At 42.2% G+C, this 144,179-nt stretch overlaps 1 protein-coding gene across 3 annotated transcripts; it reads right to left on the reverse strand.

Annotated features, from left to right (window-relative positions):
* Positions 1–4,252: 4,252 nt before the first annotated feature.
* Positions 4,253–119,027, reverse strand: PRKCQ (protein kinase C theta). 3 transcript variants are annotated; one of them, XM_079106988.1, is made up of 18 exons: positions 118,565–119,027; positions 73,639–73,765; positions 70,312–70,511; positions 66,524–66,584; positions 61,247–61,409; positions 60,068–60,099; positions 59,886–59,971; positions 56,631–56,760; positions 51,726–51,835; positions 50,635–50,752; positions 49,073–49,233; positions 45,153–45,326; positions 30,715–30,806; positions 29,003–29,065; positions 23,463–23,601; positions 16,907–17,095; positions 7,931–8,059; positions 4,253–5,478 (listed from the first exon to the last, which is right to left on the reverse strand). In XM_079106988.1, exons 2-18 carry the CDS (start codon positions 73,754–73,756, stop codon positions 5,323–5,325), a joined length of 2,121 nt encoding a protein of 706 aa, XP_078963114.1. In that variant the 5' UTR covers positions 73,757–73,765; positions 118,565–119,027; the 3' UTR covers positions 4,253–5,322. The 3 variants fall into 3 exon arrangements, with proteins under 3 accessions (XP_078963114.1, XP_078963116.1, XP_078963115.1); XM_079106990.1 differs by lacking the exons at positions 70,312–70,511; positions 73,639–73,765; positions 118,565–119,027 and having other exon boundaries at positions 66,493–66,582; XM_079106989.1 differs by lacking the exons at positions 66,524–66,584; positions 70,312–70,511; positions 73,639–73,765; positions 118,565–119,027 and adding an exon at positions 64,538–64,803.
* Positions 119,028–144,179: the final 25,152 nt, after the last annotated feature.

Below are 144,179 nucleotides of genomic sequence, written 5' to 3' on the forward strand. Positions count from 1 at the left end.
ATATTTGCATTCCAGTTATGTTTTCTGTCTTTATGTCTTCTTTGATTTTTTCTGACAGTTGGCCTTTTTGGAGAAGAGAACGAGAAATGGTATATCTTAAAAATGTTACTACTACTTAATATTTAATTTACATGTTTGCCATGAATTTTTGGACCTGTGTGATGTGCTAAGCATGGTGCCAGAGGCTAAGGATACTGTCCCTGTTCTCAAAGAGTTCACAGCAAAAGACACAGCCTGGTGAAAAAGTGCTGTGGGACAGCTTGCAGAGGGACAGGTGGAGACGTGAAGGAAGGCTACTAATTCCACCAGACTGGGTCAGGAAAGGCTTACCAAACAAGGTGATTTTGGATTGAGAATTGCAGATGGTTAGGAATTGGCTGAGCTCAACAATGGCTAACTTATTCCAGGTGTGTTGAGCTGCAGGTTTGCCAACCAAGAGGTGAGCAAGAGACCTGGACTGCCAGGGCCTGAGAATTAGAATTGAATGGAGGAAAGGTGGGAAACGAGACTGGAAAGGAAGGTGGGACCCAGACGGAAAGGCCACCATTTGCTCTGGAGGGAGGAGTTTGTTCTGTGGGAATTGAGGAACCATAAAACCTAGGATGATTGACTTGGGCTACATAAAGAGACTTCAAGGGATCCAGGATCTATTTGATATTATATGACAAGTTGCATTTAGAAAAGGTCAGGATCCTTGATTAGAGAAACTTAAGACGCAAAAGTAGGAATAGCAATCAAGTTAGCCTGTTAGAAAATCTTGGGAGGCCATTAGGATGGATCCGGATTGTTGATCTACGGCTGAGAGACTTGTCAGGCGACTCTTGTGCTGATGATCCAGGTAGGAAGATATGAGAACTGGAACTAAGATTAGGGTGGTGGAGAGGGAGGGGAGAGGACAGATATGAAAGATATGGGGTGGTCAGATGTCACCCAGATGGCAGGAAATGGATACTGGCTAAGCTGACTTCATAGGAGTCTTACTAAACTGTGCTCTTGAGGATGTGTCCAGGGACAGACTTTGTTGGTCTCAGATGATCCTGACTGAAATTTCATTAAGGAGAGAGTCTCTGTCACTCTAAATGTGATACAAATTTATAAAGGACAACCACAGTGTGGACATTCTACTTCCCAAGAAGAAACAGCTGCTGACTTCTGAATAAACAAGCTTCTATTTTGTGTGGAAAACCCAGGAGCTTTGCAGTCAAAGAGAATATTGGAGGCTGATGACAGAAAAAGAAGGAGGAAATGAGATACCAGAGAAAAATGCAAAAGAATAAGAACCGCGATGTGGAATTCATGGGGACCAATGTTCAGAGACTGTGAGAAGCTGTGTCACTGGACAAGCCATGTGCAGGTCAGGCAATAATGTGATGCCCCTTGATTGCATTTGTGGTGGCAGTAGTGGTCAGGAAGACATAAACTTCACTGTACCCCTGTCCAGACTCACTGCTGGTTTAATTAAACAGTGTGTTTAAGTGTCCTGTAGCGCTGTAACACATTACCAAAAACTAGGTGCCTTAAAAATTTATTTTCTCATAGTTCTGGGACATGGAGGTCTGAAATCAGGGTGTTGTCCATGTTCCCTCCAAAGGCTCTATGGGAGGATCTTTCCCTGTCTCTTCTAATTTCTGAAGACTTAGGTGTCCCTAGGCTTGTGAACACATAGCTTCTATCTCTGCCTGTCCTCATGTGGCTGCCTGTGCTGTGAGTCTGTGTTGAGTCTCCTCTGACTTTCTCTTATAAAGACACCTGTCATTGGTCATAGGGACTGCCCATATAATCCAGAATGATCTCCTCTTAAGATTCTTAATTACATCGGTGACTTTTTTTTTCCAATTAAGTTCACAGTCACAGGTTCCAGGTGGATGTATCTTTTGAGGGGCTGCCATTCACCCCATTTTACAGTGTGTCTTAGTCTGTTTGTTTTTTTCCTACTATGACAGGATACCAGAGTCTGGATAATTTATACATAAGAGAGATTTATTTGGCTCATGGTTCTTGGAAGTCCAAGAACACAGTGGCAGTATCTGGCCAGGGCCTTCGTGATGCATCATCCCCTGGTGAAGGTGGAAAGGCAAATGTGGGCCAAACTTGCTTTTATGACAAACCCTTCTCATGACAGCTGACCACTCCCACACCAACAGCATCCGTCCATTCGTGAAGGTGGAGCTCTGGAGACCTGATCATCTCACCTCCCAAATCGGCTGCACCTCCCAATCTGCTGCACCAAGGATGAAGTTTCCAGCGCATGAACTCCAGGGGACACGTTCAAACCATTGCATAGCACATCGGTTGGTTATTCACTCATTCATTCCCCTCTTTTTGGGACAACTACAGGAAGGAACTGTGGGGAGTACGTCAGACTGAGATCCTGCGCTCCTCGGGTTTCTAGTTTGTTGGAAAATGACGGATGCCACGAGCACAGTGACTAGAGGTGCAGAGCCACGGAGCCTTCAGAGGTGGGGTTACCCCAGCGGGGTGGGGGCCAGCCAGGGTCGGGATACCTCACGGCAGATCAGCCCTTTGAACTGCATCCAAGAGACAGGCAGACTTGGGGCAAGTGGGAATGAGGTGTATCAGGGAACAAAAATAGTATCAGGGAGGCCCAGAGGCAGGAAATGATGAGTGTGTACAGGCGGTACTGAGAAAAATCAGGCGGCCCGGATCACAGGGTGAGCGAAAGGTAGCAATGAGTGTAAAGGAAGAGGGGTTGTGTGGGCACAGGCTTGGTGGCCCCGAGTGGGTTTTAGCCAGTGAAGATTACATAGGGTTTTGAACATACATGGGACATGACGAAAACCTTCATTTGTGAAGATAATATAGATGCTCTATGTAAGAATTAAAATGGGGATCCATAGAGGAACGGATTAAGAAAATGTATGTATTCACCATGGAGCTGACTCAGCTGCACAGAATTGATGAAATTTTGGCATTTGCTGGTAAATGGATGGAAATGGAAAACATCCTGCTAAGTGAAATAAGCCGGACTCAGAAAACCAAGGGTTCAATGTTCTCTCTCATATGTCAAAGCTAGAGTAAAATAGTGGAAAGACAGTGGTGGGGGGATTGTATATTCAGAAGAGTAGAAGGAGGAGATGGGGAGGGAGGGTGGAGATATTGGAAAGGGGAGGAAATGTGGAATCAAGCTGACAAATCATGTTACATGCATATATAAATATACCTCAGGGAATTTCACCTCTATGTAGAAAGCACTAATCAAAAATACATAAATAAATGAGTGAAGGGAAAATCAGGATGGGGGAGAAAGGAGGGGAGGAGGAGGAGGAATGGGGACTGAAATGGAGTAAATCAAATTCCAAACATGTATGATTTTTATCCAAATGAACCCAACTTCAATGTGTAACTTTAATGCTCTAATTAAAAAAAAAAATAAAAAAAAAAAAAACTAAGATGGGAGGGACTTAATTTGGTGGGTTAGTCAGAGGCTATCAATCCAGGCACTGTTAGCAGTAGATAAAGTAGAGGTGACTACTATTTTAGAGACTGCAGAGATGGAATCATGGGATTTGGTAGGGAAAGAAACTTAGGGAGGTTAGAGGGGGAGATAATGATTCGGGTTCTGAGCCCAGACTCTGGGGCCATGGTGGGGTCATCAACAGATACAGGAAATACCAGAGAGAACAAGGAAGTGGGATGGGCTCACTATGGGCACACGGCTGGTGGAGTCTGCTGGAAGCCTGGCAGAGAGGCCAGAGCTGGAGATGTGGATCTGAGATGATCCACATGGCCTGGAGTGGTCCTTGAAGACCGGAGGTGGAAGGAACACGGAGGGGAGGTGCAGGAAGGAGGAGACTTGAGAGGGGTCTGGAGAAGGAGGAGAAGGAGCCTTAGAGGGGCAAGCGAACATGGAAGATGGGGCACGGGAAAGTGCTGTGTCGGGGGCCCAAGGAGGTCAGGTCGGAGAGCTCATCCTTCCTGTAGAAAGCCCAGCAGGAATGAGGACCACAGGCCTGGAAAGAGGATAGCTTGGAAGGAAGTGAGGCGTTCGAGGAGTGCGGGCAGAGCCTTGGGTGATGGAGAGGTGGCATGCGCAGAACGCTGCTTCAGGAAGTCTCACGGGGAGGGGAAGAGGAAGACCACGGTGGTAATGTATGACTTGTCTGGGTCTCTCAGCCACTGGGCATTTTTGATTCCTGAATTTTAAAACATCAAGTCAATGCTAGCTACATTTTGAAGATCAACATGACAGAAACAAGTTCTTGGGGTGGGACAAGTAGGGAATTAAACTATTAAGAAGCATCTTTATTTATTCCATTTTTACACATCTACCTCTTTGTCAACAAGTCACAACATTTTATCAAAATATACAAACAGCACAAATACTTTAAAATGTATAGTTAGAATTCTAATAAAACGAGATCGACTACTGCAAATAGCATGCATGGGCTGTTTATCTTGAATGATGCCTAAAGAGAGGCTCGTCCTCGGATCACCCGTGATGGCAGAGGAGGGATTGGTTATCTTTTCTTTTAGAAAAATCATGCACTTCGTTTCTGTTCTTGTCGAGGTCTGAGAATGGTAATGAATGACAGCATCGGTCCTGCAATCACCTGAGAATGATGGACAGGAAGGTTCCACTGGCAGGTGTAAAACGACACTATTTGTTTTGGACTCTGAACTTAGTTTCTGTGTTGTCAAGCTAACCAGTGCAGGTGTTCTAGTGAACCTTCCCTATCCAGTCACACAAGCTCTTCCCAGTTTCCATTTTCCTCTTCCCTGTGAATTTTATGGCTAGTCAGAATGAATGGATTGATGAATCTCAAGTTACAAGCTACGTTTATTGTGAAGAATCCCGTAAGAACCTATCCAGGGCTTCCCCCACCAAACCATTTACAGTTCCACAGGTACGCGTAGAATGAAATGGGCTAGTGGTGACTAGTCTGCGGCTAAGTGAGATCCACTCGATCTTTGTTCTTTTCGCTCCTTGATTCATCAAACATTTCATTGATCGGCAGCTGATGCCCAAGGGAAGAACCGTAATTTAGAGAAGTATTAAGTTTCAAATCTTTCACAGTGTAGACAGCCATTTTTCAAGTAAATAGCTAGGGTTAGTAATGACCTAACTTCAAGGGCAGCTGTGAAAGATGCCAGGAGATAAAACAGGACTTTGTCATTAGTGAAGTAGAATTGGTTTCTGCTACAGATAAAATGTCACATGAGGAGCTAAAAGGGCTCAGCCTTTATTGTTGAGTGTTTCTTTCCTTTTCCATCTTGAAGAAGGAAGGGGCCCAAGAAGTGTTGCCGGAACCAGGGGCAGAAAGAAGGTGAATTCCCTCGAGGCTCTGCAGAGGGGCGGGGGGTTCATGAGATGAGTCCCTCTATCCCTGGGTTAATGAAGGAAAAGTTCCTGAACATGTTCTGGTCCATGCTGTTGATCAGAGCTCCATCGGCAAACGACAGGCGGGGTTTCTCATTCAAGAATTCTTTGTCGAAATTGCTACAGTCGTATGGTGATTTCTTGGTCAGGTTTAAGGGGGAGAAAAAAGGGAAGAAAATCAGTCACTAAATGTACGATCTTATCAGTATTCGCCAAGGCTATAATCTGTATCTGACAAAGCTGGCATTTGCAGAATCACTAAACTGAAACGAGACGGATGGGTTTTCATGTTCAGCTTGCAATGAACATCTCTGTGATGCTAAGCCATCCGTTTTTTAGTAATATAATTAAATCCACGGTATCTGTTCAATAGGAGCTAATGCTCTAGTTCAGAATTTCCATGAAGAAGGACTTGACAAAGTGGTGAGCCCAGATTTGATCTCCGTCCTTTATCTGGGACAAAAGTGAAGGTATGTGTTGGGGTTGGGGAGGGTCAGGGAGGGGAATGGGAGGAAGAGAGGGAGGAGGAAGGAACCTGGAAGGTTATATATTCCTGCTTTTTATCAGCATCCTTTGCTAGCGTGGCTTCCTCTACCCATGTTAATTTCATTGTCTTCTGTAGACAACACAGACTGAGATAAACTCCTTTCAGACCATTGACCCATTAATTCTCATGACTGGGAAAATGGGCAGGGGAGGCAGTAATAACAAATACTTATTGATAAATACTGATCAGCATGGAGTACATTTCAGTTCTCAAAGACGAGAATAACCATGATCAAAAGAAGGTCACAAGAGCAAAATCAAGGTCAGGTCTCCCACCCTCAAGGGGCTGTGGGCTGGTGAGGTCAAGGGCCTGCTGTCCCTGTCTACACCTAGCTGTTCAGACCCCAGGCCAGGGAAGTGCCTTCCTACCAGAAGAACTGGGAATCGTCCTACAGATCAAAGATCTGATTTTTACATGGAAAATATTAAGTCAATGTTAGTCTGCAGTGGAAGGTCAGGCGTGAAGTTTCTGAGGTCCAAAACAAGCCCAGAATTCATCTTGTCATAAGTAAATGGTCAACTGGGCATCAGCCGTGGTATCACTGTAACTCATCAGAGGGTTCGAGGCTGGTCTGCTGGACGTCGCCAGTGCCTGAGACACAGGCTAAGAGCAACGCCTCTAACCCTGAGGAAGAGGTGCCTGGCTTCCTCTAGCCGTTTGCCGTCGTGGCTAACAGCTGTGGCTGTTCCCTGGGGTGAAGCCTTTGCTGTCACACCCGTGACACCCACCAGCCTGAGCTGTTTCAGCAGTCATGGCAGAAATGATCTACGTCTAGCCAAGTAACTACCACTCTGTTCCCAGCAATCACCAGTGATGGCTGAACTTTGAAGTTGGCAAATCCACCCCTTACTACTCACTTAAAAAAAATTACTTATTTTCAAAAACTGTGATAAAATATACATAAGATGAAATTCATCATTTAGCATTTTGTGTGTGTGTGTGCAGTACTGGGTATTGAACTCAGGGCCGCACACATGACAGGAAAGCGCTACTACAGAGGGCCTTTTACCTTTATCTGTTTTGAGACAGGGTCTTGCTAAATTGTTGAGGGTCTCGCAAAGTTGCTGAGACTGGCCTCAAACTTGTGATCCTCCTGCCTCAGCCTCCTGAATAGCTGAGATTATAGGTGTGCTCCACCATTCCCGGTCCATTTAACTACTCTACAGATACAGCCGAGAGGCATTCAGCACGTTCACGTCATTGTGTGACCATCCCCACTGTCCATCTCCAGAACTTTTTCACCTTGACTTTGGTTCATTTTTGTTTCCACTTTATGATGCTCATCTTGTTGTGAGCCAGGTCACTCTGCTCTTTTCTGATGTAGGTTAGTGACTTTTACTAGTGCAAATATGCACAGGAATTCAGAGGTCCGTCTTTTTCCAAACACTGATTTACCTTTTCTTCCTTAAGCTGAAGAACAGCTAGTGATGGTCATGAGACTATGCAGTTATGTGAGTGTATTACAGATGGTAGCTCAACTTGAGTGGAAAAACAGCTCCAACACTCCTCACATAGGAAGCAGGTTTAGATACAAGTTTGGGTCACGAGGCCTGTGACCACTAAGTATGTACACAACACCTGCAAAAGCCCATCGCATCTGACAGCCACCCCTCAAAATACATACCCAACCCAGGTACACTCAGCAGTTCATTCTCATGTGGGACATTTTGACTATGGATGTTAAATTTTGCAAGCCAGACCGGTGCCCTGGTGCACGCCTATAATCCCAGCTACTCTGAGGCTGAGGTGGGAGGGCTGGAAGTTGGAGGCCAGCCTCAGCAACTTAATAAAACCCTGTCTCAAAATTCAAGAAATAAAAATAAAAAGGGCTAGGGATATGGCTTGGTGACAAAGTATCCCTGGATCCATTTTTTTTTTTTTTTTGCAAGCCATCAGGCTAACTCGTATCCCAGGGAGTTAGCTTATCCTGAAGCAGCATATTCTTCCCCAGAGGGTGGGGCTGGCAAGGGGTAGGGACAGGCAGGGCTTGGAGCAGCCTATGAGGGAGGGAGAGTGGCTGACAAGTCCCACAGTTGAGTCCTTACCACTTTGGGCCTGAAAGGTGGGTCGATCTTCTTTCTCTCAAGTTCTTCCCAGTTGATCTCCCGAAACATAGGATGCTGGCGGATGTCGCCCCTGACTCCCAGCCTCTTTTCTGGTTCTCTCACAAAGAGCTGAAAAGGAGCAGAAAGCAGGCAGCTTACTTCTCAAGGGAAGAACCCGTCAGCACCAGGTGGAGCTGTATGGCTTAGTGGACGCTGCCTGCTTGTCCTGCCTTCTTTACCCTTATGAGGATGGACTCAGGTCAAACTGGCCCTGTCACTCTCCCTGGATGAGCCTTCCTGGCCACTCTGGAGCCCGGGTAGTCAAAGCCTTGACTCTGTGACCTCCTCCTAGCTGCAGGTCAGGTTTGCCAGGTGTCCTTAATGGGATCTTTGGCAAATACGGAACCCAGTAAATGGAGCCAGGTGCTCAACTCACAGGATTAAATAAAATAGCCATGCGCGCATGCACGTGCACACACACACACACACACACACACACACAGAGCATACATGCGCACCCTCACACAGAGGCACCCATGCACGTGTAAACACACAAACACATATGAACACACATGCATAGAGTCACACATGCATGCGCACACACACATTTGTGCACTTTAACTCCTGACCTGTCAAACCCAACAGCATAGAGGAAGTGACTATTTGTTGTTTGATTGACCATCAGTGGAGTATGATTTCTTACAAAGCTGCCTTCCTAGAATTTCCTGCACTGTGGGCCTTGGGTGTCATATAAACTAGTCCCTCACAGTCAGCCTGAAACTCGACAAGGCATCTGAGTGTAGAGAACCACTCTGACTCCTGCCGGCCTGCTGGGGGAGTGACATCTCCGTCAGTGTCATCTCTTCCAGTCCCCTAAGAGATGCTATCTTTCTTCTCTGCACTCTCCTTTCTTCCGTAGCTTGACCCTGGGTGTCCAGAGTAGTTCCCCTGCCAACTTTTATTTTCCACTGTGCTGGGTATTATACCCCAGGGCTTTGCACATGCCAGGCAAGCACTGTTCTACTGAGCTACACCCCCAGCCCTCCTGTGCTCTCCTATCGGCGGCTTGTTCATAAGGTAACAGCTAGTCAGAGGACATGCTAAGGACACCATGGCTCTCTAGACCAAAAACGTGGTGAAATGCAGTGCCTTTCCAAGGGGTTCTGACAAGGACTTGACTCCATCTCTTTCTCTTGTGGCTTATAAGAGTAGCATTTGTATGTTCTAAACACAGCTTCACCTGTTACCTACTGCTTGAAAGTCTTCAGAGCCTCTGCTCTATCAAAACCATAAAGATCAAACAACATCCTGTAGCAAGAGATATTTTCTTTTTTTTAAGCAGGAGAATCTCTTGTAAAGTCCCCAGTGCAGTAGAGTTCACACAGCCCCTAGCACATCCCCCTGTAAGTCCTCAGCATTGTCCCCTCTGCCTCTTGCCCCCTCGTTGTACGGGGACCACTGACGTCTCTGTGGAAATCTGGGCTTCCACAGCAACTGAGGATAAAACAACTGTACCATGGAAAGAACACCAGACTGATCCCCCAAGAGATTTACTACCCATGTAGCCTTGGGTAGATTTTTTGAGTCTCAATGTCCTTGTGTTAATCAACTTTCTATTTCTGTAACAAATTATTTGAGATAAACAACTTAAAAAAGAGGAAAGGTTTGCTTTGGTGGATGGTTTCAGAGGTCTCAATGTATGCATGATCGGACCGGATGCTTTTGGGTCTGTGCTGAGGCAGCACATCTAGAGGGGAGACCATGGTGGGGCAAAGCTGGTCGCTTTGTGGTAGCCAGGAAGCAGAGAGGAAGAGGAGGGACTGGAGTTCCACAGTCCCCTTCAAGGGCATGAGCCGATGACCTAAGCCCCACCTCTCCAAGGTTCTATCAACATCTACAAGCCAGGGACGAAGCCCTCAGCACCGGGCCTTTTGCAGGAAATTGAAGATGCAAACTACGGTGGTCCTCATCTGTTCAGGTCATCTCTAGAGTTGGGACATCCATGAGCCTTGGCAGTATCAGGGTTCTGGTGGCCTGAGGCTCATACACACACCTCCTTTGATTCAGTGCTGCCCTCTTCTGCCCAGTCGTATCTACCCACTCCATAAACAACCTGCCTTTTTCTTTTTCCTTTTGGGAACTGAATCCAGAGTCTTGCACATGCTAAGCAAGCACTCTCCCCTCCCAGGCCTGCCTTCCTCAATTTCATAATGACATTTACATCTCGAAGGAAGTACCTGTCCCCAGATTTACTAAGGTCTCCTTCTCCCTATCTTTCAGGGCTATCTCTGATTACCTCCAGTGACAGTGAGCTCTTCCTCCTCTTCGAGTCATGCTAGATTATCCTGACTTGATTTGTTTGTTTTAATTGTACATATTTATGGGATACAATGTGATATGTTGATATACACACACATCGTGGAATGATTAAATCAAACTAACAAACATATCCGTCACCTCACACACTTATCTTCATGTGTGATGACATTTAAAATCCACTCTCTTCAAATTTCCATTATACTGTACATTATTATTAACTATAGCCATGGTGCTGGCCAATAGATCTTAAGGACTTATTTCTCCTACTTAAGTGGAATTCTGTGCCCTCGTCCTGATTTAAAAAATAAGTTCAAAAAGCAGATATTGTATCATTGTCCCACTTGTCAATTGATGAAACTGAGACTCAGAGTAGCTAAGTCACTTGCTCAAGATGATACATCCAGCTAATGGCAGGGTCTCAATGACCAGCGGCCTCTTTCCTACTTCTGGTGGTAGGTGGTCTCTCTGCTAAGCTCTGCAGACCATCTCCCACTACAGAAATTCTCACTTGGCATCTTTTTTTTTCCCAAGTTTGTTTTCTACTGGTCTGTAATGTCTGAAAAGTAGAATCTATTTCTATTTTTTTCAAAGCCTAGCAGAGTGCCATGTACCAAGTAGATGTTCAGTAAATGTTGGCTTCCTAAATGAATATCCTGTCTTTCCACTTGGTTTATCTGCTGGCCTTCTGCTAGCCTCTTGTTTTCTCTTGGTAGCCCCTCTTATAGAAAGGGCACCAAGTTTACAGTGACATATATTTTTCTGTGGACTCTAAAGTCAACAGATGGTGATATTTTTAGAAGCAGAGGGAGTAAGTGACATGCCCTATATCTCTTTCCTGGAAATGATCATAGTAAATGACTTCCACTACTTAAGGATATTTTGATGAAACAGAAGTAGATAGAAGGTTTAAGTGTGTCAAGAATGGGCCCCAAACTAGCTGATGTTATAATGAAATGCTTTAGGAAATAAGTTAGAAGTAACTTCCCTGGGCCAGGTGTGCACCATGCTAGGTTTTCTATTAGATTTCTTTTTTGTTAAATGTGTGTAATTTGTACCAAGAAAACCATAACAAAGAGCCTTCTGAGCTTGGTTGATATATCTATGAAATGTCAAGAGTGTTCTTTAAAAAGTAAAATGGATAATGAGAAGATCATATGATCTACAGCTTCGAAGTTCAAACTTTTTTTTAGTTTTGCACAGGATAGTGAATTATCTTTTCTGCATGAAGCAAATCGACCTGCCCCATCTTGAGGATGACCATTCCCAAGGAGGTCAAGGTCACTGGCTCCAGGGAAATAAAGTTCATAAGGAAAGATTTGTCTTTGTTCTTAAAAACTATCAGAAGGGTTTACATTGATAGGAAACAGTACACTCCTGCATGAATGACCAGGATGTAGCTAGAGTTTGTTTAAATCCATCTGACAGCTTGGGCAAGAAGGCAGTTTCTAGTGGCTGAGGAGGGCCACCACCATCTGGGACAGGTTGTACCTGGAATCCACTCTCTATTCAGTTCCTCTTCAGATAAGTTTATTGAAAGGGAAACATTTCTGTTCAAGATCATTAGTTTCCCATCATTTTCAAACAAACAGACAGGACATCCTGGATGAATAAATAATCAGCTGGACAGCAGTGTCCCTGCTGGAATTCTTGATGGAGCACAGCTACTCTGGACGTGAAATTGGTTAGTGTGCTACATGCACCCACGTGTTACAAGGGATAAAGGGATAGAGTCTGACACTGATGCTATAACAGATGTCACAGAATGCTGCTTCGTTCAGTTTTTCCAGAGGACCCATGACTTCTAGATGTCACCACATCATGCAGAAGTTCCTGGAGGAAATTTCTGAAAAATAGTGTTACCTTTGACTTTTGCAGAAAAGGGGCCTAAGGATGTTAGGGGCTGTTAGGGGGCTGTTGAGTCAAAGCAGCTGAGAGGTAGAGATGGAACTGGAAGCCAGACATTGGCAGCAAATTGCATAATGGAGATGAATTTTTAATCAACCCAACTTCTGGAATATGTGCAAGAGAAAGGATGTGGGGTTTTTACTAACTTGTGTGGGAAATAATAAGCTCAGACTCTTTCATATGGCTTTAACATCACTTTTGCCTATTAGTCTATTTTCTTTATTCTCACTTGTTTTGGCTTCTGTTCAAGTCATCAAAATTATTTCTTACTCTTGTGGCAAATCTTTCTTTTGCCACTGACACTCTGCACATGTTGAGTGTGTGTGCTCTTAATTTTGAAATAATTACAGATTCACAGCACATTGAAAAGCTTGTACAGAGATGTCTTGTGTGTCTTTGACCAGTCTCCTGCATTGGTGACATTTCATGTAATGTGCTGTTACATTTCACGTAACAGTATCAAAGCCAGGAGCTGGCACTGAAAAGATGTATGTCTAGGACATACATGTATGGATGTATGTCTAGGACATTCTGTCACGTGTGGATCTGGGCCACCACCTTGACATAACGTCAATGACATTATGTAAGTGGAACTCACAGAATATGTAACTTTTTGAGGTTGGCTTCTTGTCCTTGAGATTTCATCCATTTAGATGATATCCATATTGTTAGAGGGTATCCATATTGTTTTCCTTATACTGCACAGTGGTTTTCTGGGCAAATGAATATTCCCCTTTTCTCCCCAACAGGAAGTAATGCTTTCCTTCTTCCTAATCTTTCTCTCTTGGGAAATTCTCACTTCTAGCTTCATCCCACAGAGTTACCTCTGGTTGGCTCCACCTGGCTTGGGTCCCACGGCCACTCTGCATCTTTGCCTAAAGCTGCCTCAGATCCTGAGGTCCCTGGTTTGGGAGGCACAGTGGGAAAGCTGTTTTGGGGGGTATCAACAGGTGCTGGGGGTTGCAACTGGCTCTGGGCATCCACTCCTTGATTTGCCTGAAGACAACCTCTGCATCTGAAGGTGCCCTTGGTCCTCAGATGGTGGAGAACAGGCCTTATCTTCATCAAGGGGTTTTGTTGGCCCAGGATTCTTGGTGTAGTCCTCATGCTAGCAACTGAGTTATGTCCCCTCAAAATTCACATGTTGATGTCCTAACTCCCAATATGATGTAAATAGGGACTTCAGGGAAGTGATTAAGGTTAAATGAGATCATGAGGGTGAAGCCCTTACCTAACAGGATTAAAGTCCTTTTAAGAGACACCAGAGTGCTCAGACTTGCTGTCTCTTCCCCACTACGTGAGCACACAGCAAGAGGGTGACCTCTACAAGCCAGGAAGAGAGCCATCACCAGGAACCAACTCTCCTAGACCTTGATCTTGGACTTCAGGCCCCAGCACTGTGAGAAATAAAGGTGTGTGGTTTAAGTCAGGTGGTCTGTCTTGTTACAGCAGCAGGGGCTGACACATACACTTCACACCACCTTCTTCACAGAATCAGTGTAAAGTAAAATCAGTAGTTACAGCCAGCTTTAAATGTGCCTCAAGACAAAACTGAGTCCTTCAAAATATTGAGTTCTTCATAGGAACAAGAATAAACTCACTGTAGGTATTGTAATAATATTTGAACTAGCCTTTAAGATAAAGGGAAACTGTTTATATTCAAATCCCACTAGCTTATTTTTACCACTATCATCTTTTTTATTGGATAATTTTGAAATTAGCTTTCATTTTACATGTGTTTTGTTTAGTTATTAAATGTGAATTTAATTGGCCATTCAGGGAGTCTCCTTCCTTTATTGCTTGTTTGGCTCACAGTCAGAAAGTGAAAGTGGAATGGAACAGACTCTGGTTTTTAAATACCTCATTCTTAGGTAACCTTGGGCCCAGGATCCTGTGAGGCCTTTCTCTCTCAAAGTCAAGATCTCCATTCCCAGGGAGAGCCCTGGAGTTCCCTCAAAGTTTCTAATATCTTAGAACTTGCCTAAGGTCTTATCACTTGTGTTAAGAGGTGGAAGTGTGATTCTTTTAAATGTAATTCCAATTCTTCAAGAGAAGAAAGGAGACTAGTTAAAAAAAAAAAAAAAATGGACCTGGAAATATTCTTCCAAGTTGTGGTTTAAAACCCAGTGATAGCTTCTAATGTTGAAGGATCTTCTCCCTTTTCCCATTTTTAACATAACAAGAACAAGCCTAAAAATTATTCTCTAATTGACCTTTTTTAAGCCAGCTGACATATGAGATTCTAGAAAGCAAACAATGTTTTTTTCCGAATCCCTATATTCTTGGTTCACTTCCTTTAAATTTGCTGGCCTTGATTATCAAGAACACAAGCAACAATAGGTGTTGGCGAGTATGTGGGGAAAAAAGTACACTCATACATTGCTGGCAGGTTGCAAATTAGTGCAGCCACTCTGGAAAGCAGTATGGAGATTCCTCAGAAAGCTTGGAATGGAACCACCATTTGACCCAGCTATCCCACTCCTTGGCCTATACCCAAAGGACTTAAAATCAGCATACTACAGAGATGCAGCCACATCAATATTCATAGCTGCTCAATTCACCATAGCCAGATTATGGAACCAACCTAGATGTCCTTCAATTGATGAATGGATAAAGAAACTGTGGCATGTACATACAATGGAATATTACTCAGCCATAAAGAATGATAAAATTATGGCATTTGCAGGCAAATGAATAAAATTGGAGAATATCATGCTAAGTGAGATAAGCCAATCTTAAAAAACCAAAGGACGAATGATCTTGCTGATAAGCAGATGATGACACATAATGGGGGGTGAGAGGGGTTAGTGTTAGGGTTAGAGATAGGTTTAGGGTTAGGGTTAAGGAGGGTGGCAAGAATGGAGGAAGGAAGGACTGTCTAGAGGGAAAAGAGGGGTGGGAGGGGTGGGGGGGGAAGGGAAAAAATAACAGAATGAAACAAACAACATTACCCTATGTAAATTTATGAATGAAACAAACAACATTACCCTATGTAAATTTACAAATGGTATGCCTTTACTCCATGTACAAACAGAGAAACAACATGTATCCCATTTGTTTACAAAAAAAAAAAAAGTGGAAAAAAAATTTGCTGGCCTCTTGGCCACGTGGGTGGGACTCTTTGATCCAAATATTTGCAGGAAGTGCCCAGTAAATGTAGGCTTACCGATCTTATGTGTGTCAGCACGTTGTACTGGCATGCTTTGTTTTCATATTTGACTACTTGTTAAAGCTCATACACTGTGGAGAGTGTTTTTTAATCCTTAGAAAACTGCATGCCTATAATCCCAGCGGCTTGGGAGGCTGAGCCAGGAGGATCTTAAGCTCAAAGCCAGCCTCAGCAAAAGCGAGATGCTAAGCAACTCAGTGAGACTGTTTCTACATGAAACACAAAACAGGGCTGGGGATGTGGCTTAGTGGTTGGGTGCCCCTGAGTTCAATCCCCAGTACCCACCCCCACACCAATCAATCAATCAATGGATCAATAGAAAAAGCAAAACTGGCATTCTATCTAAAGCCCTGATCCTTAATGATGGCTCCCGGGTTCTCTCCACAGGTTTGCCCTGGGGTTCATGGCTGTGATCCTCAGAGTGTAGATTCCATCTATACTACTTTACACAGATTTTTAATGCATCCTGGGCTATCATGGATACAGGTCTGACTTCTGCTTGGATGGCAGATTCTGGATTTGCGGCTAAGATGGCAATAGCCTGCCCTCCCAGAGCTTGTTAGGATGAGGGTGCATGAATGTTTCCAGCGCACAACGGGTAGGGCATGTGAGGGCAGAGCTTGTCTGTATGCAATTTAGATGCCTCCCAAGACAATCCGCCGGGTAGGCGACTGATGGTGAGAGAGCATGTGGCCTAATTAGTTTTAATGTAATTCCCAGTACAGGGTCTGGACTGAACAGCCTGTATTTCAAAGGTTTCAGTCAAATATGTCCCCAAGCATTAGTATTTCACAGAACCTACTAGAAGGCCTCCCAAAGTCTCAGCTATTGAACCATCTGCGGGTTCAGAGTGGGAGGCTGGCCACCACATGAGAACTGTCCTTTCTCCTCGCCCTCCATCCTCACTTGGCTTCCACCTGATGGTCTGAGGCAGAATCGAGTGGGAGAGAAAGAGAACAAGGACACAGTCAACCACAACACAACCATCAGCTGTCTCCAAAGGCAAGCAGTCGCCAGCCATGAACTCCAACCAGTAGAAAGGGAGCAGAAGTCTGAGCTTTAGTGTTAAGATTGACAAGATCACTAACATCTCCATCAGGATAGTTTCAATTTCTCATCTGAAACAGTGTTTCACGACCTAGGAGTGACAATAGGTTTATCTTCTACCTGAGCGTGAGCAGGAAAGTCATGTCAAGCTTTAAACCAGGGTCAGAGAAGATAAATTGGACTCAGAACTTTGAGTTTTAAGCTGCAAATGGTGATCATTAAATGAACCACCTGTATCTCCAAGTAAGAGCATTCAAGAGTCATGGAAAAATTTTGGGGACATTTATTTTATAAATGGTGCACAAGAGGGTTTGTCTCAAACTCATTTTGATACCTAATGCTCATAGTATTGGTGCCTCAGTTGAAACAGATATGGTGGGTAAGCCGTTTAAATCTTGAATAGATTTAATCTTGAATCTTCAATAGGGTTGATATTTGCTCTGTCACACGTAGGTGGGAATCTAGAAATTAGTGGGGATATTGAGCTGAGACCCTAATACTAATCTTATGAAAATCTTCTTGACTACATTCCTTACCTTCACTAAAAGGTCCTTGGCCTCCTTCTCGAGCCATCGTGGGTAAAAAGGATTGTCCATGCGGATGGAGTGGAAAAGCTCTTCTTCATCTTGCCCATGGAAAGGCGACTGGCCAATCAGCATTTCATACAGGAGAACCCCGAAGGACCACCAGTCCACGGAATGGTTGTATTTCTGACCCAGCAAGATCTGTGCGGCCCAAAGGCAGAGACAGAATTAACAGATGAGGCTGGTGACTGACAACATGCCAGCTCCTCAAGGCCACTCAGTAAAGCAGGGTGGGTGAGGATGACATGTGGTCTCAACAGAGCCCACACTTAAAACTTTCCACAAGTCGACGACAGGATAGAAATGAGTGCACAATGCCAAGATTTTTGAGCAAACATTATAGATTTTCAACCACTATGTTTCCTCTGGCCCTTTTTTTTTTTTTTTTTTTTTTTTTTTTGCAGTTGGTGGGGGGTACTGGGGATTGAAATCAGGGACACTTGACCACTGAGCCACATCCCAAGCTTATTTTGTATTTTATTTACAGACAGGGTCTCACTGAGTTGCTTAGCACCTTGCTTTGGCTGAGGCTGGTTTTAAACTGTGATCCTCCTGTCTTAGCCTCCCAAGCCCCTGGGATTACAGGCATGCGCCACAGGGACCAGCTTCCCTCTGGCTTTAAGAGAAAACACTAAACCATGCTCTTGGCTTTCATAAACCCATCTGCAACATGAGGGCTTGTGTGGCACAACCTGGACCTGTCAAAGCTGGCGTGTGTCTAAGTTCTCCAGTGCCTCTGACATGAACATCTGCACCAAGCCCACGTGCTTCACTGACTTCTACTTGACCTGAGTCCTTGCACAAAACCTCTGTAGTAATTAAGCCTCCAAAGGCAGGAGCTGACCAAGTCCCGTCCTCAAAGCCTAGCTGATCGTGACTGGTCAACTCAGGAGTCACCCTGCAGCCATCATAACACAGAGTCGAATTCTGTGGCTTGTGTGGGGGAATAACCAAGGATGACAAACTGTTCATATCAAGAAATCAGAGATTCAGATTCCTCAGATCTACATCTGGCTTGAGAACTGGTCTGGTCTCTGTGCTAGGGAGGAAGTTTCAAGTCTGGAATCCCAACTAATTTTTTTTTTTAAATTCTATCCTATCACTGGTTAATTTTCCTGGGAAAAAGACTTTGAATGTTGACTTTTCAGCAACTTTCTTGTTTACTGTGGGAAGGAATGGAGTGCTCAAGCCACACGGTGAACAGGAATAATCAGTTCAAATTTGCCAGAGGCCAGGTTCACAAGCAACTTTCAAGGTTGGCCAGAAGGGGGAGCCAAATCAACCAGTAACTGCTCTGAGCAACACATCGTCAACAACTTAATTTTGGCAGAATAAATGAATAAATAAATTTGGAGGACAGGAGATAGTTGTGGTGGAAATCAAACATTCCAGGCTAGGGGATGCTGATAAGAAACATCAGTCTTATGTTAGGAAGAAGAAGGAAAATGCAAATTCACACAGGGAATTGACTGCCATCGGAAGGAACATGCCACAGGTGTTTCATGCATTGTGTCCCTGAACAAGGTGCTGTTATCCCCAGAGGATGACACCCGGGCTTGGGGAAGTCTCCTTCTTTGTTTGAGATCTCCCAGTTAGTTCAAAGCTCTATTCTGAATTCTGGTCTTGCCTGATTCTCTTTCCAGATTTGGTGGTGTCTCCGGGTGTCTGCCTCTGCCCAGCCTGGGCGCACCCATGATTCTCCATTGTAGAGACCGCTAGAGTGGCTTCTTTTCTATCTCAGTCTTTCTGTGGCCTCTTCTTTTGTCCTGCTCCTTTCCCTTCAGCCTTAAAAGCACAACTCCAAACCCCAAGAAGCCAGAACAACACCATAATGCCTTCCACATCATGACATGGTCCCTCTTTCTCCCCGCTGGTGAGCCTGACCTGCAATGTACTTATTTCTGTGATTCGAATTCTCTTAAGAGGAGAGATCAGATGGTTCCATGGCCTTTGTCCCAGCTGCTTTGGGCTCTTGGGTCTTTAATCCCATGCCCTGTCTATTTGGCTTTCTGAGAGCCACAGAGCTGTTTAATCGTGGAGTAAACCAAAGACTCAAAGACCCAGCACAAGGCAGGGTGTATTGAGAACCAGAGTGAGTGGCTGGTGGGACGACTGCCAGGATGCAGGGAAGCACCACCTGCCTCCAGATTTGTTTAGCCTTGGAAGGGGAGAGGGCAATGGGTGAGCAAGTGAGGTAGGGAAGAACTTCACAAAGAAGATGGCACGCCAGTGGAATCCCCCCAGATGGGGAGATTTTGCTGGGGAGAGGAGAGGAGACTGGAGAGGTTTACTGGCCAACAGAGCTGCAGAGGTGGGGAATCCAGTGCCAATTTTGGGGTGCATGCCGTGGTGTGGCCGCTTATTCAGGACACGGCTGGTGGGTGCCTGCTCTGAGCTGCAGGGAGGTGACTTGGGACACAGTGGATAGATCATAGTCCCTGATGGGGACACACTCAGTGTATAGGTCAGCTGGAGACACCTGTGCCATGGCAGCACCAAGAAGGAGACAATAGACTATTCCTAGAAGCCAGCGGTGTGTTTAGGGAGAACACGGCCAGATGTGGGCATGACCCCGGCTAAGGAGACAAGATGCGGTGGCAGAGATGGAGTAGGTGGCTGGGTTGGGGAAGGTACACACTGCCCATGACTGGATGTACTGCGGGGCTCTACACTCAGGATCTGGGCTTGTCCTTGGCTGACAGTGGGGGTTTCTTGAAGATTTTAGAGCACAGGAGTAGCAAGTTTGCTCCTGACATGGGAACTCTGGACTTGGTGGAGCAGCAGCTTCCAAGCAGTGCATGCATTCCAGATTATCTCACGAGAAATGGGAAGAAAGCTAGGACTTGCATTCATTTGAGATTACTTTTTAAAATCTAAAACGAAAAGAATTTAGGCTTTAAGAATGTTTACTAAGCGGAGTGACACTAGACCCTCACTTAATTCAAATAGTGGATCAGGTACCCGAGGGAAGACTGGGAAGCTCATGGCAGAAGCTGCCTGGCAGTCACCTGGCTCTTTTACTTATTTTCCATGAATCTGAGATTGTTATTATATTGGCTTCTGCTTTAACCAAACTAATTTTCACAGCATGACAAGTCCTTAAAAAGTTATCTGCAAAGAGGCTCAGATTGAAGGTGATACAGTGATAATAAGGCAAACCTAACATTTGCATTAAGAATAACACTGAAATAAATAATGCAATCGTAAGCAAAAAATAAGAAAACGGCAACACTGATGTCTCTCTTACTCCCTGTACGAGATCTTTGTCAGCTACACGTGAGGAAGCTAGAAACGACGATGACCTCGTTAGTTATGTTTTAGCCTACGAGAAGTGGGCTTAAGAAAAAAATCATGAATGTATCAAAAGCATTGCTTTGAATTTTGGACTTATATCCACCATTGTCAGCAATGATCCTTGCCTTAAGTACATATTATAAAGTCTGTTTCATATTGTACCTCTGTGAAGTATCTTTTCAGTTACTAGAGACAGAAAAACCAAGAACTGGAATAAATGAATCAGACCTTTCAATCTCAGAGTTCTAAAGTGTCAAACCAAGATTTTTAAAGTTATTTAATCTAATATTAATGAAGCATACATGATTTTGTGCTAGTAATAAGTAGAATAAAAGTTAGTTGTTTAATACTATTTTTAGCTCATCTTCAATCTGATTGTAGGCCTTCTGAGGCACGTGTTGTGACACACAGTCTGTATTAGTTGGTGATAAGGTACGTGACTCATTTAGATACATATACAGATTTGGGGATGCTTTTCTAACTGGTGAGAGAACATGATCAAAAAGTTTAAAGACATGTAAAGAGGACACGTGGGGATGGGGGGATGGAAGGATGGGCCTGGGTGGGAGGGGGATGAGTGGGGATGAATGGGAATGGGTAGGGATGGGTGGGGATGGATGGGGATGGATGGATGGGTGGGGATGGGTAGAGATGGGTGGGGATAGATGGATGGGTGGGGATGAGTGGGGATGGATGGATGGGTGGGGATGGATGGGGATGGTGGGGATGGATATGTGGGTGGGGGTGGGTGGAGATGGTGGGGATGGTGGGAATAAGTGAGGATAGTGGGGATGGATGGATGGGTGGGGATGGGTGAGATGGTGGGGATGGGTGAGATGGTGGGGATGGATAGATGGGTGGGGATGGTGGGACTGGGTGGGGATGGTGGGGATGGATGGGATGGTGGGGATAGGTGGGGACAGAGGAAAGCCATTTGAGGGGGCATTGCCGGGATCTAGGGCAAGAGATACTGATGTCCTAGACCAAGGGGAGCCCAGGTAAAGATGGGAAGGGACTAGAGATTCTTTGGGGACTACATTAAAAGAATTACTTTTGAGGATAGAGAAGAAATCAAAGGAGAGTGTTAATTCAGTCAGAATATTGGGGGAGTGAATAGCTATGGGAGGTCCAGTTTTGGGAGGTCTTGACGTTTGCTTGGACATGGGGATTAAGGAAGAAGGAGAAAACTTGGGAAATTAGTTCTCCATCTAGGCAACTAGGCGGAGGGCATGTAGTTCACCAAGAACAGAGAGAAAAGGGAAAGGGTAGGAGTAGAAGAAGAGAGGAACAAGTGAAACAGACAAAGTGAGTTTGGGAACTGTGTGTTTGAAGGTAGTCAAAGAACCCAGGCAGGAACATGGACATGTGGGTCTGGAGCACGAAGTTGGGGCTGGCCACATTGATTCTGGAGCTAAAAGCATAGTCATAAATAAAGTTGGTCATGGAGAATGTACAGTAGGAAGAGCATGGGATCATGTTGAGGGAAGCAGGCTTGAACATGAGAGAGAGTGAAGTTGCAGAGAGAGGGAGAGAAGAAGCTAAATTCTAAAAGACAGAAACAATCAGGAAGGAAGGTTTGCCAAGGGAAGGAAATGGCACAGGGCGCTTGTGGACAGGAATGAATAAGAGCAAGGTAAACATAGTAGGACATCCTAAGTGGAGGGAAGGAAACGGAGACAGCTCGTGTGAGGTTGGGAGGTGACAGTGACATGATCTGAGCAGAGCGAATGCGTGCAATTATTGCTAAGGGAATTCCGCAGTGGAACTGAGTCTCCCCTCTGAGGCCTGCTTGCTGGGCCTGAATTAGCTCTGGCTTCACTTCAAACTGGAAATGGTTTACTGCCTCGATACCTGCATTTGTGCAAACCTGAAAGCAGCCCAGGTTTCTAATATCAGAAAGTTATTAAATCAAAGAGCCGAGCTCAATTCCTTGACAGTCAAAAGCTGTAATTTCTTGTGGAACAGAGACTAGGATTGCCTTTAAACAAGGTTAAGTTAAAATTAAAAACTGCATAAGCACAGGGCCAGACTAGTTCTCAGACTCCAGCTGCCACAGTTACCCTGGTAAAGACCAGGATTTGTTGCTGAATTTGTTTCACCTGGGAAATCAACGGACTGACTGCCACTGACTTATCAGACTACCCTTCCAAATACCTGTCGATTCAGCCATTCACTCGTCTTCCTAAGGCTATTGATTGGCAAGCCCTGCATTGGGTCCTTGGGTGTAAGAGGGGAGATTGCCCAATCTGCTCAGGTGAGAATATGGCACAGAACCACCCACATGCCAGCCACACAGTGTACCAATGTCAACTTCCTGGTTTTGCTACTGTACCCGTGTGAGATGCACCCATTGGGGGAAACTGGGTGAAGGGTACCACTTTTGCAACTTCCTGTAAACCTTTAATTACCTTAAATAAAAAAAGTTTTACAAGATGAACAAGAAACAGCATCAGGTTTTCAGGCAAACATCCCAGTCAGATGGAGAGAGATGCAAAGATCTATAAAAGAAAGGACCAAAAACGAGGACCAAAATTGGGCTCTGGGAAGGACCAAGTGGCAAGCAGTACAGCTGGGGTGATTCCATACAAAGGGGAGAGTCTGGTGGGTTCGGTCAAGATGCCTTCTGAGCAATTACTGTTCCTGAGGGTGCTCAGATGATGATAGCAACTGTGTTACTACTTCTTACAATTATTTTTCAGAGTGGGTGGGGTGAGGTTTAACTTTCTCTTATTTAATGTCTACAAAAACATCATGCCAGTTTTATACCCATTTTACAGAAGAGAAAGTGAGATCTGGGGGACTAGGTCAATCTCCCCATGCTCACTTACGTGGCACCAGCTTGGAAACTGCTGTTTGGGTCTTCTAACCTTACAATAAACTCGTTTCCACTTGACTCTTGCCAGTTGTTTCTCTGACTGGTCTGAACAGAATGAACTTATTTAAGGATGGGGTGGGGTCAGAGCCATGATTGAAAGGGAATGCTGAACTCTTCAAGCCCTAGAGACGTCCTCATGAATGTAAGCATCCTCACATTCACAGGAGCAAACTCTGTGTGTGGCTACATTTTAGGACATACTGAAAAAAAAAAAAAATCAAATCTTGAACCCAAATATGGGAAACCACATTTCTGATTTGAAGGGAGGAGGCAGCACTTGCGCCCCAGGCCTGCTGAACCTGGGGTGGGCGCATGGCCTCCCGGCGGCACATAACCTACCTCTGGGGCGATGTAGTCAGGGGTCCCGCAGAAAGTGTTGGTCTTGGCATCTCCCAGTATGTTCTCCTTGCACATCCCAAAATCTGCAATTTTGATGTGTCCGTCTTTGTCTAGCAGGATATTATCTAGTTTCAGGTCCCTGAAAAATAAAAGCAAAGCAAAATCTCACTTAAAGAGGTAACAATTTTCTTAAAATAAAATGGTCCTGGGGCATGGTAGCTGGTCTCAGCACAGCCAGCGAGGGGGTCGACAGCGGGAGTTTTGCTATGCCCCGCTCCTCCCGGCTCACTGCTTGCTGCTCCTTGGTTCTCCATTCTCTACTTGTGGCTTATGCCCAGGACTTTCCCCATGGCCCCTACTGCTGGCTTGGGACTGACCCTCCTCTGACTTTTATATCCTGCTCAGCTCTGGCACATCCCCAGAGCTCAATCCATGTTTGCTGTCTGGAGGACTCCACGGGTGGTCAATGAAGGTCCTGGCTTACCTCCCCAGTAGGGCACCCCTAAGTTCTAAGAGGGGCTTTCTAGAAACAATAGACATGAAGAGACAGCTAACAATGAGATCCCTGGTGGGTGGTGGCTGAGGTGCTTGGAGCAGGTGCTGTCTGATACAGTACAACACAAACTCGCGTCCACTCGTTCACACAGCAGGCAGACACAGCTGATTGATTCCTCAAGAGAATGGTCATCGCTGCTGCCGGTTTCCTTTCTGGTTTACCAAGGAGTAGTGCTCCAGAGTAGTGCTCTTGACCCCAGTGCCTTTTCTGGGGGTGACAAAGTGGGAGAAGTCTTACAAAATGCTGTTTTTATGCCATTTTGTACTATTTTTAAAAAAAAATATGTTATATTGCACCTAATTCCAAGTCCAGTTGAGGAAGGTTATTTCTAATAAAAAGTTCTCTAGAATGAGAATCTCCCCAAACTAGAATGTCACGTCAATAAATTTCTCTATCCTTACAGTACCAGTATTCTTTCAAATAGCCCATTCTATTCTTCAATAAACGTAACTGATACTTTCTTTTAAAATTAATGAACCAAAGTAGGACCCCTTGGGTCTTTTACTCATGGGTTTCTCTAGCATTATTACACAGGATATCCCAAGAATTTGAAAAGTGACATCAAGTTCTCTTTTATCTTTCCTTCACCAAGTTCAGAGGCCTTGTTCCTCGTACGATGAGGTTTTCAGACCCTTCCACCTCCAGATGTCTTGAATTTGTCTCTTATTCTCGAGGGGTGATGCTCAGGAATGGACACACTGTCCTCCTGTTGGCTGATCTCACTGGTGCATAATCCATGGCACTATTAACCCATGTCAGGATCCTTGTGCATTTGCCACGGTGGCCCAAGATGTTGTTCTGGTTGCTTCTGCAGCTTCCTCGCGCTAACAATATTAAGTTTATTGTAAACTAAAACCTTCAGTATTTTTTTCCAGCACCAAGTGACATTATCTCAGTTTCTTCTCATCCTATCCGTGTAAAATTGACTTTTTAAAGATAATTCAGGTGCTTCATTGACTTGACATCAATTTCTTTAAATTTTTATCTTGTATAAGATTTTAGTTAGTTTCATGAATTCTTGTTTGTCATATAACATCACTATCTTTCCTTTTTTGTTATTGATCCGTGAATTTCTGAACTTTCTGAGAGCCACTTTCTTTAAGGTCAGGATATGTGGCTGGTGATGACATCTGCTGCTTTCATTAGTTAGCTAAGATGACTTGAGAGCAGGAATAGCTGCTGTTCTCATCTCTTAGGGGACCTCCTCTTGGAGGGTTTGCCTGGCCTCCCTTCTCAGAGATTCTGCTCCCACGTAAGCAATCTTGTCTCCTCTCCCTCAGTGTATCAACTCAACCAGATTGTTCATTTTCTCTGTTTTTGACGTTGGAATTGCACTGATCTGTCTTGGTGAAGTGCTTGGTGGGTTGCTTGTGGCATTTGCCCTAACATTCCCTTGCCCTTGGAGAAAGAGACAGTTAGTGGAAAATGAAGTGGTTAGGCTAAGAGCAGAGACAGAGGCCACTTGTATCCAAAGAGAAACAGATGGGAGAATCTGCCCTGGTTTCTGATGGGTCCGCCTCCTCTATTAGGGTCCTTCAGGAGGCCTAGCTTTTGCTCAAGCAAAAGTTCCAGTGTTGTTATCGCCATCAGTAGTTATGTTCTCCTAAAGTTCCCACTGCTGTTTGTTTTGTCCGTCACCCTTGTTAAACTGGAAGCTTCCTCAGGATGGAAACGTACTGCTTATTATTTATTGTAATTGAGCGGGCTGTAATAACGGTACAGCATGCACTGGCCCTCAACAATACTTGTGGAAAGAATGAACCCCCAAACAGTGATTATCAGTTGCAAAGAATGCCTCACTAAATGCTCCCCTTGTTTACTCCACCCTCAGATATATGGGTTAGGCCCAGTTTCATCATCGACAAAACATAATCTTAGGTTTCCTTTCCATTCGAACATTCTAGAGTCTTGTCTTTCCATGTCTGCATATTTTTCAGGTCCTTGTTTTTACATTCAACCCAATCCAGGGCCTGTGACATCTCTAAGAGGCCACTGTCTTGTGTGAAAGATGGTGTGGCCAACCTGCCTCTCTGCAGCTCACGCTCTCAATTCTCTCTTCTGCCCCAACATCGCCTTTTTGTTAAAGCTGGACACATTCGTTTAATTTCTTCCTTTTGACCTTCTTATTCCTGTTTCTGTGCCTTGTCTGGAGTCACTTTTTCCTCTTCCCTTTTACAAAATCTCCTTTCTCGTAGGATTTTTTTTTTTGGTTAGCATACCCCCACTAAGGTCCGCAGAGGGCTTTTCTTCCCTTGGCAATTGCACTTTTAATTGGAATCATATTCCCTCGTACTTTTAAAGAATGTACTTCCTGTATTTTTTTTTTTTCATGCAAGTCTACCTTTACAAAATTTCAGAAAGTGGTTTCATTAGGTATTTGGGGGTTGGAACTTCTATATCTTTTGGGTCACCACAATGCTTGACAAAGGGATTCAGTGGACACTTAGTGACACCAGTTGTAGAAAGTTGAATGCTGGGTCCCCCAAATACCCCTCTATGTCCTCATCTCCAAAACTCTGTGAACCTGACCTTACTGAGAATAAAGGTCTTTGCAGATGTACTTAAGGATCTCAAGATGAGTTCATCCTGGATTATCACGGGTTGGGGACTAAATCTGTCAAGTGTGGTCCTACAAGACACACAGAGGAGAGATGTACAGGGAGAGAAGGTGATGCAAAGATGAAGACAGAGATTGGAGAGATGAGGCCACAGCCAAGGAGTGTCAGCCACCAGAGGCTGGAGGAGGCAAGGACGGGCCTTCTCTGAACCCTCGGTAAGATCATGGTTTCTGCCAACACCTTGATTTTAGACTTCTGGTCTCTAAAACCTGAAAAAATAAGGTTCTGTTTTCTTAAGCCACCAAATTTGTGGTAGTTTTTAATGACATTCTTGCAAAACAATAGATCAGTTTTGTGAACAAGCTCAGAAAAGCTTCATTGTCTGTGGTCAAATAAAGGAAATTCATGGAATCCCTGCTTTAATTCAGTTGTTAAATTAAAAGTTTAGATCAGTCAAATCACACACAAGCTGAGAGATTCCTTGAAGCAGGCTGATCTTAATGTCAGCAGCCTCAAAACTTCATTATTACCCATCTCTCTACATCCAGCTTGCTGCTTCGACGATTAGGGTGGAAAATAAAATCGACATTTTTCAAGCACCTCCTACAACCTGATGAGCACACTAAACACACCCAGTATTCTTTCTTATTAGTGTATAAGACTTATAAGAACATAACTTCCACGTGTGAACAGAGCAAGAACTCTAAGTGTTGATTGTGACATTAGAGCTTAACTTGGACCTCTACTGGTCTTTTTGTTCACTAATTTACAAGTTGTTGTGACCAGAAGAAACATGGTGATGTGAAAAAATAGATGCATAGGGGCATGTAGTTTTTGATTTTTGTGAGGGAGGTCTCTTCGGACTCTAAGATCTTTGGCTCTCTTTCCTTCTAACTTTTCTAAATTTTCATCCATCCATCCATCCATCCATCCATCCATCCATCCATCCCACACAATCTACTCAATACCTAGGTACAAGTATATTTTAGATAAATGGCAGGCATTATAAACACAAATTTAAAAAACCCATTGACTGGGCGTAATGGTGCACACCTCTAATTAGCTTGGGAGGCTGAGACAGGAGGATTGCAAGTTCAAGGTCAGCCTCAGCAACTTAGGGAGACTCTGTCTCAAAAAAAAATTTAAAATTAAAAAAGGGCTAGGATGTGCTCAGTGGTTAAGTATCCCTGGGTTCAATCCCCAGGACCAAATAAATAAATAAATAAATGAATAAATAAATAAATAAATAAATAAAAGCCAGTTAGCCAGTCATGGATCATGATCAAAGTTTTCAAATAATGTTCTTGTATTTTTCAATTTCCTGAGTATTAAAAATGAAATGACATAAATCAGTTTCTTAATCTATCATTTTGAAGATAGATTAAAAATATAGATTCAAAGAGCCTGATTAAGAAGATTGACTTTCCAAACCTCCTCTTGGTCTTTAATTCTGTGAAGCAGTATTTATACAGCAGCCCTCATGTGGGCATCCTCCATAAGTGTGTGTGTGTATGTGTGTGTGTGAGTGTGTGAGTGTGTGAGTGTGGGGGTGGTTCTTCCTCCCAAACTGCATTTCCCAGAGAATGGCAGTGTGCTCAGTAAGCACCAAAGCTTCAATATCGACCATCTCTCTGTGCAGCCTGCTGTTCTCAACAATCCCAGTGGAACACAAAGGAACCTTTATTGGTGACTCCAGGCCATTATTGTGGGTCTGTCACAGAAGAGGTCCCTGTGCTGGTTTCTAGTAGCTCAGTCAGATCTCATCAGTTCCTTTTTCTTTTTCTTTTTTCATCCCTAATCAAGAGGGAGTTGGAAATCTGACAACTGTGCTTTTGAAGGTTTGTATGTTAAGTGAGTGTCAGCGATGTTTTGAGAAAGAAAGTAAGAAGACTGAAGTACAGCAGCTTTCATCTCAGGACTCTGGCAGCCGCAGAGTATGAAATGATATGGTTCAGGGGAGGAATTTTGGATTCATGAGAGGACAGGGAGGTGTTCTGCACGATTCTACAGGTGTAGGAGCGTAGGTTCTGTGTGAGAGTTCTGGAAAGAACGTCCTTCCCCTCACCAGAAGGGGAACATCTCATAAGCATTGATAGGTGACCCAAAGCAAATGTGAACCCAAACAGGGGGTGCAAAGATGACCAAGGAGGGAGAAAACAAGATGCCGGAGAGAAATCAGAGTGGTGGAAGGAAATGAGAGAAGGGAGGAGAGGAGTAAGGACCACAGTAAAGGACAGAACAAGGCTAGAACCTTCTGGCGTAGAGCCTGGAATTTCTTACTTGGTTGTCAGCAAATCACCACCCGTGTGTTCTGGGTGAAGAACTTTCTAATACAAAGGCACACTCCCCAGTCAAGTGCAAAGATTAAATGAACGGGGTCAGGAGATTGGATATCTTAGTATTTGTTTCCCAAAAGCACAATTTACCTATAGACAATTCCTTTGGAATGAAGGAACTGAAGACCGAGGATGATTTCAGCAGCATAAAACCTGAGGGAAAGAGAGCAAAGGTTGAACCCCAATGTAAGACAGAACACAGCCAGCCCCCAACCCAGTCTGGCACTTATTATGTGCAGACAGTCCTTGACTAAATGGCAGACACTCATAATCTTGCTTAATCCTAACAAGGAAGATGTCATCCATTCTACACTTCAGAAATCCAGGACTCCCGCCTGGCAGCCTCAGCCCAGGGAGTATGAATCAGGACTGGTGTCTTAAGTTCACCCGGCCTCCATCTGCAACTTATTCTTAAGTTTTAAAAGGCAATGCTCATGCTGCCATATTTTGCTAATAGAATATACACAAACACTGAGTGTAATAGTGTATGATAATAGGAAAATAATTTCCTCCTTTATTTGAAACTCAGCTTGAAGCCCATGGCTGTCTGCTGAGCCATTTCCAAAAGACCTGGCTGGTTGTTTTCATATTGACAATGTTGATCCTGGGCAAGAAACACAGTCTGAGAAGTGGAACGAGGATATGAGAAGATGGAAGGTGATAAGTTACTCTGCCTCTAAACAGTGGCAGACTTACAGGAAATGAGTTCACCTTTCTCTCATGGGATTAAGCACAGATATGAGGGAGAGCTTCCTGGAAGTGAGTCTTGCTGGGTCTTGTGGGAGACAGCAAAAGTCTCCCTCCTGGAAGACATTGAGGACAAAATAGATCAGCAGCATGTGTCCAGGCCAGCTTCATGCATTACAGAGCTGGAAAGGACAGTGGACTGAGTGGATCATTTCTAACACACAAAAAATGCCCAGTGATATCATTACTGCAGAGATCTGACAAAACTATCTGTGGGGATTTTGCTGAGGGTTCCTGGAGGCAGCAAGATTGGCAAAGTGCTTCCACTCCAGCCAGGGATTTTTCAGGAACTGGTAGACCAAGTCCTTCTTTCAACTCAGTTCACCTTAAATCAAAGTGTTTAGGGGGGGAGGTGGGTGACAGATAGTTGAGCATCAAGCCAAGAAAGCCAGCACATATCTGTTGTTTAAAAACAGGTCCCGTGGCACAGATTACTTTTGCTTGAATGTCATAGTGTGTTTGCTATGGAGGAAGTAGGACCCCCCGGGGCATGGTGCAGACAGGTGCTGTGGAACTTAGTCCCACCAGGTAAACCCACCTGCTCCATCTCACTTGCATCTATAGCTGTTTAATGCAAAGAAGGGGAGGATTTATTCTGAAGTTAAGTGCTTCTTCCAGTTTCTTCCTTCTCATGCCCCAGGAACCAAGTGCTTTATACCTTTCCACTGAACCTCAGCTAAAAGTTTCATGCCTGGGGCCACCTTAAGACTTGTGTTCCATTAGACTACTTTCTTTCTAGAGGACAAATATTTGCTTCTGTGATCCACTATTTAGAAGCTCGATGAACTGGGGTGGTTCCTTAAGAAACCAAGTAATTATTTTCACAACAGGAAGATATGCAACAAATTATCATGAATCTCAAGTTTGCAAACTGGGAAACTGTTACCTGGCTTGATAATATTCCCAAAGGTTTACCTGGCTCTGGGATTCCTTACTGTGTCAAGTGAGGAAGCAGGAAAAATATCCCACAGAAAAGCATTCTGTGGGCACTGGGTATATATGAACTGAGAACAAGGAACGTCCCCCGACCACCAAACCCTTTAGGGAACTCTTACGTGGCTCTGGAAAGGTCAAACTTGTGGCAACTTTGGATGTGGTACATTAAGTCTCCTCCGTTGAGATACTCCATAACAAAAAAGAGGTTTTCCTAGGGAAAAAAAAGAAACAATCCCAAATTTTATCTTCTTGAAAAAAATCAAGAAAATAAAGATGACTTTAAAACACGGATTAGATAATTTCAGAGGAATTAATTGCCTCTTGAAATCACTTTTGAAAAGATTATCAGGATGACTTAGCTGACCTAGGGAGACTGGGGAATCTGGTGGGACGTTGGGTAACTTTTTCTGGAGGTTTGTCTGCCATGATCCAGCTGATGGGGTGTGGTTGGCTGGACAATGAAATAGTGCTGAGCACTTAGTGGGTACAGACCACTAAGTACCTATTGAAATGGACAACGTGTGGGATGGTCAAATGTCTCCCAGGCACAAAGCGGGAAAACATCCATTCATGCAGCAGTTAGTATAGTTGCTGAGCAAGTTCTTTGGGTGAGTAAGCTCATTCCTGTCTCATCCAGCAAACATGAACGAGACTCAGCCCCTGCCCGGGGAGGGTGGGGGGTTCCAAACTGAGTTCCACCTATTCCTCCCCAGTCCAGACTTTGCTTGTTGCAGAGCCAAGCTAGTTTCTGAGCCTGTCGCTCCTGGCCGAGGACCCCAAGCATGATATTATGACTGACGCCCTAGAGGGCAGCAAGTCCGAGTATTAGAGGTCACCAGCGATGTGTTCCTCTGGACTACGTAACGCAATATCTCTCAACAAAAATAGTCCTAGTTCTCTGAGCATGCTGAATTTTCAAGGGTTCCTAAGAATCACAGAAATAGTAACCAACCAAGTGTGGAGACGGCTGGTATATTCGTACATGAATTTGCATCTAAAAACCTCACATGGGTGATTTTTAAATATAATTAACCTTTACATCTGGACGGGAGACTCACGGAGGCTGTGGGGTATATAAAAGGTCATGGTGCAGATGGTGTCCTGCCTGTTGCTTGTTCTGAGGCCAGGTTTCCACAGAATGGAAAAAACCTAAATATTGTGGTAATTATCTCAGGCAAAGGTTTAAGTGTCTGCCTCCTTCTTCCAAAGCTGACCTTAGATCTAATTTCCTGGATCCAGTGGCCTTAACTGGAGCCCACTCTTATCTTTTGTGGTTAGGCCAAAATCATGAGATGATATAAATCATAACATCGATGTTTCAGACACGATGAGTATAGTCACCTGCCTTATCTGCATGAACCTGCCTTTTCCTTGGTGCACCTTTTCCGTAGCTCTTGCCCCTCTAAATACCATGTGAACAGCTTCTAATCTTTACCTTTTTTTACCCAAAACCAGACCCTGCCCTTAAAGCCTCAAGGGCGGCATCTTCACTTACACACTCAAAAGAACAAAAGGTTAAAAGCATACAGGAAGACCATTCGTAACAGCGCTCAGGAAGATGATTTCTTTCCAGTGTTAGGATGCTTACAAATCCCTACCGAAGTTGAATTTGCACAATTTACACAGTTAAGTTGGACCTGGAGAAAGTGGGGGCAGGAGCCCATACCCTCAGCACAGCATCTGGACCTGATCTCATGCCTAGATTAGACTCTGCATCCAGAGGTGAGCCTGGGAGAGTCGAAGCTGCCATTAAAGAGAGTCAATGCAACCCTCGGGCTTGGCCGATCTTTACTACTTTGGGCTTGAGAAGAAGACTACACTGATGTAGTGATTATTAACTGAACGGTAATGCAGGTTTTTGGTCTGTTGGGTGCCTCATTTAATTTTACCAAGAGATTTGATGCTTCCCCAACACACATTTCAAAGAGGTCTGTTTTGGGTCTCATCTTCATATTAAGCCAAGGACAGTGATAACTTCTGTTGCTTATCTTTTCTCACTTGTGATGTCATTTGGTGTCAGTTTAATCCTCCTGTATGGGTGTCTGTCAGATAAAAACTCAGGTTTCTTAATGTGGAACGGGGACAGTCCACATCTGGAGTCAGCTTTTGGGGGGCAGGATGGGGAGACCTGCTGCTGTGTTTGGAAAGCTTGGAGATCTGCTCATCCAAGAACTCCTGGGGCTACTCTGAGCCCAGTGCAATGGCTCTGGGATAAAATTAGCAAAAAATATGGGCACATATGACCATCTGGTCCTGAGGTCTGGATTTTGAGAAATCACATTTTGAGGACTGCATAACTGTTTTAAAAGTGGAAGCCAAAATTCCAGTCCTGAAAAGTAAATATAAATGTAATGGGATCAAACTTCCATTAATGGCTGGGGAAGAAAGGCTCAGAACTGAAGGCAACAGGTAGCTGATCTAAATTCTGCAGAACTACTATGAAAAGATCTACCTGCTGGAAAACCTCCAGACTGACCGAGGTAGAACCAAACCAAGAAGAGCGAGACTCACCTCAGTTGGTAGTAATATGGCTTTGGCCTTACTCAGAGCCCAGTTCAAATCCCATCTCCTTGTGACATTGGAGGAATCCCTTTTCTGAGCCTCATCTCATTCCTGAGATGGGGGTAATAATATTTCAACCCTCAAAGGGTTCTGTGAGTATTAAAATAATGATATTTAATTGAGCATGGGTTCACAGTTGGCGCTCAGTATGGACTGGATAACTGGTTGCTGTTGTAATTAGAGGAAGATAAATGAAGATCGGGCAAACACAAACGAAAACCCAGCAACTGCTTCCCGGAGGGAGGAAATACAGTATCATGGCTCTTGAAATAAAGATGAAAGCAGAGAATTTGATTTCTTTCTCTTTTGCTGTCTTTTAGGTTCTGTTGACCAATGGGGAAAATGCACAGGAGGCTGGTGAGAGGGAACTGGGCTTGTTTCTGGGCAATTTCACACGGCCACTTGTGGGGTGAAATGATTCTTCCAGGTGGGTGAGACTGAAGTTCTGATGGAGGTGGGGGCGGGACCTGCACACCTGCCATCAAGTTTGCCCACAATTCCTGGCGCAGCCTTTATGGAGTGGAAATCTGAGTCTCGGAGCCAGGCAGTCACTAACTAGCAGTGTGATCAGCTAAACCACCCACCCCAGGGGCTCAGTTCTATCCTCTGGAAAATGAGGCATGTCTGTAGAACCCTTGACTAAATTCTCCATTACTAACCTAATGACCACACATTTTATGACTCTCCCTTTTTCTTGTGGAAAAGACGAAATGAATAAACTGTGACGAGTAGGCACATCACACCAAGATTTATGTAGTGCTTTTCAGGTAATAGAGTAAATATTGGTGAGAGAATGCTATGTTTGCAAAGCTCTAAGAAAGAGAGTTCAGGAAAAAAAATGCATATTTGAAATATAATTAATCTGTTTAATCTCATTGTCCCAGATATGAGATACCTCTAAAAATTTAAATTGAGCAACAAATTACTATTTATGGTGCCTTTGGAAATACATATTACATTTTTAGAATTCTATTGTTTTGAGAAAAGTAATAGATGAGTGATTAGAGCATCTGAAAAAACCATATATATTTTTTCTCTACATACACACATATCACACATACACACACACCATGCACACACACACACACACACAAATATATTTAGAGAGTATATATAAGCCATAGGTTATGATTTGCAACCTATTTTAATGCACCCATGTTGATTTTGTTGAAACATTTGCAACAATTGAACCCTTGGGACTTAACAGGTTAAGGAATAGAGATGAACCTTTTTCTGAACTTTTCTCAAAGAAGTTAAGAATTACAGCTGGGTTCATTATACCTACCATCAATGGCCCCCAGAAAGTCATAAAACAAAGGTCAGAGGGCTTCCTCAGTTAAACAGTCCTCTGCCCAGGCTCACAGATATTGGATCTTGGTTGGGTGCAAATACCTCTGCGTCTGCACAGGTACAGTCCCAAGGGTTGTGACCTGCTTAATATTTTAGTTAATCCCTGTGAGCAAAGGGTGCAGGAGCGGAGTGGATCAGGAGAGAAGGTGGCTTCAAGCTGGTGGCAATGGGGTGGCAGAAGAACTTTTCGATTGGTGTTGGCATTCTGTTTTTGAAATGTGTCTCATTCTCTAAGAAAGAACTCAAGCAAGCCCAGAGGGTACTGAGAAGAATGGACACAAAGGAGTAGAACTTGATGAGCTCTAAGATCTTCACCTTGGTCCAAGCATTCTGAGTCTTTGCTTATCTCAGAGGCAAAAATGTAGCATTTTGTGAAGTGGGTTCTGGGACAAAGGAATTTTACATCAGGGAGAGTTCAGCCAGGACCTGTGGGAGGAAACACACTGGGGTTCTTGGCATCCTTCCTTGGTGTCAATCAAACACATCCATTTATAAAGTGAGTGTTTCTGCCAGGCACGGTGGCACACACCTGTCATCCCAGTGACTCTGGAGGCTGAGGCAAGAGGATTGCAAGTTCAAGGCCAGCCTCAGCAACTTAGCAAGACCCTGTCTCAAAATAAGTAATAAAAAGGGCTGCGGGTGTAGCTCAGTGGTACAGCACCCCTGGGCTCAATCCCCAGTTACAACACGGCCATGGAAAGTAAGCCTACGAGGCTTAATATCATTCATGGTCTTCAGAGCGCATTCTCTGCATGTCCTTCCTTCATCCGCTGCTTTTATTAACCCAACAGTAAAACTGAGCTATTACTGCCCTGCTGGTAAAGCTACTTTGGAGCTGGGGTGTGACAGTTCAGTGACACGAGGGCTGCTGGAAGTAGGGATTTGTTGAAGATTCACTGGAGATGTTGACGTGCTGTGGCTGGCAGGAGAGCTTCCCATGCACCACTCAATAGCACGAACCCGCTTATCAACTTTCCAGTTCGCAAATGTACCAGGGCGTGCATGCTGTTCCATTTGGCAGGCCACAAAAATGAGAGTCACAGGTACCCGTGCTCTCGGTAACTGCCTTTATGACACCATCCTCCCTGTGCCAGTCTGGACTCGGAGGGTAGCTTGGTGTCAGCAGCTGAGGTTGGGGATTCCTTGGGGTGCGGAGCCACGGTGAAGGGTCACCTTATGCTCCTACCTCTTCTTACTAAAGAGAAAGGTGCACACCTAATATCCCAGGGCTGTCCCCGCGAAGCAAGGTTTCAGTTGAGGATTACAAATTGCCAGGGCTGCCTTTTGGACATTTACGTCTGGTGGTTGTGAGAAAAGGGAGGGTCCCGCCCGGGTGCCCAAGCACAGGCTTGACGGGAACGGCACTGCTGGCCGGGGCAGAGTTTGCGGTGCTGGGGTGACACGGGCACAGTGGTCCCTTAGGGCACACTGGACGGCGTCCAGGGCAGCTCGCCTGAACATGCCACTGGTGTATTACAAACCCTGTGTTACTGTGGTCACACCACCACTCGATTTAGGTATCCTGGAAATTTAGAACTGAAGCAATCTTGACTCTGGAGTACTTTATTCCTTTCTTTCATTCTTAATTTGTCGAGCTGTGAATTAAAACATCCTAGAAGAACAGGGTTACTTCTTTTTCATAAGGATATATTATTTAAAAAAACCTGGGCTGGGGAAATAGCTCAGCTGGTAGAGTGCTTGCCTTGCAAGCACAAGGCCCTGAGTTCGAACCCCAGTACCGAGAGAGAGAAAAAAAAAGAAAACCTGATTATAATTTGTATGCTTTTTATGTCTAAATGTGGAGTGTGTGTGTGTGTGAGTGTGTGTGTGCACGTGCCTGCACTTGAAGGAGAGGGACAAATGGCTCTCCGTACGTTCATGAGAACCTGTTTATATTTCCAATGTAAACTCTAATTAGTACAATCTACTACCTTCTGCAGATTCATTAGTGTGTGTCAAAAATAACTTGCCTGGATTTCTAGAGGTCTATACCTTGCAAAAGGGACTTGGGCTCAGATGATATTTACTGGCTTAATCGTCCCATAGGATCTTCTTGCATTAACCAACAAATTAATTTCCTTTACAACAAAAGTACAATAGAATTCTATTTCACGAATTTTAAAATTGCTTTCCTTGATGTGGTCAAGTTAGTACAGAGGAAGTACAGCAACACCCTCACTCCCCAAGTTTATAACTCTTTGACCTTAAGCTATTTAGTTATTCCCTTGAGCCCACCTCCTTTCCTTATCTATAAAATGGGCACAATAATGTCTACTTCATAGGTTGCCACGGAGATCGAGTGAGTTAAAATATGCAATGTACCCAGAACATGGTGTGGCACACAGTAAGCGCTCTATAAACCTCAGAGATTATTGTATTTCTGACTGTGGTTATTACATTTAATATTCACACAAATATATGGCGAGAAATGTGGAATGTCCTAGGAACAGCCTGAGTTTTAATGAAAAAGGCCAATTTTCAGGAATATGGGTTTGTGAAAATGACTTCTCTGTTTAATGTTTTAAAGTGTGTGGAAATGACCCTCTCTGTTTAATGTTTTAAAGTTATTAAAATATCACTAGTATGAATTGTCTATAAAAAAGATGAAAGGAGATACTCTAAATCCTACCTCTGGGTACATTTGAATACTATAACTAAGATTGATTCCTTTTAGGATACTTTCTGTACTTTCCAATATTTAAGTGTGTTTTGATGCTGTTGTAGAGTTAGGGAAAATTGCAGTGAATGAAAATTTTCCAAAAATTTTAATGAATTTTAATAAATTCCATTTTAATTGAATTTTTAAAAACTTTAACTTTTTAAAAATTATAAGCAATTGCTTTCCCCTTCCGAATGAGGTCTATGTTTAGATTATTCTATGTCTAAATGGCATAGATTCTCAACATTTGCAAACAGGGTTTGTGATTCTCGTTCAGATTTAGGCTACTGAATAGCAAATTCACAAAAGCAGGATGAGCTAGCTCCTTACACCTGTCAGTGTCAAGGTTAAAGAAGTTCTGAGGAGGCTTTTGATCATCCATAGGTGGGCATGAGTGTGGCAGCGACCTGGAAACTCAGATCCAGGGTTTGAAGTCAAGTAAGGTGCTACCCCTTTTAGCTCACCCAGGTTGACACCACACTGAGACACTGTATGAAAAACATGACCAGGTACAGAATAACAGAGTCATGTAATCAAAGGTGAAACCAGATTTTAAAAATACTTGGTTTTAACATGCCTTAAAAATTACTTTGAATCAAAGTAATGCAAATAGGATAAGCCTTCCAAATATAATCAAAATAACACAAAGATCTCAAAAGGGAAGCATCATTAAAATAAAAATCTATATTCACAGTGTGGAGAAAAGATGATTAAAGACAAGACGGAAGCAATAGATTGAGCAAATTCAGTCGTATAATTCTCTTGGGAACTGTGCTGCATACATACACAAGTATCAGTCAGAGAAGGTAAAGGTCCTAGAGCTGTCAAAATACTTCAGTATTTAAAAATAAGATTGTGCTCTAGAGGAGACATAGGGCATGTTGTGAATATTCCAGAATTAGTAAAAGAGGAATTGAAAAAGTGGACTTTTAAGTTGTTTAAATAATCTAGCTTTACTGTGCTGTCTTTGTAAAAATTACATTTTTCGAATAAGAGAATGAGTGAAAGACCATGAAAATAAAGCTAGTCATATGTCAAATAACTAAGGGAACAGTTGCCAAATGTGCACAGGATAAATGAGAACTTCAGAGCATTAAAGGAATTAGCTAATGATTTTATTAAGCCAGCAGCAATTAATTTAAAAAACACATGGAGGACTTGGCAAATATGATGCAAATGAGGTCAGGAATATCGTCTCCCTCTCCAGAAAAATAAGGTGGGTAAAGAATAATTGCAGTCATTTTGTTTTCTAGGTATTTCTTTTCTTCAAAGTTAGTGAACTAGTAAATAAAATTTCCATAAAAGAAGATTTCCAATCTCTGAAGAAGAAATAAAATTAGGATCAAAGTATTCATTACCAAACATAGAAGTAGATGATAACCTTTTCAAAGGTCATCTCTTAAATGTATGTAACCCAGGATTGCAGAATAACAGTATGGAAACTGGAGAAGGGACTTCAAGACTGGTTTGGGATGTATCCTATGACAGCCAGTGGCAAGAGCTGGGAGTTCCACCCAGAAGAACAAAAGGGCACTGTGGTACATATCTAAGATTAAATAAAGTAATCCACGTCAAGTATTTATCTCTGTGACTGGCATGTAGCCAGAATTCCTTTCAGGTTACCCTTTCTTACATGCATTGTTATCACAGAGGGAAGAAAAGCATTAAGTGCACCATAGTTGGAATAAGGACAGTCCCATCATTTGCAAGGTTCCAACAGAGTTCAAAGGAGTCTGCCAGTATAGGTCCGAGTGTCACAAATCAAGCTCGCCAACTATTCAGTTACATGTGTTCCATGTTCCTATGCTTGTGCTCTTTCTCTCTTCCCTCTCTCTATCTCTGTGTTTAGAAATATACATTCCTAATAATTAAGGAAGAGAGTGGCAAATTTAGGATTCCTCTAAGTTTGGAACCCGTTGAATGGTCACCCGGGGAAAATTCCCTCCTGCCCATCTCCAGGACAGACCCTAGGAAAACATCCACATGGGCCTGGGGCCATTTTGGTGTGGAGTTCTAGGGTCCTGGAGCATGGTTTAGGAATGGGGATGGGGCTCAAGCGGGGATGACCCCTTGACTACATAGGGAGGTGTGTGGCTGGAGAAAGGCCAAAGAGGATTCTAAAGCAAGGGCCTGGGTAGTCTCCTCTTGCTTGGATCTAAGATTTAAGACATGCAAAGGAGAGTTCTTCAGTTAAATGAGTTGTGAGCTGGATATGGGGTTTGGGTCTCTTGAAATCTCCACTTTACTAATAATTTTGGATTGACAGTAAAAAAAAAAAAAATTGCACAGGACTGTCAGAAGCCAGGCTCCTGTTCTTTTTCTAAGAAGAGGATATCTAAGATCTCAATTTCCTTAACTTCGAAATGAGGGATTCTGACTTGTTAACCTCTACAACTCCTTTTTCCCCTAAAATTCTTTATCCACAAAGTCTGTCATAAAGAAAATAAAGGAGTATACCAAATTCAATTAATTGTTATAAGTAATCAAGATGCACCTCAATAGGCGGTTGAACAAACAAACTGGCACGTACACACTATGGAAGGTATGAAGCCATGAGAAGACAGGAGGAACCTTCCCTGTGTATTCCTAAGTGAAAGAAGCCAATCTGGAAAGCCAATATGGCCACCCTTTGGTCTGGGTTCTTCCTGTCAAGCATTTCCCACGACTCATCCCTTTAACCTGTGCTATGACAAGCTTCCATTTTGGGAAACACATCATCTAGAAGATATCTGTATAAGCACTGGATCTGCCTGCCTACCTCTCACTCCTTTACACTTTACCCTCTGACACATTCTGCTCCTCCCAAATCACACGTTCATCACTTTCAATTGTCAACTTCTTCAACAATCAAAATACAATGTCCTTTTTTGAAATTCTTTCCTCTCCTGGTTTCAATCATCCTTACTCTTCCTCTCTGACTCTAACCCCACTGTTCTTCCTATTTCCCAAGAGTGGGACTTTTCTTTGGTTTATATCTGAATCTTTTCAGCAGGTTTAGTCTCTCACATATTCCCAGTTTCAACTAAAGAAATGTATTTATTACTTCTTTGGGATGTATACTGTAATCACCTCAAATAAAATATGATCTCAGGTTTAATAAGGAACTGTATCTTTTGGTGCCTATTTTATTTTATTATTATTATTTTGTGTCTGGTACTGGAAATTGGACCCAGGGCCTTATACATGCTAGGCAAGTGCTCTACCACTAAGTTATACCCTTGGCCTTAAGTGCCCTATTTTAAGAACAAATTATTGCTGGGGACAGCACACGTGAAACTTCTCTATGTTATTTTATCATACGGTAAGTCCCCCTTCATATATGGCTTTGCTTTCTATGGTTTCAGTTACCCCTGGTCAACTGTGTTCCAAAAATATTAAATGAAAAACTCCAGAAATAAACATTCATTAAGTTTTTTAGATTGCACACTGTTCTGAGAAGCCTGAAAAAATCTTGTGCTGTCCCGTTCCATTCTCCCTGGAATGTGAATCATCCCTTTGTCCAGAGTATCCATGTGGTATATGCTACCTACACATTTTTGTTGCTTAGTAGCTTAGAAAGCAATTATGGGGGAGATAGTTTTTGTGCAAACTCTCAAAAGAGGGAGAGGAGGTTCAGATGAGAGGTACTTTGCTGCAAGGCCCTCTGGAGAGACATTAAAAAATGCTCATGTCTTATGGAAAGCTGGTGAAAATACTTATGGGGATTTAGGAAGAAAACAGTTGACAAAGAAGGCTGACCATCAGGGCCCATGAATCATGGAGAAGCATTATAGAGTCACAGAAAGGTGAGAAAGTATCTGTGAGTCTGAAAAGCAGGCGTGCAGGAAGCAAGCGGCAGGTCAGATGCACTGGGGTATTTTTCTCCTTATTAGCTAAAGAATTCTTAAATATTTGTTAATGCCCTGCTATCTCCTATGACTCCGGACACAATGTCTCAAGCAAACGTTGTAGGTTCAACATCAATTTACCATAAATCCACTCTAATAATTTTAGTAAATTCACTACCAACCTCTCTGCTGAATCACAGTTTTGTTGTACAGGAAGGGCATCTGACACCCAGTTAAGTGAACCACCATTTGCAAAATAACAATTTGTCAGAGCACTTTGAAGAAAAGAGGCTTGTCAGGGGCTGCACACAGGGACAGCCAAACAGTTCACTCATCTCAGCACGAGGGACAAGTCTTCTCAAGGATGTGGTTTGCGTGGTTTTTTTCTTTTCCTTCCTAAAATTGTGATAATTGCCAGGGCTCCTAACTCCACTGGAAGATTTATGGATTGAAGCATCTTTATAATCTTCAGAAGAGTCAGTTTTCTGAATCAATGCTTGAAATGAAACACCTGCTGGCAATCTTAGATGGATTTGCTTTCAAATCATGGAAATACCAGAATGATATACTTAAAAAAAAAACTATCAAATCGAAGGAGCTTTTCTTTTCTTTTAAATAATAATATCTTACAGCTAGTGTGGCACTTTCTCCTCTAAAGATACAAATGGTTCTGCAAGCGCTGTTTTTTAACATTGTCTTTTGGAGGCAATAAATAAATAAACAAGAGATGGGGGAGGGAGAGAGGGAGGAAGGAAGAGGGAGAGAAAGAGAGAGATGCTAGCGATCTTGTTCAAAGGACATTAACCTGAAGCCATAACCGGAAGTGAAGCTTTGTGAGTGCTATAAATAGAAAGTGAAACACAAGTTTTCTTTCTCATAAAAAAGAAGTTTCAAGTTCTATTGACAACGTTCACTTGGCTTGGGTCAGCAGGGTGGAAGCCGGTGCTGTGGTGTAATGTAGTGGCCATGAGTATTCTGTTGCACATGATGGACACCTGCAAAACCCACAGTGGCTGTCAATCATTCAGTCCAGAAGGACTCCGCGATCTTCTCTCAGGACTGAGAGCATCTTTTAGGTGTGAAGTTGAAACACTTCTTAAATTACAGCTCAGATTTGAAAACAGGTTTTTTGGAATTCAAAGGAGATACAAGTGAAGGCAGGTCTCAGTTCACTTTTAATGTCTAAGGAGACATTATTTCCTTCAGATAAAAAAAAAATCAAAAAAGGCATCTCTTCACACGTTAGGTGCCATCTTTCTTTCCAAAGGAGATTTTGGAACTATGTCTTCTTATTTGAAATGTTTTATCAGAGATAGATCAGAGATTTTTGGTTATTTGAATTACTGATTTTTTTTTTTTTTTTTTACTCTGGAATAATTAAAAAGAGGAGGGAAATTATCTTTCCCATAGGGTGTCTGGTCTACACCCCACAGCCCCCTGCATGGCGATCCTCCTGTGTATCCCCAGCGGGACAGAAAGGGGCCCAGCGCCCTGCCACTAAGTGGCGGAGCTGGGAATGAGCTTTGGCTGCCACGTCCACAGCTCTTTCAATCTTCATAGCTTCCTAAACTCCTTCCCCATATTTTCCTCCTTCCACGGGTCATAATCCCTCATCGGTGACCTTTAAAAATGAATGATTACAGCCAAGTGCCCTGATAAATAGCTAGTAATTTCCCTCAGCCCGTCCCAAACACCATGATATTCAACAGGTGGGCTCTTCAGAGGCAGAAAGTGGGCAAGATGCTTTCTTTGAAAAGTAACAAGTCCCTAGAGAAGTAAAGAATTAATCTTATCTACTGTCTTTGCTAGTGTGCAAAAGCAACTGTCCTCTTAAGAAAGGACCTTTCCAAATGTTCCCAGAGCAGATATCACTCATATATTGCTGCTTTTTACATTCACTCGTGGTATTTCATCAGTTACTCTGTTTGATATGCAACACCTGGATAATGAATCAGGACATCTCCAAAGCAGCGACTCAGGGTCCTTGGCAAAGTGTAATGCAGGCTTTTTTTTTTTTTTTTTTTCTTTCTTTCATCTCTTTCTAAAGGATTCAATTCCTAGAAATCTAAGTGCTGAGACAGTCACAGTCACATTTGATGTGCACATTCTCAACCACTTTTTTCCCCTTTCTTGTGGCATGAACTCTGCTGATACATTTACTTCTCTGCTTTTGTCAAAGATTCACAGATGTATGGAGTTGTAGGAACATCTCCCCCAAGAGGGAAGTAAATAAACACACCCAAGGCTCTGAGAGACAAGCAGGAGAAGGGAATTCTACAAAGTGGGATTCCTAACAGCTTTCTCCCTAAGACAAGAAAACAATCATACACACAAAACAATCACACATACAAATGCATGCCTCTCTCTATCTATCAATCATCTACCAATCTATCTACATATGTATATAAATAGAGGGAAAAGATGCCAATTTAAATTTGACTGCTGAACTGTCCCTAGAAGCCTAGCCTGAAAGTTTATTTAGCCATTTGCTACAAGCCTCACAAAATTCCAAAAGGAAAAACAAGATCATAAGTGGTCCCCTGGGTGCACAGCAAATCTGGGATACAGCCTGGGAGAGGTGGCAGGTTTATCACTTTGACTTTAGGTAACATACATATACCACTTAGACCAATAGGTATCTCCATCACCAGGAAGAAGCTTCTAGCAAGAACTCTAACCCTCATTACCAGAAATTCTGCCTCTTCCCAGCTGTAGGAAAGGAGGCTGTTTCTCTTACACAGCTTCTCACTGCCCTTTCATTCCTTCCTGCTCCTCCCTCCTGACCAACCTCCCACCCCCAATCTACTGCCCAATGTCCCTTCTGCATAACCCAGTTCTGATTTCTCATTTCTCCCAGCTCTGGTACTTGCAGTCTGTGCTCTGATTTAATGTCACTTACACTCTCAGAAGTATTGGTCCTGCCTCTTTTTGAATTATGACATTCTCCAGGTCAGGAACTGTATTCTATATTTCTGTATCTTTCACAGTGCTCAGGAAGCACTCGGCCATGGTCTGGTTTCTCTTTGTTCTAGGCAAGTGAATCATTGATGTGTTCATTAAACATGTTGAAAATTTCCTGGGAGTGCGGAAGTGGTGATGGAGTCTAGATCCATCTGCTTCTCGGGATTGATTCCCCACTAATTCTTTCTGTGCCTAAGACACCACAGAGGCCCCCATTTCATGACTTGAAATAGAAAAAGGGAAAGAAATCCCACTCTTGTGCTCTTCAGACCTTAGCCACAGGGTCTCACATGGGTCTGCTTATTGTTCTAGGGTCTGCAGAACAGGGATATGGTAAGGAAGGGTAGAAAACTTAGGAGGGGAAAAAAAAATCATAATGCCTATGTATAAAGATAAATCCATGAGGATGTTCCTTGCAGTGTTAATTAAACCAGAACAAAAAGTTAGAAAGGTTCTAATTAGATAAACTATGTTGTAGAAGATATCCACAGATGTGAGGAAGTGAATATAATAGAGTGTTGAAAACTCAACTTATTGAATGGTAGGTATTTATGATGGGTTGCCATTTTTATTTGAAGAGAGAGGGAAAAATGTAGAAAGATAAACTTCAAAGTATTAATGGTGATTATATCCAAGTGGTGATTTTCACCAATAATTTTCTTTTGAGTTTATAAGCATTTTCCAAATTCTCTGCAATGATCTTTCAAGTCAGGAAAACAATCATTTAAAGTTATTTCATAAGGAAAAAGGAGACCAGGAGGGGGGTCCAACGGCTGCCTTCTCTGCCAGTCTTTAAGAGGAAATTCACAGAGCATATGCACTTTAATCTCTTTTCCAACGTTCATCTCTTTAAACATAGAGAGTAGATGAACCAACAGGAGTCACAAATCCCCCTTAGGTTACTGCCTACTTAGAAGCCTGGTTGTTATGTTAAAGCAAATTCTAGAAAGACAAGTGAACCAACAAACAGATCCAGAAGCGAAGGCCTTTCCCAACAGACTACATTAAAACATTAGAAGTTACATTTCCACAGTGTTTAGAAGTGACGAGACTTTTCTAGAAGGATGGGTGAGAGGCAGACGGAAAGGTAAGATAAATATGGAGACAACACCTTGTGTCTCCAAGTTAGGGGGCCTCCAGAGGCATCACTCTTGGGACGGGCTAGAGGAGGAGGAAGGTGTCTGAGCAGAAACCATACCTTGGTCTGGAATGTGCAGAACATGTGAGTTAGAAACGGATGCTCCCAGGCCAGGGACAGGACTCTCTTTTCTACCATCGTACACTCAACATCGTCGTCCATCAAAACCACATCCTTCTTTAAGGCTTTTATTGCGAAAAATTGATTGGTTTTCTTGAACTCCGCTAGGAAGACCTAGAAGGAAGGGGAAGAAGTAACTTTATTTTAGAATTTGGATTTCCACTCATTGAAGAGGAGACAAAGTGCTGAGAGAGACCTATGCTGGACAAAGAGGAACCTTCTTCAACTTCCCTCCATCCTGGGTAGGGTGTTACTGAGAAAAAATGGACTGGTTTAGGGATATTGCATGATAGTTTCATTTTATCTTTGTGTCTTTCCAAGGGCTTCACAAAATTATTATGCAATTAAATGGGTAATTCCCAGTGCCGGAAAAATTCTGTTTAAAAAAGAATGCCTGACTATCCAGGAACCTCAATGTGGGTACAACAAAGGTTCAGAGAGACAAAATACAGACTGAAGAAAGAAAAGTGGAATAGTGGAGAGATGTGGCTGCTGGAAACAGCACTAAGAATCCACACAAGGTGGCTGTTTCCCCAGCTCCAAGAGGCAAAAAGAGAATACTTGCTGGATATAGTCTGTACGTACATAAAAGCAAACACCATGTCATGCGATGACACAGAAACTCCAGGATCTATTGTGTGTCCGACAGCCTGCTCTGTGTTTTACATGTCCTATCTAATCTTCTTATTAAATTCTTAGCTCTTAACATTGCAAGGCAGGTATTAATAATCGAAAAACACTGAGTTCAAAGAGTAACTTAAACTTGCTCAAATTCGTGGAATTACCCAGAGAAAGCTTTAACTCCAGAGTCTGCTTTTTTCACCTGATTTCACATGTCTTATGTCAATGGACGCCAGATGGCATATAATGGAGAGATGCTACAACTTTAGATTTACACATGATTCAGCAAAGAATTACTGGCAGTTCTAAGACCACGGCATTTGAGTAAAGAAAACTCCAGCTCTGCTTTCATTTCACAGACATTTGTTGGCTGTGGAAATAATGAGCAAAGCAATTCACCCCTCTGGGGTGTCAGTCTCCTAACCTGCAAAAGGGATAGCAATTACTGCATTCTCCATTGAACAGGACCATCGTAGAATACAAATAAGATGCCACGCAGGAAAGTAATTTGTGAGCTACAGAACGTCCTCTCTAAATGAGAGTTATTAATAGCACTTGTCATTTGTCTCTTTTGCTGACTTTTAGGGAATGCTGAAGTCAACTACGCTAAGCCAGTACTGATAATACGAGTGTCTAGAATATTAAAATAACATGGCGCAGACCCATGACTTTGTGGTAGCTGACTTGATAGAGGGGATGGGGCTTAGAGGAGAATTCAGGCAAACGAATGATGTTTATATCCCCGGAACACCTGCCATTTATTTTCCTGGGCTTAAAGTAGATAAGAATATGAGTATGAAGTGTGGGGAGCCATCCTTATCTAGCAGAATCAGATGAGGTTAAATCATGGGACAAAGAGGCCTGGCTTCCAGGAACTAGCAGCCACAGAGGTCTGTCCCAGATTGCCAGGAAGTATGTGGCACTGTGTGGGAGTGGTTCCCTGTTTAGTTTCCCAGAGAAAATGGCTCCCCTAACTCCACCCCATCCTGTTCATCACAGAAGCCGCCCCTCCTGATCCGGGCCTTTTTACAAACTGTGTGACTATAAATAAAAGAGAGTTGAGCAACTCCACGTTGTTACAGGCCAGGACTAGTATGGCCAGACCTGTCATGCCCCCTCTCATTTAAAAGGAGTATTGACTCTCGTGTGTTTATTGATTAGATAAGTTTATGGGTAACTGACTGATTTGTAGCCAACATCGTCCTCCGGCAGTTAACCCCCTTCTCATCCATGTGAGACATGGCGGAGAAACCCCACAAAGGAGGCTGCCATTTTGTTAATGAACCATACTTCCCACACAGAAACAAAATCAGAGGAAGCACAAGTTTTGGAGCATTCTCAGGGTTGGAAGAAAGGGAAATATAGTTGTCCCGTTTTGCTTCAGTACTTCCTTCTTCTGTCCTCACTGTGCACAGGGCCCCAGGGCCCAGTAGAAAATCAGGCACCCTGCTTTGGATGTAGAGAAAGGATACCTAGACTTCCAGGCTGTCCCCTGGGATGCTTCCCGAGACTTGCATTTTAACTTAATGTCTTTCTTATTAACCTTGTTCAAATGTACAAATCCACAAGGGAACAAAGAAAGATAAACATTTCATTAACAATTTAAAGTACTCTTTTGGTAATTGCTTCTTTTAGTAAAACATCCTAAAAGCAACCATAAACTAAGAAGCTGAAAAGGTAATTTCCATCTATATAACGTGCTTTCAATTTTTGGTAACAGGTTATAATTGCACATTAATTGCTGCTAAATTATAATAAAGACTGGCTGTAAAATTGCCTATTACACCCAGATTAACACCAAACGAGTCTGTTGTGATTCATATGACTGAAGAAATGAACTAAAAGAACTTATAGATACCAGTTACAGTTTGCAGGGCTGAGTAGATTTTGTGGAAAGATGATGCATATTAGAGTTTAAATCCAAACCTACTGGAGTACAATATTATTCAGCTGTGGAGGATGCTCCCATGCATTTTAGTTTGTTTATTTTTAAGTAAATTGGGTAAGTTTTCCTGCCAAAGTCTGGTGAGCAGGTGCTGGGGATAATGCTGACTTTGGCTACACAAATTCACACAAGTCCTTGCTTAAAAATTTCCTAGGAGTTGTATCCAAGAATATTAAGCAACCAGGAGCTTTATTAATACATTACTTATCCTGAATATCTAAAATTACCCCAAATTCTGTGTTTTATAGCATCCCTCCTTAGGATCACTAGCTTGAAAATCCTCAGTTGTCACTCGTAGTCAAATTATAATTTCTAAATTATCTTGTTCCTCCTCCTCCTCATCTTCCACTTTACCTCCTTGTTCTCTTTTCCTCCTCTTCTTCTCTTATTCTCTGTGAATAACCCTAGTGTGTGGCAGGAAGGACATAGAAGAGCGACTTCCTGAATGAAACTGGTAGGACTCACTCAAGCTACGCCTAGTTATGGGCTCAATTGTTCCCTCCCCTTCTTCCCATTAATGTTACAAACTCTTGGCCCCTAGACCTCAGAATTTGATCCTTATTTTGAGCTGGGACAGTTAAGGAGGAAATTAAGATTAAATGAGGTCATTAGGTAGGCTCCACTCCAATATAACTGGCATTCATTTAAGAAGAGAAAACTTGGACACAGAAAGCATAGAGTGAAAAATGATGTGAAGACCCAGGGAGAAGACAGCCAGCTACAAGTCAAGGAGAGGTCTTGGAAGAAACAACCCTGCCAACACCTGGATCTTAAATCATCAGCCTCCAGAACTCTGAGAGAATAAATTTCGGTTGTTTAAGTTGCCTGGTCTGTGCTATTTTGTTACATAAACTTGAGCAAACTAATACAAGCCTGGAGACATTTGAGAGAGAGAGAAAAACATCACATGCGAAGTAGAGTAACAGTCCATGCTGGAGGAAGAAGCAATAGAGAAAACAAAACAAAACAAAACAAAAAGCTGTGTGACCCAGGAAGTGGCCAAAGAAGTTTTGTGTTTCTTTGGTGCCCAGAGACGTCGAACTCACAAGAATGCAAGGTGTGCAACCTCAAAGCAAAGTGGTCTTTGGGATAAAGATCTCTGGGGAGCAGAGCTGTCATTGCCTAGAGCCCCTGTATTCCCATTTACTCATAGAGCTCCTCTCACAACATACTGGAATGTTCTCTCCACACATCTGTACACTGCCCGGTCTGAAGAGTTTAGTTCCACCCACAGGAGCATTATTTCTCAGTCCCTGGCATCTGCTCTGTAGAACTCTACAGCAGGGTAGCATACCTTGCCAAAACTTCCTTTCCCCAACATTTTGTGCAAGATAAAATCCTCAATTTTTAGTTTTATATGCAGAGATGGTCTTTCTGTGTTCAGCTCAGGTTCTGGACGATGGCACATTTTCTCCGTTCCATCCAATGGAGACTCCCAGGAGATTCCCTGAGGCTCTGAAAACAGCAAGCCAGTGGATAAGGGTGAACATGGAGTCAAGGGGGCCGGGTCACCGCAGTTACTTAGGGCACCCATTTTCTCTTCCATTCCCATTCTGAGGCTCCATCCACAATTACTGGGTGGGAAGCAGGAGGGGGGTTTCTACAGTTCAGGCAGTTTTAATAACTCCCCTTCTGTCTGTGAGCCTGGCATTTGGGGGCTTCAACTGTCACTTTACCTAGATAATGGACTGGAAAATGGTTCAACTTAAGCAACATTCCAACAGAATACCACATATCCAAAATTAGCAAGCTGTTAATAGTGTTAAATTGTGGACAAATAGGGATTTTACATGAACTTGAGGAACAATAATTCTCAATTGTTTATGTGACTCACAGGCACAGTGGCATCAGTTTCTATATTTCACAATGTGAGGGAAGAGAGAATGACATTCAGCAGATTAGTGGAGATCTGATCTGTATTATCCTTGCAATCCTCGAGTCAAGATAGCGGCTACACTGATCATCCCTAGGATATGGTCTATTTGACTGCTTGCAGATCCTTCCTAAATCAAATTCAAACTTTTCTTTAAGAATTTTTATATCAATTTAGTCCCTGCTCAATTACAGAAGAAGTGTAGAAAAACTCTTTTGGACATCCTCCCCCATAACATTATTTTTGTTTTTTAAGTCTTCTTTCATATTCTCCCTTAAGTCCAAGGAAAATATTTTATAATGTATGTTGAAATGATTTAGGTCCCAGAGTCATATAGTTGGATCCTCTCATGAACAGCCTTTGAATAGTAGGCTACATAAACTTCCAAAATGACATAAATGTTGAGGGTTTTGGGCCTGACCTTTTCTTTTTTACCCTTATGCATCACAGAAAAGTCTTCCAGACACAAAATAAAAACATCTTCTGTGATACCACCGTCATGCTTCATTATAGAATTTATTTCTGTAAAACCATTTGACATTGACTGAAAGGAACATTCTAAAATCCCAAGGACACAACTGTAGTTGTTTCTTCCTGATCTATCCCATTTTTCTCTTCTACCTCTCACCTCCTGACAAAGGTATCCTGGTGAGGTGCATTTTGATTTCATTTCTAAGAAGTAGGAAGGTCTTAGTTGGTTGCTAGGTCTGTAATTTTTTTATTTTAATAATTTTTTAGTTGTCCATGGGCCTTTATTTTTATTTATATATTTGTTTATATGTGGTGCTGAGAATCAAACCCAGGGCCTCACACGTGCCAGGCAAGTGCTCTACCACTCAGCCACATCCCCAGCCCTAAGTCTGTAATCTTTACAAAGAAAAGGATCCCCTATGAGATCTGGTAAACTTCAGTCCAGAGAGTGCAGGTTAAGGTTAATGAAGATAAGGTATGGACACTGGGTAGTGGATCACTAGAACAACTACCTCTTTTCCCAGGTGTTGGTAAATATGGTGGCCTTGCTTCATTTTTGATGGAAGATGGGAGACCAATTTCAACTGGACCTTCTCTGAAGATGTGTTCTGAATCTCTTAAGGAGCGAGCCTAGAAAACAAACAGAGTTAGACCACCTACTCACTCACGGTTGATGGGACAGCTAGCCCTGTTGTCTATGAAGGTGAAAGTCATGTGAGATACCTTAATGCACAGGACGGCCAAAGCTCTTCCTCCCTTCAATACTGTTTTAGGATCCCTTATGGTGTGAGAGCTTATTTAATCCACCCACAGAATATACTTAGGTTCTTCACTCATTTCTGGGATCTAACTGGAATCACTCACCTTCTCTACATCACTCCATGACAAAAAAGAAGAGGTCAATGGAGTGATGTAGAGAAGTCAATGAAGTGATGTAGAGAGGTCAATGGAAAAACAGCATACATAGTCAATACCACACTTTGAAGAGAGTTTGTTCTAAGATATGGGAATTCCGCTGAAGCCAAGGAGTACAAGGCTATGCAAAAAACTGCCCTGGACTCAGTCCTCTGAGAGATGATTCTAATAAATAAGTATTTTCTTCCAGGCTATTGCATAACCCTAATAAATAGGTACAAAGCTGGAGATCAATGCTCAATAATTTTAATGAATTCATTTCTGTCCTTGCTCTTTCCAAGAAAAATTTAAGATCTTATAAAGATCCGCACAGTGCGATACACCTCAAAAGGGGGTGGTATGGGCAAGGAGATGAAAGTTAGGGGCAAATCAAGTCTCAGAAATACGTTCTGCGAAAGACAGTAGAAGAGTCGGACATAACTTTCCTATGTTCACATATGAGTACACAACCCGTGTAACTCATGTACTCACGCACATCATGTACAGCCCCAAGAATGGGAAGTTATACTCCATGTATGTATGACATGTCAGAATATATTCTACTGTCATGTATATCTAAAAAGAAAAAATTAAAAAAAAAGAAAAAGAAAAGAAACACATTCCACAAAGTCTTGCAGAGTTGCTACGGGTCAGAGAGCAGAGGACTGGAGCTGATGTAGGGGAGCTGGTAGCTCCACACCTTCCCCACCTGTTGGGTGCTCTCAATCATTGCCAGGGCTTCAGCCATTAGCTTCTGGTTGATACCACAGAGGTTGGCGACCTTTGTCTGGCATCGGTGATGGACGTTCATGCCACATGCTGAAAGGAAGAAGGTGGACAGTGAGCAGGAGGGAAAGAACCACTCGGACTGAGGAACGACTCCCTCTGGAGGAGGAACCAGGGCCTGTCACTAGGGGAGAAGCTGAGTGGTCAGGGTGTGTCCGGGATGGGCCTCAGCTGCAGGTGCAAACTGAGTTGGTTCTCCGTGTGAAACGCTGGAGGAGCGGAGTCTGCCCTGCTCCAGTTCCAGCCTGAGTCCAGGCAACCACTTCCCCAGCCCAGCTGGAGTTTCTCTACCCTCTAGACGGCCTTAGCCTGTGAAATGGAAACCAAGAGAAGGTGGTGCGTGCGCGTTTGGCGTGCGTGTGTGTGTGTGTGTGTGTGTGTGTGTGTGTGTGTCTCAAGGGTGGGAGCGGGAGGCCAGAGACCATGTGCTCATCTCAGGGAGAGGTGCTGTTAATGAACCATGAAACTTGGTGAGGAGGAGGCGATGGGGCGGGGACACAGCTCTGAGACCTGGCTGGTGGGGGCCAGCCAGGATGACTGTGTGTGCTGTGAGAGCATGTGTGGGTGAGCATGGGTGGGTGTCACTCACAGAACAATGTGGGCATTTTATTTATTTTAACTCTAAAATTCATTTGAGGCAACTAAAGTGAAATCTTTCTTTGGAAGAAAGAAAAACCAAAAAGGGAGGGAACATTTAAGTCTTAAGTTCCTTTTACTTGTCGCCTTATTCCCTGAGGATATTAGAGGACAGTTTTCTATAGAAACACGGGACTCCAGGAAGTCACACTGTTTGACATCCCTGGGGCCTGATGAAAAGACTCGAAAAAGCCCAAGGATCTCTTCCCGCCTTCTGTTGTATCCCTGTCCACCTCTGCCAGGCCCTGCACAGTATCCCCCTTATGAGCCAGTCTGCAGGATGTCATTTTTCTTAGGTCCCAGAGCTTCTTCACTTTGATCAAAAGCCTTTCTAAGAGCAGAAAATGCCACCCCATACTTCCCCTGGCCAGTGCAAGAGCCCAGGTGAGCAAAGGCTGAGGCTTAAGGATGTTAGAAGACATCAGGACCTGGTGAGAAGAAACCAACTAACAGACGTCTCCAGAGTGATCGTTACACTTTCTAATTGTGGCAGGCAGTTGGTGAAATCTTATTTGGGGTTACTTTTCCTCTTTAAATGGGCTTCCTTCTCTGGTTCTACCTCCCTCTTGTTGGGCTACCTCTTGCAGGAAGTCAGCCTACATCATGTCATTCCTTGTTTTAGGATTTGAGTGGGTAGGGACTGAAGGCTACGGGCCAAGCATCTCTGAGAAGGAGACTGGGCAAGAGTCCGGGAGGGAGAGAGACTACAAGATGCAGGTGTCCCCTCACCTCTCTTGGGCTTGGGACGGGAAGGGGAAGTAATTGTAGATCTAGGAGCAAAGACATGCAGTATGCTGACTTTCAATGCCAAATGGGGTGGGGGCAAAGTGCACCTCCAGAGACTGGACCGAGGCGTTAAAACCTCAGCTTTGACAAAATCATAAAACCCTCCATGAAACCACAGGCTTCATCACTGTGGGCTTGGATGGAACTATCAACTGTAATAGCTGGGTGATAGAGGCCATTACACAGTTTGCAGGTTCCTACATACATGAATCCCCAAGTCTAGTGCGATTACAGGAAAGGCAGAGGACTCCAGTAATTATTAGAGTCCTACCTTAAGGGGATTTCAAGGTCATAAGGAAATTTGTATTTCTTGTGCACATGAGCTAATGGCTTAAATTAATGGCATAAATCTGGATAGAGTTACAGGAAATAGCTCAGAGAAGAGGGGCCAGAGTTTTTCTTCATCTTTGTAAGTCACTAGTTTAATTTTCCAAAGAAAAGGAAACAGAAGTGGGAAATACTCAAGGTCTGGTGGGGAGGAGAGCACGTGCTGGTCACAGCTGCAGGAGTGGACACTGTGTGACCAACCCTGCGAAAGTCACCCGCTTTGCAAAAACTTCTAGTGGGTCCCAGGCGTGGAGTTAACATTCTACATAGATGTCCAGCTATGAGACCTCATGGATATTCTTATTCATGAGTTCTAAAATCAGCACCATAAAGGACCAACTTCCACTTCCTGTGACCATGGATCCATCTTGGATTTTGTGTGTGTGTGTGTGTGTGTGAGTGTGTGTGTGTGTGTGTGTGTGTGCATATACACACATATGCACTTTTGAGTCTGTGTAAAGACAACTATTGCCTGATGCCATTGGTTTTAGAAAACTCAGATTTTGCTTTTGCAAAAATCACCTGTACAATTAAAAAAAAAAAAAATTCCAGCTGATAGAACTCTAGTCTCGCACAGTACTTGGTTTTACAAAAGGATCTAAGTAGGGTTTTTTACAATAGAATTAGGCAATGGGATCCTATAAGATCATGCAAATGTTAATCGCATCTTTTAGAACATTCTCATGCCAAAAGCTTAGCACAGTGATTGCTACTGAGTGGGCGTTCAACAAATACAACTTTTCTTTCATCTTTACTACTTATTCCATTGACATATACACTAAAAATGTAGGTGACATTGTGGCCATCTTCACCTTGAGTTTTAACTAGCTCATGCTTCCTCTGATAGTGCGTCATAAAGCCAATAAGACAGCATTTTCTATTTCAAAAATTACAAACTATTATTAGTCCCAGGGCATATGCATAGATATATAGCCACAGAAATCCATCTGAAGCAAAATATTTTACAAATATTAAAATCTTTAATTCGATAAAGATAGTTTTTATGATGGTGCTCCAAATTCTGCATTGTCAGCATGACTGCCTTGGACCTGTTTAGGAGGTGTCAGGGTTTGACTCGGGTGGCCCTAGCCACCATCTTCTTACTCATCAATGCAATGCAAAGTGAGATGGAAACGGAGATTGGGACTCTGCTCCTTAAAATTGCAGCTAGGTCCATGCTTGTCCCAGATGGGCATGGCCATGAAGAAAGGCCATCGCTCCCTCTGTAACGTCATAAATCTTTGTTACTAACCTAGCAGGTGGAAACTGGATCTCTGTGGGCGCAAATAGTTCTTTTTGATGACTATTTTCATGGGAGTTAACGTGGAGGGAGGAAAGGCAGAATAAAGGCTAAAGGGAGTCCTGCTTAAAAAGATGACTTATAAAGAAGCAAGAAAGGTGAGGTGAAGAAGAAGGGGCAAAGAACGAGAGAAGGAGCAGAGTAAAGGGGTGAAGATGTGGGCATGTGGAGAGGAACAGAGAGGAGGAAACGGAGTTGAGGGGGTACTAGAGGCAAGAATGGAAAATGAAACGGGGAAGGAAAGGGAGGGGAGGAAAAAGGGGAAAGGAGAGGGGGTATAAGAAATAAGGGAGGGGAGCTATTGAAATGAAGGTGGGAGGAGAGAGTGGGAAAGGGATAGAACAGAAAGGAAAGAATGTAGGAGAAAAAGAACAGAACCAAGCAGAGGGTGCCCCTGTGAAATAATGCCAAGGAATCTCTGGGGAAGTTCTAAACTCTGTGGTTGCGCTGCCAGACCAGCTGTGCCTCAGCAAGTGGGCTCTCAAGCTCCCTGGAAATGAAACTTGAACTTGAGATGGGCCAGTAAGCATGAGATTATTCAGGTTGCTGTTTAAACAGTTCGAATAACGGGACATTGCTTTTTGCTTATGATCTCTTCATGATTTACTATATCATACCCCGCATGACTGTGTATTCTTGAATATGTGTATAGAGAAAGGCACAGAAGTGGTATTTCTGGGCCTTGGAGGCGTTCTCAAGGTTAATGTGACTACCTGTGATTGCCTTGGGTAATGATCTGCAAACCTAACTCTTTCCGCCTCCACTAAGATATCAGTTAGGGCTCCGCCAGGCACATGATCACTGTTGAGGTGAGAAGGGGAGAGAGCAAAGATGATCTTTTGCCTTCAGCCAGCCACCTCCAGCCCTTAGAAGACAATAGCCAGCGATGAAAATTATTAAAATAGGGCTACAAAGAAAAATAAAGGGGCTGATGTATTTACTAGTGCATCCTAAAGAAGGTCTGTACCACGGCAGGGCAGGCAGACTCCTGTGAGCCCCACCTGCTCAGGCGCTCCTGCCCAGAGGCAGAGGACTTGGTTCTTGCTTGGGTTTCCACCTGTCTACTTCCTAATCCTGGCCGTTCATCTCAATTTCTGAAGGTGGCCTTTGCAACTCGGGGGTTTTAGAGTAAGAATGCTGGGTTTCCTTTTTTTCAAGGTAGGTCTGAGTAGCTCCTCAAGAGGGAATGGCAGAGGCTCTGCTATAAACCCAGTCCTGAGGAGAGATCAGACAAGGGGATGTGGGGTCAGCAGTGGACATGACCTCTGGCTGGGCACTTGGAGTTCACAGCAGTGGCTTAGGGGTAATTTCAAGAGGAGTTCCTCTGTCCAGGACTGTGCATTGGCCAAATGGATGCATGGGTTTTTTCCTGGGTGGAGTGACAGATGGAATCACCAGCTGGTGCAAAAAGGAAGGGCAGGGGCACCACCCAGTTAGACCTGCTGGAATTAGCATGGCACAGTCCAGAACCCACAAAGAGACAGCAGGGGATCAGGCTGAAGTACAGTGGGGTTTTTGGCAGAGGGACCAGTCAGAGGAGAAATGCTATCTTCATTTCTCCCTTGGGCTGTGGTATAACATAAAACCATGCGGTCAGAAGCCTTGACCTTGAACCTGAGCTGTTGTGCGCTTTTCTGGAATGCAGAGATGAGAGTGTGGCAAGGTGGAATGAAAAGAGCAGCAGGGGCCTGTTGTCCCAGGAAGATGGTGCTCAGATCACAGCCCCTGGCAGGCTGGGTGTGGAAGTCCTCTGCCACAGCTCACTCCTGCTGGACTCACCATCACACTTGAGTCCTTGTCTGGCGAGTCCCCACAGCAGAGTCCCACAGTGCTCACAGAAGGTCGGGCTCTTGTAGTTGTAGACTTTAAATCTGTGCGGCATGTCAATCTTGAATCGCTCCTTGTGAAACTGAGAGAAAGGCAGAAGGTGTGACCACACACGCGTGCCCAGGTCCCAACTTTCGATGTCCTCACAGATGCTTTAGCATAACAGACAGTGACCGTAAAGAAACCACAGGTCCCCACGTGCCTCTTCACCACCATGCCAGACCTTCCAGTCTGGAGGTCCAGTGTTGGAGGAAGGCAGAGAGCAGGGGCTCTCCCAGGTGAGGGACGAGCCTGCCTCTGCTCTTGTTGAGACCCACAGATGACATCCAAGGCATCAGCACAGACAGGGGATCATTTCAGTAAGAGGGGGCGCAGGTTATTTATCTAAATGGTCGCTAAGGAAATGCTGCTTCCGTTTACACAAAGGAACCGCCCTTCCTGTTTTAATATAAATATTGACTTTGCTTTTTCAGTCAAGAACTAGTGCTCAACTTGGGAGGATGTTACGCCTGCTCCTCTGGCGGAAGCATGGGCTGACAGTGTGAGGGCCTGCTGTGCATAGTGCTTTCACATCTGTTCTTCAAACCCTGGGTAGTTTATGTGGCCCCAGGGATTTGTTAGCCATTGGGGTTAAGGGTGATGCTCATGATTTGTGATTTTCTAGAAAAGCAGAAGGTGTGATGTGACGTCAAGGGAACAGGTGTGGAGGTAGCAAACTGACTGAAGCACACAAAGGGAGACAGAGATGTGAATTTGTGTCCCAGCTCTGCCACTTAACAGATGACCGACTGTGGACCAATGAATCTGCTGCGCCTTAGCAGCATCATTTGTTCCTATGGGATTATTCCTTCCTGGATCTAAATTTTAGAGGAGATTCTTTCTGGAAAAATTCAATTTGCCTGCTCTAGGCTTGCCCCTTTGCTGGAGAAAATGACACGTCAGGAAAGGTTGCCTGTCAAACTCACGGACTCTCAGTTCTGACTATAATCCTGCTTGGGTCTAATTGTCTTGCTTTCTCATCTCTAGGATGATTGTTTTCTTCAAGTCCACCTCTTGGGTCCTCTTCTTTCTCTCTCCACCCTCAGACTCCACTGAGGACACAAGGGGCTTAAGAGGGGGCTCCCTTGCCTACCCACCAACTCTGAAAAGATCACTGGCAACCTCATTGGCTCACTGGCACAACCATCTTGTCTGAATCCCTTCCTGTTCAAATTGGTGACATTTCCCTCTGTCCATCACAGACCTATCTCCACATGGGCTGGGACCCCTTTTCTTCTCTCAGGCAGACTCGATTGCTTTGCTAGTCCATCTCTCTGCAGCTTCATTCATCTCTCCCTCACCCTGGAACACCTCCTGTGCCTGGCTGTCTCACTTCCTCTCAGCTACTGGATGGTTAACAATCTTGATAATGATAATATTACAACATGGTTGGTCTGTCAGCAACTTTAGTCACCCCCAACACAGCAGGTCAGGGGAATACCTCCACAACCTCTCTGACATATCTCTAATCCAAGGCCCCAAAGACCCTTATTTTTGTCAACATCTTAACTGCATAGAAGAACTACCCCCTTTTCTTATGGGCACCGTAACTTCATATACTCTGAGGGTAAGAGAAGTTCACTCCGAACCCGGGTTTGTTCTCTCTCTTTCTCTCTCTCTATTAATATCTAATTTTAAATTCCTTTACAGTCAGTCTCTCCAGCCCTCTTCTCTCTAGTCCCTCACTAGGTAATCTCTTAGGCAGCTTTACATCCCGCCTATGATAGTCCCTCGGAAACTTAGGGAGTTGGACTCATGTAAATCCCAAGGTAATAAAAAATCACCCATCTGATACTTCCACCTGGATGTCCACAGGAACCTCAGATGCACTGTGTACAAAATGGAAACATCAATTTCTCCTCTCAGATTGCTCCTCTGGAACTTATTCATACTGCCATTGTTCTGTATCTACACAGTTGCTCCACCTCAGGTAGAAGCCAGACCTTGGGCATCATGCCTGTATCCTCACCCACCCCTTGGGCAAATCCAGTAATTTCTATTGCCTCCACATCACCTGATACTCATCTCACTTTTTCTCCATCTCTGTGGTCACTATGCTGGTACAACCTCCCCAACTTCCTACAGTGTGACTTGGTCACCCTCCTCTGGTCTGACTTCCATATCCTAACACCTATCTCCCCTGTGCATCACAACGTGGGCTTCTAGTACAAGTCACATGACAGCCACTCACTTGTTCAGGATCCAAGAAGCCCCGCATGCTAGGTCCTACCAAATCCCGCAAGTTTGTATTCCATTTTCTCTGGGCTTTGCAGTTCTCGCTAGACTGATCTCATTTCAGTTTCTAGAACATGATGGATTCTTCCTCTGCAGGAGCTTTCCTCCTCTTACTGTTCACACAATGGGCTCCTGTCAGCTCTCAGTTAAGTGTTCCCTCTCTGGGGGAGTTTCCTGACCACTTAGTCCAAGTGGAATGCTTAGTTATTCTCCCTCCATGTACCTTGTTTACTATCTCAGTAGCACTTAACAAAAATGGAAAATAGGAGAGCTGGTTTATTATTTATTTCTCCAATTTTGCAGGAAGTCTCTAATGGTATCACTGTGGCTACGCTGTCTGTCATACACAGCAAAATATTTTCCACATATGAGATACTCAATAAGCATTGAATGAAGAAGAAAAGAGTAGATGAAGGAAGTCAGTGCATTTCATAAAAACAGGCTGCCTGACTTTCTAACTCAGGTTTTCTTCTCCATGAGATAAATATCTAACTTGTCTTCAGACTATAAGCCAAGTTTATTTTGAGAGAAATATTAACTTCTCATCATAAAAACTGTCCTTCTCTTACCATCTCTTACTAACCATATGCCTATATTTTATAACCATTTGTCTTTATTTAATCCTTAACTGTCACTTCTAGCTATAGATATCACCAGGATTATTTTTGTACAATTAAAACTATGCCTTGGAGGCACTTTTTATTAAGTTTTTTTTTTTTTTTTTTCCTGGAAATTAAAATTCTTACTGTGTTTCTCCTATTCTTTCCTAGTTTTGGTAACTCAATAAAAATCATTGCTGAAGAGGAAAACGTTTTAGGGAGATTGATGTTCATTGCTAACCTTAAGGAGTCAAGTTCAGGAATTATCAAAAAGAATTATCAGGCTGTAAAATTTAATGTCAGGATAAAATCATGACGAGTCAGACATACATACCATGGTTTCTCGGCTATTGATGGCTGATCCTGTGCACTTAGCTATGACTTTATCGATACACTTCTTGTGAATTGCTGCATTACATTCTGAAAATAAATAATAGCAGTATAAGATTTTCAAAAGTCAAGGAGCAACTCAATAAAATGAACAGCCATAGTACAACAAAAATCCTTCTTACTTACGTCGACACTGGTAGCCCTGTTTGTTCAGACCCCTGTAATAAAGCACACGACTGACTTATTTGTATGTTCTCATCAATATCAGCTTCAAAAAGATTTCAGAGGTCAATGAGAGTACATGGCTTCCTAAGGTCACAGAGCATTTTTTCTGATTAGTAGCCCTGGTGAAACATTTGCCAAGAGTGATTTTTTTAAATTTTAAGCTGCTTTGTTAAAAGTTTGATTATTAAATAAAAGAGGAGCTGGTGATTTCCTTTTCATTTTTTTATCTTCCAAGCAAACATGGAGATTACCATGCTTGACCAAAATGCATCCCAGGATCCTAGTAGCAAATTTCCATGTCTTACACTTAAAATCGTTACTTCACCTTACTTATTGTCTCACTCATCCATTGTTTTTGTTCTTATGTAGATGAACAAAGACATCTGTAACACATTTTATTTTCTCTTTTGAGTATCTGAGAATATAGGCAACTAACAAAACTTGACATTAAGATTGACTCCTGAATAACACTCGCTATTAGAAAGGAAGTTCAAGTAATCAGAGAAAAACAGGCTGAATAAAATCCACCCAAATCTGTTTGACCTTTGGGTACTCGGGTGAAGCGGGGACTTGTGCATAAACAGATTCTGCAGTAGCCCGAAGGGAAGAGCATCTCTTAACAGGCACAGATGCTAGAAACACAAAGAGGAGTCAAGTCTCCACTCTACCAGAGCCTTTCCCATGTGGTTACTGAGGCTTAAGCTGCTCTCCGAGGCTGTTAAGACACCCAAGAGCCTCATAAGCAGTTAAAGCATTGGTTGCCATGGAAAAGGGTGCCTGTTGCAGATAGCACCAGCGGCATCAGGCTGCTGAAGTGGCAGAAGGTTTGTCAAGCTGGAAAACTGCTTACAACAAAGATACCCCCCTCTTCTGTTCTTTCCCTCTTTCCCCCAGCAGCCTCCCGTTCAGTTAGAAACCAAGGTCCTGTGGGACCTCTGCCTGAGTGGCCCTCGCTCTGCAGGCACCACTCGATGGAAGTCTCATGCTGATGCACACCCTTGAGCCCTTCTGGGTGTAGGTGAGGCCTCTGGTGGCTTTCTCCCGCTTATGCCCCTACAGCAAAGCAGGTACGACATGCCTGGCAGATTCAGAGGATGCAACAATAGGTAAAGCTTGGAATAAAATGCCAGGTGACTATACCAGACAAATTCGTGGCAGACAGAGCAAAACGTGGGTTGTGGGAAAAAGGTGGCAGTGAACTCGTGGCACTTGACATGGTGGACTTTGGCCTGCTTGATGGCTCCTCGGCGGTGATGCAGAGCAAAGAAGCCTTCAGCCTCGAATTCACTCATGTCTTTTGTGTCTGTAGAGAGAGAACAGGGGACAAAGTGAGATTCTGCTATATGAATGACACAGCTAGGTGGGGAGGGGGGAATTGGGTGAGGAACAGCAATGGTCAAGCATGGAACACCTGTACTAATCAAATCCCAGGCACCTATTAAAGTAGGTAAAATGCTAGGCTTCATTCCTTCTTTCTGTAATACAGAAACATCATCCGGAGGATTGCGGTGAAGTTGGAATGTTGGCTCTGTCCTTCACTGCTTGTGGATTGTGTTGAGCTATCCTCTTTCCTTTTTTAGAACCAGAAATCCTGAATTTTCCAGTCTGTCTATAATTCTGGAGAACAATGTGATGAATGACAGAACTTGAGAGCAGCATTTCTGAGGGACCAGGATACTTCGCACCTGGTTGTTTATAGACAGGTGCTATGCTATGAATATTATTTGTCCCCTGAAACTCATGCATTAGTGTGGCAATATTCAGAGGTGAAATGATTAGATTTTAAGAGTTGGAACCTAATCAGTGGATTAATCCATTTGCTGGATTAATAATTTGAATGGACTAGGCAGGCAGGGAGTGTCTGGAGGAGGTATGTCACTGGGGAATGCCCTTGGACTATATCTTGTCCTTGGCTCTGCACACTCTTGACTGTCTCTCTCTCTCTGCTTACTGGCTGTCATGAGTTGATCAGCTTTCCTCTACCACACCCTTCTGCCATGATGTTGTGCCTCACTTTGGGCCCAGAGCTATGGAATTGACCAACCATGGACTGAACCTTTTGAAACTGTGAACCCAAATATACTATTATTTCCCTAACTTGTTCTTGCCACGTATTTTCGTATTTATCAGAGACTGATAAATAGCTGACAAATACACAAGATTACAGTAGACGGAAGGGCGCTGTCCAGCCTTCGTGTGAAACAAAATAACTTTGGGAGGTTGTTTATGTTCTGGTTCCTAATGGCCACTGTAATCAGAGAAACTAGTTGTGTCTATAGTGATCCCTGTGGAAAAGGCCAGAAAATTAATAAATGTCTTCACTTTTTTAATGTTTAGGTAATCCTGTGTATTAGCTAGTTATTTACATCAAACCATCAAATTCACATGTATGCAGTTCATCCTAGGCTTGTGGATATTGGTGAAGTTGCTTTGGGTAGTCACTGTCCTTAGTGTCCCTTGCCAGGTGACATCTTCCCAAAGGCTGAAGCACTCTAAGATGGTAGAATTCTGGGAATACCCAGGATGTCCCTGAAGCTGAAGCTCAGGACACCAAAGGACACAAAATGGTATAGCACTGATGGTTAAAGAGCACAAGGAATACTCCAGGCAGTGAGAGAGAATGACAGGGCGAACAGTAAAGAAAAATCAAAATCATACCATCACTAAAATAAGGATCTTAAATTTAATGATTATAATGCCTAGAATCATAATTTCATAATAGCTTGAGGATTCTTGGATCACTTACTCTATTTTATTTGCATATGTATACAAATTGAAATTCAGTGAGACTAAGGGGTTCATTATATTTCAAAGTATACAGAGTTAACAATATGGAAACTAAAGTATTTCCATTCTGGCTCAGCAGTTACAGAGATCTGACAATGCACTTGAGGCAAATGTCCCTGCCAAGGACATTTTCCTGTTCTAGTGGTGTTTGGGCCAAAACCACTCTTGGTAGACAAAGGAGAGCTGTGCAGGTGGAGGCCTCTTCCCAGGAATCCAGCCAAGTCTCAAAAACATCTTAGGACTCACATCTTCCCTACAGTGGTTCACAGGTCTGTTTTATGGCAACCCCCAACTCCTAGGCAGAGGGAATTCTAAATGATCCTCCAAATAGTTCTGCAGATGGGCTATAATACTTTGCTTAATACTTTAAGGTCAGGTAATTCGGGCTATTTTATTTGAAACTAGGATGAGAATAAGTGAGGCTTGGTGAATGAGAGATTAAACTAAGGGTCACTGAGTTCAAATAGAGAAAAAAGTGATTCTAGAACAAATTAAAAAAAAAGAGAGAGATTTTTCAAAAAGCAAGACTGGAGTGGCCCATGTATGGAGGGCTGAGGCATTATCTTAAATGTTTGAGCTCCTCACCCCCAACTTACATACCTTCTCTTTCTGTAACCCTACTTTCACCCATGGTATCAACATTTCCCCAGTCTAGCCACTTCAAGAAATAACTTCAACCTCTTCCCCCTTCATTCAACTTTCATTTTAAATTGATCGTCAAGCAACACAATGCAATTCTGTGCCAGTAATAGGTGTTACCTTTCATCCACACTGCCATGAAATCTTGCTGCTACCTTAGGTTCTTTTAGATTCTTATTTTGTGTCTATAGCCACATCCCTAGACTAGATTCTTACCACTTCTTCGTGGCATGAGGGAAATTTTATAGACCCCAAATATTTAATTCCTTAAAAAAGAGAAAGAAAGCTCTTCCCATTGAGCATTGTTCAAGTCTGTGGGCTGATCCCTCAAGCCCACCAACCTCATTGCCAACCCTTTCTGCTGATTTTGGAAGGGCCAACTGGTCTACCCAGGCTGGTCTCTTGGCACTCCCTACCCATGTCATATTTTGCTCAAGTCTTCATTTTTTCCTCATAAAGGCTTTCCTTCTTTTGAAAATCTCAATTCTGCCTCTCCTTCATCCTGTGTAACTCTCTGGAATGTAGGCAACCCATACTGATCTCTTGGTTAATCTGTACTTACATGATTTGGGATATAATCATTGAATTATTTAATCTGCACCATCTTTCCAACCTGGCTTTACATTCCCTGAGTGTAAGATCTTAGGTTTTACTTTCCTGAATTCTTCAGAAAACTATTTCCCTATTATTATATATATTTTTTGTGGTACTGGGGACTGGACCCAGGGACTTGCTCATGTTCTGCAAGCCCACTACTTCTGAGCTACATCCCAGTCCAGAAAATAATTTCGTATACCTTTTATCTTATCATCAACAGGGATTATCTAGTAAGTAATTCCATAAAATTGGTTGTTAAAAATTAGATTTTTCTGATGAAAATCTGAAGATAGTGTCTCAATTTGGGTTTAGATATTAAAAAGGCAAATGTTATTCAGTCTTATTCTTAAAAAATGTTCCTGAGTTTGTGTGATTATTGTACATAAAATATTATTGTTTGTGACCCACCTGAATTTGCTTCTTTCATTTTAATAGAACATTGAAGTTCCATAATAACAGGAGGAATGGTCATGCAATTGCTTTTCCAAGCAGGAATCTGTAAATCATTTACCAAAATTACTTTCAGTCCAATGGAGGACTTTTTTCCACTTTGCATTGGGTCCTGTTTTGAACTAATGGGAAGCATAGACTTTCTTTTATTGAAGGAATTAAATGTTATTGGTATTTATTCCTGTACTTCCACTTTTTAGGGAAATAGTCATTCAGGTACCCCACAGCCACTCTATCTCCTTTAGCCAACTCAAAAACAGCGTAATTACATTTGCTCTTTATCTGCAGAGTCCAAGTGCGGGGAGGGGGGCGGGATTCACAGTACAATTTTTCCTCCTCAGTCATTTTTAAATTTCTTTTTTAAAAAAAACTTATTGTGGAAAATTTCAAATTATACACAACAACTTCTATAATCAGTTTTCAATTCTCCATCTTCAACAGTGATCATTTCAGGGCCACTCTCTTTCAACAGATCCCTGTCCCTCTCTCTACCCTGTGATAATGGGTTATTTTATAGTAAATCTATGGCATGTCAGCATATAATTATGAAAGAGTGAGATTTCTTTAAAAAAAAACCTGGAATAACCATAATATCATATCACACTTTAAAAAATTAACAGTCATGCCTCAATATCATGGAATACCCCGTAGGTATTTAGATTTACCCTGATGGTCTTGTAATAGTGTTCTCTCCAATGTATTCATTTGAATCTGGACATATAAAGAATTATATGTGTTAGGCAGAGGCACTATAAATCTTTGTATTAAAACTTACTTCTTTTTTACAATTTTTATTTGTTCTAATTAGTTGTACATGACAGAAGAATGTATGTATACATTTTGATAAGCCATATATAAATGGAGTGTAATTTCTCATTTTTCTGATTTTACATATTATAGGATCACTTACTTCTTAATGGTACAGGTTGAGAATCTCTAATCCAAAAATATAAAATCCAAAATGCTCCAAAATCTGAAACTTTTTGAGTACTGATAAGATGCAACAAAGTGGAAAATTCCACTCTATGAAACTGTTTCATGCACAAAATTATTAAAAAGGTTGTATAAAATAACCTTCAGGCTATGGGTTATAAGGTGTATATGAAGCAACAAGAATTTCATGTTTAAACTTGTTTTTGCATCCTTGAGATATGTCACTATAGATATGAAAATATCTCAAAATCCATAATAATCCCAAACCCAAAACACTCTGGATAAGGAATATTCAATCTGTAGTTAAGACTGATTGACAAAAATATAAAATCAGTTTATCCCGAGTTCCCAGTTCATTCCAAGGTTTGGGATTTTAGGAAGAATAGCATTCGATTAACTTAAGCAGCACAGACAGGTTGTCACCAGTACCAAGCACATTGTGCCTGTATGTTTAACCTCTGTGATCAAAGACCATGTGTGACATGGAACTGAAACTCTTTTGCAATGCATTCTTTTTCTTTTTTTACCCTTCCTTGTTCCTAAAAGAATGTGAGGTGACTAACTTTAAGCATTAGCATTTTGCCACTAGTTTTATGGAAAATGTTATTGGTTTCTTATTTCATATTCTACTGTGATAGTTTTTTATAGAACACTATTATATACACCCATAGCAACACATAAACAAAGACCTTTATATTTACATTAAATTCCTAAACTTAAATAAAGACAGATTCTAAAAGCATCAGGCATATGAATTCATGCAATTTAAAAATGCTGTAAATGTTTTATATTCATATGATACTTAGTTTTGTATTTATTTTATGTTTAACTGGTCCAGAGAGTTGTTTTCAGTTCATGCCTGAGCACCACTGGAAATTTTAATAAAATTCTTTGTGCTTCCTTTTACTCCTACTTCTTTTCTATGATCACTGCAAAAGTAAAATAAGTTGTACTTGAAGAGAAGGCCATGCCCTCCTCACCCCCAAACAGGAAGAAGAAATGTCAACTTGCCACTCATTTCCAGAAAGTATCTTGCATTCATTAGCATTCGTCCTTGTGGTTTCAGCTCTAACTGGTTGAGAGAAGGAGAGAAATATCAGTCAGAATGTGAAGCCAGCCCTGAGCTCAATGACATCATAACTGGCTACTTAAGTGATGGCAGGAGATTTCCAATATAGAAACGACCATGGTTCTTTCTCACATGACTCCTTCTCTTTATCCTCAGAAGAGTGACAGCCCTTGACTTATCTCTACACCTCCCTTCAGAAATTCATTACTTATTAGACATCACTACTCATTAGAGATAGAAATTTACAGAAAGAAGAAACAAAATTCTAAAACAGATTCTGTTTGGTTTTCTCGCCTTGTGATGTTGCTTATCTGAAGAACTGCAGGAGGGCAGACCTGGGTCTTAATCATGACAAAGGCACCTCAGACACCAGTTCTAGCTCTCTGGGGGCGCAAAAAGCAGGTCTTTTGGGGGAAGGATAAATCCTAAAGACCCTCTTCCCTTCCATGTGGGATGCACATCTAGGTTAATCAGTACATTCAATGGCAGTAGCTGTCCTCTTTCACAGAGCAGAAACTGCTCCTTGGAAAAATCCTGGATTCTGTAGTAAAGGAAAATTTAATTAGATTGTTATGGGAAGGGATTATAATATATAATATTTTATATATATATATGTATATATATTTCCTTTGGTACAGAATCAAGTATTACATAGTGGATACAGGTATAATACTGGATATGTACATATATGATCTATGTATATTTTAAACTGGATCTATATATATCATATGTGTAATATATGTATATAATAATATAATGATCTTTTCCCATGCCAATCTAATTAAAACAAGTTATATATTACATGTAGATATAATATATACATATATACACATGTCAATCTAATGAATGTATACAATGTATGCAATATATGTATATACACATAATTTTATGGGATGATATAGGATCTCATGTAATGTGGCATATATAGGAGGAAAAAAGGGACAAATCTGACAACATAAGCACTATTACTAATATATTGAACCATCATACTATGCCTCTAGTAGACTAAAAAGAGTAAGAAAGAAGATGAATCACAGGTCATTATTGCTCATCACATCCAGGGGTTAACTAGAATAAATGAGAAATAGCAAGAAATGTCTTTTTGAACCGAGGGTCAAATTTGAATCTTGGCTAAATAATTTCTGGGCTGCATGACCTTGTGTAAGTCACTGTGCCTTAAAGATCTCAGGAAAATGGACATAATGACAATACCTGTCACAGCATCACTACTCTTAGAGTTTTAAGATAAAATAAAGCTGACACTATTTGACTATAAATTCTTATGCAAGCTTAAACAGATTAATGGAGAAAGAGGTGCTTTGGGCATCAAGTAGAGACACCATTGCTCTCTGGTTGTGAGATGAGAAGTTAAGTGGGAAAGAAGCAAGGAATGAGGAGACCACCCCAAGAGAAGAGGTAAGAGTCGGGATGTGGTGGTCACAACACTATCAACACTCAGGGAGAAGCGGCGATGGCGGAAGTCCAGCCAGGCTGCTACTGGAAAAACAGTCCCTACAGAACGCCATATTTTATCACATCTTGGGGAGGGAAATGGAAGTGACCGTGCACAGGGCTGCAGCCTTGGGAAAGCAGAAGGCAACTGTCAATGTGCTTTTAGAAACATGATAGCATAAAGGGAGATGAAGGACAAATGTGAGAAAACTGTTTTTCAGTAGAGAAATTAATAAGAAAGCAGATTACAAGAGAAACAAGGGAAAATGTAAGTTCAAAACAATCTAAGAAATAACTCTGAAAAAAAATTAACAACAAAGTTTGAAAATGCAAAAGGTTGGCAAGTTGATTAAACGAGGACCTAAATGCCACCACGTGCTTGTGTCCAATGGTTCCAGACTGTAAGGGAAAATCAGCAAAAACCTCAGCCCCAAAATCAAATGCAACTTCAAGACAAATAGAAAGGCAAACCTTATGTAAGCGAAGTCTAATGAATAAAAGAGGGGAAGAAAACCCTCTTTATCCTTCCGTTCATTGATAAGGAGTCTGGATTAGGAAGTCATTTTAAAAATTCGGAAGGTGACAATTCTTACCTTTAAAAATAATTAGGCAGCAAGTAGAAAATAAATGGGAAGGAGGTCTGGGGGAGGGTTTTGTAGCTTCTCTCTTCTTTCTCCTGGTCAAGTCAAAGTTCTTATTCAGCTAGAGACCCACCTCTCACTTACCTGGTTTGTGTAAACTCCTTAACACAAGGACAAACATCTGTAACATTGTCCAGTTCTAAATTTAACCTTTTCCTGCTTGCGTAAGTGAGTACCCCAGAGTGCTCTTGGTTCCTTGATCCCTTTCTCCAAGCGGAATGAGCAGCGCTCAACAGATACTGCTGAACTACATTACCTAGATATACCTAAGCATGGGGGCCTTGAAAGAAAATCTTGGCATATATTTGATTACTTTAATGACACAAGTACAGATTGTATACTTTCCTTAAATGCAGGGTGCCATCCATGGCCAGCAAATAAAACCAGGCTGGGTGGAGCTATCAGACGTGGAAATCTGGCTCTCAGGAACTGTCAGTCACGAGAGATTGTTCCAGATTGCTGGAGAATTTGGTTTCCATGCAGTGGTTCACTGAGGGAATTTGCAGACCCTGCTGGGATGACCCGCTAGAGCGAAATGGCTTGTTTAACTCCACCCCATCCTGTTTCTGGGTGAAGAAGCTCCTCCCGGTCCCCCGTGATATGTACCGCTATAAATAAAGAGAGCGCAGGCTCCTCCGTTTTGTTAGAGTCAGACCCTTTTGTGGGGCTCAACCCCTAACCCCCTGATTCAAGAAATAATTGTCTCCTGTGGTTTTTTCTGTTAAATAAATTTCTTAGGGATTAATTTATAGCCAGCCCATCCCTTGGACAGGAACCCTTTCCCTCGCTCACACAAGATATGCAGCGAGACTTAAAAGTACTATTTTTTTGGTTTGTTTGAGATCAAAACTACAGGACTGATACAAAAATACAGTGTTAGGTTTGTATCATTCCCATTTGAAACCTGTGACCTGAAACTCTCTTGGTTGAGTTTCTAAAATCTGAGTAATAGACAACAAGAAGCAAAAAGCAAGATTCTCTTCTTTGGTACAAATGATAAAAAAAAAAAAATTGAAAACATTTTCTGGGTTTCAGACTATGCAAAAGCAGTTTTTAATGATATATTTTATTTCATTTTGTGCTCCAGAAATTTTCATTATTAATTTTTATGCGTTAGGTTTTTTGTGCTTTCCTATTTTACTTTTCCCTTTAACAATTCTAAACATTTCCTGGGTGGTTATAACCTAGGTTTTCAAAAACTCAGTGTGCTGATATGAATCATGTATGAGGTACTTCTTTGTACAAAATAAGCTAAACGACTGCATGATTTACAGGGATCTGCAAAATGTTGGATAGAGAAGACCAAACACTTTGTTCTATTTTCTCCTATTGAGATATCTTGACAAGCAACAGTTAGGTTGCCCAATTAAGGGAAATTTGTGATATTTCCATGTTTGCCCTAACAGTTACAAATCAATAACTGTTTTTCATAGCCTAGGCAACCTTACACAAAGATTTGAATATATCACTATATTCTGTAGTCCATCATGAATTATCACCAATGAGCTAGTGGTAGGGAATCTATTTACTAAGACCAGTGTTATCCTACTTTTGAGATGACAGAGAAATTTTGAGTTAGTCATCAGCTAACATCATGAATGTACACTTTAAATAAAGTTCACCGCTCCGACATTTACCCAAATTTCTGTCTTCCCGTTGTTCTTCCTGCATCTCTCGGCCAGCGAGTACAACTCTACGGTGGTTTCAGATATAAGGTCTACATTTTTGTCTTTTACAATGATCTGCATCACTCTTCCCTTGTTGATGTGTGCATCAAAAGTGCTGTCCCAGGGTGGGTACATGGTTGGTTTTTTCTGGATGTACATCTGCCCATTTTCTAAGGGGGGAAAAAAGAGAAAGATGTTCTCATTGTTCCTTTGAACAGCTTTGGAGAAAAATTCAAGTCCACAGTGACATCCTTCCCTCTGTGATTCTGTTGTGAAGGCAAAAATATCACATCATCAGAGACATAGATTTCATCCTATGATTGATTAATGTGTCTGACTTCCGGTAAAAAATAGTCAATACAAGTTGCTGTGTCCATCTGAAAGACACAGTGCCATAATATAAGTTTATAATGAGTGCTCCTTTGAAAGTATATTTAAAAATTTCCGTTTGACACAAATGTACTAAGAGACAATAGCCCTGAAGACATAATGAGACATTATTTCCTTCTCTGATTCTTTTGTTTTGTTTTGTTTTTATTTTTGGTACCAGTGATTGAACCCAGGGGTACTTAACCACTGAACCACATCCCTAGTCTTTTTTTTTTTTTTTTAATTTAGAGACAGGGTCTTGCTAAATTGCTTAGGGTCTCTCTAAGTTGCTGAGGCTGGCTTTGAACTTGTGATCTTCCTGCCTCAGCCTCCTGAGCCACAGGGATTACAGGTGTGCACCACCAGGCCCAGCACCTTCTCTAATTCTTGAATGAAGGTGCATTTTTCATTCACTAGGCACCCTAAGTAAAACCTGACAGGCACCCCAGTGAGTCCACTCCATGGACTTGATCCATGGAGCTTGCAAAGCAGACTGTGGATGTGTACGTGAGAAAGGTGGAAAGGGAGAGTCCTGGTCATGGTTAGGAGCAGGAGCCATGGCCCAGATCATCCCTTTCCAGGAAACTTCCCCAGAAACCATTTTGTTATAGCGTTCATCCACAGTGGATTTTCTCTAATATTTACTCCTTAACCATTTTCAAAGCAGAAAACTGTAGCTATATTCGAATGTTAGTTTCTTGTGATAATAAATACATTAAGTGGCAGATTTAGCAATTCAGAGAGATTGATAAAGCGAAAGGATAAACTCTGTAGGATCACGAAGCAGATTTAATTCCCGATGGCCTCTTTGCTGCAACACACAAGGCTAAACAGAACAGGCATTTAGCATTTACTAAATTAATATTTATTTTTGAGAGTATACTAGGAGTAGAATAAGCTGAAACTTCAAATTTTAGGTAAACTTGACTAGTTTACCTAGTTTACTGCTAAAGAAGGAACAGGAAGGGAAGATTTTTATGACTTGGTTAAAAAAAATTAACTGTTGGTTGGGCTGTTTAGAAACCAACAGTGATATTAATGATCACAGCAGCAATTTACTTCCACAGATTTGCAGCTTCCCCATCAAATAATTCTTTCAACTGTAATCATTCTCCATGCAAAGAGAAAGGGCAAAAATCCCCAAGGCAAGCCATTTTTAAAAATGTGTTCATTTACTGGTTTTGTGATGTCCTACAAAGAGGACCAAAACCAGGATCCTGCCTATGCAAAGTGATTGTTACCATTTTCGGAGACTCGTTGCATGGTGGATTGTTTGTCCCTCTTCCATTGACTCATCACAGAAATGCAGGCTCACACCCCAAAGATTGGAATGTGTTTAAATTCTATGGGAGTAATACTTTAATAACATTCACAGCAATTTCTCTTCAAAACACAGCCAAAATCCAAACCAAAAATCCCCAAACTTTTCCAGACTCCACAGGCTAATCTTTGGGGCGGGGGGGACAACTGTGTTCTTATTTTTCCAACAAGGTCTTTTGATCCACATGGTTGATTAGACCAAGTTCAAAGGCAAAGCCAAAAGAAGGAGGGGGGAAATAATTCAGCTCCCAGGAGGCAAATGTCAGTGAGACCTGAGGTTGTAAAGAGAACTGGATCTAGGAGACCCATTAAGTCAAAAGAGCCTTTGAAAAACTCAGGCATTTTACACTTCAAAGATGTCTGTGACATTTGAAAGGTTTTAGGTTGGGAACAAGTGGCATTCTTGCTTTTAACTAAACAGGAGAGAACTCTGGGCATCAGGGAAAGCAGGATGATTCAGACCATCTCTGCAGCTTTGATGTACTCCGAGTGGCTGGAGGGATGAAATGAACCAGACAGGGGAGTGCCTTTGGTGGGGGTGAGGAGACAGCATGGTCAGATTTGGAGTCCCAGAATTCTGAGCTAGGAGCATCCAGCTGCAGGTGCTCAACATCTGCGCAGGTTGCCCTTGCACCTGCAGATGCTACCCCAACACGCCTTTTTAGAATGATGTTACTTAAAATAACACACGTCTCTCTGTCCCCTTCCCTCTCTCTTCTCTTGACCCTGTTCTATTTTATTCAGAGCACTTATCGTTATTTGCCATATTATATTTTTGTTTCTTGTCTGTCTTCTGTTGTTAACTGCAAACCTGTGTGCTCTTCTCTTCCAAGTCTGTATATTGGAAAACAAGAGAAGGTAGTGGGGTGGAAAGGTCTTGGGATATAAGCTTCTTCCTATCATTCCTTTATAAAGACCGTAAGGATCTCAAAAGGCAGAGGTAGGGATTGATACACAACACAGGGATCAATACACAAGGCACAACACAGGAGTCTCTACATAACAGAATCATTCGAACAAAGTTTTAATGGCACAGAAAGAATCTTGGGCAGCTGACACACTTTTTCCCCTCATCATGAGCTGCCTGTAAATATTCACCTTTGGCTATTCTTTAATTCACGGAGGATCTTAGTTAAGTACAAAATACCACAATGTGGATTCTAAGCACTAATTATAGATTCCCCTAACCTTCCTCTAAGCTTGGGCAAAAAAAGTAGCCAGCAGTCTTTAGAGTTGATCACTAAGATTAGGCAATTTTAATCTATCTGTAATCATTTAAGGCATTAAATCAAAGCTTATCAATATATAGGTTACACATATCTATTCCAACTCTCACTAGATTCTTTTCTAATAGTTTCCTCAACCCAACTTTCTCCTTCACTTTGTATAGTACAGTGAAATAGAACCACCAGTGGGTCACCGGTTCTGGCTCAGAGTCCATCACCAAGTGTGTGTTTTTGTGAAAGCACTTGGCTTCTCTAGGCCATAATATTCTGAGTTGCAAAATTCAGTTGACTCAGGGAACCCTGAAGGTAATAGATAACCTTATTTCACACCTGGCTCCCAGTCAGTTACCTCCTGTGGCACCTCCGCCCCCAACCCTCTTACCTGATTCAACATACTCCTTGACAAGCACGGCGCAGTAAGGATTCACAGCCTCGCCCTGGCAAGACTGGCAGGACCCACAGTCGAAGTTGGACAAACCAATTCGAAGAAACGGTGACATGGTTGCTCCCTGGAAAATGACAAAAAACAATGCTGTTTGGGGGCTGTAAATGTATTTATTTTTGGTGCCCCATTTCCACTTGACCAGTTTTATCACTGACAGCCAGAACCTCAAATGGGTCCTCTAAGCATCTAGGCAAAGACTTTTAGTTTCCCTTCTGCAAAGTATGTTGCTGGACTCACCCCAAAACCACAGCCCAACTCGCCATAGGAAGAGGCTTTCTGGACATTGCTTCCAACCCCTCTAGTGAGAATGAACCTGAGAGTGAATTCCAGTCAATCTAGTGGAGTTATGCTTAGTGGCTGCAGACTGAACAAAGACTCTCCAACATTTTATTTCTTCTGTTTCAAGTAAGTGCCCAAGAAACAACACATGGTAATCAGAAAATGAGTTTATAAAGAGGGAGTCTATTTTAGTCACACTAAATATGACACCGCAAAATTCTTACAGTGTCTATTTCTGTGTGTAATGGAATTGGCTCAAGGCAGTTAGCAGCTGATCTTTATTTACTCTGGATATTTTCAAAAAGGTCTGTTTTCTTCACACACACACACACACACACACACACGTACACAGAGGAAATAAACCTTTGAACGTTATAACTACTTAAACCCTGAGCCATGGACCACTAAAATAGTTGCCTTACTGTCTAAGGATAAACAAAGTGCTTCATAAAACAAAACAAAACAAAACAAAACAAAACAAAATTAAAAAAACCCTCACAGAGATTCTAGTGAAAACCACATCACAGCGTTGGCTACAGATTCCAGGAATCTAGTCTGTCTCTTCATCTGCTGTTCCGGCCACTGGCTTCAACTCATCACCCTTTCTTTTCAACCTGCTTTTCCACAACCTCCCATTAATCTGAAACTGTCACCTGCTATTCAGTGAAAAAGTTGGTTCCTGGCTTCCTCTCCTTGAACCATCCCAGCCTCATGAATTTTCCCAAGTAAGTAAAAGTGAGCATGGCACACCGACTACTTGGAGTAATCAGAACCTAGACGTGAGAGTCAGATCCTCTGATGGCTCACCTAGCAAGACCATGAGCCATCTCCAGAGTTCTGGGGTGCCCATGTTCGGATGATGTTTGAGTTCACAGAGAGACAAATTAGGGATATTAATTTCCTGCAGAGTTTTCATAGAACCTTAGAGAACTACCAAAGGAGGTGTTCGTATAAACATAATTGTTGGATGTTCTTAGTCTCAGAAACATTTTCTGTTGGACCATGCTGTTGAATTACAGCTAGACACCTTCTGGTTTTGTCTTTAGGGGACCCTCTGCCCTCTGGACCTAGGCTTCCAGCTGAAAGTTCAATGAGAGGACTCCTTTGAGATCCTCTTCTTCCCTGGGTCACAGGGGTCTTCCAGATCGATCTGTTTCTTCACTAATCAGAAAAAGATCCTTGAGAACTCTCCTTAGTTACGGGAGTATAAACCATGCAAGGACTTCCAAAGATTTCTTAGTGCAAATAAGGGTTAGTAATTAATTCTGATTTGAGTCTGCAGGGACTGTTGACTCAGAAAGCCTGAGTTGCAACCACTCTGACCTTTGGTGACCTGTTACTCGGCTATTTCCAGGTTGGGTTCCTCATCGGGCAACAGCAGTCCAACTCTCTCTGTCTCAGGAATAGATGGAAACCTCTCCAGTTACCAGGGTTTCTATTACAGTGTGGAAAGGAGTCGCAACAAGACCTCTCTCCTCCTGAAGGTCTTGCTTAGGTAGCAACGATTTATTATTTAACCAGCAATGCAGAATCACTTGCGTTTCACCTAATCTACCTGAACTATTTTCTCACCATGAGCATTTTGACAACTTACCAATGCATGCTTCTGTTTGATGGCCAAGTCAAGTCTCTTTCTAAAGGTCTGACACAATGACAGTCTGACATGAGTTTTAACGTCTAGTAGACAGATTGACATTTGGGTGGATATATATGCCAAGAGCCAAGAAGATGTGTAATAAACATACAAGTTTGCAATTAGTATGAAAGAATTTTGTGGGCTGCCTTTCTGGGCTCAGAGCTGATGGTAGGGACAGGGGGGATTTCCCTGGGTATTAAAATAGAAAGGAGACTTCCTTGTATACAAAAATATAAGTGCTGAAATAGCATGCCTCGGGAGTGAGGCTGTCCTTTGTGGACTGCAAACTTCGTTAATCTCATCATTGCTTTCCCTCCACGGTAGTCTCCTGCTTCACACAAATGTCTGCCAGAGGTGATGCATTGACCAGGCTGTTTCTAACCAGGCAGGGGTCAGATCCCCAGTCCCTCCACATACCTCTCATCTGAGCAACGAGACCACCCATTCACTTCTTTCCTGGACATAGCCAACTATCTCCTGTCATCTCCACATATATCCACATACATATCCAGCAGGCCCCACATGGAACACATTATCTTCCCTTTCTGTCTGCCCCTGTTTTCCTTTGCCAGCTCAGTGACTGGTGTCATGACTCAGGCCAGCCCTCTGTTTTGACTTCACCCTTCCCTTCCTGCTCCACCTCCAACTCCTTTATCTCCCATCCTCTGAAGGAGAGCCTTAGCTCAACTCTGCATCAACTTGTGATTGACGTGCTGCAGCAGCTTACCTCCCTCTCTCTCTCTCTCTCTCTCTGTCGAGTCTCAGCCAACTTTCATTTCCTGGCATCTCCTTATTGCAGTCTGAATGACCTTTCTTAGCATCTTGGAGAATTGCCATGGATCCTCTGGCTAGTCCATAGCTCTGGACTTTCAGTGAAACTGTACCCACTCCCCAGAATGTCTTCCTGTTTCACTCCAACCTTCATCTCCTGCCCCATCCTTCTTCCTTCTTTGAGTTCCTGCGCAGTCTCTTTCTCTGTTTGAATCCCTTCTTCCCTTCTCCGCCTCCATCTCCTTCCTGCTAATACATCTTGGGGGATTTACTTGGTCCTGCAGGCCCTGTGGCTAGGCAACCCCTACCATGTTTATTGGCCTTGCCAATGCCATTTATAAAGTCTGAATGGAATAAATCCTGTGACTCCTGCTTTGAGTCTGTGACTCCCACTCTCAGTCATCACATGTGGGGGACTAAGTAGAAACCTGATCTCATCTACAATGTACAGGCAAAACCCCCTCTGAGTGGTGCCAGTGGGTTCTGTATGTAAGATGAAAGATATCCTATACTATCACATACCTTAGACATTTATTCATTCAGCTTGGGGGATGGGGAAAAAGAGCATATCTACGGTTAAACTATCAAATCTCCCTAGAATGCCTTCTTAGATTTACTGATTCATGTCTGTCTTCCTTCCCAAGTCTGTGGATTCCAAGAACAGGGACCATGAATTAATCATCTATGTGCCTTTAGAGCCAGTTCCTCTGTCTGATACGTGGCAGATGTTCAATGTATTTTTGCTAAGGGAGTTCATTTTCAAAAGTCATCATCTTTTAATCTCATGCATTTGTTTTTCTTGCAAAGATACGCAATGGTCAAATTAAGCCATAGATAGTTGCAGAGAAAGTCAACAGCAAAGGAAACACCCCAGCGCTTGTTATAAGCAGAAGATCGATGCCCTCATGAACTCAGCTGCTGGAGTTATTTAACCTCGCTGAGACTGTTTTCTCATTTGGAAAGTGCTTCTATTACTGTTACTGGTCTCAAAGGGCTCTAAGAATTAAATGGGCAAACACATATAAGATATTTAGAGTGGGGCTGCACCTAGTAAACTCTCCATAAATGTTAGTTATTAGTATTATAACTCTGATCTATTTTCTAATGGACTTTCTTTTTATTGATATGTACCAAATAGGAGGAGGAGAGTAGAAATAGTCTTTTAGGGCATATCTGGGCTGAATTATGTGACTTTCCTCTGTGCTCTGCTACCAAACCCCCATCAACCCCTGCATATATCTCCCGTGCTGTGCTCACTACTCTCCAATATAGGCATCTCGATGTCGGCACTCATCATGATGGATACCAGGTCTGTCCATCCACTCATCCAAGCTTTTGCTATCATAGCTGCAAAATACCATCATAACACGAATTTGCAATTTACAAAGGATCTTTACTCTTATGAGCTCAATGTTTTCACATTGAAGTGTGGCCTCATTTGTCTTTGGCTTTGACACAGGCATGGGATTGAGTATAACTGCCCGCAGCATGCCTCGGGTCACACGGATTGAACAGAATGGAAGATTTTGGTCTGTCCTTCACTCTGCACTGATCCGCCTACTTACTCGGCTGACTCACCCTCCACTCATCAAATGCCCAGATACTTTCAGAGCGACATTATGGTTGTCCACATACCTGAACCTGATGGGGACAAATTCCATAGAACTAGAGAGAAACAGAGGTGCTACATGCTCTCAGGAGCTGAAAGATACCCAGAATTGTCTTCATCTGCAGCAAATGAAACATCAGCTCAGAAAAATTTTGGCAGATTAAGCTACGCCCAAAGGTTACGCATTTCTTTGTGAGACAGAAGGGTGTCTTGGGCAAAAGTGGCTGCTGTATAAAATGACCTACAGCTGTTAAAAGTGACATATACTAAAAATAACTGTCCTCATAATATGCACATAAGAAAAATGGTAAATGGTGGAAAACCACATAATTGGGAAGTGTTTGATCCTGTTGCTAAGACTTTTATGAAGCAGGATAAGAGTCAGGTTAAACATTAGCCTCTTATCACAAGTATGGCCTCAAAGTGAATTTAAAAATAATACATAGGAATTGATGATGATATTTTAAAATAACCCTTTGAATCAGTACACAATGACAAAAGAAACCCAAGCTGACATTTACCCATCTGTTGGAATGAGTTGTGATGGGGACTCCTTGACAGAGCTGCCACTGCCCTCCTACCTGCAATCATGAATAAGACCCCTTTAAAAAGAGTGTCAAAGGAAAATAAATACAGAAAATGAAGAAGAAAATGAAGTCCCTGAATGATATTCTTCTTCTGACACGAATTCTACCTATGTCGTGGATCATCCCCCCAAAAGCATGGCTCTGATCAAGTTTCACTAATACTCAAGAAAACTGTCCCCATCTTTGTTAATTAAGTCACAATTCCTAGCCTGTTATTTCAAAGCCTGCAGGTATTGGTTGCAACTTGCTGTCCTCACACAGCAGGACTCTGTAGGAGTCCCAAGCTGTCTGGATCTCTCATCTCCATCTCCATGGCTGTCTGTGCCGTTCTGCTGTTGCCACTGAGCCCTGTCCACTCATGCACAATCACCAGCTTTCAAATCTTTTATTTTGCCAAGACTCCACTTACGTGTTGGCTCATTCAGAAATTCTTCTGTTCCCAACTGAATGTGGTCACTCCAACGTTCCTTCCCATGATAAAAACAAAAAAGGTGTCACTGGTTCCTTTCTTAGAAGACTTCCTATATTGAGCCCAATAGGGAGTTCAAACATATGCTCCTGCTCTGGGTCCTGGGTCAACGTCCTACTCATCTTTGTCCCTGCTTGGGTTAGCTGCAGGATAACAAATCACCCCAGGCATTTACTTGCTCACAAATCTGTGTTGATAATTTGAGCTGTCCTCATTGGACGGTTTTGCTTTGTTCCACGGTGTAGCTGGGGTCCCTCTGGGGACTCAGTGAGGACAGTGGGGACAGTTAATCCTCGCTGTCCACAGGGTCTTCATCCTCCTGGAAGTAATTCGGGTTTGTGTGCATGGCATCTCCCAAGATGTTATGAGAACCGGGGTGGGAACAGAGTCAACGCACTTCCACCACATTCAGATTTCAGGACAAGCTCTGACTAGGGCAGGGAATAAACTCTATGGGTCAGAAGACCTATAAAGAATGTGTGGCCCTTTTTAATATGCCACCATGCCTATCCTCAAAAATATTCAGCACTAAGTACTGATATAGTAGATGGTCAAGAAGTTTTGATTGAACATCAGTGAGTCCACTGGACATCTTTTAGGGTGGAAAGTCAGAATTTAGTGTTATATCCAAGAGTGATGTTTCTAGATTAATGGTTCTCAAACTTCGGTGTGCATGAGAATTGTGCAGGAAGCTTGGTAAAATACAGACTCTGGAACTCTTCTTCCAGGGAGACAGATTCAGTGGGGGAGTGTTGGGACTAATGACACGTTAACTAACTCAGGCTGACTCCTTACTCCTGGCAAGTGAGCAAGATCAAGGCTCAAAGGCGGTTTCAAAGGTTCATGACGATAAACCGGACCACCGTCAGGGATTGGTTAACAACAGTTCCGCGAAGGTGATCAGCTTGTGCCAGCCAGATAGTCCTATGGGACTCTCACCTGCGTGAACTTCCGTGCCTTGCTGACCTTTAAGCTGATTGGTTCCCGCCCAGCCCCCACCCTACATAAAAGCTGTGTGACTTCCTCAATAAACGAGTTCCTGCTGTGACTGGTCTCCCTTACTTGTCTGATTGTCCTCCGCCCGGAGGGCTGGGAGCAGGCAGTCAGTTGGCCCTACCTATCCCGGTCTGACCTTGTAGTGTCCCCTTCCCTTGTCGCTGGTAGAGAAGAGCAAGGGAGCTTAAGACCCCGACAGGGGAGGGAGGTGAGGCTCAGGGATTTGCATTTCAAAAGTCACCAAGTAACTGCTGTAGAGGATTCTTGGGCCACATTGGGGACATATTCCACTCCAACAATGAAAGCTGGCAAGATACTTACACATACTCTTCCAAAGATCAGGACCATACTTTATTTCAAAGGGTAGTTTGAGGTAAAGTATGACTTTATAACTTACGATTTTTAAAAATTCTATAAGGTGGAGAAAGTATTACTAGATATTTGCCAAGTAATACTTAGAACAATCATAGCATTAATAATTGTGATTAAGGGCTGGGGAGATAGCTGTTGGTAGAGTGCTTGCCTTGCAAGCACAAGGCCCTGGGTTCGAACCCCAGCACTGCAAAAAAAAAATTGTGATTAACCCTAAAATGCATTTTAACAAATGCTGTCTCTTCAGATCCTTCCAATAACTGTCCTCTGGACAGGACAACTATGATCTAACCTCCACTTTCTCACTGTACAGATGGAGCTTAGGAAGGCTAAGGTAAACTGGGTGACCACAAAGCATTTCGAGGGCCACAATTCAAGTACGGACCTCAGGTTCCAAATCCCTGTCCATTGCGCCTGCTGCCTGCTGTCTGGATTTAGGATTCTCGAGAATATTCTGAGTGTCTGCTATGCCCTGTTCTTACCTGATTTTCACTTTACTTGTTTCCTTTCAAAGTTTGTACAGTTAATCAGATCAATCTGGGAAGGTGCGGGCCTGCCCCACATGGGAAGGGTCTCCTCTTTGGGGGCAGGATTCTCAGCAAAGTCACACGGGAATAATATGTCCTTTGATCTCAGGTGTTACCTTTCTCCCCCCTTCAGCTGGGAATGGTACCTCTGCTACTGACAAGATGAGGAAGGAAGAGGAACAGTGGGGGAGGGGGAGGGGAGGGCCTGGGGGTCTCATATGCTCACCTGTTGCCTCCTCTTCCTGCATTTCTTGTCCCTGTGAGGTGCCTGCCAGCTACCGTGGGCAGACTCTTGAAGCATGTCTGATACAGCCTCATCGTATATACCACAGAGTTCATAAATTCAAAGAATCAGAGTTCATTTGTTTTTATTTCTTATTTTTATTTTTTCAGTAGGAAGAATTGAAGCCAGGGGCTCTCTACCACTGAGCTCTGGATCTCAACCCTTTTTTTTTGAGACAGGGTCTGTGAAGTTGCCTTAGGCTGGCCATGAACTTGAGAGCCTCCTGCTTCAGCCTCCTGAATAACTGGGGTTACAGGTATAGTGCCATCGCACCTGGCAGAAAAGGCATTTACAAGAGGACTAAGCTTTCCTTTAAGCTTTACCTCCACATTACAGCTGAACTGCCAGATGATCGCGCCTGCCTTGGAAACCACCATTTATAACGACATTTCCACAGGTTCAGAGTGCCAACTATGGACTTTAAAATGATTCAAGAAACATATGAGCTGACTGTGTATCTGCGTGCTTGCAGAAAGAGTAGGAATTGTCCAAATGTGGTAAAAGCAGTAACAATAATAAATATTATAATAAAACTCATCAACAACTCTAGTCCAATATAGCCTTTCTTCCCTTCATACCGATGTCACTTTTGTGCCCTCCATGGGCTGTAAGGGAGTTACACCTCTAATGGTCAAGGTGACTACTTCACAACTCATTTTCATCTTGAAACGAGTCACTCAGCAGGTTCCTTGATCATCTGAGATGAGTCAAAAGTGAAAATGGATAAAGTATAGCTGGAGGCACCAAATGTGCCTGCTTTAAGTTCACGAGCAAGAAGAAGAAAATGCTCACAGAGTTCTTGTCTCCTGGATTTGCAGGCAGAAGATCATTTCTCAGTTTGGTATCCTTGAGGCAGACCTAATGGAAGCCATGAAGCTTCATGCTGGAGAAACTCTGCTCCAGGGGGCAGAGGTGTGGACCTTCTCCTTCCCCAACTCCTCCCTTCAACACCTGAGCTCTCCCACAGCAGCTGCCCTGGGGTGGAACACTTGTGGATTTTTAAGTACCTATAACCTGCTTCTTAGGACCACAGGCACATCACTCAACATCACTGATCTTAAATTTACCCATCTTCAGTATGAGGATGATAATGTTTACCTACTGGTATTGAGGACTGATTGAGATATAAAGTATAAGAAAACTTTGTAAGCTAGAAAAACCTGTACAGCATACTATAAATACTCTCACAAGTATTATTGAACTCACCTCCGCCACTTTTTAACTAAGTTTGAACTAAGTCTCCATTAATTGCAAGACACGTTGTTATTTTACAGACAAAATGAAGTGCTGTCAATTAAACCAAAACCCAATACTTTCCTAGCACCTAGCGATTTTATTTTATGCTTTTTGAAAGAGTCATTTTAGACTGAACTAGGGAAGATGATGGAATGAGTGGATTTTTACTGAAGAAACTGATGCTGTGCTGGGATTCATGTCTAGGCTGATTTGGTGTTGTGGTAATGGCATCAGTGGGAGATGGAGAGAGGAGACTCAAGAGGATAAAAACACCCTTCAAATCCCAGGATCTCCACAGCCCATGGAATGGAGGGTACAAAGATGTTGCCTTTTGTAAGAAGCTAATTAAATTTATGGCTCTCTTCTTTGTGTCAAAATTTCCTCTGAAAAGATGGATCTGCTCTGTGACTCCATTGTCTTATCAACTCAGGAGCTCTTACTGTGACATCGGGTGCTTTGTTTTCTTCCTACTGCACCAGGGAAACTCTTTCTCCTGCCATGGTGGTGCTCCACTGGAGCTGGATGGGCCTGCACCAGGGCATTCTGCTCAAAGGTCACCTTGTCCAGGAAGCTGAAGCTGAAGTCCCTGGGCATGGGCTCCTCCTTCTCTGACATTTGCAGTGTGAAAAAGGGCATAGGAACCCAGGAATGACTTAATGCAAGGAGACACGTGGGTTTGTAAATGGGACAGCCATGGTATAAGGGCCAACTTTATCACTGACCAACCGAATAGCCTCAGACAAATTACTCAATCTCTGTGTCTATATTCCCATATCTGAAAAATGAGGAATATGATAGACCCACTTCACAGGAGACTCTGAAGAATTGGGTCTATGTTCATGGTTAAGTGAATTAATCCATGAAAAATGCTTCTAACTGTGTTTGGTGGAAAAGGTAGCTTTTATGATCACATAGGACTGTCCAGAATATCCTTAGAAGTTCTCCCTAATAAAAGTATGGTGGTACCTTTCTCTATGGACAATCTGACATGGTTCAGAATAAACCTCAACTACTGGTCAAATAGATTAAGTTGCATACACATATACTTGCTGTTCGACAATAAGCATTTGCTAAACCCACCAACCACGCTGGATACGTAGATGACACATGGTTCCTACTCCACCAGAGTCACAGGACCTCAGCATGGAGAAACAATCTCCTGCTACAGGGGATCAGGGAAAGAGGTTTTGAGACCCTGGGCTCCACTTTATTGCCCTTTTATCCTATGAACAGAGTGATATGGCCAGTTAACATGACTTAGTGTCAGAGACAGGATGAGAAATGGCCAAGTGAGCTGTCACTGCTGCGTGCACCAGTAGCAAAACATTCCCATCCTCACTGTGCTACTTTCATACCATACCCCACTTCCTCCTGAGGGTGTGTGACTTTTCAAAGAAAATACAGTATTTAGTAGTATCACCACAGAAAGCGGATATTGCAGTGTTCAGTCTTCAGATGAAATGACAATTTTGTATAGAGTACTACACGTGGAATCCTCCATGTGCTAGCCAGGATGGGCAATGGTGGTCTGGGTCATTGCCATCACATGAAGGATGCTGCAGAGTCAGGGACAGGGTGACCAAGGGAAAGGGACCAGAATGGAAAGAAAGAGAAGCTGGGGTACATCTGGGCAGATGTTCACCTTGAGGTCTCTGTGAGTTACCCATATCATCTTGTACGCGGAAATGTCCCTGACTTACAAATAAGTAGGTTGTAAAAAATTTGTTTATAATGACTTGGAGCTTAGAATCCATGGAAACTGTAAAATGAGGCAACGTTTAGGCTCCTAGTTTAGCCCATTCACTGATCATTAATCTGCTAATTCAGAAGGAAGCCAAAATTAATTTATAAAACCATGCACCTGTTATCATTGTTCTCACTCAAGGAATTCTTCAGTTATTTCTCTTCCTATGACTTTTCAGATTGTCTGTGGGTTGAGAACTACACTTTGGGCCTAATTTTTGAATCTAAAAACTATAACTTAGTCTTACTGTATCCCCAGCAGTGGCCGTGGCAGGTACCACCTCTCTGCAAGATGGAGCCCTCACTCAGTGGTTCCCAAAGTGTGGTCCTGGGGGAATGACCCATCAGCAAACTCCCAGAACTCATAGATGCAAGCAAGCCTTCCAGTGCTCCAGACCTGCTGACGGGGGAGCTCTGGGGGGCGCTCAGCAATCTGAGCCTCAGCCAGGCCTGCAGGTGACTCTGATGCACACTCTAGTCAGAGAAGCCTCACTAAACTCTGCAAGGCCAGGTTTGCTCAGCATCATACATAGGCCTGGCTCTTATGTGATTCTAAGTCAGGGCATCTCAACCAGGGTGACACTGTCCCCACAGGATGTTTGACCAAGTCTGGAAAAGTTTTTGATTATCACAATTGGTGGGGAGAAGATACTACTGGCACCTAGTTTGTTAGGGCCAGAGACATTGCTAAACAATCTACGATGTTCAGGACAGCCCCCCACAATGAATAGAATCAATATTGCTGAGGCTGAGAACCTAGTTCTAAATAAATGTATTAAATGTGGCAATGCCAGTTATATCTTCCCAGTCCATCTCTCCATGTCTCACATTACTTCCTCAAGTTTCCCGAATTCTAGGCCCACAGTGCATAGGGAACATGGTGGGTTGAGGGAATCTGTTTTTCTCTTTCCCATGTCCCTTCTCATTTAGGGACCATGAGTAGCTTGGAGATTGACTTATGCTTCCAAGTGTCTCTAGAGTAAGGAAGTGGATGAATCGACCATCACATGGCACTGAGCACGTCAGTTAGGGGATCCCTTTTCTCTGTCTCTGAGTTTCTCTTTCTGTTTCCATTTTGAAAGATGGAACAGCTCTTTGTGATCAATTGGTCTGGCCTCTCAGATAACAGATGAGGGAACTGAGGCTCAGCCAAATTAATGCCATGATCCAAGTTTCCCACGGAGGCTGTGTGGTGGTGTTCTGGAGGTCACTCAGTCAGGGATTGGATTTGAATGAATGGTTGGATTTGCTCTGCACAGCGTATTCATGCTACTTACACTGAAGACCCACTCACACTTAATGTCTGTGACTTGAGCTGGTCAATTTTAAACAGTGTACCAGTTTCAAATACAGTAGCCAGGCATTTAGTGAGTGAGTGGGTTTAGCTAACTGCTCATCATTCGTATTCCACCGGGGGCTTTCTTTGTTCATGATACTCACGTAGTTTGAAAAAATTAAAAAAAAATTTTTTTTCTTCTTTGAAGAAAAGAGTGGTTTAAAAAAAGTGTGTGGTTATGGGATATGTCTCTTATACATGTCATGATTCCACTCAGTGGATTTGTAGTAAGCTATTAAGATTATTTTGTGATCAGAGACATTGTTTGAAATGTGCTTCTGTCTCTTCTTATAGAACAACATTCTCTTAAGACAATACTGCAGCATTTTATAACTGCAATTACATTATTCTCCGGAGTATAAGGTAGGTAGAGTGAATAACTATCTTCATTTTAACAACGAATTCATTACAGATCAGTGGCAAATAACGACTAACATGCACAGAATACTTTACAAATAGCTTTACAATGATGAGGATAATAAAGAGGGTGCAAGACCTAATAGTGGATTTTAAAAAATCCACTTAACCAGAGTTTGAGAAGCACTGTTCTGATACCTTGTGATATTTGTATCACAATACTTGGTAAATTGCAATCTATTCTAAATTTCTATTTGTCTTTTTATATTTCTTGAATGAAAGTTCTACGATTTCAGCAGCATTGTCTAATTTTTCTTTTGTTTTTGTGTAATGGATTTTACTTTTTAGATAAATTATAGGTTCACAGCAAAATTGAGCAGAGACACAGAGAACTCCCATATCCCCTGCCTTTAACCCCCCATAGATAACTTCCCCCATTATGGACACCCCCAATGGAGCAGTACATTTGCTACAGTGGATAAACCTGCAATGACACATTCTTATCACTAGGAGACCATAGTTTGCAGGAAGGTTCATTCTTAATGTTGTATATCCTATGGGTTTGGACAAATGTGTAATGACGTGTATCTACCATTATAGAATACGGGATATTTCACTGCCCTGAAAATCCACTGTGCTGTACCTATTAATCTCTCTCTCCTTCCTAACCATATAGATACTAAAATAAAGATGAAGTAATGTTGTGGTATTGGCAGAAGAAGAAATGGACAGCTCACCAGAACAAAATAGAATGTTTTGAAACAGATCTAAGTATATACAAAAAATTTGTGTATAATGCAGATGGCATTTAAAGTCAGTGAGAAAAGGAAGGGCTGATTAACCAAGGGAAAGTAATCATCGACACCTACTTTAAAACTAACATCAAGATGAAAGATAATGCAGAATTAAACTACTAAGCCACTCAAAGCACTGGGTGATGTAGATTAATGATCACATCCTTTTGGAACTCAGAAGGGTTTTTAGTTATGATACCATTAACAAGTTCCACACAGAAAAATATTTCCACATTATTTTTCACAAAAACTTATGTGATAAACATTAACAAGGTATTAAAATAACAGAGATATATAATTGTAAAATATGTGGCAAAATACTTTACAAATATGTGAAAGGCTCTTAAAATCAACAAAAAGCACAAATACCCTAATCAAAAAATACACAAAGGCTAGAAGCAGGCTAGCTTCTATAAAAAGCAGGCTAGGCTTTTATAAAGGAAAAGTTATTATCTTTATAAAATATGAATTCAGAAGCAGACCCGGTCATAAAGGTACAATCTTTATAAGAGGAAATGTGCATTAACTGATCTTAAAATGATAAGGCAAGAATATGAAGAGACAGACATAAGATTAGCTATTGCAATGTTGTTTAATAATGCTAAAACTGGAAACAGCCTTGATCTCCAAATAGAAGGCACTGCTTAAATACACTATGACTCTATCAGTATAATGGAATATTTTACAATGAGCAGACTATGATTTGTTGAAATAAGTGTATTTACTTAATATAGTTAATTAAATACTAACCATAATATTTACTATAGGAACTCATTTTAAAAGGTGAAAAGTTCTATGTTTAGTTTTAGTGGGAGAAAGTTTGGACCAAAATGTTATCTTGGATAGCTTGGGTTTTTAGGTGACTTTTTTTTTTTTTTAAAGTTGTTTGGGGAGTTTATAATTCTAATGTTTAAAAATGATTCTGTATCACAAAAAGGGGACACACTTTTCATCTATTTGCTCATTTTTCATTCCCAACACTTTTGCGAAGTGTGATGGGTGGTTCCCATTACAAAGAAGGGGTCAACGGAAAGCAGCAGAAGGTAGGAGGTCTCTGAGCTGCACAACACCTGAGCCATGTGGCCAGGTGACCCCTAAATCTAGTCTCTTCACTCAACGTTCACTGAGTGCAGCTTCAATGACACTGGGAAACTCAGCAAGCCACTATCCCACCTAACACCGGTGGATCAGGAGTTTCACGTGTGGAAAGTGCTGTGGGCAGTACCTGGACATCTGAGTCATGGCTCACGACTCCACGGATCCTCCAGTGCTCACAAGGGGAGATTCCCAATTTAGAAAACTATAACCATTTGCAGTTTTATTAAAAACAGTTGGTTCAGAGAGCAAATGTAGGTTTTTTCCATAGTAAATTTATCTTTGGTGTCGAAGTCACATATGTGCAGGTCTTGACCTTACTAAATGGTACTATGAAACCAACTATACTGGATTTACAACTGATTTACTAGGAAATACCTCCCAATATACCATTTGAGGGTTAGGAACAATACCCTGGGGAAGTAGATCTGATTCTCTCTTCCTTCCTAGGGTGCAGCAGGGCCCTGGCCCTCCCCCCAGCTCAGGGCCACCTCTGGAGCTCCAATAGTCCCAGGGGAATGAGAAATAAGGCCTGGGGGAGTCTGAAGAAAGTGGGTAGCCGAGGGCAGGGGAGTAACTGGGCCTGACAATGGGCCTGGGGCAGTCCTGGCCTGCCTGCTTCCCTCTTCCCTACCTGGGGTATGGTCAGCAGAGAAGAAGTAGGAGATGATGGACAGTCAGTGGGGCTTCCAGGTAAGGGTGGAATAAAGACCAGGGTGACGCTAGGAAGGTGAGCCAGGAAGGCGAGGAAAAAGAGGCTAAGAAGAAAGGAATCTGTGCAGCTGGCAGTCACCCACAAAGGGCATCTGCGGTCGGGTGGCCTAGGGCACACCCCACCCACTGCACTGAGAGGGAGCCATCCCTGGATGCCAAATTTCCTTCAAATTCCTGCCAGCTGGCTATGATCAATGTGGTGCCCGCCTAGCTGAGGTGCAGCCTGCACGCGTCCCTGGCTGGAATGTGGAAGTGGTTGCCTTGGCAGTGACTTTGGCAATGACCTTGGCAATATACCCTTGACTGCCTGAGCCTGGACCCTGAATCATGTGGAAGAAAAGTCGACTACCTGTTATTCTTATTGTCCTGTGACAACTCCAAACTTGGAGACAAATGGGAATTCCACAATAGTAAGAAGCAAATTATTAGTAACCTCCGAAAAGCCCTTCCTCCCTCTCCCCGCTCCCCTCGTCATCCTCCAGCCAGTGGTCTGGTGGGGCTGGGGGAGGGGTGAATAATGATAGACAAATGGGGCATCAGGCTCCCGTCCTCTTTCAGCCCCACAGAAGACAGCATGGAACAAACCAGAACCATCGTCTTCGCACAAACGTTTGCCTGAGGATTAAAATTCTGAAATCGAAATTCGTTTTCCCAGGAAAGAACTCTGGGAGAGAAGGTGAGGGAAGCAGTTACTCCATCCTGTGTCCTTGGCTGCTTGGCACAGCCTTTCCACCTTGCAAGAGCAAAACCTAGGGCTTAGAACTGCCCGTCTCTGTCCCAGCCTTCAAGTCTCCAACCCAGGGGTGCAGATGCTTTGGATGCAGGGAGACTGGAACACCTGTGCATTCTTCAGAGACAGACAGACCGGCAGGGGGCTAAAGCACAGCGGGAGGGTGGGGGGCGCAGCTGGCCAGGGAGTGGAAGAGAAAACGTGACTACTGTTCTCCGCTCTTCACCATGGGTATGTGTCTTTTACTTTTTAAAGATATTTGAAATAAAATTTCATCTTGTTCTAAAAGAACTGACACCAGTAAGTAGTTTCATCCATCTGAACCTCCATTTACCTATTTGGGAAATGAATAAGAACGAGGACCGATAAAGTCTGACATATATTCGAAGTGCTTTCACATGTTTCTCCCATTTTAAGGTCTTAATTTTGTGACATATCCGAAGTGATATTATTCTCTGTATTTCACAGACAGGGAACAAGCTCAGAGAGGTGAAGCTATTTGCCCGATGCTGCACAGTTAGTCACGGTTGGTGAGACCTGGTCCTCGAGTACAGGGAAGCTCTCCTGAGAACGCAGTGATGCAGAAGTTCCTTCCTCCGAGTCTATTCTGAAAGTGCATGCAGATTTTTTTTTTTTTTTATCTCCTGAAAGCTAAATGCTGTTCTAAAAGCCATTGTTTCAAATTATATCTGACTGAGTGAGCTGGGTTGAGATCTTCGTCAAGAAACCTTTGGGTTCCCACTGCCTCCTCTGCAGCTGGTCCTCACTGCAGACATGCTGATTCGAAGGTGATTTCAATCCTTCCTGGTGATTATTATTGTCTCCTGTTTCCCCAGGGGTCTCCCAAGACCCTTCACCTCGGTTGTCCCCAGTTAGGAAGCCACACCCCTCGTCTTTGGGCTCTGGAGTCTCTGGAGGGAGAGCAGGACACACCCTGCTTTCTCTGGTTCCTCTTCTGTCCTTCCCACACTTCCTCTTGGGAGGCTTCTACACTTGGGGCTTCCTTGCCGGGGATGCCACGGGAATAAAAAGGAGTGACATAAACAGACATCTGGTCTTCAGGCAAAACAGGGAGGTGGGGAAAGAGGAAGGAAGAGGACTTTCTCTCTGCAGGAGGGATGTACTCACTGTCTCCAGGAGGAGGGTGGACTCCTGGCTCTGGCTTCCCTAACCATCTGCCTGCAGTCCCTGGTTGAACTGCCCTGATCCTGCCTGGTTGCCTGAGCTCCAAAGCAGGAAAAGCTGTCCCCCTGGGACAGCTGTGCCCTGCTCTGGCCATCCAACCAGGGACGGGGGCTGCGGGGGGTGGGGACAGGAGTGGTTGATGGTGAAGGGCAGTGCAGGAAGGAAGCAGCTCGCAAACTTGGCCAATACTGTGCAACTAAGCCGCGATTTCCTTGCTGAGACTGGAGGCATTCTTAGCAGAGGTGATTGCTGGCACCTGCCACTCATGTGGACGGTAGGCCCAGCTCAATGTCTGAAGGACTAGAGAACGGCTCTTTAAAGCAAGACACCTCCCTTCCAGTTCCTTCCACTGTTAGAGCATAGAGTCAGCATCAAACTACAGAGATTCTGCTTTCTTGGCTGTGACATCTTGTGGATGTCACCAGGGTGAGGTGGGTCTGCCAGAGCACTTGCCTAACCCCCCGGGGGCCTGGACTTGGTGGAAAGTCAGGGTTGGAATGACACTAAACCTATCACACCAGTTATTTGTAAGGGCACAATTCAGTACCATCTGACCATTTCCACTAGTATTCATCTCCAGAGCTCCTTCATCATCCCACACTGAAACTCTACCACTAAACATGGACACCCATGTGCGCCACCCCTGCATCCGCCTCCCCTGGTCACCCCTACTCTACTTTCTTGCTCTATGAATCTGATGACTCTTGGTCCCTCGTAGAAGTGGACTCATACAACATTTGTCCTTTTTGGTCTGGATTATTTCACTTAGTTGTTTCAAGCTTCATCCCTACTGTAGCATAAATCAGAATTTCATTCCTCTTTTAAGGCTGAATAATATTCCATGGTAAGGATGTGCCACGCTTTGTTTGTCTGTTTGCCTGTTGATGAGCTGTTTCTACTTTTTGGTTGTGAAGAATGGTGTACTGGTTTCTGAGTCCTTGCTTCAATTCTTTTGAGTATACTTTAGGAGTGGAATTGCTGGATCACACGATAATTCTGTTTAACTTTCTGGAGAACTGCCATACTCTTTTCCACAGTGATTGGACCACTTTACCTTTCCCCTAGAAGTGCACGAGGGTTCCATTCTCTCTACAATATCATCTGCACTTATTTTCTGCTTTTTGGGTAATAGTCATCCTTGTGGGTATGAAGTATAGCTTGTTGTTATCTTTATTTGCAGGTCCCTAATCAGTGATGCTATTGGGCATCTTTCCTTTGTGTCAATAGACTTATTAAAAAATCCAGAATAATCAGTATTCTTCAGATGTTATTTGAGCAAGAGAGGTTCCAGTTTGATGACCCACGGAAGGTCCATCAATGCAGACTGTGAGCAAAATGACTTTTGTGGAAGCTGCATTGTGCTGTTAATTCATCTAGAAGTATTAGAAGCATTGGTTTACTAAAACTCCTGAATCCTGCTCATCATAATGTTTTAAAGTCACGTTTAAAGCCATATTTCCCCACCCTAGCCAAAGTTAGATCTCATTTGATCTCTGCCTGATTTTCTAGGCCAGATCACCACCTTGGCTTGGCATTTTATTGATCCAACCAGTTTTGCAGAGTCAGCTGTAACTTTGACCTGACCTCTAAGTTTGCATTGAAGACATTTAGGTGTGCAAATGCTAACGAGTAGGGAGAATCAAGTACAGAATACTGTGACCTGCCATTAAAGACCCTTCTTTCCTGGATTTGAAATGAATTGTCACTCTCTGGATACAACTTAGGTATTTCCATGTTTCCAATGGGAGTGTTATGAGCCATTCTGGTAAGTTCTCAATGAAATCAAAATGCTTTCTTATAAGTCTAACAATTCGCTAGTCTAGTGATTCTATAAAAATGTAAATTAGGTGAGGTTAGGATGAATGAGTGAATCTGGGTTGAGTGTCACTGATTACTACTTTTTATCATTTGTTAAAGAACTCAACAAAAATTCTCCTGCCATAATCCAAGTCCATTCCTCTTTGGAGTGAAAATTTTAAAATTGCTAGTTAGCATTCTCTTTTCAATTATTCTTCTTATATTGGTGCTATGTATTAAAATCACCTCTGAACCTTCTATTTTCCACACCAATAAATATCTACTCTTTGCTTTTTCTCCCAAATACATTCATATTCAAATTTCAAATGATTTTTTCCTACTTTCTGAATAGTATCTGGCTTTTACATGAACTTATTGAAATGCTGAGCCCAAAGCAATTCTGTACCATTAGGTTTAAGGTCAAGGGAAGCGACCAGACACCTTTTCCAACATGTTTCTGACTGTCGGCGGCAGGAACCTGGGCTGAACAGAGAGTACAGTTCCAACTATGGCTGATTCTAGTATTTTCTCTAACAATGATGAAACCTGTACAAAGCACCATGAGAAACGGGGTGAACCTGGGGAAAATCACCTAATCACTGGGAGCATCAGTTTCCTTGCCCATAGGATGAAGGAGTAGAGATTAATCTCTCCTGTCTGTTCCAGGCCCAGCACCCTGTCCAGCCTGAGGACTTCCCACACAGCCCCGCCCACCACTGTGCTGAGGCTAGTGCATTTACAGACAGAAAATGATCACCACGGAGAAGTTTGGTATTCTCATCTTGGGCAGCAATTCATAAGTGATCTGTTCAATGATAATATTCATACCATAAATATTCATTGAGTATGAATTATAGGTGCATGCTGGTGGGAAATGTGAATTTCATCCTCAAAATACTTGTGTTTCAGCCAGGCCTGGTGGTGCAGGCCTGTAATCACAGAGGCTCAGGAAGCTGAGACAGGAGGATCTCGAGTTCAAAGCCAGCCTCAGATATTTAGCAAGGCCCTAAGCACCTCAGTGAGACCCTGTCTCTAAATAAAATACAAAAAAGGGCTGGGGATGTGGCTCAGTGGTTGAGTGCTTCAATCTATACTACCAAAAATTAAAATTAAAATTAAAAAAAAAAACCCTTGCATTTCAGTGAAATCACAAAAACAGAACTATAGAGTATTGACAAAAATTGATAGAAACCCTTGGGGATTTGAAAAAACTGCAACATCATAAAGTTTAGAGTTAGGAGATCTTCCTTCAAGACAAGAGCAGAATTTGAGCCTTATACAGTGCCTGGTTGTCCACCCGTATTTCACCATTTCTTTGTAAAGTTACCTTCTAGTCCAGGGGGTGGGGCAGGCAGGGACATCCAAGGATGTCAGATGATCAACTTAACATTGAATCCAATGTTACAAGATCACTTGCCTGTCCTGTTCTTCAAATTCCTTATCTAAAATGTAGAGAGGTCACGCTGCTAGCTACATCTTGCTTAGGGATTCTTAGGAATGTGGTGGAGAAATATATAATCTGTAAGGCGTAAGGCAATGCAAGTCCAGGTTACACCATGAACTGTTTCTGCCAAACAAAATACAGTAATGTCTTTTTCTACTAGAGTTCTCAAAGTCCCCAAAGCTAGAAGGGGACTTTACATACATTGCCGCTAGTGTGACCTCTATGTACACTAAGTACCTTCTGCAAGGCTCTAAGGGAAGTGGGGGGCTGGGAGGGCAGGGTCCCAGGGGAGCCCTCCCGTTAGTGCCCCCCGGGACAGCACAGTCCTTAAATGTCTAGCAGCAGGCAGGGCTCCTCTCCGCTGTTCTTTGAAGTCCTGTTTGTTAGTTGGCTCTTCAGTTCCTGTCTGCTCAGTAGCTGGTGAGCTGGTGAGCTCACATCCTGCCAAGTTTACTTTTAAAAAGAAAGGAAGAAAAAATCGCACAGGTGGAGCAGAGGCATCTGAAAAGACCATCTCTGGCAGCAGTGACCTAGGCTTCTCAGTCTGTCACTGTTGCTCAGCCCAGTCTGGTTTCTTTCTGTCTCCAAATGTAGGAAACACAAACCAACAACAAAAAGGGGACCAGTGAAGCGGGGGGAAAGGTGAGAGAGGAAAAAGAGATGTTATGACTGAACTCACCAGGTATGTAATCAGAATTAGCATTCAGACATCATGTTAAAGCCAACAGCAGCATCTGTCACTCTCATCTATTAGAGAGAAACTAACCGCTACTTTGTGGTTACTTAAAGAAAAGCAAACACACACCTCCAGCACGCAAAACACCGTCATTGATGATCAAATGAACTCCCTCTTAATTGCAGCGTCTTTGACAAGGCTACATACACAAGGGTGTGGTCCTCCAGAGACACCCAGTCAGCCAGACTGAGTCACTGGGACTGGAGGACCTGGGAGTCCCCTTACTCTGTCCTGTCTGTCACTCATTCTTGGTACCAGGGAGTGAACTGAGGGGTGCTTAATCACTAAGTCACATTCCTAGGCCTTTTTAAATACTTTATTTAGGGACAGGGTCTCCCTAAGTTGCTTAGAGCCTTGCTAAATTGCTGAAGCTGGCTTTGAACTTTCAATTCTCCTGCCTCAGCCTCCCGAGAGAGAGAATATAGCATGCACCAACTCACTCGGCTCCTGTCACTCATTCTTAAAGAGCATCTTTTCGGGTTGAGATGACAGTGGGCTTGTTTTACTCAGGCTCCATGTAGGCAGTGGTCAGGACTGAACAGTAGGTGCATGCTTCCCCTTCCTGGGGTGGGAAGGAGATGCGTCGTTTCTAACCCCACTATGCTGGGAAACTGTAGGTTTTTCAGTCTGCATACAGTTTCAGCTGGCTACAGCTGCTGTCTTCCTCTCAGGTAAGTCAGAATGGTTACGTTGTGTACAGTAAAATTCCCATCTTTGGGGGAGCTCTCAGGAGATAGATTTGGGGAAAAACACTGCTTAATCAAAAGATGATGTGCAGTACATTTTTTCATGGATATGTTACCGATGGGGAAAATCAATCTGGGAGAAGTTGGGCTGTTTGTCACTGAGTTCCCATTCTGCGTTTACCTCCTGCCACTTGACATCCATTGAGGAAAGCTCATGGATGAACTCATGTTTCCATCAAATTCAACTCAAGGGTTTTCATCAGACGGATTTGCCTCTTAAACAACTTAGCCACCCTGTCAACCCAAGTCCCAACTTGTCCTTTCTAATAATGCAGTCACCACGGGATATGTAACAGTGAGGGGAGATACTATAGTTAACTCCACGATGATGAAGTCTGACTGACTTAGACCAAGCCTCGTAACAAATTCAGATCATGGCAAACAGATCTTCACTTGTCGATTAGATCCATTCGGCTCAGCCTTACTCTCAGAAGTTAGCCGGCGACTGCCCGACTTTTTCTCTCACCTGAAAGGAAGGATCTGACCCCCATGCATTCTGTCCCACTTTCTTTTCCTGAGTGACAGGGCCTATTATGGTGTTTGATCCACGGGGGAGGAAGTGGCGGAGAAGCATGAAAAAGGGGATCATTTTGGTAATGCTGGCACTCTGGTTAGTTTACTAATGGACATTGATGATGGACCACTGGCTACTGTGTAATGTCAGGAGCAGGGACCTGAGAACGGAGAGGGAGGAAGTGAGTTGTTATCCACCACGCTGGGTGCTGTCCCTCAGGGTTCACAATCTCACTAAGTCCCCACACAACCTTCCTAAAATGGGCTCAGATCCTATTTTACAGAAGAGGCAACTGAGTCTTCAAAGGTTAAAGTAGAGTATTCTTCAGGCCTAAGAAGGAAGGATATTTTGACACAGGCTCCCACATGGATGAAATTGAGGACACTGTGTTAAGTGAAATAAGCCAGTCACAGAAGGGACAGAGAGCCTATGATCTCACATAAATGAGGTCCCTAGAGGAGGCAAATTCACAGAGACAGGGAGCAAAATGGGGGTTACTGGGTTACCAAGGGCTTGGAAAGGGGGAAATCAGAAGCTGGTGTTCAGTGGGTACAAATGTCTGCTCTGAACAACGAAACAGACAGTGGTTGGAGGTGAGGGGTACAGGGCATCGGGCATGTTCCTGTCCCTCAACTGTGCACTTAAAAATGGCTGATGTGGTAAGCTTCACGTTAGGTGTATTTTACCAAAACAGAAAAATGGATGAAGTAGATCGTCCAAGGACTCCAAGCTACTGAGTGGAGGAGTGAGTAGCTAACGTCCAATGCCAGCCATCACTCATGTTGTGCAGGCCCTGGTTTATTATTTTTGTTACCTGCTGTCTGTCTTTGTGTATCAATTAATAGCAAACTCTTACCCCTTCAAACAAAGAGCAATGGGAATGGGTGGCAGTGGGATCAGGGAAGGGGAGGAAAGACTCATCCCCCCTCCATCCAGGCTCAGGGAGAAGTGTCTTGTGGGGTAAAATAAGTGCAGGCTGCTGAATAAAGGAAGTTTTGGTGTGGTGCAGGGAACGTAGGTGAAGCCTAGGGCAGATGGAGCTGGGTGGTTCAGAGAAGATGCTACACTTAATTCTTGGTGCACCAGCTCAGCTGCTGATCTCTCTGGCCATCCACCCAGTCACCCACTCCATTCACCAGTTCTATTGTGCCAGCTCCATGCAAAGCACTGGAACAACCAGGTATAGACAGCAGTATTATTATAGTCTCTCTCTTCCCAGGGCTTAAATTCTAATGCAATTGATTATAGGCCTCTGAAAAATGAAGAAGTAATTCATGAGTAATAGATGATATACGAGTCGGGGGCATGAAGTCGTAGGCACCATAAGTTCACTCGGTTCTCAAGGCAGGGGGAGTCCAAGTGGCCTAGGTGGGCTCCTCATGCCTCCTGGAGAAAGCAGCACGTGGTCGTGCACCCCACAGTGGGACTCACTGGAGTCCCTCTCCATAGGAATTATGAGGAGGAAAGGAAGTAGAGACAATGGTAGCATGCTCAACATGAGCCAACATCAAGGACTGGACTGAGGCAAGGACTCTGGGAACACTCTTCAACCAGATAACTCAGAAATGGAGGGACAACAAGGAATCTGGAAATCTCTAGATGACACAAAAATCTTGTTACAGCTAATCTCTCTCTCTCTCTCTCTCTCTCTCTCTCTCTCTCTCTCTCTCTCTCTCTTTTGTATAGTTCAGCATTGCTTCATATATTCACTGTGTTATAAACTCATCTCCAAACACTTTCATCTTGCAAATCTGAAACTCTGAGCCCCTAAACAGTAACTTCCCATTCTCCCCTTTTCCAGACCCTGGTAGCTTGGTGTTTTTATGAATTTGACTACCTTCCATAGCTTGAATAAGTAGAATCATATAGTATCTGTGCTTTTGTGACTGGCCACGTTCACTTAGCATCATGTTCCCAAGGTTCATCCATGTCACAGCATGTGAAAGAATTTCCTTCCTTTTCAAGGTCTTGAATATTAAACAAGACTGAATAATATTCTGTTGCATGTATAGATTTCATTCATTCATTCATTCATTCATCTGTCAGTGGAATTTGGGTTGTTTGCACCTCTTGGCTTCTTTGAATATTGCTGTCAATGAGCATGGTGTGCAAATATCTCTTCGAGACCCTGCTTTCAATTCCTTTGAATATATTCCCAGAAGCAGAGTTGTTCTACTTTTAAGTTTTTGAGGAACCACCAGGCTGCTTTGCATAGCAGCTGTACCAATTTGCACTCCCCAAAACAGTGCCCCAAATCTCCAGTTTCCCCACATCTTTGCCAGTGCTTATTATTTTCCAGTTTGGGGATAGTAAGCATTCTAATGGGTGCGAGGTGATGTCTCACTGTGATTACAATTTGCAATTTTCTAATGATTAGCAATGCTAAGCATCTTTGAAGAAATGTCTCTTCTAGTCCCTTGCCCATATTTTAATCAAGTTGTTTTTCTGTCATCAAGTTACATGTGGCTATTAGTTTTACAATCATATAGTAAATCATTTTAGGCATACAAAAACATAAAACAATGAATATTCTTATATCTATAATTCAACATTTAAAAAAACAAAATGAATATATTCGAAATTTCTAATGTCTATCCCCTGATTGTATCTCCTTTTACATCCCTATTACCCACCACGTACTATGAGTTTATTATCCCCGCCATTTGATATATAATACATAGAGAACCCATATCTACGTATTCGTAAAATATATATAATGCAAATAGCATGCTTTATGGTTTTAAAACACAGTATGTATCACTATGTATACTCTTCTGCAACTCCATTTATCATGTTTGCAGGATTCATTGTGCTGGAATAAGTAATCTCAGTTTATTCACTTTATGCTCTATAGCAGTGAGTGCTCAAACTTTTTGGTCTTGGGATTCATTCATTCTCTTAAGAATCAGTGAGGAGGGCTGGGGAGATAGCTCAGTTGGAAGAGTGTTAGCCTTGCAAGCAGAAGGCCCTGGGTTCGATCCCCAGCACCGCAAAAAAAAAAGAAGAAGAATCAGTGAGGATGCCAAAGACCTTGGCTGTATATAGATTATGTCTATTGGTGTTTGTCATATTGGAAATAAAAGTGAGAAAAAGTTAAAAAATTTTTTAATAAAAACCATGATGTAATATGTTAATATAAACAACACAAACCATGATACATAATCATTTTCCAAAGCATTAAAAAAATTGTAAAATGTGGCATGGCAGTGTTGGACATTTTTGCAAGTCTGGTTTAGGTCTGGCTAAATAGAAGACAGTGGCCTTTCTGTATTGGCTTCTGTGTCTCACTATCAGAACATGCAGTTGTCATTCTGCATTGGCTTCTGTGTCTGTCACTGTCAGCACATGTGGCCTCTGGAATATTCCACTGGATGAAGTAAGAGTGAGAAGGGGAGGCAGACACTGGTGGGACTGTGAAGTGAGTTAACTTTGAAAACTCACTCGAAGGGTCTCGCGGACTCCAGGGCTCCCAGAGCACACTTGGAGAACCACTGCTCTGGAGTGGTCCTCTGAAACATATTACAAACTATCTCTTCTCCTATTAACATTCAAACCTGTTCATTTTATAGACCATACTGCCATGAACATTCTTACAGCTGTTTCTGTGGTCACATTTTTGCAAATTTCTATTGAATCCACACTAAGGAATAGAGCTCAGAGCCCTGGGGTACACACAACTTTGACTTTGTTATTGCCAAACTGCTCTCCAAAGTTTAAAATCTATAAATGCACCACTAAATAGTTTCCATGCACCTAAAGCTTCAATTGAGATTATCTCTGGGAGGCAGGGCCTAAAACGTGATTACGATTTTTAAAAATTAAAATACAATGCACAATGTCTGGTATGGAGAAGGATCCCTAAAACAAAGATGTGCTGATTAACAATGGAAACAGCAAAGAGCGGAGAGTCACAAAGACGAACTCTTGAAAAGTCCATTCAGATTATTTCTAGGGAAGAAAGACTAATTCAGCTATTTGTTAAATTCCACTGTGTGACCTTTGGCAAGTTACTTTACCTCTGAGTCCAATTTCCTCATCTTTAAAATGGTACTATTTCATGATGTCAAGGAATTAAAACACATTATTTTCAAGAAGATCATAGTCTCTTTGGGAGACTCAATCATAATCGAGGACTCACACACAGAGCAACAAGGCCCAGTCAGTACCGAAGTCCACACAGATCACTGAAGGAATTGTAGTCCTGTAGTTTAAGGAGAGAGATGGAGGTCAAAGGTGGCAATTAAAGGCAATTGGATTGGAGGTGGTAAATTTGGGGAAGTGAGACAGCATAAAGCAGTTCCCCTTTTGGAATGCTTGGTTCAGCAGATTGAGAGGGTGGCAGCTAGTGCCAGGCCTGGCAAATGGGGTGGCCGCAGACTTTTCCATCCATAGCTCTCAGTTCAGGGAGCCTCTGGTAAGCCACGCCCACCGCCCTCTGCCACAGGAAGAGGTTCAGCTCATTCTTGTCCAGGGCAGGAATTCTGTCCCTTCTTGCTGGGGTTTCGTAGACAGTAAAAATCAAAGTTGTGTTAGGAAGACAATCACAATATCAGACGTTTCTTCCAATGAGTCTCTTAATAGAATTTACTTTCGCTTGGGAAGAAAAACTATTTTCATTAAAAATAACTGAGTCTAATGCTACAAAGACTCATTGGATCCTCCGTGAAATCTGTTCACATCACCTACAACTGACATAAAGCAGAGTGGTTATTTGTATCTTCACAGTGAAACCCTTCCTGTAAGTGATGCACATATAAACTATTTTTAGGAACTTCTATTTCAGACAGCATAGATGCAGATGAATAAAGCGATCATCTGAAACAAACAGGAAAATATTTACCCAACTAAAAATCTGTGTGATTATTTGGGTGAGGAAAAAAGACATTCATTTTTGAGTATGTATATATGATAAATAAGATGCTAAGTTCTGAGCAGAATTTAGAGGAGTACAACAGCTCACTTGAATCACCTTGAGGCTACTGTGCTAATGCATCATACTAATTTTAATTGCAGAGAGATTTTGTAAAAGGATGCCACATGATGGATCAAAGAAGAGAGCTTGGCTTAAGAACAAGGTCTTCATCATAGAACATCTTCACAAGACTGATTACCTTCTTGCTACTCCTTCATTCTTCTCACTCTGTGAATCATGTTTTATATGCTGCAAATAATACCAGTTATCTACACCAGGCAAATTCATAGAGACAGAAAATAGAATGGGATTAGTCAGGGGGTGTCGGCAGGCTAAGGGGGAGCTTTTGCATAGTGGTGCAGAGCTTCAGCTTGGGGTGATGAAGCAGTTTTAGAAATAGCAGTCAATCCAATTAATGCCACTGAATTGCACATTTGAAATGGGAAATTTTACTATTTTTACCACAATATACTAATTTTAATATAAAATATAATTTAATATAATTATAATTTTAGATTTTATAAAATATTCATTTTATAATGTATGTTATATTAATTTTAATAAAAATAAATCTATGTGAACATTAATATTTATAATATAAAATACAATTTAATATAAAATATAATATTTCTTTACCAATACATGATGTATTTGATTTATTACTGGAGTTGCCCACAATCTTAATTTTGCTTTTGATCTCGATCCTGGCTTCTTTCTTTCCCCTTTCTCAGGCTGTTCCATAGTTGTTTTCCTTCAGTCTGCAAGGTTGTAACTCTCCAGGTAGATGAGCTTGTCTTATTTTTAAAAAAATAGAAAGTGAAAGCCACAAGACGTAAATCTGCCTGGTGTCCTTCTCTCTGGTTCACCTTCTCTGAGGCTTCATGCCTCTGCTCCAGTCCGGGTCCACACCCTGGAAAGCCTTTCCTTTGATCCCTGGTCCTTTCCCTGGTGATTCGGGCCTCCTGTGCTCCCATTTACGGCAGGATCATGGTTGCCAGCCTCTGACGGCTTCTGGTGCTGGTTCCCTACAGACGCGGCCTTGCCTCCTCTGCTTCACCACCAAGCTTCCTGGGCCTCCTCTCCATCCTTGCCTTCTGCTCGTTCCTCTGCCTCTGCCATTTGGCTTCCACTGCCACCACCGCCAGCGCTGCTCTTTGGAAGGGCACACTTGCTAACTCCCAGAGCCGTCGGCTCCTTCTTGGTCTTCTTTTTCCATGTCCCATGTAACAGAGCTGGTTCTGGATTCCTTGCTTCTCTCTTGCTCTCCTTCTCTCTGATGACTCTTCGGTTTTCTCTGTCGGCTCTGCTTTCTTCATTGAAATATTGTGGATTACACCCAGGTCCTGACTTGATTCCCTTCTTTCTGTCAATTCTGGCCATTCTCATCCCTTTTGAGGTCTCCAAGGATACCTTACCTGGTGACAACCTGGAGAAGTACACTTTTCTTCATCTGCGCGCTTCCTTGGGTCTCGTATTTTCAACTACACATTGAAATTTTCCCAGTGCTCCACCAGCTCCTCAAACACAGCTAGAATGAACAACAGTTCCACCTTTTCTTCAAATGCTATGGCCTCTCCTCTCTCTTGTCTTCATCAATGGAATTACTATCTACTGCGTCTTCCAAGATGGAAAAATTGGAATCAACTGTGAGTCCTCCTTTGTCCTTATCTACATTCATCTATGCAATGAGTTCTGTGGATTTTATGTGGTTATTTCTGCTGTAGTCAATGACTTCTCTTTGGCCTTTTATCTTGAGAACTTTGGGTATTTTGTCCAGATTCTGCAATAGAGCTTTAGTTGATTCCCACCCCATTGCCCTTCCAAACTGCCTAGTCTTCCCCCACATCAGCCATACAAGCTGTCTTTCTTAAGAATCGTTTCCTTGTTTAGGAACATGAAACAGATCCCCTTGGCCTGAAGTATTAAGTCCAGACTCACGAATCACATGATTATGCAACAACATCAAAACTTCAAATCTTTAAGGGGATTCAATGGTAGCTAAAGATATACTTTAAACAAGGCCTTTAAAAAATGTTTTGGTTTCTTATACTGTGTCCTTCCAAATAGACTTGGATTTGTTTAAAAGAACCTTAAGCATAACAAATCTTCCTCACACAACTGTAAAGATAAAAACAGACGTACACTATTTAAAAAAAAAAAAAAAGCTTAGTAAACACACAGAGAAGACATATGCAGAAACCCACAAATGATTTAATTTGCAAAACCACAGCCTGAGCTCAACTAAAGTAAAGATGACTTAGATAAACTACAATCAGAAAAACTGAGATAAAAGATCCGGTGTAAATAACTTCAGCTGATGGTTTAGCAAGCAAACATCACGGGTATAACAGAGGTCTGAGAAACTGCTTCAGTCTAGGAAGCTGCACATTGACTTCACAGAGCCTCAGGAGCACCCAGCATGAGGGGAATCACTGCTTGTTGGAGTGTTATCTACCGTGCTATGTCCCTTGTACTTGTGAGAGTGACAAGTACACTTCCTTGACACAGGAAGAGAAAAAAGATTTTAAAGTTGAAGTTGAGGGGTCTAATTCTAGATTTTCCTGTTTTTATTTCTATGTATGAGGATTTCAGAAAAACTCTCAGAGATGGTTTCTATCTCTAGGGTAAAAGAAAGGGGGTCATGAAAAACTTCCTCTTGGAAATTAACTGGGCTATTCCTTTTCCAGGGAAACATTGAGGTAATAGAGGAGGAAGACAATGACCGTACACAGCGAGGCGTGTCCCTCCAGAGGGGACATATGCAGAAGGTTGAAGGAGGGCAGGAAGTGAAAACTTTCTGGCCAGGTCTGCAGACAGTTCGTGAGCTTCCTTCTACTCATTTGCCTAGCTGTTAAATCCTCAGCCACAGGCAATGCAAGATTAAGGGTTAAACACAAAAGTGATGGATCCTCATTATGAATAAGGATCACAACACTCAGATTCCTTACAGAAATATTCACTTAGGAGCAAATATTCATTGACCACCTACTATGTGCCAGGCATGTGCTAGCAAAGGAACCCAGTGGTGGAAAAGAGCCAGGCAATGCCCCAGCCCTCCTGGAGGAAAGAAACCAAGCATTCTGCATTTTCTGGGTCCAGTGCTGGAAGAATGTGCCTTTTCTACATCAGTGACTCGTCTGCACTCGCCTTTTAAAAATTTATGACCATTATTTTGTAGCAATGAGCACTTATCCAATATTTTTCTCTCTCTCACTGACCATAAAAAAAAAAAAAAAGCATATTATAATCTAAAAGCAGGGCAGCTCCAGAAGTTCTCTGGAGCACTTCACTATCTTTCTTTGTATTTCATAGCACGTGTCCTCACCTACTATGCTCTTACTTGCATGCTTTTTATTCTGTTATTGTCTTTCTCCCCTAAAAGACGGTAGGCTTCGTGAGGGCTAGGACCTTGTTCTTCTTTTTTCCCCTGTATTTGCCACACCCAGAACAATGCCTGATGTGTTAGGTGCTTGATTAATTTATAGACTGAATAAAACCCAGACTTCCCCTTCTCCTTAAAAATTCCCATTTCTCTCTGAAACTAATTAACCACCCCCAATGTGCTAAGGAAAGCTTAACAGCACTTGTATTGTTAAGAGGATCTGCTTCCCAAAAAATCCTAGTTGGCAGAAGTTCAGGCACTGAAATGAAGTGTAGCAGGAATTTTCTAGAAGATTTTGAGATCAAGTGGGGAGCAGCATTCTAAGATATCTCCTGCCATTTGTTGGGAAGTCTACTTTAAGAAAATAGAATTCTTTTCTATTGTTTTTACAGTTTCTTCCCTTCTTCTACAACTGAATGTACAAATCCTCTAAAACTGCCAGCAGTAGAGACACTTACACCATAGAACAAGGTCAACGTGGAAGGCATATAAAATGGGGAGACTGTGTTTCAGGCCCTGAGACAGAGTATCACAGGTGTCTTCTATTTCAGAAGTTATTCTAATTTTCCTATGTATTCACATCCAGGGCTAATATTTAATTTTAATTCATCAGTTTCTAAAAATTAGTTATTTGCCAAAATATGTAATATCCATTGTTTTTCTGATTTTATTTTAGAAATGAACCGAAAATATAAGCATAGATTTCTTGAGACTTAAAAAATTATGAATAGAAAAAATGTTTTCTTGAGTAAGGGCATCTTGTAGAAATTTTTGAAATCCAGTGCTGGGGGAACTGTTAAATAATAATCGGTATAAAAAGGATCAGAAACTTGATGTGAACCTATTAATTTATTTAAATGAAACCATATGACTAAAACCACATTAAAAGGTTACAACAGGCATACACTAAAAGTAATCTGTCTATCCCACAATATAGCACAATATATTATTTTTCTAGTTCTCAGCTCCATAAAGTGGAGGTTTAAACTTCCAAGTTATTACTCAAGAATGTTAATCTGGCTGCATTTCTCACTCATTTTAAATTAAACTTTCTTCTCAACAGCTCTTTGCAAGTTATAGCAGTCTGTGTGTCTGTGTTGTGATAATATTGTGTATGGTGCTGGGGGTTGAACCCATAGCCTGGGGTGTGCTCATTCCATGCTCTGCCACTGAGCTGTACCTCTAGCCAATCTGCCACTTTAGTTTGTTTTTTGTATTATTAAAAATGGCATTAAAGACAGGAGAGAATGGAAGAAAGAAGATGAGAGAAAGGAGGAGCGTTCAAGGAAGGAATAATGAGAGTTTGAGAATTTAGATGAATAAAAGTTTGAAGAATGGAAGAGGGCTCTAAAAAGTATCTTCAGGTTTACTGAAAACACATCTTCTTGTAAATTTACAACATTGTGGTCTTGAAAGGAAACACACTGGGAAAGATATCTGAATACACTGGGAAAGAAAAAGGCAGGGCAGGAAAGAAATAAGGTGGATGTTCACAGTCAAGGAAGAAAGAAGGACCACAGAAGCATGCCCACCCTTGTCTTAGGATCACAACTGTGTGATTCCACCTCTGTGGAACCTTCCAGAACATCCAATCATTGAAGAAACCCAAAGTGAACCACTGTGGCAGTCTCCTCTCTCCCTCACAAGTTTTCTTGGATAAGAAAAGACTTGGGGGATTCTGTGCATATTTCAGCCTTTTCTCAGTCTCTCTAAACACTGAAGGCATTTTCTGATGTTTGAGTTTGCTGGAAAGTGCTAGAGAAAGACCCAGAAAACCAGTCTAGATCTAAGCAGAACTCCAGGCTGGATGGACGCTGAACCAGAGTGAGGGTTTTCTCTGCTACTAGAATGAGTAACATTGAGCAGCAAAACAAGGAACTATGCCCCAAACAGTGACTGAGATTTACAGAGGAAAGGAAGTCTCAAAGCTCACTTCTTAGAATTAATACCAAAGTCAGGCAGTATTTTTAAAAAGGAATTTGTAGATACAGCATATTACCAAATTCAGGCTTAGCTCAGTGGGGCGATAAGAACACAGACCATAACATCAGACTACCCGGGTTTCAATCCCTATGACTTAGAACAAGCTGTAAACACAAGCCTGTGCACACGCGCATGCGCACACGCAGAGTTTCTCGAGTGGCCTAAGTGACAGCTTGGACTGTGGAGTGGGAGCCCCCAGCTCTTCCCAGATCAGCAGCAACTTCTCTTTGCCCAACTTCTCCCCTCTCCACTGGGTCCTGGGGAGGCCACCCAAGGAGCACTGCCTGGTGATTGAAGTGCAGCTCTGCTAATTTGGGGGCTAGGAGTCCCTCATTTTGATTCCAGGTCAGGGGTTCCCTATTGGGTACTGCCTCCCACATGCTGGTGGATGCCCATGGCTGACGAGGGGCCACCCTCTTGTCACTGCTTCTCTCAATCCTCAACCATGACACAAACCTTGGTGTCTTACACTGAATTGGATTTTCTGTTTTACTTTCTTTGTTTCATGTCTTCGGTTTTCTAAAGCATCCTCATTTGCCACTCTGGCCCTCCTGAGCCCAGGTTTGGTTTCAGCCCACGACAATGAGTCCTTCGTGGCTCTGACTCGACTCTGTCACGCTGCCTTCTTCCTGTTTGGGGTTTCCTGGTCTTTCCCCGAGGCACTCTGCATGCTTTCATTTGCCAATACTAAACTGACGTGTAATAAATATCTGCTGAGGACTTTTCTTATGTGCGGGACTTTGCGAAGGACGGGGGCCAGACTGGAGAGACGCAGAGCCCGTCCCCAGGAACCACGGCGGTGCAGGAGTGCCATCGTAGCTGCAGTCTCTGGATGCCCTAGCCTGCAGAGGAGGGCACCTTGACATAGCTTGTGGGAAACTTCACAGAGGAGGTGACATCTCAGTGGCTAGCAGAGCGACTGTGGGGATGGGGGCTGTGTGATCCAGGGGGAGTTGTGCTGATGCTGAGGATGGAGAGCTACAGAGTGCTGGAGGACTCAAGGCCAGGGGAACACGCACCCAGCAGGCAGAGGAAAGACCGCGAAGGACCGGCAAGCCTTGGGAAAGGGCTGGATTCTATTTTGCAGGTGACATGGGGCAACCAAATCGTTTTAAAGTAGAGAGTGGCGATCAGATGTTTTTAAAAAATAAGAACCTGCTGTCAGCTACCCAAAGAGTGAAACCAGAGTCTCAATGTCACAAAATAAGTGCAATCATGTGTATGAAACGTTACCATGTTAATAGACTACACATTTGCTAGATGTCTCCAAACAGGGCTGCCACAACCTGTCCTATGCCCCCGGCTGCCCTGCAGTGCCACTCTGCATCCCTCTTGCCCTGGTCCTGCCTGACCTGTTTTTCCCAAGTGACCTCAGTCCAAGCAGGGCTGTGTGATTGCCTGGTTTGGGCCTTAAGAGCCTGGAGCTTTTGCTTTTGTCTGTTTGTAACCCTTGCTCTTGGGATCTAGGTACGAAGAAGCCAAAGGGAGCCATGTGGCGATGCCAGCCTTCCAGCCGTGCCCATGGGGGGTCAGCTATGTGAGTGCTCCTGTCTCAGGTCTGGCTGCAACCTCAGAGAAAACCCCCAGGGATGCCAGGAGGAGCAGGACCACCCAGGCAAAGCCGGCCCAAATTCCTGACCCAGGGAATCATGAACAAATTAAATGTTACTGTTTGAGGCCACTGAATTTGGACCCAGTTTGTTCCACAGTGATTGACATCCAAAGCAATGCTTCTGAGTCGGATACCTACATGTCAAATAGATAACAAACTGCACCCCCGACAATTCCAGGGCAACAACATGGGTCCGCTGTCAATATATCAACTTGTACTTCATTCTTAATTACTTGATACCAAATCCCATTTCAAGCCGATGTCACACTTTACTGATTAGGGTTTAAGCTTTTTAAAAAGGGGTTCTTAGAAAATGTAATCCTCTGATTGTGTCTTGCAAAAAACTAAGAAAATGTGCATGATGTGTGGATTAAAATCTCCTGGAATTCTTTCTGCATTTTCCAAATGGTAGTTTTTATTTAAAGACAAATATCCAAACAAATGTGTATTTTGCCCTTTGAATCTGCAGAACATTTGAATCTCTCTCTAGGTCTAGAGAGTTTGACCAGACATCTACATAATTTTTTTCTGCCAGGAGATATCTGCAATCTTTTTCCAGGAGAAAATTGATTTTATTCACTTTCATAAACAAGTATTCTTCCTGTTCTGAATTCTTCCAGTTTGTTCTCCAAGGAGAAAAGATTTGCATCTGCCTTTCATTTCTATTGAACTAATAGAATTCATATATGATGCTCTGTGATGATATTTCTTTTTGCCAGCTCCGACTATGAGCCAGTGATAAGGGATGAGTTGCATTTCATTAATTTCTAAAATGACCACTAATTTATACTTAGTGATACTTGCCTTTTTGGGTCAATGAAGTTGCATTTATTTCATTTAAATAAGTAAGAAGCCTTTTTCTCCCGTTCAGATGCTTCACTATCCTAAAGTACCTTTACTCAGGGAACTCAAGTGTACTATAAATATTAAGAAACCTCAACCCCAGGAACTAGGAAAGACACTCAGCAGTAAAGTCTGTGCTGTGCCTTCTGCAAATACCTCAGCTGCCTTTAGTGAGAATTTCACAAGTTATTTCCTACTGAATTACTTCTGAACTCTTCTCATCAACATTACAAGGTTTTAAGTAAAGTTGCCCATAAGCAACTCAGTTGTATTTAGGGGGTCGAGTAATTCAAGATCTTATGAAGGAGATTCTTTTTTTGTTGTTGTTGTTTTTGGTACCAAAGATTGAACACAGGGGTCAGTGAGTCACATCCTCAGCCTTTTTTTTAATATTTTTGTTTCGAGACAGGTTCTCACTAAGTTACTTAGGACCTTGCTAAGTGCTGAGGCTGGCTTTGAACTTGTAATTCTCCTGCCTCAGCCTCCCAAGCTGCTAGGATTATAGGTGTGCATCACTGCACCTGGCTTGAAGGAGATTTTAATTTTATTTTTGTTTTTTATTTTTAATTTTTTTTTGGTACTGGGGATTGAACTTAGGGGCACCTGTACACTGAGCCACACCCACAACCCGATTTTGTATTTTATTGAGACAGGGTCTCACTGAGTTGCTTAACACCTTGATTTTGCTGAGGCTGGCTTTGAACTCTTGATCCTCCTGCCTCAGTCCCCTGAGCTGCTGGGATTACAGGCGTTTGCCACCATGCCGGGCTTGAAGGAGATTCTTTATGACTACTGTTATTACCGCCATTCTGTAAAGCCTGTGTCCAAATAAAATGCATGCTAACTTTTTTTTTCTTTTTGAATGACTAATGCAGAAGAATTTAAAGAGTTCCCATTCTTAGAAACAATTCCATCTATCATTCATCATTACCATCACCGCCAGACAGTAGCATTCCTATTTGTTGTTCTAGTTACAGCATTAAATTTTAATTTCTAAGATCAAAATTAATTGCAGTTAAATGATATTCCTGCCTGGATGAATGAATTTTAGTTTACTGGGGAAGGGTTACGCCTATCATTAATGGTCACATCCTCGCGTTTACACCTACCTATCCATAGTTACAATGTGACAGATGGACCACTTCTCAAGCATCCCAGCTACCCAGGTGAAATCCTGGCCTGACTGGACTGGGTGGATACTAAACCGACACCTGAAAACCAGCCACAAAATATGAGGGTCAGGGAGAATCCTACAGACCCCTAATCCACTCACTCATTCTAGGGTCCATATGGCAAAACTGGAATCAACATTGCCCTCTCCCACTTCTGTGACTGCCCATCTGCCTTTGCTGTTGGCTGCCTCTGAAGGCCTGGCACGATCATGGAGGAGCAGGCCAGTGATGCGACAGCAGCGCTCAAGTGCCTCTCCCCAGGCTCCTCTCCTAAAAGAGACAATCTAATTTGCATTCATAGTACCCTTGTGTGCCACATGTCCCACAGCACTGCAAGGATACTGGAGAGCAGTGAGGAGGAGAGACCTGGAGGGAAGAGGGCAGACCCTGGGCACACAGAAGTCAACACACCAGGGCTGCCACGGACCTGGCTCCAAAAAAGCACTCGCAGGCAGATTTCCCTTAAATTCTCCTTGAGAATATGGATGGAAGTCAACAGTGCATTTCAGCTTACTGGGGAAGGGTTACGCCCGACATTAATGGTCTCTTTCATAACGACTAGGCTCTGAAAACATGATGTTCATGCTTAGAAACCTCTGCATGAGTGACTAGAGGAAAACAAAATATCTTCCCGGGCTTCATCCACAAAACCTGCCTCCTGAGCTCTGTGCCAAGAAGTAAAGCGAGAAAAATAATTGGGAGACTTGGTTTGTGTCTGAGGCAAGCATCCTCGGGAGACAATAATTGAATTAAAATAGCATTATCGAGCTCCAGCAATGAGCTAGATAGAAACGACAAGTCCCCAGAGACCTAGGAAGCAGAAAAGGAAGAGTAAAACCCATTTCAGGGACTCAGGAAAGGTTTAACAGGTAAAGATACTTTAAAAAGAATATTCAATAAGAACTGCAAGTAGCGTTCTGTTTGAAAAGGGAATGTCAATGCACTTGACACTTGGGGCCACCATGGGTCACTATTTCCAAAAGGAAAGGATGTTTTCTATGGTGATGTCTTCGGGACCAGAATGCAGAAGCTGTTGAGTCTTACCTAATAGGAAGTGTCATTCCTTCTCTGCAGGAAAAGATGAACGTAGCTCTCACTTGCTCTCAGGAGGAAAGCGTCAGAGTGGAGTCACAGTGTGTTTGAGCACTGTGGTTATAGCTTCCCACAGAGGTCCCCATGGTCTTTTGCGGCAGGAGCCAGAAGCCTAAGCACTGCTTTCTACATTGTTTACGCTCTGGCTTAGTTGTTAGGAACCCATACTAAGGCCCATTTTATTTTATTATTATTTTTTAATCGTTTTCAGCATAACCCATTTATGTTTTTTTAAAAGCTCTGCTGAGATATAATTGACACATAATAAGCTGCACATACCTGAATTGTATAATCTCCTAAGTTTTGACAAAGGCATATATTAATGAAGCCATCCTCAAAGTCAACACAGTCAACACTTTATTTTATTATTACCAGGATGGAATATTTTAAACCTTTTTTATAAAGACTTTTTTTCTTTGGTTTCATATTTTTTTATTATTCTACCTTTAACTCTCTTGAGTCCTCAAGAGAGTTCATTGCTCTTACCTTCAGTTTTTTCTTTCTTTGTGAATGCTCTTACTTATTTTTAATTTAGCTTGCTTCTATCATCCCAATTCTTGAATTTGGTCTTTTACTTTTTTAACTTCCTTACTCTTCACTGCTTTCATGAATTTTAAAAATAATTGTGATTTCACTCTAAAGAATCCTTCAGCTCTTTTATTTTTTAATTTAAAAATGGTTTCTCCTTTTGATCCTTTAGTATTTTCTCTTTATTCAAATAACTTGTGGATTCTCAGTATATCTATCTACGGTTTATGCTTATTGGCTTGTGGCATATTTTGGAATATTTTAATATGACCTTTTATTTCATTCTTCATCTTTTTTCCTCATATCATTGGCATGAGAACCACCAGCAAATTGAGATGCTGTCAAGATGACAGAGGAAGAAAATCACACCAGAGACGGGAGGAAACAGCCCTTTTCCTGAAACAAGTCAACTCCCCAAATTTCTAAATGTAAAAATCCACAGTAGCGGAGGGTAGTGAGGAGTTGGGGGCAGCGATGGGGGATATTTCCCATCACCTTCATTTCTGATTTCTAGTAGAATTTATCTAGATAATTCTAGAGGTTCATAGACAAAAGTTTCTAGGGCGATAATGATTCTGCTGTGCAGATACTTAAATCGCTAGATTGGGATTCCTTTCTTCTAACCCAGCATGCAGTCCCACAGATTCTAAGTTACAGATTCTAAGACTTCCGGCTCATTGATGAATTCCGCTAATACTTATTGAGCACCTACTCTGTGTCAGATGCAATGCTAGGGAGGCAACAAAGAATAAAGAGAAGGAGGAGTCTGCCCTGGTGTGGACTTGGACTCAGTGGGGAGGTCTAAAAGTAAAGAGTGGTATCACAGCTATTCTAAGTGCCGTGTGCCTAACGTTTACAGACTGTTACTGTGGGCCAGCACGGTGCTAAGCACTGTAAACAGATGATCTGAGATCTCTGAGGAACACATTGAGGTTAGACTCAGAGAAATACCCAGGTGGCGCAGGACAGGAGGGGCTGGGGAAGAATGAGAACCTTCTGATCCCTGTGAAGGAGTCTGGGCTTCATCCCAGAGCACCGGGCAGCCCTGGAGAACTTAAAGCAGGAGAGCTACACACTCAAGGTGGGGTTCCGGCTGCAGCACAGGGAACCAACAGAGCAAGCAAGACTAGTGAGGTGCTTCAGGCATTAACCCCAAGAGAAATAGTGGTGTCCTGTAAAGACAGTGGTCGAAGGGGCAGAAAAGATGGAGGGAACAGGCAAAACAGGGTGAATGAACAGAACGTGGTTTTGGTTACGCTGTGGGGGTGGAGGAAAAGGAGTGAGGGAAGAACAGCCTGACCTAAGGTTTACAACAGGGGATGGCAGAGCCAGCTACCACAAAAGTGGGAAGGGGAAACTTGGAGAGGAAAAGGGAAGATGGTGCTTTTAGTTGGAGATACATGGCGTTAGATGAACCCATAAGCGGCCCAGCAGGGAGGATCAGTAGGAATTTGAGTCAGCAATGGTTGGGTCCTGGTCAGCAAGGAGACGGCTGTTGGGATGAATGAGTGGGACAACTGCAGAGCATCAAAGCTTCCAGGTAGATGGGAGAAGCTTGCCAAGACGGGGACAGAAAGGCAGAGGAAGAGAGGGGAGCGTGGGAGTCAAAGGAAGAACAGGAGTGCTCAGCAGCACAGACGAATGCAGAAAGTCCAGTCGTACAGGAGCAGGACGTGGCAAGGGTCAGCAATGAGGAAGGTGAGCGTGATAGTCTCTGAGGGTGACAGAGGCAAGGCCAGGTGTCTGGGGCCCAGATAAAGTGCACGAGGAAATAGGGGAAATGATGTAGAGAACAATTTGAGGAATTATGAAGAGGAGGAGAGAAGGAAGCAGCTGGAGGAAGGCCAAAAGGCAGGCCTTTTATGCACAGAAGGAAGGGCGGGGCGTGTTGAATGCAGCGAGAATGTGGCCTGGAGGGAGCGGGATGGGAGATGCAGGAGAGAGAGGAGATGGTCCCTCATTATGATTCCTGAGGATGAGGAAGCAGGTGCGCCAGGGCACAGTGAAGGTGAACAGGGGACACCTCCGGAAGGGAGGCGTGACTTTTGCTCTTGTGAGGGGAGGAGGGGTGCGAGGGTGGATCCAGATGCAGTTAGGTGTGCAATCTTGTGGTCACAGGGTGGGCGAGTCCTCATGGAGAATATAGTCTCTCAGTAGAGCAGGAAGCAAGGCAGCTTGATAATGCAGAATGGTAGTGACCAAGGAAAGTCTGGAGAGCTGGTAGGAAGAGCAAGCGGGAAGGCCAGGGGAATGCCTGAGAGCTAGGGAAGCCAGAGTCTAGCCCAAGTCGGAAATCAAGGACTTACGGAATCATGGATTTGCTTAGTCGTATAATTTTTTTCAATACATTCATCAGCCTATGTATAGATGCTGGAAAAAACAGACAGTCGGGTTCAACAGTGACCTCAGATTTGGGAAGGAAAGCACATCCCCTCGCACAGCACCACTGGAGTTGTCTTCCCCAGGAGCAGTGGGGACACTTCAGTAGAGGGACCGGCCCCGTGTTTTGTCTTTGTCAATTTCACGCTGAAAGATCTCTGGTCTGTAGAACAGGTATTATTTCTTCCTAATTGGTCTAGTTCTTTCTGAAGCTGATGGGATATACCTCAAAGTTTAAATTCTTCCTAACAAACAAAGAATATGATTATAATGCTCGTGAGGAAATGTCCAGGGATGAAGAGACTTTAGGAACACAAAAGAAGGAGGCATAAATAGAACACTAAATGAGGAACCAAGAGCTCAGGGTTCAATACTCCCAATTTGTTGTGTGGCCCTTGATCAAGTTTCTTAGTCTCTGTCAACTTCATGTGTCTTTTTAATAAACAATCAAGAGATGGCTCCGTGAGTAATTGATTCCCGGTGTCCAGGCCTGTGGCACTGTGCACAGCCAACAAATGCCACTTTCTGTTCCATTTTGCCTTCTTCCTTCTAACCCCAAACATATGTGTTTCTATAACTTTAAGGAACAGTATAGGAAACTAAATGCTTTATGTTCATAATGTTAAAACTTGTAGATAAGAAACAGATTTATTATGCTTCAAACCAAACAGTACAAAATGCCATGAAATAATTACACTTATTACATGAAGTGGAGTCTATTTATTTCTGTCATATGCTATTTCATTTTTAAAAGACATGCTTGTCACCATCCAATAAAAGAACGTCATAAGCCACTAATGGACTGAGTCTTATGGGTTGAAGTAATGTTGGTAAGAAGCCTGGTTTCGTACAGCTGAAAAGTAGCTAAATAGGTGCAGAATGGAAAACGCTCAAGACTAATGCCTTGAAAAATGCTGAACAGGTAGCTAAAAGGAACTTCTCCCCAAACAGCAAGGAAAACAGCATCTCGTTCACTTTCACGAGAGACTTGACATCTTGCGCAGCTGGACTGTGGGGAGTGATTTCTCCTGGCCATGGACTCACAGCTCTCAGTTTGCACTGGAGACCACCCCACTGGGCAGCAGGCTGCTTCCTAGGCACTCAGTGGAAGCAACTTGGAAGGCTGGGGATGGGAAAAGGGCAAGACAGATGAGGGTCTGCTCTTTGCACTTTCAAACAGAGAGTGCTAATTGATGCCAGAATACACTTAAAAAAATGCTCACCAAAGTAGTCTGGGATTGGAGCAGTGACACAGAGTCACTTCATGTGGAAAAGGCACTCAGAGGACCAACATGGTGAGTTATTTCCCTCTGTCACTTATTTTTTATTTTTAAAATATTTTTCTCTTACTGAAAAATTTAAAGGAAGATCAGATCTTCAGAGAAAGAAGCATCCAATAGTTCAGTTGTATGGCAAGCCTGCGCACTTAAAATGTAGATGGGTGAATTTGATGTTATGCATATTTTATCACAATTTCAAAGAAGTGAATTGGTAAGTTGTAGGTCAGAGGTGGACAGACAAGCTTAACACTACCTCGGACAAGTTACAAAGCCTGGGCAAGTGACTCACTCCCCATGCCTGTTTCTTCATCTAAAAAATAAATATAAAAATATCTAATTTATAAAAGCTTTATGAAGATAAAATGTGGTGGCACTGTTTGTCAAATATCAACAAAATTCTGAGCATAGTGGCTATCCGGTAAATAGTAAATGATAATGACTTAATAAAACCACACTTAATTGCTTTCATTTGCTTTGCTTATTATCATTAATATTATTAGCTTAATTCAAAAGCTAACATCAACCTACAGCAACTCATAGAAGGATATGCTGCCAAAGTGAAGAGACTTAAATATCTGCTAATTTACCAAGGCAGAAATGTATGGATTCTGGGCTTAGGAAGTTATTCCTAATTCCTGAAATGTCAAATTCTTACCTTTCCCTGAGAATATAGTTAGAAGACTAAATAGAGTAACTGGAATTTTTGTGTGAATGACAAGCTACAATAAGGTGAAAGATATTTCCATCATTGTAAGGGAAAACCTTTTAATTCACTTTTCTGCTTAACGTCATGTTTTTCTGTAAGTTTCTGCTTCAACAGTTAGGCTAAGTATGAAAAAGGTAAACTGGGTGCATACTGCTTAGAAATGAGATACTTAAAGTTTGAAAACAAGGAATAGGAACAGAAAGAATGAGTTTAATGATACGTATATGTCTATATATACATATGTGTATATGTGTGTGTATACACACATACACATGTATGTATTCATATATGTAGATATACATACACATAGATACACATGACCATGACACCATAAGACTAATTCCTCTACTTTTATTATAGATCTAATTGTGGGAACGCACGCACACACACACACACATACACATAGATACACACGACCATGACACCATAAGACTAATTCCTCTACTTTTATTATAGATCTAATTGTGGGAATGCACACACACACACACACACACACATACACACACACATAAAAATACATATAGTTCTCATTACTCATCTGTGTCACTGGGACTTTTCATTATATAAAAATGTTGTTTTCAATAAGTTTGGGGAAATTACTTTGAAAATTGAAATCACCTGAAATCAAATACAAACTTATTAACAAACCGCCACATTACATTAATATATCAGCAATATTTTCAAGGGCCAACAACACAGTCACTAACTCTAAAACAAACACATTAAAAACAGGAAGTACTCATTCAAATTCCTATTTTAAAGAAAGTCAACTATATTATAATTAAATATGCATTAGAGGGAGAGATTCATCTGTGGAGGTTTACTGAAATCTCTGACATTATAGACCTATACCATAAGCCTGCATTCTTGATAGAAAATCCTGGACTCAGGGAATTCAATATACAGAGAATTCGATCTTTTCCACAAACAAGGAGAGAGAATGTGTTACAACAGAATGAGGCACCCTTATAGAAATTTCAGGGGCCTCCAATGCTTGCTATGGACAATAGAAAACAGAATGTTAGTTTTGGAAAGGATCATGAGATTACAGGAAGAACCTAGATGTGACTAGCTGAACATCCCTGTAATTCCTGAAGGAGAGGTGAGATAGCAGGAGAAATCCAAGTTCTAGTAGTGTTAGTAACTGCCATGCACTGACTCAGAAGAGTCTCTGTTGTAGGAGGTGGAGCCGGGAGGAGAACAGGTGTAGAAGTCTGCTTAAGAGTCATCGTGAGCCACCATAACACGAGACAAGACAGTGGCGGAAATGAACATGATGAAGCGGATGGCAATAAAAACCTTCCCTGGAAGTTTACACTTTAAAAGTGTAGAAGACAATCACGGGACATGAACAAAAGCTAGTGGTGACAAACAGGTTATGCTTGAAATGAGAAATAAAGGCTGATGAGAGAAAAGAAAACAAAAAAAACTTAATTTAGATTGAATTGCTAACTTGTAAGAGTCTGCAGGTTTCAGATCTTTCTATGCCCTGTCTTTAAATTTATGTTCATTCAATCAGCAAAAGAAAGGGACTAACGAGAGATCTTTCTGTGGTAGACACCTGCATCAGACAATGGCCCTGATCTCTGAAAGATTTTAAACAGCTGTGCATAAACTTCAAAAGTAATTTGCAACCAAATTAGTAAATGTCACCCTTCTTCCCACTAGACACAGCACTTTCAAGAGATGAAGCATCCGCAGTAAGTCTGCCATTTTACCAGTTACCAAAGATCAGTTAGGGAAAAATATGAAGATGTTCATTCACAGGTTGGGATGTGGAATGGGGTGAGGGACCCAGTCCCTGTTCATAGGGATCTCTATAAAGTAGCTCCTGCCAGGAAAGAACCAAAGAACCAGAGGTGGTCATCAGTTCTAGAGAAACAAAGCAGGGGCCAGAAAAACTGATGAAGCCTGCCGGAGTCTCCTGAATCTTGCTGCCTTAAAATTCTCCTTGCCAAATAAAAGGGGCAGAGAAGAGGAAGCAGACAGAATACACAGGCACACTCCCCAGGTCTGGTGGGCAGTTCCTCAATAATTTCACAAGCTTGGTCTGTGCTCTCAAGGGCACCTGTAACTTGAAGGACCTGAGTATTGGGCACAGGTGGGCCATTTTCCCCACTGACAGGCACAGCCCATAGAGTAGCGTTTTCTCCACCTCACCGCCCCCCTCCTCAGCTTCGGCCATTGCTGAATAACCTTTTATTAGCACCACTTCCAGCCCACACAGTGGCAGGACAATCGCAGGACAAGGCAGCTCTGTGGCAGTCTCCTTGCAGAAATGACCAGAAACTCCCTTCATGTCAGTGGCAAGTGCCTAGGCCTTGAGCATTAAAGTCACTCTCACATCGATAAATGCCGGTAAGAATTCAATAAACTAACGATATTTTATTTCACCAACTACACTTTGACAACATGTGGACCTCAAAGCTGGAAAACAATCTCGCTCAAGGTCACAGGCTTCAGCTCCCAGGCTTTTTTCTTTTTCTTTTTCTTTTTTTCTTTTTTTCCCACTCCAAAAAAACTGCTTCGCACCCACCCCAGGCCCTTGGAAAGAAACTTGGTTTGGTCAGAAAAGTGAATGTCCCTAGTCCTGTTTGCTGCTCCAGCAATTACCCAGAAAACCGGGTTGCCCTCTCCAGAAAACACCCTTCCTTACACATTTTTGCGATGAGAACAAAAACTTTCCACCTCCCTCCCTCCGCTTCAGCCCTCTTAGTTCAGGTGAAATGAGAGTAGGAAGGAGGCGCCCCCAGCCCGGTCCGGCGGCCAGCACCCGGCCACTGCCAGGGTCACGGTCATCAGCACACAAGAAACCCAGACGGGGTGGGGGAGCCCCAGAGTTGGCTTTGGCTCGAGCTGTTTTTTTTCGATTTCTTTCTCAGCCCTGCTTCCCGCGACGGCCCTAGCCTCTTGTTGGAGCAGCTCCGAGGGACCCCCGGGTGACCCTTCCCGCCCGGGGCCTTGGCACCTGGCAGCCCCCTCCCTCCCGGCCCGCATCGCGGGGCTCAGGGGCCCTACCTGGTGGCGCCGCCGCGGTCTGAACGCCGGGTTGCTGCTGCTCGGGTGGCGCGGGCACTGGCGCTGGTCCGGTGCACGGCGGGTGCGCCCCGCGGGTGGCGCCGGCCAGGGGGCGCTCGTCGCCCTCTCGGCCGCGGCGCGGCAGGCCGAGGGGGACCCGGCACCCTGCTCAGGGACGCGCGCTCAGCTGCGCACTGTCCTCGCTTGCCCAGCGGCTCCTGCGTCTCCCCTGCTCATCCTGTTCCCACCCTCCATCCTCACACCTTACTGGCCACTTGTCGCTCTGCTGCGACTAGGACCAGGAGGTGCTGGGACAACCCCCGCGGGTGGCGATGCTGCAGGCAGCGCTGGCCTGGGGCGCCTCAGCCTCCCCACATTGCGAGTGCCCGGGAAAGGGGCGCGGGCAGCGCGCCGGCTCCTCTCACCCAGCCGAAAACCGAAAATGAGCCTCCAGAGGGAAGGGCCACGGTCGTCAGTCGTCGGTCGTCGGTCGTTGGTGTCTGTTCAATCGTGATTTTACACCATAAAGGACTTGGAAACGTTGTTCTTTTAAAAATAACCTACCCCGGATAGTGGTTTCAGATTGCTCCTGATCTATTATGTTGACTCTCTGTATCTGCACGTGGTCGTTTTATGCACAAGTTCCGAAGTGGAACTGCTTTAAACTTTAGTCTTTGAAGCTGCAACATTGTGTCGGTACAGCGCACCTGTCATTTCAGGACTTTTTGTGCTTCGCTGGTATTAGTAATGATTATCATAATAAGGATAATTGGGGCAGTTTTTCCTGTCCTTCATAGAATTAACTTTTCGTTTAGGTTAGAAAATTATGTCTGGTTTCCAAAACTATTACAGAGCAATTTTTTCCTTTCAATGATAACACTAAATGATTAAATACACTTGGCTAAATCTTTTGTTTCTACAATATACCAAAATCAGATTAGTCTGATACATTAAGCGGCAATCTTTTTTCTTTTCTTTTTTTCCTCCCCTTTCTTTCCCTCCCCCCTTCCCTCCCTTTCATTTTCTCTTGCTGATGGAGACTGAACCCAGGGCCACCTGCATGTTAGGAAACTAATTTCTTTCTTTCTTTCTTTCTTTCTTTCTTTCTTTCTTTCTTTCTTTCTTTCTTTCTTTCTTTCTTTCTTTCTTTCTTTCTTTCTTTCTTTCTTTCTTTCTTTCTTTCTTTCTTCCTTCCTTCCTTCCTTCCTTCCTTCCTTCCTTCCTTCCTTCCTTCCTTCCTTCCTTTTCTTTCCTCTCTTCCTTTTTTCTTGCTCTTTCCTTCTTTCCTTCCTCCTTCCCTCCCTCCTTTTCCCCTTCCTTTTCTTCCTTCTCCTTCTTCTTTTTGACAGATTAAAAAGTACAAAAGAGTCAAACCATGGATTAGCAGGCTTTTGATCATGGAAATATAGAATATTATCTTAAAAAAACCTCAGGGTACTTTCAGTTCCAGACTTTTAATTTACAAATGAAAAACCGAGGTCCAGAAGTGCAGAAGTGTTCTTTGGTGCCTTGATTAAATCACTCAAGGCTGTACTGGGAAGCCAGATATGGTGACTCTTTGCTCTAATCTATATGAATTCAGCAAAGCCAACATACACCTTTTAAGAAAAAAAAAATCCAATAAAATTAGCCCTCCCTCCCATTTGTTAATGTCTGGCAGCATTGAACTGACCCTCAGGACAGGATTTTTTTTTTTTTCATTTATTTAATATTTATTATGATAAATGAAGAAGCAAAATTCTGAACTTGTTGTCACTTAGCCTGATGTTAATTTCATTATCTGCAAGGAAATTATCTTTTCTACCCTCTTTCCCTATAGACTTTATTTTGTATGCCCTCTTAGAAAATGAATGAGTATGCAGCATTTGCGTTGAAAGGAACCATACAAACCACATGGGAAGAACGGAACTAGTGTTTGTGTGACCAGTGTATTAAATGCCTTTTAGTGAGTTCATTCATTCATTCAACCTCACAACAACCCTGCAGATGAGGTAACCTGCCCATAAAAATACTTGACTGAGAGCATATAACAAACAAATTATATACAAATTTACCTTCACAACCCAAAGAGTAATGGAGAGAGTACTGGAATAATTTCAGGACAGGATCTTACAACACAGAAGTCACACTTCTTGGAAGATTCTAGCCCAGAGGTATGAAGGTGCTGGCTCATCATGACTTTATCAGAGCTTGGCACATAGTAGGCACCATTATATAGTGGCTATTCGGAAATAGCTAATAGAAAAATGTATCTGTCTAGAAACAAGATGACAGAAGTGGAGGAATGACCTCTGCCTCCCTTGCCAACCCTCTTTCAATGGAGCCTATTACAAAAAGTGGCAGGCTGCCCAAGGACCTCGTGCCTAGGAAAGCTCCTCATTCTCCATGTCAATGCCACTGGGACCTAACTCATTGGCAATACTCTGGGTTTCCTTCAAGCACACCCTGATGGCAATGCCCTTTGCAGCCCTCTTCCGAACTCTAGCCTGGGTGGGGTATATGTGGTCATATTACCATTGCTTCCGGTGGGCACCTGGATTGCATTTGCCTACTCTGTGCCCCTTTTTATACAGAGGCAGTTTTCTTTTGTGAGAATTTAGATTTACCTTGGGAACTGAAACCCATGTCTGAGTTTTCTACCACTAATTTTGAAAGGAGGCTAAATACAGATAGGGGCACAAGGGCAAATTTTAATGCCCTGTTAATTTAATCAGTGGTCAGTGGTTTAGAAATCAAGTTTTAGATGATGATGCTGTTGGCCATAGAGTAGGTAGCTACCCACCAGGCACTTCTGATGCACTGTTCATCTGATCTTTGTAACTATCTTACAAACCAGGTATCCTTGACATTGTCATTGCCATCATCTCTTTTTAACAGATGAAAATAATGAGGTTTAAAAGATTATGCATTGTATCCAGGATCGGACAATTATCAGAGTTCCAGGATCAGGATTCAAATTCTGAGCCATCAGAAGCACCCCGCCCAGGTGCCGTGGAACAATGCCTCCATTCTAAGCTTGCTCTCAGTTTTCTGCTTCACTTTCTTTTGAACATCTAGTCTCAAGACCCATGATGCTCTAATATCCTATGACCATATAGTCTTCCAATTGGAAATTTGAAGATTGAATCTTATAGAATATTCATCATATGTCTTAGAGAAAAGGATTTTTTGGGAGGGTCTTAGAATGTTATTTTAAACAAACAAAAAATCCAAATCTTTTTCTGGAACAAATCTTTTGGTGGAGTGGGAACTCTGGACTTTTGGATACCAGTATCCTGCAGGCCCATCCTTCCCTGGCTCCAGGCTGCAAGGCTTTTAGGATTTTCTATCAGACATTCTCTCGCTGTTTTACAAACACGCTGATGCTCAGAAGTTCACACCTTTGTTTCCTGGAAGAGGAAATGGCATTTCCGGGAGGGGATGATGCGTGGGTGCTAAGGTTCCACTCACTGCCTTAAACACACCCCAGCTTTCAGTTGCGCTCTGCCTTCAAGTTTCCTGGAATCATGCTGAGCACAGTTCTCTTCATTCATTCAGTTCTCTTCAGCTGAGAAAGGTGGAGTTCCTGTTTGGTGGCTCAAGATTCCCAGGTATCTCGTCCCTGGAGCTATCACAAACCACTTTTCCTCCAACTTGGAATCTGGAAGAGAGCCTTAGACATCACTTGCTTTACTTTTGGATCTAGTGGGTGATTATGCTCTGTTTTCCATGGAAACCACTTCTTCCACCCTTAACTTCCATAAGGGACTTAGGATAGTAATTGCAAAGGGGATGTTCTTGTTTGAACCTCAATGTGGTGAAGGATGGTATTTGGGGAGAAGTAGGATATGATAGACAATTGGGGGACAGTGCTATTTAACAAGAGCTTCTCTGTCTCTGCACAAGTCACCATTCTGAGGAAGCCAGTTTGGACTATTTTATGAGGAATTTGACCACCCAACTGTCCATTTCCTAAAGCCTGTCAGAGATTGTTTTAAAAATGTCACACATGAGTCCCTTGAAGAATCAACATGGAATTCAAGGACGGTAATGTGCTATAACCAAAGACTTCAGTTATATGTGAAGTCTGGAATACATTTATTTGGAGAATGTAAAAATTATTCTAGAAGATATTGATTCAAATGAGCAACCAAGATGCAAACAAAAACAGGTATTTGAAATTCACAGCTTGGACAGGGAAAGGAAGGTTTATTTTTTCCTCTTCAATCCAATTTCAGAGATTTAAGTGGGACAAAAGATAATTGGAAGTTAAAACATGTTATTTTCAAAAGATATCTCTGACCCCCAAGGGGAAAACTAGATCTCCTATAGGGGAATAAATAAGCCTCAGTTATTGTTGATAACGCTGATATCAACTCTTGCAAATCATGGAATGAACAGTGAGTGAAAGGTGAATGCAAACTTTACTCCCAAGGTACAAAAGGGAAAATGGTCATAATATGCTTCTGAAAGTCTTCCTTATTTATTAGACACAGTTAGTAATGTTCAGTTACTTTACACCTTTAGACAAGGTAGGGGCGGTAGGTATTATTTCTCCATTTACAATAGTGATTAAGATGATGCTAATGATGAATAAATATTCATTAATGTTTGTTGTACATTTACTCTGTGTGTCAGGGTATGGAGCTAAACACTTTATTTTAATTATTTTATTTATTATACCAAATCCTATGATATGGGCAATATATTCTTCATTTTACAGATAAGAACATTGAGTTTGGGAGGTTAAACAAACAACTCTCCAGCTTTATCTAGCCAATAAATGGTGAGCCTGGTTTAATTGACCCTCAAATCCATGAATTTTGCATTATATACAGAAAATGAGGCAAGAGTTGAAATTGTAGCTTGACTCTTGAAGCAGTAAAAGAATCACATATTATTTAATTTCAACAAATAAAATATTCTGAGTGAAAAAGATTTCTCACATGCATAGATATTCACACATGAATAGATAGATGATCAATGCATAAATTATAATGTATTGCAATACTTAATAATAAAATCACAGAGAATGAAGCCAAGTGTAATCCTTGATGGTGCAAAATAGAGTAAATGATTTTTTTCCTGGGCATCAATTTTATTGCATTATGAGAGGATGAAATTTTCCCTTTTATGTTTTTGAGGTAGAAGAATTCTAAAAACATAATATTGGCACCTTATTTCAGTCTTGTTTCACAACTCTATGGGCATTGACTTTGTAGTCACTACTGTAATAAAGAAACTAATCGTAGCAAAAATATCTGATTCAGACAGCAAATGACATTTTCAATGTTTTAGCATATATACAAGTAAATACAGTATACTTCCTGTGTATTTCTAAGGGCAGAATCAGCAAAGGCTTATCCAGTGTTTCTAGGCTAAACCGATATGGTTCTCCTGGTTTTAGGAAGTCTAGGGACACACACCTGCCATAGTAAATATGATCCAAATAGTAATAAAATTTTGTCTGAAATTAAAGAGATATGAATGAGGAGATTTACAGAGACCAGTTTTTTTTTTTTTAGTGATTCTCTTCTGCCAGGGGAAAAATACCTCTGGAAAGGTAGTACATCCCAGTGAGAAGCCCTCCCCAGGGAGGATTTATATATCTGAGAATTAATCTGTGAATCTAGGAGGATGAAAGTCAAGATGAAATCTTCCATTGTGTTTATAATTTTGATTATTGCAATTCTACAATTTGGCCTAGCGCAATTACTCTAGGGTTTGAAAAGGCTAATATGTTACTTTAGAATAAATCACTTTACCCCTCAATTGTTTTAGAAAGGCAAATGCCACACTTTCCCCTCCTTACTCCATTTTATTCCATCCATACTCTAACATATATGATAGAAGTCTGGAAAGAATTTTTCATTTTATGAAAAGAATATTGGACTACATAGGCTATTCCATCAGGTTTCTTTTAGCTCCAAAATTCAGAAAGTAAGTGTTAAATTAAAGAAAGCACTAATTGTTATCAAGGGGAAGTGTACTGCAATTTACTTCTGAGGGACTCACTGCTGATTTGATTTAGTCACTGGTATAAAAAAATTCCAAATGCCCTGGAAGAAGTTCTATAATCATGGCACCAGGAAAGCACTGAAAATCATTAGTCTCTTCTTTGTTTCAAGCTTTTTTGGTAATACCCTCCCTTCAACCATTTACTTCAAAGAAAAATAATTTGTCAAACAAAAATATAAGAATTTTTTTTTTCCTCTGTGGGTGGAAGAGTGGCCTAATAAGACTAAATGGACCATAGTTCATTTCTTATTTAGTCAGTTAGCTGTGCTCTGAGTATGTTCATGGTTTATTCTTCCAATGCATCTTGTCCTGAAAATATGTTCTGGGACTCTAATGGCAAACCCCAGGACTGGTTATTTCCTTCAATTTGAATTCGTTCATATATTGTAAGTAGGTCTATGGTGGCATTTTGTTCTTTTCTCCTTTCTCTTTCCTTTTTATTTTTTTCCCCTGCCTGTCACTAGATAAACACAGCCCAGAAAAGTGGGAAATTTCTGTGTTTGAGATTCAGGCTAAAATTCAGAGTGATCAATAGCTTATGTTTTTACTTTCGTGCAACACTAAAATAATGGGAAATGAATGAGCTAATCTTTTTATACATCATACAAGAACTTAATGGAGACATGATTCTTGAAGATTAATGGTATTTGAAATCAGAAGATATGTTTATTTTTAAAAATAGACTGCAAATGTCATGCATTATCTCACGACCCCCTTTTCCCACATAATTGTTTTAAAGTTATTAAAGGGGAGGTTCATAGTACATCCTGGCAATTTCATAAGGAAGATTGAGCAGATAAAACCCTCAAGTGCTTTGACCCCTATAAACCTCAAGAAGAGAGTGATAGACTTTGGAATGAATATCTACTCTTTATAGGGCATTTGCAACCTGGTGTTTTTAAAATATGAGCTTATTTAACTCTCATATCAGCCCTATAATTTGAGTGACATTTACACTTTATAGATGAGAATATTGAGTCTCAGAGAAAGTGAGTAACTTGATTCAAGGTCACAAAGCAGGTGAATGACAGAGCCAAGATCAGAACCTAGGGAGGCCCGGTTCAGAGCCTATCCTGAACTTTGTCAAGAGAATTCTGGCCACCAGCTACAGAGGCCACAAATAGGGGTTGTATTACACATGCTGATTTTGAAAGACAATGTTTATTATTTTTCCTATGAAAAAAGTTATGAATTTGCACACACACACACATGCACACACATAAACACTAAAATTAGAAAAAGGTAAAAGAGGAAAAAACTTTAGCCATAATTCTACAACCCAAGGACAGTTAATCTTATGGTGTATTACATTCTATTCTTGTATCCATGCATAATATCTGGAATTGTTTTATTTTAAAAATAACTTCTATTGGCAGCCTGATTATAAAGCAATGAATAATCATCATAGAAATTTTGAAAAATACAGCAATGTATATAAAAGAAATTTTAAATCACTAATAATCTCAAAATTTAAAAATAACTGTTAAAACTTTAACCTTTTGTCCTTTTCATGACTGAAACCAGCACTACGTTATCTTATGACTAAAGCCAAAATTACCTGCATCAATCATCCAGTTAATAGTTTAGTTTACAACATCATTTTTAAGTTGTTTGGTTTTTACTTGATTTGTTGTTTTATTTTTCCTGAAATTATAAATTTGATTTTTCAGACAGATGGTTAGAATGCTGTGGTTGTTCTAGTTAGAACTAGCTACTTTGCTTTTCACTGAAGGACAAACTGACTCCTACACACAAATAAAAAAATAAATAAATAAAAACACCTCAAAGAATGAATCATGATACTGTTTCAATCTGCCCTTATATCTCCACAGAAAGAGTTAAACTTTTTACTTTTTCTTCAACTGCAACTGGTTTTAAGCAGCTTTTCGTAAAGCAATTGATCAAGTTAATAAATCTGGGTGTTAAATGAATTGGGGAGGGCTATAAAAATGTGAATTAAAGTTTAATCACACTAAGAAAACTTCTTACCACTCACAAGGCCAGAACACTGTTCTTTGAGAATCTTTACATCATGTGATTTGACCAACCAAGGGCCCCTCAAAGAACTTAAAAACTTAAGAACTCAAAATGTTCCTGGATAAAACTCAGCAAGGCGTACCAACCTGGCTGCCACAACTGTGCTGTGAAATCTTAGCTTTTCCTAGGGACGTAGCAGGAACCTGAGTTAAAGAAACTGAACAATAAACAAACTGAAAGTCTTCAAACCTATGTTCTCAAGTTTATGGTTGTTTGCATGCTCAACAGAGTAGCAAAGCACTAAGTTTTCAGAAAACCCTTGTACATGAATTTTTTTTTCCCCCAAACCTCTCTGTATGTACTTCATTTTTACAGAATCACACTTTTTCTTTTCCTTGCAATTGTATTTTGATAGAATGCAGATCTCTTCCCTGGTTCTCAACTTAAATTCTTCCTTTTATTTCCTAGCTATGGAAGAAAATTCCAAAAATTCCATGCTGTACTTCGTAATTCCCTGAACATAGTGGATCCATTATGTATATTACAGGGCGGGTGTGGAGAAAGTGGAATTCTCATGCAAATTAGTACAACTTTCGAAAATTGTCTCACAATATCTGCTACAGCTGAACATAAGCATAACTAGTGACCCAGGCATGTCATGGGTTCACAAACCACAGAAATGTGTCCATGTGCACTGAAAGACATGTACAGCAAGTTTATCCATCCTAACATTATTCACAATCACCCCAAACTAGAAACAACCCAAGTGCATCATATAATTGTGGTCCTTCCATCAAATGAAAGCTTGCAGCCGTGAGCATTAACTCATGATTGCCACATGCCACAGTCTGAGCACATCTTGCAAACATGTTGAGTGAAAGAAGCCAGGTTCCCCCAACGTACCTACTGTATGATTTCATTTACATAAAGTTAAAAAATAAGTGGAATTAATTGGTGTGATGTGGAGTTAGGACAGTAGTTATTCCAGGCAGGGAGGTGGATGGTGTAGTGTCTGGGTAACAGGCTGCCTGTGGTGATTTTTATTAGTGGATATGGGGGATGGTCACATGGGTATGCCCTCTTTGTAAGAGTTCATCTACATGTCCACTGAGAGTTGTGTACAACTCACAACTGAAAGTGACAATTCCAATATAAAAAGATTATTTATAAATATAATACTATTAGAGTCTATTTGCAAAGACCTTTCTGGGTAGCCAGAAACAGGATTGGTTTCCTAGGTGATCTGGAGTTCACCAGGAGTTCAGTGAGTAGGGATTAGTGGCAAAAGTGCTAATTCCTTTCTCTGTTATTTACCAACAAGTTGATCTTAATGACAGTGTGACCTCAAACAAGTCACTGATATTTTCTGAGTCTTTTCCTTCATTTGAGAAGTGAAGGAGTTAACTTGCTGTCTCCAGTCTTTCTGACCCTCGCTGCTATGATTCTGGACTCTTCTTCCTCTTTAAAATTCCCCTACCTCTTCCTGTTCCCTCTCCTCCCCCACCTCCCCCACCTCTACCCAGGTGTGTGCCTGTGTCCTTCCCTCTGTCCTTTCTTTCTGTGGCTCCCCTGGCTCCCTAGCATTGTACCTTGTACATACTGAGCAAGTAATAATTAATTTGTTCCCTAGAGGCCAGAAGTTCAAATTCCAAGTTTAAATTCCACATGATACTCAGCAGTTTAATGCCTCAAAAAATTAAAACATAGAATTTATCCTAACTTGGGCAAAAGGAAATTCATGCCCATTTCTAAATGGAATCCGATAACAAACATGCACAGAAACAAATGGAATCAGTGATAGCTCACTAGATATTGTTATTTGGAGGTGGCACTCCATGTGAGTAAATAGCATCAAGTATAAATGAAGTTACAAGAAAGTTTATTTAGAAAATTTTAATTTGGGGGCAATTAAAGATAAGGTTTTAGAGATGGAGGTCTTGGGGATTGATAAAAGCTATTTTTTAAAAAATAAAAATTGGATGCTAAGAATTTACCAGCTTGCTTTCAGAATTGTTCAATTGTACTTAATCATACTTCTTTGGTTAAGGAGTTGAAAATGTTGCTAAACTGCAGAAGAGTCTCTATTACCTTTGGATCACTTGCAAGATTATTTGCAAGTGGACTATAATATTAATGTATTTTGTTTTTTTTACTTTTTTTTTTTTTTTTGATTCACCAAGAACTGTTTCAATCTGTGGTTGTTTCCCGCTGTCTTGCAAGGCAGGCCCTCTATGATGGGAACAGACTAGATTTATGCATGTTTTTTGTCATGTGCTGACCTCCCAGACAAAACTGAGTTTCTAAAATTGCCAAACCCCGGATCAGGGACTGGAATAGGAATATTTCAAGAAGTAGCCACACCCAAAAGGCTCATCCCAGGATAGCCATCTGTGCCCAGAGCAGAGCGGGTTTCCAGCATGGGACAGTTGCCAGCTCATCATGGACCTCAGTTGCCAGCTGATGTCTTCATCGACTGCACCTTCGGCCTTCTCTCTCCCATCCGTACCTAAGTGCCCAGACACACACCTACTGCTGCATCCTACATTAAAGAACCTGTGGAGTAATCAGGAAGTCAGATACCTGACAAGAAGGCTGAGCTTTTAGGAACGTGTAAATGTGAACCTGTTCGTTTTCCAATCCAGCCTGGAAGAAACACCATCACCTTGTTCACCACCTTCAGCAGCAGCACATCCTATCATCAATGTCTCCCACTGATATTTACAATGTGGGCTCATCTGTAGGGGCTTCCCACATGGTACACTTCTCTGCTGCCATTTACCTACCTAGAGATTGGAATCAATTTAAATAAAGTAGGTACACATTTCCAAGTAAATACTCAGTATTACTCTCCCCTTCCCCTTTTCTGATGCAATCTGTTATGGTTTGGTGGAAAGCTAAGGAGCTCCAGGGTCCCAGACCCCTAGTCCATAACCACTGACATACCTGGGCTCTACCAGAGCAGCTGTGGATTGGAGGAGTCACGTCAACTCTCTGGGCCTCAGTTTCCTCAGCTATAAAACAAAGTGGTAGACTAGATAATGTTTCTCTCCATTGAAAACAAAATCCATAAAGTCCAAAATAACTTAACCTGACAAATGTTTGTACTTTTTTTTCCCCCCTTAACTCTAAATAATGAAATTTGTATTCAGCTGAGATTGACTAGCTAAACATTACAGGTTCGATTCACTAGCATTTATTGCCACAGAAGAAGCAGTAAGACGTCTCCACCCCAGCGACAGGCATCTTGCATTTTAACGTCTTCCATTTCATTATTCACCTTTATGTTTTCACTAAAACACATGTGGTTTTCAAACACAGGAAAGAAAACATGGTAACCTGTGGTTATAATTTCCACTAGAAAATAGAAAATGGGTAGCTCAGAAAGAGTGCTGGTGGGGAGTTCCTTTCTGCTTTAAACATGAAAACCCACGTGAGAAAAGCTTCCTCTTGAGAGGAGGGCTGGTAGGTGGTGTGATTTTCAAAGGTTGCTGGAGAATGGGGCCTTCTGGCATCTGAAGTCGCAGCTGCAGCAACTAGGAAGGCCATGGGCCTTGGCTTGTTTTTTGGTCCCCTGCTGTGTCTTCAGACAGCTCCTCTTTGCTATCGTTCCAAATTCTGGGAAATCGGAAGCCTAGACAACATCTCTGGTGCCACTTGCCACTTCTCACCTCGTATACGCCTTTTCTAGTCCCTGTCTTTCTTGAGGCCATCTGTCCTGTGGAAATAGCTCTTCCCCGGGAGTTTTTAACCTCCATCACTGTTTTCAACAAGTGGCTCTGATTCCCCTGTGAATCAGTGAAGTTCGCTCTGTATCTAAAATTAGTTAATTCTTCAATACATACTTACAGAGCATCCACTAAGTTTGTGATAGGACCACATGTCTGAATTTCACAGTTAATCAGAAAGAAATTCAAAACACAAATAAAGTATCTTTTGAATATTCTAAAATGTAATCATCAAAAACTGTTGGCAAGCAGGGTGCCGTGGCACACTCCTGTAATCCCAGCGATTTGGGGGACTGAAGCAGCAGGATCACAAGTTCAAGGCCAACCTCAACCACTTAGCAAGGACTTAAGCAATTTAGTGTGATCATCTTAAAATGAAAAATAAAAAGACTGGCGATGTGGCTCAGTGGTTAGGCACCCCTGGGTTCAACCCTGGTACCAAAAACAAAACCCCAAAAAAACTACTGGTGATGTGGAATTCGTTTTATGTAAATTTTCTTTTCATAAAACCCTGACATTTTAACTTTGGGAATGTTCTTTTTGGATTGTTGGGATACTGGCCGGTGAGGGCTAAACACTCTTGACTAAATCTCATGCACTGGCTCACACCATCTGCTCAACCTGTAGGAAGAACATGTGTGGATAGAGTCATGAATATATGGGTCTTGAATTTTTTTTCTTTCGGTTGCCTTCCTGGTCATATCAGATAAGAATGGAGTGTCGCAGGAGGAACAGCCGTCAGTGAATTTCATGGGCTAGTTCAGTATCTGAGGGATCGGCAGCAACATGCATAGAAGAAGAAAGCTAGAGCAAGCCCCTCTGCGTCTCTCAAGCTCTTATCTGCAGCGAGCAAGATCTTATCAGCGTGGATGTGTTTATACGCAGGCACAGATGCGGGTGGTTAAAAAATGCGTTTCTATCCAAAGAACAGCACTGGGAGGACTATGACCCGTGGTCCTCCTTCCGGCCTTGTTCCAGTGCACACCAATCAGAACATCCTGTAAAAGCATGAGTCAGGTGTACCACTCTTCCGCTAACCCTCCAGGGCTCCCTTCTTCCTATGCAACTTGCCCATTCCTTCTCCCCAGATCTGACACCAGCTCATCTTCCAGACCTGTCACTCATCTTCCTCACTCAGCCACGTAGGCTTCCTCACCACTCCCTGAGAACGTGAGGCAACTGCAGCTCAGGGCATTTGCATAAGATCTCCTTCAAGTCGAGGCCTGAATACCAGTTTCTCAGCCATGACTTTGCTACCAACCTGGGGCTTGACTTTGATCCTGCCCCCACAAGAGCCTCTTGCAAGTAACTGGTCCAGGAAGAACCACTTCAACAAGATTGAGTGAAAGGATCTGGACACAGAGAAGAAAGGGCATTGCCTGCTTCAGGCAAAACCATCCATGGTGGTGGAAGGGGGTAGGGATGGAGAAATGTACAGAGACACAAGTGACCTTTCGGGTGAGATAAAAATATTCTGTACCTTCAAAAATATTTGCATTTATTATTTATTTTAATTGACAAATAAAAATCGTATATGTTTATAGTGTGCAAGGCGATGAATCAAAATATGTATGTGGAATGGTTAAACCAAGCCAATTTACATATGCATTATCTCACATGCTCATTTATATGTGATAAGGCCAGTTCAAATCTAGTCTCTCAGAAATTTTCAAGTATATATTGTTACTGAGTCACTATCTTGTATAATAGAACTCTTGAATTTATTCCTCCTTACAGAAATTTTGCCTCCTTTGACTGACATCACCCAGCTCCCCAACAGCCTACCTTTTGACTGGGTAGTGGCTGCATAATATGCACTTGGAGTAGGACATTTAAAAATAATCTTTGAAAGAGAAAGGCTTTGCTTGAAACAAGTCTTTTTCTATAAGACACAATTTGTCATTACTCTTCAACTCTCTTTCCTCCTGAAACTCCTCCTTTCCTTTTTTTGGAATTAACGCTCCTTGCCACTTACCTGTTCTAGCCACAGTGGCTATTCTCCTCCTGTATCTCTACCTGGCTTAGCCAGGTCACCACCCACCCTCCCATCTGGCTTCCAAGATGGAGATCAAAGGGTGCTTTTCAGTTCCTTTTTTCTTTGCTCCTTCTATTCAATGGGTTAAGTAGGGTGGATTGTGCCTCGAATTGTCTTTCAAACATGTACCTTGTTTTCATTCCTCTTGGGCTACACTCTGGTTCTAGCTTTACTTTTACTTTACTTTTTTGCCCATGCTATTGCAAACTCTCCTAATTGTCCCCAAGCTTAGCTTGGCACTTAAGTAATTTATTGATCTAAATTAAAAATCCAATTATGTCTCAGCTGAAGAGTCCTGTGATTCCTTTAGCAATGAATGGTGTTCACAGTGCAGCCCCGGCTCTTTCCAGGTATGCACCTGTCTCTTTGTCTATCATGAACTCCGGACTGAAGGCTTTACAAAAAGGTACCTGCGTTTTCATGACTATAGCTTATGCCTTTTCTTTTGTTGGCAGTGCTCTTTATTACAACCCCTTCCATCTGTTCTTCCACAGCATCCTTCATCCTTCAGCATCCACGTAGAGAAGGAACATTCTAGAGAGGAAGGCACATGAGCAAAAATGGCCCTTTAAACACATCTCAAACGTCATCTTCTCTGTCAAATATGCCCACTGCCCCATCAAGACAGAAGCAATTGCCCTTTCTTCTCTATTTCTGTAGCACTATTTCCTTCACCCTGATGCTGCAGCAGAACATATTTAATTGATTGCATCCCGTCTTTCCACTTACACAAGAAATCCGGTGTAATTGCCTCTATGTGATAGTGAACAGCTGCGATCCCAAAGTGTTGGCTTTTAGAAAACTCCTTTTCAACAAAATCAGCATTCAAAATGATTCTTTTACTACCTGCACAAAGAAGTCAGTTTAAGGTCTGAAGATGAGCAGTGACCTCTTGACAGGTAGGGTCTGCTTTTCTCCTGTGGTTCTGAGTTCTGTTCACCTGTGGATGGGAAAGCCATGGGCAACTAAGGACTTGGAAAGCAACATATAGATTTATTATCCTCAAAATATATACAAGAAGAAATCATTTAATTTAACCAATATATACATCGTTCTCACCACATGCCTGTTGTTCTAAGTACTGAGGTACCTATTAGTGGTTTTTCCCAAATCCTACTGGTTATCACCCCTTATAGGTACTTGCAGGATCTTGTGATTTCTAGAACTCTGCCATAGGGATAATTAATTGTCAGTAATCAGCAAATACATTTTGCACATAAGTCAAGATTTTGTAAAGCCAGAATAATCTTATAAAGGATAAAGAGCATAGTTAGTAATGTAGAGGAGTTAGGCATTTTATTTAGAGTTTCCTTAAAACAACCAGAGGACTGGTATTTTCAGAGTGTAAGACAGAAATATTTAAAAATATACATAAAGTTAATTAGAATACACCTCCTAGCCTGGCAAGACTGCTTGCTGAAATCTGTCACTCAGTATTTATGGATCTCTTCTTTGGTTGGTGCCCTGAATATTGAATAGCAGAACAAGAACAACCCTGCTTAGTAGTCATCTCTTTTCTTGCTTTGAAATCTTTGCAGGACAAACAGAAGGTTTGCAATTGACAGAAGTATGCAACTATAGATAAACTTTTTTGATTATTATGGAGGTCAACATTTCTGTAAGTCCTTTTAACACTTGGGCTACTTTCTTAACTCCATTTCCCTGTTCTCCCTTCAGCTTCTGCCTTACTCATCAAATAAGGAATTAGTGGGTATGTACCAGGAGACGGATGCATGGCCCTTGACCTTGGGGATCTCACTCCAGTGGAAGGTAAGATGGTGTGTCAGTCAGCTGGTCTGATGGAATGGCTGTGGCTTAAACAACCCAAGCCGACTTTCTAACTATTTTGGAGGCTAGGGTCCTGTGATCAAGGTGGCAGCGGGACTACTTTCCTCTGAGGACCCTCTCCTTGGCTTGTAGATGGCTGTCCTCTCTCCGTGTCCTCAGGTTGTCTTTTTTCTATTCCTGTCTATATCCTGGCCTCCTTCTCCTTTAAAGACAGCAGTAATATTGAAAAAAGACTCTTCCAATGGCCTAATTGAACCCCAATTGCCTCTTTAAAGACTCTATCTCCAAATACCATCATAGTCTGAGGTAGTTGGCATTAAGACTTCAACACAGGATTATTTTGAACATAATTTAGCTCATAACCAAAGGAAAGAGACTAACTGTATGCTGTTCTGTGCCTCTGGGAGGCAGGGTGGGTGTCTAGAAAGCCTTCGGAGGGAGGTAATGTTGCAAACAGGATCTGGAAGAATGAGGAGGCTTTCTCCAAGGGGAGAAATAGGAGCAAGTCATTTCAGGGAGAGGTAACAGCATGGGCAGAGATGAGAAGCTGTGAAAGTTCATAATGTATTTGGGAATTGCAGAGGCCTCCTCTTTGAAAGGAGTAGCAGATGCGTGGCGGGAGACCTGGGTGGTTACAGCAGCAGCCATGAGAGTTGGAAGCATATTTGGAGAAGAAAACTGCAACCTCCATGGGATAGTCTGAATAATTTGATGGTATCAACCCCTCTCCCTTTCTATCCAAAGGAGTTCTCTGTAGAGTCATTTACTTTGCTTATTTGGTTGTTAAATTACCGCCTGTTCCTGCTGATGGGTTTGCAGAGAAATTCGCAGATGTTGTTGATATTCTCACCCTGGCCATGTTGGTTTTGAACAGTGGCTGGTTTTTGCCTTTTGTGAGGAAGACACTTGCTTGCACAGCATCCTTTGAAGGAGACACTGTAAGGTCGAAGTATTTTTGTTGCATGCCTCAAGCTACTGTTTGAAATCACATTTCACCACCTACCTTTGCCCTCCTTTCTAATTGACGGAGACATGTTAACTATAAAATGTGGTAGATTTTCTCCCATCTTAAGACAAAAACATCTCTTAAAACTAGGGCTATTACATTCCTCATGTGCTTTTTTTGTGGTTATTTTACTATAGCGAAAAAAATGGTATCTGATGTCACTCTTAAATATTTTTCTAACTTGCACAAAGCTCTTCATTCAATAGAAATGTTATACAATACTGTCAAAAATTACAGGTTTAGGGGCTAGGGAGATAGCTCAGTTGGTAGAGTGCTTGCCTTGTAAGCACAAGACCCTGGGTTCGATCCCCAGCACCCCCCCCCCCAAAAAAAAATTACAGGTTTATTAATGGGTATTAGAAACTTTACTGATTTCTGAACTTTTTATCATTTTTTTTGTGCCCAAAGAACACTAATTGAGCATTTAGTTGTTTCTTTTTCTCTTTTAAACTTTTTTATTTGTTCTAATTAGTTATACATGACAGTAGAATGCATTTATACATTTTGATAAATCATGTGTAAATGGAGTATGATTTCTCATTTTTCTGATTATACATATTATAGTATCACATTGGTCATGAAGTCATATACATACATGCGATAATAATGTCTACTTCACTCTAATTTAGATTTTTTCAATGATTCATTGTAGAAAATTTATAAACTTTTTTTTTTCATTTATTTTCCCTCTCAGTAACATGATCCTGGAGTTGGTGACATAATAGAATCATAGTGATCATTTACCAAAAGCTTAAATCACTGGTTCTTAAAGAATTAAACTCCAAGCAGAATGGGAAGTCAAGATAAAGGATACTGTGTGTTTCAAGATTGCTTGAGAGAATTTTTAAATTACTGAGAAGATAGAAAACATATATTCTAAGTGATTTTAGTAGAATCAAGTGAAACAAATAACTTCGTCATTTTCTTTTCATGTCAGAGGGAGAACAGTGAAACAAGTCCTTAGGAATTGAATAGACTATCTCTAAATGACAGGTCAGATTTGTTTTTTACAGAACTTTGATGATTTAATGGAGACATTTTAATTCTGGCCAATTTTTTTTTTCTCTTGGTACAAGGAAAGTCTATCAGATAATTGCTGAAATTATAGCTAAGCAATTAGCTAATGGTTTATCAAATGGTAGTTGATTGTTTTAGTCAGCTATTTTGCTGCTATGACTAAAAGTCCTGACCAGGCCAATGGTGGAAGAGGAAAAGTTTATTTGAGGGCTCACGGTTTCAGAGGTCTTAGTCCACAGAAGGCTGGTTCCATTCCTCAGGGCTCGAGGTGAGGCAGAACATCATGGCGTAAGAGTGTGGCAGAGGGAAGCAGCCCACATCATCAGGAAGGAGAGGGAGAGAGGGAGAGAAGGAGAGAGGGAGAGAGGGAGAGAGACAGAGAGAGAGAGAGAGACACAGAGAAAGAGAGAGAGAGAAGATGAGAGAGAGAGAGAGAGAGAGAGAGAGAGAGAGAGAGAGAGAGAGAGAGAGAGAGAGAGAGGGAGAGGGAGAGGGAAAGGGAGAGAGGGAGAGAGGGAGAGACGGAGAGAGGGAGAGAGAGAGTCCACTCTCCTGTTACAAAATGTATACCCCATAGCCACACCCAAATTCCCATCTCCTCCAGTCACCAGCTACCACTTCAATTCATATCATCAGGGAATAATTCACTGATTGAGTTAAGACTCTTAAAACCCAAACATTTCTTCTCTGAACCTTCCTGCATTGTCTCACAAGTGAGCTTTTGGGGGACGCTCACATCCAACCATAGCATTGATCTATCACTATTTTTTATTGATATGGAAAGTGAAGCTTTTTAACTTTTAAGCTTCCATTAATCAGCCATTTGTTATCGGAATTTTATAGGCAGGATCCTTTTTTGTTTGTTTTTTGTGATGCTGAGGATTGAGCCCAGGGCCTTTCACGAGCTGGGCAAGCGCTCTGCCTCTGAGCCATATTCCCAGTCCTAGCTGTGATTCTTACGACAGACTGTGAGATGGGTATTATTTCTCTCATTTTATGAAAAGGAAATTGAGGGCAAGAAAGTATACAAAATTTGTCACAATTATATGGTCAGTAAGTGATGGTGAATATTTAGATGCACTTTTGACTTCAAGCCTATGCTTCTGACAACCATCTCATGGTGCATTTTCAAGATTCAAAGAATACATTGAGTAAATAAAATTGTGTGTATGATTAAAGATGTACGATAACAAGGAGGAAGTGTGAAGCAGCAAACCCATTGTTATCCAGGTCAAAGTTTTAGGCTCAAACTGAAGCCTTGTCCTTTTTTTTTTTTGTATCAGGGATTGAACCCAGGGGTTCTTGACCACTGAGCAACATTCCCAGCCCCTTTTAAAATATTTATTTAGAGACAGGGTCTTTCTGAGTTGCTTAGGGCCTTGCTAAGTTTCTGAGGCTAGCTTTGAACTCCTGATCCTCCTGCTTCGGTCTCCTGAGCTCCTGGGATTACAGGTGGTCCATCAAGCTGGCAGTCTTATTGTTTTCCCTTTCCTTCCTTTTAAAGGATGTTTTCTTGAATATGCAGAAGCTGGTCTAAAATAAGGGGAAGAGAGAGAGAGAAGAAGAGGAAGGAGGAGCAGGAGGAGGAGGAGGAGGAAGATAAGGAAGAGGAGGAGAAGAAACTGAAGAGGGATTCCATCAAAATACAGTAGAAGGAGGGATGGAGGGAGAAGGAGGAGGGATTTGGTAAGTGGAATGAGTCTGACCTAACTTTCCAATGTACACATATAAATAAACTCCAGTGAATTTCACCACTATGTAGATCCACATGACACTAATATAAAAACTGTAAATAAATAGAGAGATCAGTAGAGTAAAGGAAAGGGAATGGGGGAGGGCAGTGATGGAGGCCAAGAGTAAATATTGTGGACTGAATTGGAGTGGTTTATAGTTCTTGCATTTATAATTATGTCAAAAAATGAATCCTAATGTTATGCATAACAATTATGACCCAAAAAGAAGATGAAAAGAAAAAAATGTGAAATATTTATCTTGTACAATATGATGTTTTAAAATCTGTACACCATGGGCTGGCTACACCAGGCTGATTATTATATGCATCACTCACATACTCATCATTTATTTGTGTTAAGACCACTTAAAGTCTACTTGCGAGCACTTTCCAAATATGCAACACATTGTTATTAACTGAAGTCACCATGTGGTGCAATGGATCTCTTGAACTTACTCTTCCAGCCTCACTGAAATTTAATGTCCTCTGAGGAATTTAATGTCCCCTTATCCCCCTATCCTCCCAATTCCCCACCAGCTCAGGATACCACCATTCTACCCTCTGCCTCTATGAGTTCCACTTTTAACATTCTACATGCAAGTGAGCTCTCGTGGCCTCTGTCCTTCTGTGCATGGCTCGAATTAAGCAATGCCCTTCCGGTTCATCCATGTTGTCACCAACAAACCATCCCCTTCTCTTCAAAGATTGTGCTGTATTCCATCAAGTATATACAGAAACTCCTCAACCTTTGATAAAGTGACTTCTGTAAGCCCCTCCTGAGCAGCACAGCACACAGTTGTCCCAGTTATCATGGGACTGAAGCAGGAGAACAATCATAGCGCCTATCACTACATCAGGAAATGATCTAAATCTAAAACCCAAAGCACGGTTTCTACAGAATGTTTATCACTTTCACAGCATCATAAAGTTGAAACATTGTAAGTCAAGTCACGGTTAGTAGGGACGCTCAGTAGTCCAGGTTTTCCTTATCCATGCCTTGGTGGATGGATCCTCAAGTTTAGTCCATCACCGTGACTAGTGCTATAAGCAACACGGCGTGTAGATATTACTTCGAAGTGCTGGTTTTATTTAGTCCCCGCTCGTTTCAAGCAGTTAAGACCCCCCACTTTAAAACTTCTTCCTAATATATTTTTGCAGCTGTTGTGTAGTTCAAAAGCAGCCTGTGGTCTCTTTCTTAACTTATATTGTCTGAGATAGTTTTTTTATTATTCTTTATCTTCAAGGTTCAAAATGATAACACTTTGAGTCAATGCATAGCCAATAAGACCCTTGCAGAAGAAATATTCAGACTTTGGATTCTGGTTTTTATCTTCCTTCCCAGTTTAGTCTCAACCTCTGTCTCTACATATCTCTCCCTCCACCTCCACCGAATGTCCTCTCCTGAACAGATTGCCTGGTTTCGACCTTGCCATCAGCAATTCTGTAGTATATTTTCGCTCAATCCAGTCCTCAACCCGGAGTTCCCTTTCTACTCCTCTATCAATCCTTTTTTAAACATCCAAAGTGAGTTTCACCTTTTCCCTAAAGAGTTAGAGATAATACTCTTTTCTTTGTGCCATCTCTTTGGTTTTTAGAACGTACCATTTCTTCTTTTATTTGTGACTTTGGATCTCTTCTTTGTCATCTATATTTTAGGGTCACAGGCAGGCTTTAAACTTTTTCTCTGCTTGGTTCTCTCTAATGTTTAAATGGTATTTTGAAAAAAAATATGAACGCAGAAAATATACCCAGATAAGGTGGTTGATGTTGTTGATGAGGAGGATGAAAACATCACCTTAATTTTTGAAAATCATCAACCAAAGATCAAACTTGTTGCTAAAACAAATACATTGGTGGTTCTAAGCTTTGCCTGGTGATAAGAGCTTTCAGCCACCCCACTGACTCAGTGGAACTGACAAGTTGCTGCTCTGTTATGATTGGGGTTTAAACTATTGTAAAGGATGAAAGAAACTAGGAGGGGTAACTCTGTGGTTTAATGGGTGTAACTTCCTATGAAACCTTCACTCACGGATAACCCCAAAAATTCACGACGACATTTTTCTTAGGTTGGATTTCCCCACCAAAAGAAGAACTTGGATAAGAACTTATAGAAATCGTTTATCAATCAGGCACAGTAGGCACACCTGTCATCCCAGCGACTTGGAGACTGAGGTAGGTGGACCACAAGGTGGAGGGGTTGGTAACTTAGACCCTATTTCAAAATAAAGAAATAAAAAAGGAGTGGGAATGTAGCTCAGTGGTAGGGCACCTTGGGTTCCATTTCAAGTACAAGAAAAGGATAGGAGAGGAAAGGGAAGAAAGGAAAGAAGGAAGGAAGAAAGGAAAGAAGGAAGGAAAGAAGGAAGATGGAGAGAGAGAGGAGAAAAAGAATAGAAAGAAATAATTTACTATGATGTTATCCCAGAGAGTAGGAATGGGAAGCTGAGGACAACCAGGAATGAACTAGTAAAGTCAATTCTTAGGTACATTATTGAGCTGGTAACTGCTGTGGTGATCAAAGCTCAATCCTAATGAGGATCATCTGAGAAATAGTGTAAATGTTTCTCAGAGTTGTAAAAAAAAAAAAAAAGTGCAGTATTGACTTATTGGCTCCAGACCATTGGTCAGGAGTCACCCTAATAATTTGCACACTGGAAGGATGACTGGGTTGGTCCCCAGTCTGCATCAGCTGGAGGGAAGGAAAACAAACATACAAACACAGTGTGGCTATGGTGAGGTGCTGTTGGGCTCACCTGTGCCCAGATGGATGCTAGAGCAACAGCCACATCAAAAGATGTGAGCTGAAGCAAAAATGATGTCCAACACAATGTTCTTTCCCTTGAGTTCACTGACGATCTCAAAATCCTTCCCAATGCAGTGGCCCAGGGAGCTATCATTAGTTCATCAAAGTTGGTATGGGAAATAAACCCATTTGACATCTCCAGAACAGGTTATGGAAAACTGATAAAGCAGGTTCTTTCACGTGCTCATGCGAAAAAGTTACCAAACATGATTGATTAATCTAGAACTTAGAAATTTGTAGCTTTCCTATTTCGGTTTTTATGGAAGACAGCACTTACTCTGGGAAGGTAGAGAAACTCTTTGCCCCTTGAAAGGATCCAGAAAGAAAGACAAGGTAGGGAAGGTGCTCTTTCTATGCAGATGGATGCTATTTGCCATGGAAGCTACTGGAACCTCAGGAGTCTCTCTACATTTTCAAGGAGGCACTGGATGATAACCATCTGAGAATGTAAAGCAGCTGAATGAATTGAACAGTTTATGAGAACTGATAAAATACTTAATCTGTTTATCCTATCAGGTACAATTTATATCAACTCTTCTTATTCTTGGGACATTTTTTTTTTCTAGTTAACAAACATGACAGGCATGTGCTAATAGATTCTTGATTATTCAGAAATTGTTCAGGTGATAAATATGATCTGCCAGTGATATAAAAAAGCAGATTAATAACAATTGATTATGCAGAATAACTTTTGTTCTCAAAGAAATAGTTAAGAGATGTAAGGTTGTACTTTAAATGATCATTGATGACATATTTTACAAAGAATTCATCTCTGAAACCATGTCCCAATAAAAAGAATAAGAAGATCTACTAATAGATTGCAAATTAATAGCACAGCAGTGAAGAGGGGAGCCTCTAATTGGAGACAGTGACATGTTTAGCCATTAATGCTGATCTTAAAATTCTAGGGAAAGGCCTGTGCAATCTCAGGATTTAAGAGCCAGAGGAATGATGTGGTTTGTGGCTAGATCTACACAAAAGTTGGATATTTGTCATTGGTTGAATTATCCATATTAAATTTCCACAAATTCCCAAGTTTATTCTAGAAGCATTTGACTTCTAATCAAGTGATTGGAGAAAAAGGGGATTTTGTTTTTAAACCATAGTTTAGGTTTGGGGGCTTAGAGATACCTTCTCTTTTAAGATGTACAAACCTCAAGATACAGTCACAGCAATGAGACCAAGCCCGACTTTCTCAATGTGAGTAGAGAAAAAACTCGATACAGGGAAGGAGCAAATGGTTTCTGGCTGCATGGGCTGGGGAGACATCCAAACAGCGCAGGTACCTGCTTATTGCAGTGAGTGAAGAAGGATTTTTCTCTGTTTTATTTTAAAATTCAGAGGAAATGCAAGGATATCAATGTCGAAAAACAGTACGTCATTTCAAAATGCTCATGGGAAAGTGGATAAAGGTATAAACAAACATGAACAGGCTTAGTCATGGGAGACTGTGTGTCAACATGAAGTGCTAGGGGCTTCCCAGAGATCACAGCTCTTACACCCATCGAGGGATTCCAGGTGCTCAATTTATCAGAAGCACTCTCATACCCAAACTCATCCACATATGGGCATCCAGATTTAAATGTTTCATTATTATTTGGTTTAATATTAAATGATTAGTTCTCGCAAGTTCTCTTAGGGATTGATTGTACAATCTTAGGTGTTAAAGGTGGACATAAATAAAAGTCAAATCTCTCAATTTGCACACACTACTTAATTTTGCATAACAAAGCATTATCATGTGAAGATTGATGGAAATTTTATAAACTAGACATTTTTCATGCAGCTGTGATCAGTGAGCTCCCAGTAGCTGAAACAAACACAATTTGCATATGCAAACGCGTACAGCTTGAACAATGTCTTAATTGTTGTTATTTAAATGAGGAGTAAATAATTAGCATTCATATAGCACGCTAGTTTTCACTTAGTTAATTGTATACATCCAAATTCCAAAATAAAAACAATGCATATGTGGCTCCAATTGCTCAGACTCAGCATAAGCTGAGACTTCTTAAATCGAGGAGCTTGTCATGAGAATTCCCCTCTGGCAGGAAGCATTTCTCTCTCTTTAGAGCTTCCACTGTACATCTTTAGCATAGCCTAGAAGTCTTTCTGGCCCTCACTCTGAAATACTCATAGAGAACTTTAAAAAATAAAAGTAACTGTGAAGACATTCCAGATACAAAAAGATAGCAACGGAGCACAAATTGCTGTTCAAATATAATTTTTTTGAAATTGTTCCTTGTGCATACTAAGCACATGCCCTACTGCTAAGTTATACCCCAGCCCCTCAAATTTCTGATCCGAGTCATGTTTACAGTGAGCTGAGTTGCTTTTTGGCCCTGTGTTCTTCTCTGGGCTCTGGCTCGTTTACTGAGAAGAGATTCCTGGCATAACCCTAGCTTGCCAATGCAGCTGTTTGGCTCTGAGTCCTCTGGCTGCATGGTTTTCCAGATGGTTCCTTGATGGTATTTCATTAAGGAATGCTCAGGGGAGGTGAACCAACACTGTGGGCTGTTTACTTCACATGCAGAGGGTGGGACATTAAAAAATGACATCTCCTAAACTTACTTGTAGTTATTTGGATGTTATTTAGGTTCTGCTTCTGCTGAGCAGAAATGTGTGCTTAGGTTGTGACTTTCAGGCGAACGAGGAACCTCCTTTCTGTCTGTTCTAGTGAATCCTAGCAGAGTCAGTGGGGTTCTGGAACCAGAGGGCGTGGTGGCAGATTTTGTCCTCTTTCAGCAGCTCCCTGGTGTCCTCCTGCACAGAAACAGTCGCCGTAGCTGCCAGATACTGCGTTGCAATTCAAAAGTTCTTAGAAGTACAGCCTGCAATTTGTTCCCGCAGAGTTCTTAATTCTAGAAGGCGCTTAATAGCCTGTGATAAGACTCTTACCATGCTTACTTGAGCTAGAGTGAAGTTTGTTCTATACAGCTGGACCTTTATCCTAATAGTGATTGTGAAGACTGTTCTCAAGAAAATGCAGCAATAGGATCTTATCTGATTAAATTTGAAAACAACAAGGTACCTTACCTTTATAATATGGCTTACCCATTTTTAACTCTGTCAGAAAACTTAATGGGGAAAAATGATTAGGTGAGGATTTAAATTTTCTCTTACAAAACAGTCAGAGGACCGAGGCACTTGTGTGAATACCCTGAACAGCATCTCTATATCTTGCAAACATAGGACTCATGCAACTAAAATTCAGACATGGTCTGCACTTGTGGGTTGCAGAATTATTGTAGATCATGCATTTCCAGACTCACACTCTCTTTTGTGTTAAAATAGGACAATTTGGAGACAGAACTGGGAAGAGGATGTTTCGGTAGATGGAAGTCCCACTGAAGCTACCTCACCAGGGGAAGCAGATTCTCCTTCCCTGTGGTTTAGCATGAAGATCTCATCTGGGCAGTTACTAACAGTATCTCAGTTGACCTCAGCGGACCCTTCTCCTATCATCTCCAGACTGCTGGTCTCTTGATTCTTGCTTCCTCCAGATTCATACGCTGGCAAGTCTCAGGGGATAAAT

This window comes from Sciurus vulgaris (assembly GCF_902686455.1).
Source record: "Sciurus vulgaris genome assembly, chromosome: 12".
Taxonomy (NCBI): domain Eukaryota; kingdom Metazoa; phylum Chordata; class Mammalia; order Rodentia; family Sciuridae; genus Sciurus; species Sciurus vulgaris.

Excerpts from the sequence above, each read along its gene's own strand:
- PRKCQ (XM_079106988.1), bottom strand. The coding sequence starts at position 73,756 with ATGTCACCGTTTCTTCGAATTGGTTTGTCCAACTTCGACTGTGGGTCC. Across the intron at positions 51,836-56,630 it reads ACAAGGACTCAAGTGTGATG|CATGTGGCATGAACGTCCAT; the intron begins GTGAGTCCAGCA and ends TCTTCCTTTCAG. Across the intron at positions 30,807-45,152 it reads TCTGCACATTCCAGACCAAG|GAAAACCTCTTTTTTGTTAT; the intron begins GTATGGTTTCTG and ends TTTTTTCCCTAG.